This window comes from Plecotus auritus, assembly GCF_963455305.1.
Source record: "Plecotus auritus genome assembly, chromosome: 8".
Classification (NCBI taxonomy): Eukaryota; Metazoa; Chordata; class Mammalia; order Chiroptera; family Vespertilionidae; genus Plecotus; species Plecotus auritus.
This window is the reverse complement of record NC_137782.1, coordinates 26,874,047-27,015,690: the sequence shown is the minus strand read 5'-3', so window position 1 is coordinate 27,015,690 and position 141,644 is coordinate 26,874,047. Positions and strand designations below refer to the sequence as shown.

General features: G+C 49.0%; 4 protein-coding genes across 10 annotated transcripts; 1 reads left to right on the top strand and 3 right to left on the bottom strand.

The window, feature by feature from the left end:
* Window positions 1-29,438: 29,438 nt before the first annotated feature.
* CD40 (CD40 molecule) lies at window positions 29,439-40,371 on the bottom strand. Of its 2 annotated transcripts, XM_080683499.1 has the most exons (9): window positions 40,262-40,347; window positions 37,039-37,117; window positions 36,565-36,690; window positions 35,914-36,060; window positions 35,489-35,582; window positions 32,469-32,530; window positions 30,762-30,848; window positions 30,619-30,635; window positions 29,733-30,087 (listed from the first exon to the last, which is right to left on the bottom strand). In XM_080683499.1, the coding sequence occupies exons 1-9, from the start codon at window positions 40,310-40,312 to the stop codon at window positions 29,914-29,916; spliced, it is 837 nt and encodes a 278-aa protein (XP_080539625.1). In that variant the 5' UTR covers window positions 40,313-40,347; the 3' UTR covers window positions 29,733-29,913. The 2 variants fall into 2 exon arrangements, with proteins under 2 accessions (XP_080539624.1, XP_080539625.1); XM_080683498.1 differs by lacking the exon at window positions 30,619-30,635 and having other exon boundaries at window positions 29,439-30,087; window positions 30,742-30,848; window positions 40,262-40,371.
* Window positions 40,372-60,158: 19,787 nt separating this feature from the next.
* Window positions 60,159-89,490, top strand: NCOA5 (nuclear receptor coactivator 5). 4 transcript variants are annotated; one of them, XM_080684352.1, is made up of 8 exons: window positions 60,163-60,298; window positions 70,320-70,386; window positions 78,881-79,207; window positions 81,496-81,632; window positions 83,351-83,477; window positions 85,290-85,489; window positions 86,824-87,144; window positions 87,606-89,490. In XM_080684352.1, exons 2-8 carry the CDS (start codon window positions 70,349-70,351, stop codon window positions 88,190-88,192), a joined length of 1,737 nt encoding a protein of 578 aa, XP_080540478.1. In that variant the 5' UTR covers window positions 60,163-60,298; window positions 70,320-70,348; the 3' UTR covers window positions 88,193-89,490. The 4 variants fall into 4 exon arrangements, with proteins under 4 accessions (XP_080540479.1, XP_080540481.1, XP_080540478.1 ...); XM_080684354.1 differs by having other exon boundaries at window positions 86,824-87,167; XM_080684353.1 differs by lacking the exon at window positions 70,320-70,386 and having other exon boundaries at window positions 60,159-60,298.
* Window positions 89,491-90,565: 1,075 nt separating this feature from the next.
* SLC12A5 (solute carrier family 12 member 5) lies at window positions 90,566-128,848 on the bottom strand. 3 transcript variants are annotated; one of them, XM_080684349.1, is made up of 26 exons: window positions 128,694-128,848; window positions 114,735-114,829; window positions 114,271-114,402; window positions 113,784-113,930; window positions 112,908-112,962; window positions 112,283-112,413; window positions 109,898-110,139; window positions 108,921-109,132; window positions 107,176-107,346; window positions 106,777-106,875; window positions 106,578-106,635; window positions 104,720-104,894; window positions 103,963-104,081; window positions 103,526-103,624; window positions 102,471-102,590; window positions 102,055-102,159; window positions 100,606-100,774; window positions 98,549-98,744; window positions 97,505-97,674; window positions 96,983-97,114; window positions 95,445-95,552; window positions 94,287-94,409; window positions 93,995-94,194; window positions 93,649-93,663; window positions 93,274-93,407; window positions 90,566-93,088 (listed from the first exon to the last, which is right to left on the bottom strand). In XM_080684349.1, exons 1-26 carry the CDS (start codon window positions 128,812-128,814, stop codon window positions 92,997-92,999), a joined length of 3,420 nt encoding a protein of 1,139 aa, XP_080540475.1. In that variant the 5' UTR covers window positions 128,815-128,848; the 3' UTR covers window positions 90,566-92,996. The 3 variants fall into 3 exon arrangements, with proteins under 3 accessions (XP_080540475.1, XP_080540476.1, XP_080540477.1); XM_080684350.1 differs by lacking the exon at window positions 128,694-128,848 and adding an exon at window positions 120,677-120,946; XM_080684351.1 differs by lacking the exons at window positions 93,649-93,663; window positions 128,694-128,848 and adding an exon at window positions 120,677-120,946 and having other exon boundaries at window positions 93,989-94,194.
* Window positions 128,849-131,898: 3,050 nt separating this feature from the next.
* MMP9 (matrix metallopeptidase 9) lies at window positions 131,899-139,782 on the bottom strand. The gene is made up of 13 exons (XM_080684638.1): window positions 139,429-139,782; window positions 138,690-138,922; window positions 138,183-138,331; window positions 137,763-137,891; window positions 137,503-137,676; window positions 137,141-137,314; window positions 136,595-136,771; window positions 136,294-136,452; window positions 135,146-135,464; window positions 134,881-135,020; window positions 134,399-134,549; window positions 134,203-134,306; window positions 131,899-132,337 (listed from the first exon to the last, which is right to left on the bottom strand). Exons 1-13 carry the CDS (start codon window positions 139,564-139,566, stop codon window positions 132,219-132,221), a joined length of 2,166 nt encoding a protein of 721 aa, XP_080540764.1. The 5' UTR covers window positions 139,567-139,782; the 3' UTR covers window positions 131,899-132,218.
* Between the last annotated feature and the right edge of the window lie 1,862 nt (window positions 139,783-141,644).

The following is a 141,644-nucleotide window of genomic DNA, read 5'->3' as shown; positions in this document are numbered from 1 at the left end:
ACCCCAGAGGTGGCCCAGTTCCCTCCCCAGCCAGGGTGATTTCCCAGGAGAGGGGGCACCAAGGTCCCACCTGCCAACCTGCTGTTCGTAGCTCTATCACGGCCGGTGCGCTGACATTCAGAGCCTGGCACCAAGATGATCGCTTTCGCTGTAATATACCACAGATTGCACTGACATTTGGAAAATATCCCACCTTGGGACCCATTCAACTTCAAACTTTTTTCTGGAAGAGGAGAGAAATGGCAGAGAGGGCAGCGAGGGCCTGCAGTGTTCTGAAAAGGAACTGTTTCCCAGCACACACACCCGGAGCTGAGCCCTCGGGCCTCTCAGCCTCTCCTCCCAGAGACCAGGGAGCACCGGCTGCCTCATTGCCCCTACCTTAGGACAGGGGACTGGGAGGAGGAATGCACGGCTCACAGCAAGTTCCAGAACACACACCAAGTCTTCATAGAGGATCAGCTGGGAGTCCCTCCATCAAGTCTGGGACCCGGCGATAGCTACCTGCTTATTAGACCACCTACTAAGCGCCAGGACCTATTTTAAACATATTGCATACATGAGCTCATTTGCAATCCTAACAACCTTGTGAGGTAGGAATGGTTATCGCCTCCATTTGAATGATGTGGGATCTGAAGCTCAGAGAGGTGAAGTGTCTTGCCCAAGGTCACACAGCCAGGGAAGGCTGGAGCTGAGATTTAAACTCAAGTCTGTCTGGCTCAGAACCTGCCCTTTTGCCACCTGCACAAGGTGGAGATGTAAGATGTGTCGTGGAGTCAGGCAGATGCTGAATCCTCTCCAGGCCTCTCACTGCCTTTCCCCTTCTCTGCTTTCCCTTCTCGTCCCCTTCCTCTCTCTGGCTTCCTTTCTCTCCTCTTTACTCCCCTTCTCTCTGCCTCTCTAAGCAGATCCAATGTTCCCAGAATGATGGCACAGTTTGGGATGGCTTCCTGGAAGGGAGGAGGAGGGCCTGGCTGCACCTGGGAACTCAGAGTGGATGGGTCGGACGACATCTGCAGAATCAATGTGCAAGCCCCGCAGAAAAGCCTGTGGAAGCCACCGCCTGTTAGTGAATGGAGTGGTTGGACCCTTCCTATATGACAGCTGCAGAGAGCCAGCGCTTGGATGGGCGAGACTTGCTCGGGGTGGCCCAGCCCTCGCTGAGGCTGTGCCCAGACTGGGATGTGGGCGGTGAAGCCATCCGGGTAAACTAATGGCAGCCAGAGATGTGCCCACCCATTCTCCAAAGGGGACCCTGCAGAGGACCATGCTTAACTGAACTGGGCAGTAATGGGGGGAATACAGGGAAATAGATATTTTTAAGGCAAGGTAGGAATGACATGGTCCCAGCTAGTCCACAAAGAGGATAAGTCAGAAGACTGTCTGGTTCTCTCATGAGCTGATTAATCTCCTAAATAACCTGGAGTCCAACTTCCCAAAAGGCAACAGAAAGTTAGGTTAATCTACTCTAAATGATTCCTGAGCTTCTCCAGGGTGGCAATCAATACGCGCACACACACACACACACACACACACACACACACACTTTCTCTCTCCATAAGTAATTCTCGGTAATTGTAAGAAAGAGGTTTTTGTGGGAAATGACATTCTAGCCACAGAGAATCCTGGTCAAAGGGATCAATTGGGCTCCAGCTGGGGAGCCAGTCCTACTAGCGGGGGGAGTGGGTGGAATAGCCACCACCACATCACGTTCTGGGCTGCAGGGTCATCCCAAGGCCTGTCTGCCTGCAGGAGCTATAATTGATTGGGGGAAGGGAGACTGACTGGGGAGGGTGAACTGAGATCTTCAGCAGATGCAAAGAATGGTCCCTCCCAGTGCCCATCACTGATGCCATTGAGAGCACCACTACTACTCAGCACCAGTGCCCACCCTTGATGCCCTGGGAGCACCACAATGGTCATTACCAATGTCCTTGGGAGCACATCAGTGCTTAGCACCAGTACCCTGAGGACACCAGCAATGCTCATCAATGATGAGTTTAGGGGCACCACCAATGTTCATCACCAGTGCCCTTGCAGGTTCACCACCTATATTCTCAGGAGTACCCCTCAGTGTCCTCCCCCAAAGCCCCAGGTTGGCATCCTTACAGATGCCCTTTGAGCTTAGGGACTATATATATCCTCTAGCCATGGTGCCTGGTACATAATAGGAACACAGTAAACACCTTTGAAATAAATGAATAAGTGAGTGAATGCTACTGGGAAGAACACACCAGCCTGCCAGCCTGCCCTCAGGACCTTACCCAGTGCCAGGCAAGGAGAGTGCTCTATAACGATCTGTTGGACAGACGAGTGAGTAGGTGGATAGATGGATGGATAAGTGGATGCATGATAAATTGATGGATGGATAAGTGGATGGATGGATGGATGGATGGATGGATGGATGGATCGATGGATGGATGGTGATAAGTGGGTGGTGGGTGGATAGTGTATGGATGGATGGATGGATGGATGGATGGATGGATGGATGGATAAGTGGATGCATGGATGGATGGATGGATGGATGGATGGATGGATGGATGGATGGAGATAAGTGCGTGGTGGGTGGATAGTGTATGGATGGATGGATGGATGGATGGATGGAGATAAGTGCGTGGTGGGTGGATAGTGTATGGATTGATGGATGGATGGATGGATGGATGGATGGATGGATGGATGGAGATAAGTGGGTGGTGGGTGGATAGTGGATGGATGAATGGTGGATGCATACATGCATGATGAATATATGGAAGGAAGAAAGGATGACCTTGGGAGCACAGTTGATGCCATCTGTAATTCCAGGCAATCAGCCTCCAAGACCAGAGTTCAGCATGATGTAATCCCGAGAGGGAAGAGAAGCCTGTCTGCTGCCTCACCCCTCGTAGTTCTGGGCCCCCTTGTGGCCTGATGGCTTCACCTGATTCTTTCCTTTAAAGTGGGGATAGGGTGGGGGATAGAGGTGGGCAGAGGCAGGGAGAGCCTTTCTCCTACTGGTCCTACTTCCCCCTCCCAATTTCCAACCCAAATACAATTTTCTCGAGTGTCCGAAGGTCCTGAGGGAAAGCTCATTACCTGTGATAGGCCTGTAAAAATGTCCTTAGCTGCCTGCTGTTTGGAGAGCCAGTTGCCATCAACTCAGCCTGGCAGCGGGTGGGCAGGTAGGCCAAGGTAAGAGTGCCAGGGCTGTGGGAGCCAGCCCGCCTCTGTAGGCACCAGCTTTGTGGGACACAGCCATGACCTGCAGCAGAGCTGACCCCCCAACATCTCCTCGAGGGCTACCCCAGGATAGGGAATGCTCAGTCCACCTGCCATTGATTCCACACCCACTGTGTGCCACTCACTCCCCTGAGCCACCTCACCTTCACCCTCAGGACAACCCTGGGATTCAGGTCCAATCTCAAAAGAGCCCCATTTCACCGTTGAGGGAACTGAGGCTCAGAGAGGTGAGGGAATTACCCAAAGTCACATTGCAAGACTGGCAGAATCAGCACCTGAACCCAGACCAATCTGACTGCAGGGCCTGCCTGGTTCCTGTGAATGGTAGTTGGCAGCATTGCCAGGCAACAGCTTGGCATGGGAACAGCCTCCCTCAGGAGGGGATGACCACATGGTAACGGAGTAACCGCCATCTGGGCAGCATCTAACCTCTGACCTCTGCCAATCACCTGGCTGTCTCCAACCTGTCCCAGCCCCATGGGATTTTGTATCTGTCAGAAGGAAGAGGCAATGGGACCTTGCTGGGGTGCCTGCCAGCCCATAGCACACTTCATGTGAATTAGAAAAAGCCATGCCTTCATCCAGGTGAGGGCCAGGCGACCCTGTGCAGCGGCCAGCCTGCACCGCCATGCATGGCAGCCCCAGCCTTGTTTTGAGATGCGTCTGCTCTTAAATCACAGAACCTTGAAACCTCAGTGCTGAAATATTATTGAATCCATCAGCATTTTCCCAGTTTCCACCATTGAGACACCATATTCACGATTTCTGCTGTATCCAAGTACCAGCGCACTATTATTTACAGAATGTTTTTCTTCCAATAACCCCCTCTTTATACTTAATTTTATTTTTAAAACGAAACTTACATCAGCACATTAAATGGAAAAACAGTAACCCAGGACATAGATGGTGACCTGAAAAAAAAACACCCTCAAGTAAAACAGTGGTATTAATGCATGCTCTCATATTGTTGCCTGCTGAGGGCTTCAGCCTGAGTCTTGCACCCTTTGTTACAAAGGAAGAGTACTAAGTCTGAGAGAGATGTTAAAGACAAACCCATCCTTCCTCTCTGACATAGAAGAATGAAAGAGAACTGAGTAGGAGTCACCTTTCTTTTTTCTTTTTTTAATATATTTTTATTGATAGCAGAGAAGAACGGAGAGGGATAGAGAGATAGAAACATCAATGATGAGAAAGAATCATTGATTGGCTGCCTCCTGAATGCCCCCCACTGGGCATCAAGCCTGCAACCCAAGCATGTGCCCTTGACCAGAATCGAACCAAGGACCCTTCAGTCCGCAGGCTGACGCTCTATCCACTGAGCCAAACCAGAGAGGGCAGGAGTCACCTTTCTAACCAAGTGACAGTTCGGTGTTGTTTAATGCTATTTATGGGTCCTTGCGGCCATGCCAACCACAAGTTTGGAAGCACCAGGCTTGATGCTAACTCTCAGGGTTTCCTAGAGTTGACCTGCCTGGCCACTCCGACTGTCCAAGTGCTGATGATTCTCACCTTGATTCTGTCACCACTTGCTGGGTGTCTTTGGGCAAGTGTCTTCCACTCTCCGTGCTTCTGTCAGACAGAAAATATCCTCTACGGATGCTTTCAGCTCAGAGATTATAGAATTCTGAGATCTAAATGAGGACGAGTCTATTGTCTAGGTCCTAGACTCTAGGATAAGGGTCGGCAAACTTTCTGTAAAGGGATAGATAGTAAATACTTTTGTCTTTGTAAATTAGTGGGCATGGCTGTGTTCTAATACAAGTTTATTGACAAAAACAGGGGGGTTAGTTTCCAACCTCCTGGTCTAGGTCAAAAAGTATGAAAGAGGCCCCAGGGTCAAGGACAATTACCATTAGTTTCAGGTCTGAGATGGATCAAGTGTTGGTCCTCAGTGAGGCCCCAGCCTCCCCTCCAGGAAGCGACCCCACCCCCAAAGCCTCCAGGCAGCCATGATCCACCTGCTCTCTCGCCTCCTCTTTCAAAACATACTCACAGGAAAAGATGCCAGTCTCTATGGTGAAAATCGGGGACTCCCTCTGAACTGGAAGGGCCTTTGAGGTCCATCCTCCCAGTTCAGTCTGGTGGAACCCAGGCACACACAAGTTTCGGGAGACGAACAGATCTGGACCTGAAATTTCACTCCGCATCCTGCACCAGGGTCTCCACCTGAAAAAACAAGGACTTTGGGGTTAGGTCATCCGTGGGGGACTGGCTTTAGCTCTTCAGGCCTCAGCTCCACTCCTTGGGGCTGCCCTCGGCTCTTAGGGGCTAGGCTCCAACCTTCGGGACTTGGCTCCATCCTTCGGGGCTAAGTTGGGCTCTTCGGGGCTGGGTTGGGCTCTTTGGGGTTAGCTTGGCTTTTGGGGGCTACGCTGGGCTCTTTGGCACTAGGCTCAGCTCTTAAAAGTCGAGCCTACCTCTCCACTCCTAATTGCAAAGATTAAGAAGTTCATCCTTACAAAGCACTCGGCAAGTACCTTTTACAGAACAAGCCCTGAATGCGGTACCTGTTATTACTATGAAGAACAACATGGACAACTCAGGGTGGGCACCCTTGGCGGGGCATCTCCTGGCCCACCTCCCACCACACAGCCCAGCACGCTGTCTGCCAGGGTTTCCCCCACAGCACATCCGCTGCACAAATCACTGCCATTGATTTCTTGCAAAGCAGCTTTAGGGTTTTTGTGATTTTCTTTTTAGCTTGATTTTAAATCCTGATTTATTCTTAGCCCTTAAAATAGGAAGTGGAGGTTCAGAGGCAGGTTGGATCCTTCCTGACTCTTGAGATCTTCCTGCTCTTCCCCCCAAACCCAGCCCACTTCTACTACCTTGAGTAACTTGTCTCTTCCCCAAAGCGGGGCGGGGGGGGGGGGGGCGGGCGGGGAACCCCAGGACCTCTATTCACCCAGGAGGTGGGAGGGTTGGATGGAGATGGTGACTTGGAGCCCAGGCACTGTCCCCTCTTCTTGTTACTGCCCAACCCGAGCCTTAATCAGGATATTTCTGGACCTCCCCTTCCTACCCCACTCCTCCAGGCTTGACCCCAGGTCCTTGGGCACGCTACTAGAAATCTCAAGAAGTCTGTTGTTTCCTCTGCGAAATGGGTATAGAGGTGTCGTCTCCCAGGACTGCGGGAGGACCCATGTGTTAACCAGGGTGTGGGGGCTTTGTGAGTGCCCCGATGTATGAGGGGTCTTGGTGGTCAGTGCCTCGCTGGGAGACGGTCTGCTTGCCTCCCAGGGGCCCCTGGTTCCGGGTGGAGTCACGCAGAGAGGACCTCCCAGATGTGTGTTTCAAGCTCAGTCTCTGGAAATGTTGCAGCTGCCACTCTTCTACGACCCAGCTGGGACCCACTGACAGCATCTTAATTTCAGCCCAAGCTCTTTTCCAGATGGGCTGCTAATTAGGGCTAACGGGCAGCTCTCCCGGCTGGCTCCGCTGCCTCCTCCTCCTCCTCCTCCTCCTCCTCTACTAAAGAAGCCACTGAGCAGGGTCGCTGGGCTGATGCCCCAGGCCCCCGTTTGTGAGTCAGTCCTCTGGGTTAAGCATCACTCTCCAAAATCACTTGGCAGGGGTGAGGTCTTTTGATGCTTTTGCACCTGACAAATGGGAGGTAGGGGAGAGGCAACATTCATCCAGCCAGGCAGGCATTCATGGACCATGTACCCACTTCCTACTTCAGCCAGGTCCATGGAAGGCACTGAGGACATACAAATAAGCTAAACCAGAAGCCAAACACTCCTGGATTCAAATCCTAGTTTAATGGAGTTCTGGCTGTGTGCTCCTAGGCAAGTTACTTAACCTCTCTGAACCCAGGTCTCTATATTTATAAAAATAATCCCTGCCTCACAGGGATGTTATAAGACTGAAATGAGATGCGGTGAGCTGAACACAGTGGCCAGCACCGCAGCCAGGAAGCGGGCAGAAGTCGGAGGGATCATAAGGGCCTTGAGTGCCATCCTAAGAAGCTGGAACTTCATACTCAGAGAACAATAAACAGTAACTATTATATTTACCATGTTTACTGCTGTTCGGGGCTTGTTAAGCACCCCAAAGTGCTGAGACTATGATAATAGCTACAGTTACACAGCACTTACTGTATGCCAAGCACTGTTCTAAGTACTAACTCATTTATCCCCACAAGAAACCTACAAGACAGGTCCAATTGTTATCCCCATTTTACAGGTATGGAAACTGAGGCACAGAAAGGTCAAATCACTTGCCCATGGTCACCCCCTATTTCATTTTCTACTGCTGCATAACAAATTAGTCCAAATTTAGCCGCTTAAAGCAATAAGCGTTATCTCACATTTCTGTGGGTCAGGAATCCAGGCACAGCTCAGCTGGTGCCTCAGGTCCTCACCGTTCTTGGCTGCGAGTCTCAAATCCTCCCATGTGGGCCTCTCCAGAGGGCAGGTCTCAACACAACAGCCGGCTTCCCTCGTAGGCAGCAAGTGTGAAGGGTGCCCACGATGGAAGCCTGTGTCTTGTTATAACCTACTCTCAGAAGTGACATCCCATCACTTCTGCTGGACTGTGTTTATTAGAAGCAAGTCACTAGGCCCAGCCCACACTTACGAGAAGGTGCTACACAAAGGCAGGAGTAGCAGATGCCATCACCTCCTTGGGAGCCACCTTAGTGGAATCTACCTCAACCAGTAAATAGTGGAGCTGGAGGATAAAGCCAGAAAGGCCGGCTCCAGAACCCACGTTCTTGATCCAGAATCTGATTAACATCCCAGCTCCATGACTGTGGCCTGAGTGATGGACATTAGACACCATCCCTGCCTTTCTGAAGCTCTCAGCAGAAAACAAAAGACTGAGGTGAAAGGTGCATCAACAGAGGGAGGTCAAGCAGACCAAGCGGAAAGCCGTCCTGGAGGAAGTGATGCTGATCTGAGAAGCAGCAGACCAGGTGCAGTTGGCCAAGCAAAGAGGCGTATGGAAGAGAATTTGGTAGCTGGAACACTCCGTGCCAAGGCTCATGTGGAAGACTGCCGCTTTGTGTGAAGGCCAACGTGTGTCTGGGGGGAAGAGAGCTGGAATGGATAGAGAAGGAGCTGGAGAGGTGAACAGAGGCCAGATCTTAAAAGAGCCAGTGAAGAAACTTGCATATTATTCCAAAGAACTATGGAGCCATGGAAGGTTGTCCACAGTAAGATTTGTGTTTTTATTTTTATTATTATTTTTAATATATATTTTTATTGATTTCAGAGAGGAAGGTAGAGGGAGAGATAAATAGAAACATCAATGATGAGAGAGAATCATTGATCGGCTGCCTCCTGCACGCCCCCTAGTGGGGATCAAGCCTGCAACCCAGCATGTGCCCCTGACCAGAATCGAATGCGGGCCCCTTCAGTCTGCAGGCTGACGCTCTACCCACTGAACCAAACTGGCTAGGGCAGATTTGTGTTTTTAAAAGACTATCCTAAATGGTGTGGAAAATAGAAGATGGTGGCTGAGGACAAGGGGAGGGGGGAGGAGGCCCTTCCTTTTTTTCATTCATTCAGGTCATGTACATTTAGCAAGGGCCGCCTCCAGTTCTAGTCTCAGCACTGGAGATACAGCAATAAATAAGCAAGGCCTCTCGTGGAAGTCACATTCTGGTGGGAGAAAGAAATAAACTCACAAAAGTAATAAATGTAAAAGAAAATTATCAAAGTGATTGGTGCTATGAAAAAAATGTAATTAAGCAGAGTAGCATTCAAGCAAAAGTGACCACATTAGCTACATTGACCTTAAACCTGAATGACACAAAAAGAGCTGGCCAAGGGAACACAGCATTCCGAGCCGAGAACCAGCTGGTGCAAAGGTCCTGAGGTGGAGCGAGTTTGGTTGGAGGCCAGTCGAGCTGAGGCATAGTAGCCAAGAGGGAGAAGGGCAGGAAATGGGGCTGAAGAAGTAGACAGAAGCTAGAACAAGAGAGAGTGGCACCTGGTACTGAGCCCTGGCAGCAGGGAAGAGAAACGGGGATCTGAGCAGTGATGTGAAAAAGGCACAGTCCACCGGCCTTGGGTAAGCAAATCAGAGTCACGGTGCTAGGCCCAGGGGACCAGGGGAGCCATAGTAAATGAGGGAACAAGAGAGGAGAGGCTGGCCCAGCCCCAGCGCATCTTGCCAGCAAGTCCCCTCTCCCCGGGCCCAGCCGCAGATTTATATCCCCAAGGCAGACCCCGGTGAAGGCAGCAGGTTAGGCGGCATTTGCATATTTGTTTAATAAAAAGTTATGGATGTACAAAGAAGGATAATTAACCACCCAGCATACTTTCCCTCGGCTCCCTTCCTCCCCGCATTACCACTGTGGCCCTGATCACCTCTCCTCCAGCTGCATCAGCAGAATCCAAGGGGGCACCCAGGCCCCCAAAATGTGCACTTAGTAAGTGTATATTGTGGCCAGTCAGGCCTGTGCAAACAGCAATCCCGATGGTTCTGCCTGAAGTATTTATGCCAGTACCTAGGGCCACGTTAGCTATTTATTTTCGAAAAGAAATTAAATTAGATAGTTAAATAGCTTTCTGTGTAATTATGAAAGAAATTTACATGAGATGTTTATGAGGAGAAGGGGGATCATTAGGCACCCAAACCCCATGGATATCCATTAGTTGGGAGCCCCCTTATTCCCTCCCGGATACTACAAGGGGGTGGGGAGGGGTCCCCCCCAGGGAGACCCAGAGGGGTGGGAATTCCTATTGCTGGAACATGCGCCCCAAAAGTGTGGGAACTGTCTGTCTGTCTCGGCAGTGGCTCGGAACATGGTCAATGCTCAGTAAATGCCCAGAATGAAAGAATGTCAGTTCTGCAAAGCAAGGGGTTCCTCCTCTCCGAGCCTCAGTTTCCTCATCTGTAACAATGCCTCCCTCACCAAGTTGTTCTGAGAATTAAAAGACATAATGCAAAAAAAAAAAAAAAATCGAGGCCATTTATTGATTCCAAGTACCATATCGGATCTTTGAAACCATCCCTTTGAGGGATGTTCGTACTGTAACCATATCCCCACTTAATGGATGGGAGAACTGAGAGCTGACCCCAGCAGCCCAGGGCAGGGCCAGGTTTTAAACCTGCTCAGGAGCTCTGCAACCACCTAGCTTTCTTTAAGGTCGGCCGAGAGCCTCTTTCCCTTGCACTTCAGAGTTAAAAGCCTAGCGCCTTCACCCACGCCTCTGTGTAGCCAGGGAAACCCAGACCCAGAAAGGAAGTGTTATGCCAGTATCCCACTGAGCAAGCAGGGTGGAGCCCTCCTAGGCAGCCACACTCACCTCCCAGGGGCTGAGCAATTAGCTAGGGCTGATTAGCACTGATTGCAGCCCCCTGCGGGGCGCCCCATCTCTGGGCTGGGCCTGCAGGATGAGAGTACAGTGCCCTGGGGGTCCCTCTCATCCTCTGGAGAAGGCTGGCAGCCAGGAGATCTGAGCCCCAGAGGGACATGCGGGAACCTAGGGCCAGAAGAAACATACTTTCATCCCAAACTGGGAAACTGAGGCCGAGTTGAGGGGATTGAGGTCCAGACCTCCTGAATTCTGATTCTGGCTCTGCTACTGAATTAGCGGTGTGGCAACTTAACCTTGCCCACCTGTTTCTTCATCCATAAAATGGGAAGATAATAACAGTCCATTCCTCCCTGGGTTGTCAAGAGGACAAAGTAAGATTCTGTAGGTAACACGTCTGACAGGAAGTGAGCACTCAGGAAACATCATTGTCACTATTATTCCCCAATCCCTGAAAGTGGGAAGGCAGTGAGCTGTCCCTTCCACCAGAGGCTGGGTGGTTGATGGATGCGGAGAAGGCTCTGCCCTCGGCAGTGTGGGGGGCCTTCTTCCCCCTCTGTGAAGTCCTCCCATCCTGGAGGTGGTCTGAAGAAGGAGACACCTTGTATTGGTCGTTTGTATGTGCCCAGTGATGTCATTCTGGTGAACCCCATTACTAGATGAGGACCTGGGTGCCGCCAGCAGGGTGCCGTGCACTGATCACCCATCCAGGGAGCAGAGCTGAAATCCCTACCTGGGCCACCCTGACCCCAAAGCCTTGGGGCAGCTGAGGCACCAGCCTGAAGCCCCCTTACTGCAGGGCAGTCACCTGGGCCCGAGGCGGCCCTGACTATCCCAGGCTCTGCCAGGGCCAGGAACCTGGCTAAATGGGGCACCAAAGATTTAATGGAGGATGCTAATCAGGGAATCCTAGGGAAGATGCCAGACAAGATCCAATTAAAATGCCAGCCTCTGCGTTCCCCTTTTTAATTTTCCACAAACTAGCTTAAAAGGGGAAATGGAAATAAAGATATTAGATATATATATTTTTTTTTAGCCAAGAGGGAAAATCCTTTGAGGATTATATTATTTGTTTCTCTTTTTTAAAAAATAAATAAAATTACTTTCAGCTGAGGGATCTGTGTTCTGACTCTAACCCCCTTGGAGGCAATTTTCAGAGTCTGCTTGTTAGAGTGTGTGGATGGTAACCCCTTTATAAAATAAAGCTCCATTTCCTGAACGAGCACTTCCTGCGTACCTTTCAACCCCACAGCCCGAAGGTCAGCGTCCTTGCACCTGTTCACGCGTGCCTGAGGCTCAGAGGGGTGAAATGATTTGCCTGAGGTCTCAGCTGGGAAGTGGTAGAGCCTGGGTCCAGCAAGCGTGGGCTCCCCACTGCAGCCAGGCTCTTGTTCAGCCCCAGGCCTGGTCCCATAGGAACATGCAGAGTTAAGGATGGGGACATGGGGGCTCAGCCTGCCTGCTGCATGGGACAGGGCGGCCTGAGGTGTTAGTGTTCCAGAGGCCTATGGATCTCCTGGCCTGCACTCAGGGTGGGGCAGCCCGCCCTCCTGGCTTTGCCCTTTGACACCCCAAAGCCGGGACCCAGCCCATTCATCACTGTCTCCTGGCAACCAGCTCCTTCCCGCACCACCCAACAGTGACTGGCCCTGGTAACTGGTACCCTTGACCTCACTGCTGTGTCCTCTACTCCTATCTCCCTCCCCCCACCACCTCCCCCCCAACTCCCCTGGAAATACTGTTTTGCCAGTGTGCAAACAATACAAGCTGAGGCTCCATGACAAACCCGCCCCCCTCAGTCTCCCACATAGGCAACAGCCCCCTGAGCAGCCCCAAAGCCTGAGGGTACCCCCAAGCTCTCCTCCAAGATCTGGGCAGGATCCTCACAGAGACAAAGCTCCCACCCTTCTGGGCTGTGTGCTTTTGGACAAGTAGCTTCACCTCTCTGGGCCTCCATTTCCCGCTCTGCAGAACGGATATAATAAAAATCTAGCTTGAAAGATTGTGATGAGGATTCGATGAGACCAGTCATGCCAGGCCCGGGCACACAGAGGATGCTCCGTAAATGTTCCCCTTCTCCCTCCAAAAACTGGGAGGTGAAGGGCCCAGGTAGGATGAGGATCCCAGAAGGAAGAAGAGGCAGGGAGGCTGGAAAGATGAGATAAGACTGCCCTTGATGAAGTCCCGAGTCCACTGACAGGGAGATCAGTGAGGCATCAGAGGGGCTAGTGACAGATGAGACGATCTCGGCTGCCTCCTGACCTGGCAGAAAAGGCCAGCCTGGAACGTCCCAGGCCATGGCCAGTGAAGCGGCGTCCCTGCACCTGGGCACTGGGCAAGCCAGAGCCCACAGTGACCCCCAAGGCTCACCGGAGCTTCTTTGGTGGGATGCCTGAACCACAGAGTGACTCCTCAGACCTTGGGGGTAGCCCCAGGCTGGGGGTCCCAAGCTAGGAGTTGCAGTCGCATTTGGAGAGTTGTCTGAATCTGGGGTTGTGTCAAATTTGTGTGAAAGCCCAGGTTTGGGGCTGCCGGTACCGGGGTGAACTCTGAGCTTGGGGTGACTCTGGCTGTGAACTCTGGGTTTGGGAGTCTGCAGATTCACGTTTGGTATTATCAAGACTGAGCTGAACCCAAAGTCTGTCTGTGAGCCCAGCCTGGAGGATCTCAGAATTCAAGGTAAGCTCTGAATCTGGAGTATGCTAACAGCGAACCCCAAGGTCTTAGGGTAACTGTGAACACTGCATCTAAGGCGTGGGGTCTGTTTAACGGCAGTCTCCAACCGGTGGTCCACGGACCACTGGTGGTCCGAAGGGTTGGCGACCGCTGGGTTAGGAGACCTGTGTGTGAGGGTCGGCACCCACCCAGGAGGTGTGTTTAAGAAGTAGCCAAGCATCTCAGAGCAGGGAGGAAGGAGTCTTGGAGGGGATCCCTGGGCAGCAAGCGAAGACCCACCCAGTTCCCCGTTCTTATATTCACTCTTCACCCTTCTTTCCATGCACACAATCCTCACTCATCTCTTTGATCTCACCCTTCACCATCCGCCCCACTCCCCCACCCCCACCTCCACTCTGAATTGCTGACTCTCTGGGATCCGCTGTTCTGAACCTCAGGTCTCAGGCACCTCCACAATCCTTCCCTGGGGTGAGGAGGATCAAGGGATGAGGGAGAGAGAACCCATCAGCACCTTCTCCCCCAAAAGAGCAAATCCTCCCCAAATCACCCTTCAGGGCCCAGGAAAGGCAGATCAGGTTCCTGGGGAAGCCTGCTGCCTTATCTAAGTCTCTGGAGCAAGCATTTTGCATTTACTCCCCCAAATGTGTTGCCGAATTGCGTTCCAGCCCATGGCTTCCAGCCATCTGCAGAGAGAAATCCAGTTAGACCTTGTATAATAAGTTCCTGACAATCTTGCCGAGGATGCTGGGTCATAAAAGTCTCCTGGTTTTATCGCCGGTAACAGACACAGAGGGAAATTAAGTTGTCTTATCAAATTTTGATAATATATATATATCCCTCCAGAGGGGAAGTCTCTGCCCAGGGCTTCCATGGTATGAGCCCAGGATGGGGATGGGGAGTGGGAGTGGGGGGTTCCTGGGGATGCGGCACAGGCTGCGGGCCATCCTGGAGAGCCTGGCAGGACTGACCCACAGGAGGGCAGTTACCGGCATCCTAAGTTTCAGTGTCAACCAGGCCTGGATGTGAGACCTGGCTCTGTCATTTCAATGCTGGGCGAACTAAGGACAACTTACTTTACTTCTAAGGGCATCAGTCTCCTCTTCTATAAAGTAGACATGATAATAATAGTGCCTGCTTCCTGGGTTGGTGTGAAGTTTAAATGAGATGCTACACGCAACAGCTTAGCCCGGTGCTTGGCATGTGGTGAGAGCTCCGTACATGTCTGTGATTTGGTGACAGGAAAAAGGAAACAAGGGCTGGGTACTGTTATTATCAGGTTCATTCTCTTCCCGGTGTACAGGTGGGGAAACGGAGAGGGAGAGTCCGTGGACAGTGGTCACACAAGCAGAATGGGTACCCAAGTCACCCTTTTAGGACGGAGCCATCCCCACTACCTCCCACCCCAACTGGGCCTCCTGACGAGGCTGGAGGCTGCACTCTTCTGCCTGTGTCTGCAGTCCCAGCATCCAGTGCCTTGCCCCAGGGGATGGACAGACATGTCAGGACGCCTGGCTGTCCCTTTGCTAGACAAATAGACTTCCAGGATATTGACCAGTGTTAGGTTTACACAGGTCAACCAGCCAATCTTGGGAAACGGGTCCCACTGTCCCAGGAGGGCGCTGTCACACTCCAACAACGCCTGCCCGATGGCATGACCTGCCTTCCTCCCACTGCTGGGATCTCATGTATGGCCACCTCCCACTTGGGCATACCTCTAGTGACCAAGGGCTCACTACCTTACCAGGCAATTGTTTCATTTCCCCCCCTTGTCTGACTTCGAAGCTAAGACTCGTTCATTCCGGAACCACACCTGCCACCACAACTTGCTCTCAGCACAGCCTGCGTGCATGTGAGCCTCTGGGTGTTCATGGATTTCTCTGTGTGTTTTCCAAACTGTGAGTACTAAAGGGAGAGGAAACTGGACTGGCACAGCTCTGTATTCCCAGAGGCCGGGCCTGGCATATAGAAGGTACCCCCAAAATAACAATAGCTCACATTCATTGAGCATTTACTATGAGTCAGACATGAGTTACATGCATTAACTCATGTAATCATTATAATAATGCTGAGACTCTGTTACCATTATTATCTCTAATCTATAGAGAAGTGACATAGTTTGCCCAAGGTCACACAGCCAGGATGTGGTAGAGTCCAGGCACTGAGTGTAGAGCTATTACTCTTACCCCCCAGGTATTCCTAAAGATTATTTGGAATGAAGGAAGGAAAGGGGAAAAGGAAGGGCAGACCCAGATATGCAAATCCATCTCTTCCAAGTAGTCTATACTCCTGGAGGGCAGGAAATGTATATTACTCATCTCTCTCTCTCCCAGCACAGTGCTTGGCAAACATTAGGTGCTCAATAAATGTTTGCTAAATGACTGCTTACTCCTCATAGGCGTATTTTCCTCCCCCACCATGCCAAGGGCCTGTAGATGAGGAACTGCATTACATTCATCTCTGTAGAGCTGTCCTAGCCCATTCTGTGTGGGCACAATCCCAGGAATATGGCTTGGCAAGCTAATGGTCCATTGTACAAAGAAAAGAAAATCCTCTTCCTCTGCCACCAGGGGTTCCAGGTTGGCAAGTGGAGCCCCACTGTCCCAGGGATGTGCCTTTACTCAGCACACAACCTGAAGAACTGTCCTTGGAAATCCTGCTCTGGCTCCCTGGGCCTGGCACTGAGCCTGAACACGCACTAGGCATTGTGAACGTTTGTTGAACGACTATTTGCCAGTACTTGCCTGTCTCCTACCCTTTCCACCCTCAGCCAGTCTGAGTCCCAGGAGAGCGATTGGTGGAAGAGCCACCAGCTGGGTGTCATGTAGCCACGGTGCTGATGGGAGAGTTTGCAGACATAAGAGGGACAGACAGGGCCAGGCATAATTGGTAAATATTTGTCTATCTAATCAGAGGGCCTTTTAATTAGCAATTTCATCCACGCAACTGGTTTATTTTTTTTTCTTTCTGCGGGAAGTCAATTAAATGTAACAGATGGAGGAGAACATGGGGTTTTCCTTGTCTCCCACCATCTGTCCTATCCCACCACCACCCCCAGCTGCTCCCACACCTCATTGGTAGAGCTGCCTGCCAGTCGCCAGAGGGGGCGAGGCTAGGGGACTGATGAGCAGGAGCAGGGTCTCTGACACCTGAAAAGCCCTCCTCGGTGCTTCTGTCTTGCCTGCCACCCATGCCAGGCTGATCCTGAGGTCCTCCAGGTCCTGAGACCCTTTGCCAACAGGGCATCTCCCCTTCCTGCCTGCCTGGGAGCGAGGATCGAGGAAGATGTGCTTGTTTTAGAGTCCACTGCAGGCCTGACAGGAGCCCCTGTTCAGAGAAAACCCTTATTTAGTTCAAAAACCTCTGTTGACTGCTCTCTGCTGGGCAACGTGCTGAGCAGTGGGGATATAAATTGGGCAGTCCCTGCCCTTCAGGAATGTGTAGCCCATTGGGGGAGATATTCATTCATTCATTCACTTATTCTTTAAATATTTATTAAGCAACAAGCTCTATGCTAGGCCCCGACGACACAATGATTAATGTGTCCTGACTTTAAATGACTCCGTTAAGCAGAGGAGACAGGCACGTAAATTCACGCATTCGATAAGTATTTATTGAGTGTCTAGTGAGCCAGACACAGCAGTGAACAGCACAAGTTCCGTGTCCTTTCTAGTGGGGGAGAGACAATAAACAGATGGATGTATAATGACAGGGGTGATGTGTGGTGTGAAGAAAAATAACCATAGCACTGTGTAGCATGGGATCTAATTGAGCTCTGGAAAAATCCAGAGTCCTTTGGCATGGCCTACAAGGGCCCTGATCACCAAACCCAAATTCCTCTCTCAGATCATTCCTCCCCAGTCCCCACCACCCAGGCTGCATTCCAGCCACATCCACCTTCTGATGATTTCCTCCAAGACTGTCCCCTCTGCCTGCCACCTTCTTTCCCCTAATTTTGCCTGGTTAACTCCTCAGCTGAAATGTGCCCTCTGGATCTCACAAGCTGTGTTATGTTTTTCTGCTACATTGCTGCAGCCCCAGCACTCCCTGCATTCCAGAATCTTCTTCCAGCTTGGTAGTTGCCAGGTACTCATCTGTCTCCCTCGGCCTGTCTGGGAGCCAGCCTAGGGTCCAACCAGGTGTGTCTTGCTACTCTGCACTGTCTCACCAGCACCGGGCACGGCCTGGCACATGCCTCATCACCTATCAATCCCATCAGTATTGGCTGGACTGAATTAAACCGGTGGACAAGAGGAGAAAGGGCATCCTACTCAGGGGTCAGGACTTGCAAAGACAAGGGAACTTGAAAGGGTCCTACGTGTTTCAGAGATGCGGAGCAGCCCAGCGTGGCCAAATTTAGGAGAAGAGCCGGCACAAAGCTGGAGTTAAGCCTTGACTGCCAAACTAGGATGCCGAGACGTTATCCTTATAGGCCTATAAGCCACCTCCAATCATTCACATTCCTCTTCCGTGATTTTTCCAGAGATTCATGTGTCTCTCTACTATTTTAGCTTTTTCCTTTAAAGTATCTCTTTTTCACGTTGTTTTTTAATAATAGCTTTATTGAGATATAATGCATGTAATGTAAAATCCACCCTTTTAAACTGTACAAGTTAGTGGTTTTTAGCATATTCACAGAATTGTGCAACCAGCACCACTAATTTTAGAACATTTTCATCACCCCAAAAGAAAGCCTGTACCTATTGGCAATCACTTCTCATTCCCCCACCCTCCTTCCCCTGGCAACCGCTAGCCTATTTTCTGAGGACTTGTAGTATCAAGTGCATACTACAGTGATAGGAAGATAGTGATAGATACAATTGAGAAAGGAATTGTATGTCCAGGAAGAGAAAGGAATCAGGGGAATTCCTAGATGTTTAGCCATCTACTGAAATGGCAGGCAAGAGGGGAGGTGGAGCCCTCGGATAACTTGGGCTCCATTTTGGACTTTTAGGTAGAGAGCGCTGTTGGACATCCAAGTGGAGATGTCAAGACAGCTGGAAATTTCTGAGTCTGGAGAGATGCATTGGGGAATCACTGGTGGTGTTTAAGGCCACGGGACTGGATAGAGTCCCAAACAAGAAGGGGCCCGCAGTAGAACCCCCTGGCACAACAGCCTCAGAGGGCCAGATGCAGAGGAAAAACCACACAGGACACTGGGGAGAAGCAGCCTGTGGCAAGGACACAAACCAGGAAGCATGGCGTCGAGCGGCGAGGCGTCGCTGTTTGAGAAGAAGGAAGAGTGGAGAAATCGAGTTTTCAAACACCCCAGTGTTACTGAGTTCTAGCAGATCCAGTTGCGTGCTGATGGCTGAGTCTGAGCCTGATCTCCCTTTGTCAAGAGCTGTAAAGACAAACCACCGAACCCCGATGTCCTCCTTGGCACTGAAGGAGAACTGGAAAGTCCCTGGGGGGACACCCGACCATGTACCACCCAGGGTCTTCCCCAACCCACTGGGCTCTCCTGGCACACTTGGGGGACCACTTCTATGGGCAAAGGGGAGTCATTGAAGGTTATGGGCATGGGGGTGACATGGTCATATTAATGGGGTGGAGTGTGGGCTGGTGGAGGAGAGACTAGGCGGGAACCGCAAGGGGAAGAGAGGAGTGACCACCCTGTGAGAGATGTGAGGTCTGGACTGAAGCAGAGGAGACTGAGCCTAGAGATCTTCGGGAGCTCACCTGAATCCCTGCTCAGTCCCTGAGCTTCCATCTTGCTTTTTGTTCATCTCTTCAAGGTCTCTCTGACCTCCCACACCCCATTTATTCCCACTCTGCCCCACCTAACATATACGATGTTAGAACTTATTGAGGGCTTTCTAAGTGTCAGGCACTGTTCTAAGCACTTTACATGTATCACCCATTCAATCCTCATGCCCTTCCATTTCACAGATGAGAAAACTGAAGTGCAGAGACGGCTAGCAAGTTGCCCAAAGTCACAGAGTGGGAAAATGGTAGAGCTAGGATTTCAACCCAGGGGCTCTGACTCAAGTCCATACTACAGTGATGGAGAAATTGGAACCCAACCTCCTATCCTGCAAGAAGCCCTTCGTCAGTGAGCCCTCCTTGCTACTCTAGTGATGGGCTTCTCACCAGCTCCCAGGTCAGTCTGCTTTGCTGGTCAGGTTTATTCGTAAATCCTTCTTTAGCTGTCCCTGCAACCCATCTCCCTGTAACTTCTCCCACTGGTGATGCAGCAGAGGGCTGGGGAGTGGCATGGTGGCATATGGGTTAACAGAAGGGCTCTAGCGGACCTGGGTTAGTAGCTGTGCAGACCTGAGCAAGTCCCTCACCACTCTGGGTACCTGTTTCCTCATTTGGGAGCCTGGCCGATGACCGAACTGCCTCTGTGTTGTGAGGACGGTGTGGCAGACACTTAGCATGTCTCCAAGCCCACTGTGAGCTCTGAGTAGGTGGGAGCTGCTAGGGTGAGGTGGTGTCTGCCCAGTACAGGCAGTCCCCTCCTTCCCTGGGACCCCTAGCTCCTCCCCTCAAGGTCATCACTGCAGGTCCTCAGCCCCAGACCTTGATGCAGTCTGGCTGATCCCTGGGCTTCACCCTCTGCCCCTCCTCTGCCAGGCCCCCCTGCAGCTCAGGTGAGCCCAGCTGCACCTGCTTCCTAATCAGGATGCCAGGGGCCCCCCATAGCCCCCACCCCCCTGCAGGCTTCCAGGAGGCTCCTCGCTAATTTCTCTTCCTCAATCAGCCAGTACTCTTATGGCCTCTCAACTGATTGCCCCTTTGTTCCCTGCCAGGCTGGTGCCACCTTCAGGGCCCAGCTTGCCCCTGACCGCCCCTGCATGCCCTGACCACCTGGCTCTGACCCTTAGGCTGTGTCTAGGCCTGCAGGCTTCTGAGGAGATGGCTGTGACTGAGGCATGTCAACAAAACCATTTGGAGTGTGACTGTACACAACACACACACACACACACTCTCTCTCTCTCTCTAAAGAGAAATATCAACACACAAGAACAGGAAGCAAAGCACTTAGAGGCACATTCTTTTAAAGGACATGCACATTAACCAGGAAAATACACATATACTTTTGGAGACAAAAAGACGCAAATACAAACCACCCAGGAACACGCACATGTACGCACACACACACTCCAGCAGGTCCTCTATCCATTTCAGCTCTCCTTACCCCTGCCCCCCACTTCCAGGCTCTCCCACTTTTTGACTCTTCAGGTGGGTTAGTTCATGCCCAAGACCTTGGCCTGAACGAACACAGATAACAAAGCAAATCTCATTTCCAGAGTGAGTCTGCATCGGGCTCCCGCCCCAACCGTGCTACAGGCCTGGGGCTGCACTCACACACCAGCCCCCAACCCAGCCTGATGGCCTGGCTGTCTGGCCCCTATCATCCCCCAAAGTCACCGCGCTCCTTCCTGGGGAGAGGAGGCCCAGGGGGACCCAGGCAAGACCAGAGCGAGCTGGAGAGGGCTCCTCCTGCCCAGTGACCCCGGGAGAGCCCCACCTCTGTTTCCTGTGGCTGGGGCTGGCCTGGCTCCAGAGGCTGAGTGATTGCATCCCGGCAGGTTGGCTGCATCTACTTCCAGCTCAGCGCTCAGGGTGGATGGGGGTCCTCTGAGAGCTGGCTGAGGTGGTGAGGGGGAGGCAGGAAGGCTGTGGCTCCGTATTCCTCTGGGCCCTTCAGCACTAGGCCCATCCCTTGGTTCATCAGCCTAACGGTCAGACAGATCTCTGCGGAGGGGACCCAGACACTGCTGGCCAAAGGGATGGAAAGGGACACTGGGTCTTTAGGGACCTGCTGCCCCAAACCCTTGCCCTGCTCCAAGGCTGTGGTTCAGCTGGACACACCAGTCCTGCTATAAAGGATGTAAAATACTGAACTATTTCCAAGCATGTTGATGCATGGCGTTGCCCAAGCTCTCCAAGCAGCCCCAACACACTGGTCCCTTCCCTGGTTTTCTCCTCTTTTCCAGAAATTAAAGAATCAACACCTGGCTCAGCAGGGGGCCTCCAGGGACCCTGCCCTTCTGAGGGCCCGTCTGATTGGTTCCCAGCCATGATTATTGGTGGGTAACTAAGATGTAGAGTGTCACCCAGGATGTGGTCCCTGATTCTGCTGCCCCCCCCCCAACCCTAGACCCATCTCCACCCTTAGTTCCCCCGGGTCCAGCTGCCCTTCTCAGTTTGCCCTGCTCTCTCTCTGACAGGGGAGTCTTCAACGTCAATCACAGGCTAGAGCGTCCTTCGTCCAGCTCTTTAGAGAAGAGGCTTGTTGGGCAGGAGGCTCCAGGGAGAGTTGGAGGCATAGAGGGAACACAGCGTCCCCGCCAAAGTCCTCACATGGAGGAAAGTCAGAGGAGTCCCCTCTCCGGGCCTCAGCCAGGGGACAGTGGCAAGGGCTCTCCTACCTGAGTCTCAGCTTCCTCTGCCACTCACGCTGCTGCAGCCCCATCAGCCAGTACCTCCATTATCTGCACAGATTTACTTCACGATAATTTCATTTCATCCCTAGCTCCAGAAAGATGGATTGGCCAGCGAGGTGACTGCAGATTGTGCATTGGACTCATAAATTTGCTGCCCCTCTGTGAAGCTTCCACGGAGGGGGGCGAGTGCTGCCACCATTCATCTCTCCCTGCCACCTCCACTGTGGACAGGAGAGGGGGCCGCAGGAAAGCATGGGAAAGGGACATTTCCCAGCCCTCGAACTACTAGGGTTCTCTCTCCACCTTTGTTACAAAGAAGGCTATTTATCACGTGGCTGGCAGGATGACCCGCCTTCCCCTACCAGGAGGGTAGGCCCTGGAGCTGCCTGGGGGGAAAGGGAACAAGAAACGGGGGGTGTCCCTCCCTCCCTCCCATCACTGGCCATCAGGAGGCAGTGTGCTGGGCAGGAGAGGGAAGCTTGTCCACAGTAACTCCTTTTACAAGCACACAAGCACACACACATCTAACAGACACGCACACATACACACACAGAATAGTAGCACGCCCACACTAACACCTGCTAGAGAAGAAATCACAAATGCAATCGCAGAGTCAAAGCAGCTTAGGAGACAGGAGCATGGGACTTGTAATCCAGGAAAGCTAGAAAGTGATACTGGCTGTCCTGTGTTTCCTTGGGCCACTTACTCAACCCTTCTGAGACTCACCTTGTTCAGCTGCAAGAATAAGTAGTATTCCATCAAAGGGTTGTTGCCAGGATCAAAAGAGCTAATGTGTGAGAAGCACCTGGCACATGAATGGTAGGCAGAATCATGATTACTGTGTCCATACGCGCACGCGCGCCGCACAGACACACACACACACACACACACACACACACACACACACACACACACACCTCTTCACTCTCTCCATAGCCTGATTCTGTTTCTCCCCTCTTTCCATCTCTGCACAGTTCCTAACTGACCTCTCACCTCTGACCTCCAGGAAATGACCAGAAATGTGTAGCCCAGAGCCCCCAGGGGCCACATTCAGGTCTTTCCTGTCTCTCCTCCCAGCCTTCCTCCCCCACCCGTCACCACCCTCATCCTGCTCCACACAGTTCCATCTGTCCCCAACTGTCACACTCCTGGATGTCAGGAACCCAGGTCCCAGGCAAGGCTAGAGCTCGGAGTTCATTTGGGACGGGATGGATGAGAGGACAGAAGAGAGTGGAGAAAAGGATGTCACAAACGATGTAAAGTAGGAGCAGACACCCAAATAGGGAACGGAGGACTAAACCAGTGGTTTCCAGTCCTGGTTGAATGTTAGAGTCACTGGGGAAGTTCCAAAAAACAGTACGATGCCTGGTCTGCTACCATCACACCCCACAGCACAGACATCTTATTTAATAGGTCAGCGGTGGGACCTGGGTCATTGTAGGGGTTGGGAACCCAAGCTTTGCAGCTAGATGGGTCTGAGCCTCAGCCTGGCTGTCTGACCTTGGATGGGTCACTTCCCCTCTCCAGCCTTGTTTTCCTCATCTCCTATAAGAAGCACGCCAGCCCACGAGGGCTGCGGTGAGGACGGTGGGGGTGGGCGTCCGTCTTTAGTACAGGGTCTGGCCCTGGTCGTGCTCGGGAGCAGAGGGGACCCTCCTGTGGGCCAATTGAGCCCCAGGCCTCTAGGGGGACTGAGGTTTCTTGTCATCCACCCCCACCTGGCACATTCCCTCCAGGACTGCTGTGCCCTCCTGCTTGTCTCCATATTAAACATTAGCCCCCTGCCTTCCTCCAGCCGCAGGCCCCGCATTTCATTTCCCCAGCACCCCCACCCTGCACATGAACACTTCCCTGGGGTCCAGGGTGGGATCAGCCTCCAATTAGATTCACACAAGGACTCATTTCTCCTCCCAACTGGGTTCCAGGATCAGAGGGGGACCGATTGGCAACTCTGCCCCTGATTCTATCCAGTCGTCACTCCTGCCTAATTAGTATGCCAAGGAGAGCTGGCTCCACAGGCCCCAGGATTTGTTTGCCAGCCGGCCAGCTCCCTGTCTCCCCAGTTCAGAGTGAGTAATTCTGTCCCTCCCAGGCCCATTTAAGGGAGTGAATAATTAGTTACATTCAATTAGGCCTCGCTCTGCCACGGTGGCTCCTGCCTGCCTCACTTGGGGGGACAGGCACACTAATGAAATGGCACATGTCTGCCACAGGGGAACATGCGTTAAACACCGACAGCCCCCCACCCCTCCGCGGGGGCGGAGGGTATAGAGGGAATGGGTTGGGCAGGAGAGGAAAAACAGAGGGTTGGACACTGGGAATGAAGGCAGAAGAGGAGAGAAGGGCGAAAGGAGTGAAGAGAAATGGGGAGATGCAAGAGGAGGGGCGGAGAGAAGGAGGAAAATCAGGGGGGACAGGAAGCGGGAAGGGACTCAGGAGGAAAGGGGAGAAGAGAAGAGAAGCCACCTAAAATCCACACTATGGAGCCCTGACAGGAATCAGGCTCCAGCCGTACAATGGACTCCTATGCAGCAATTAAAAAGCATGTTGTCGATCTATATTTATCAGCATGGAGAGACGGCTGCCCTATACTGCTAAGCCGAGAAGGCTGCTTACAAAACAGTGTATGTAATAATAGCCCAAGTTTAAAAATATTTTTTGGCACAGAAGCGAAGTCTGAAAGGACCTGTAACTTGTGGTTGGTGGGCGTGGTGAAAGGCTTAAAGGTGATCTTATTTTCTTGTTTATTGCTTGGATGGGGCGTGCAATGCCAGGCCTGACTTTCATAATTAGCCAAAACAATAACACTTGGTCGAAAGAGAACAAGGGTGAGATGAATTGCTGGGAGAAGAGAGAGGTCGTTGGTCAGGGAGTAAGGCAGAAAGCAGGGCGGGGGTCCTGGAAGGAGGACACGGCAAGGAGCTAGCTGGGTACCAAGGCCCAGCTGGATGTGCCAGTAGGTAGGAAGAGAGGCCGAGAGCCCCAGGGATAGGGAGAGGGGATCAAAGTAGAGGAGTGATACCCCCCGCCAAGCTCCCCACTCACTGGCCCCATCTGTCTGGGCCAAAGCTGCTCACTCAGCTTGCTGAGCCCCTCCCTGAGCCAGCCCCCCAGTAACAGTGCTGCATGCCCCAGGGAGCCCCCCTCCCATGAGCTTCCTCCTTCCCCCAGACTAAGACCACAGCATGAGTGTGCTTTTCCTATTTTTATAAATTAAAATTCCATCTCCCCACCCCCGCAGGTAGGTTTGTAATTTTCTGTGCCAGATTCACTCTGGGGGAGAGAAACCCTTCTGGAAAGAGTATTTAATAACTTCTGCTGCCCAAGGAATTAGCTGCAGGGCCCCGAAGGCTTAAGGGGAGGGTATGTGCGTGCCTGCACGCCTGGGGAGCGCAGGGATGCAAGGGGGTGTCACAGAATGAAGAGAACATTTACCCCCAGCCCAGCCTCAGTCCCAAGGCAAGTCCCTCAGTCCTAGAACTTCGATGCCTTGACCCCATTAACCAGGCTTGCCCAGGGGGAGCCTAAGCCCCAGGGCTCTCTCCAGCCTCCTGGCTGGGGTGCAAGGAAGGAGACAGCCTGCCCATGCCATGTTGCCTATCTGGGCTCTGAGCCCTTCCAGGGCCTCAGGTTCCCCATAAATAAAACAAAAGGGTTAGACACGATGATATTCCCAGTCTCTCTTTTTTTAAAATATTTTTTATTGATTTTGAGAGAGAGAGTAAGGGGGAGCGATGAAGAGAAAGAAACATCGGTGAGAGAAGAAGTCATCGATTGGCTGCCTCCTACAAGGCTCTCGCTGGGGATAGAGCCCGCAACCCAGGCATGTGCCCTGACCAGGAATCATGTGCCCTGACCGGGAATCAAACCGGCGACCTCCTGGTTCCTGGGTCGATGCTCACCCGCTGAGCCATACCAGCCAGGCCCCAGTCTCTTTTCATCCCAAGCCTCTGTGACATGCTTTCTTGGGCTCTCGCCAAGTTTTTTAATTTTTGGAATTGGTGGCATTGAAATATTGGGTGGTTTCTCCTGGAAATCTGGATTCCCAGCAACATATGACGCTCATTCCTGTAGAGCAGCCATTGGAAGGGACTGATAGATGCTGCCCCCAAAGATGAGCAGAGCCTCTCCGTTTTGCCACAGAGTCTCTGCCGGACAGCCATGCCTGCCTCACTCTCCCGTTCCTGTGTGCGTGAGTTTGTAACCCTGCCCTACAGGTCAGCTGCTCCTGCTCTGGGCTCTGCCTCTGTCCTGGGCAGTCACGCTGTCTTTTAAAGGCACGTTAACATGGACCTGTTTCTCTACACCCTACACCACAGGCTTTTAGGTCAACCAAGTTGGGTCCAAATCCCAGCTCTCAGGCCTGGCAAGTCATTTAGCCTCTGAGCCCTATCTGTGGGATGGGTGATATAAGAGACTATGCCTCATGTAGGGTTGTCCTGTGGATTAAGACAACACAAAGCAAGTTCTGAGCACTGTGCCCAGCAATGATGAACATCCGTCTGTGCACACTCTCAGTATGCAACTGTGCACAGCCCTAGCTCAGGATGGGACCACAGTAGCAATGCAGTCAATGCTGCTACATGAAGGAAGCAGTGACGTGGGAGACCCGACCTGGGGGACGGATGCGGTTGCAGAATACAGGCGGCAGCAGGCCAGACCAATGTGTGGAGGGAGGAAAGTCTTCATCTCCAAGTAAGGGCAGGATGTGGAGTGAGAGTTGGCATAAGCCAGCCACCTGAGTCTTCAGATGTTACCTTGGCGCCACCCTCTGGATGATGCGTGCCTCACACCTACCCTCCACTCAGGCAGGAGAGGCCCCTCCAGTGGGTTTATCCTCTGCACTTATTTGTAGAATTGGCAAGACCCTTAGCACTCCTAGGGCCCCAGGCCTCCATGACACAACTGGAACGGGGGGAGGGGGGGGCGACCCAGAACCAAAGAGTAACTTTCCCAAGGTCACAGAACCTTGGCTGGGTTCCACTTAAAACACAGAACTTGCTACAGCTGCCAGGAAGATCAGTGGTTAGAGTGTCAGCCTGCGGACTGAAGGGTCCCGGATTCGGTTCCAGTCAAGGGCAGGTACCTCCGTTGCAGGCTTCATCCCCTGCCTCTGTCTGGGCATATGCGGGAGGCAACCAATCAGTGTGTCTCTCTCACATCAATGTTTCTGTCTCTCCCCCTCCCTTCCACTCTCTCTAAAAATCAATTTTAAAAATATATCCTCGGGTGAGGATTAACAAAAAAAAGATCAACCCTGTCCTTTTGTCAGGGACCCCAAAATATACAGCAGACCCCCTTATCCACAGGGGATACACTCCAAGACCTTCAGTGGATACCTGAAACCACAGGTAGTACCAAACCCTGTATGTTCTACGTACTATTTTCTTTCTTACATATAGGCATATATATACCTATGATAAAATTTAATTTATAAATTGGGCACAGTAAGAGATCAACAACAATAACTACTAATAAAATAGAACAATTTTAACAATCTACTGTAATAAAAGTTATGTGAATGTAGTCTCCCTCTCTCCCTCTCTCTCTCTCTCTCTCTCTCTCTCTCTCTCTCTCTCTCTCTCCCTCTCTCTCTCTCTCTGATAATGGATCTGATAACGCAGACAGTTACTGACTAACGCGTGGAGAGCGTACACAGTGTGAATGTGCTGGACAGAGGGATGATTCATGTCCCAGGAGGGATGAAGCAGACAGCACAAGATTTCATCACAATGCTCAGAACAGCACGCAATTTAAAACTTATGAATTGTTCATTTCTGGAATTTTCCATTTAAAATGTTTGGACCGCAGATGCCACAGGTAACTGAAGCCACGGATAAGGAGGACTACTGTACAAAAGCATTCTTTCTTAGGCGTGCGCTCTGCTGGCTCTGAGGGGGGCTTCTCCCAGAAGCAGAATCGGTGACGAGGAAGGAATGCAGGTCGTGTATTCGGGAGTTGAACCCCGATAACACCAGTGGGGCTGGGGACGTGAGACCGGGAAAGGAAGGAAGCCAGTGCAGAGAGGCAGCTGGGGCTCCATCCCTCTGGGGAACCCACGAGACACTGCAGACCACGCGTCAGGTCTGTCCCTCCCCAGGGCAAGGAGGCTGGGTCATTCACCCTCCAGCTCTCAGGCCTAGTTGGTGGACAGTGTCTCGTGATATTAACTCCCCAGGTATATCTGACCTGCCCTACACCTCCCCCAACCATGTTTTCAAGACCAGGGAAAGCCACAAGGCAAATGATCCCATGTGCTTGCAATAGAAAACCAACTGCTGATCTAAAACTCTGAATGCCAAAAGCAAGTTCTCCAAGTGCGGCCCCTGGACCGGCAGCAGCATCACCTGGGACACTGGTTAGAAATGCAAATCCTTGAGCTCTATCCTGACCCATTCAATCAGAAACCCTGGCAGTGGGGCCCAGCAATCCGTCTTTTCTGGTGATTGTGATACATGCTCAAGACGAGAACTCTGGCCCAGAGGCACCGACAGTACCGTCTTCATTTGCCTGATGGGGAACCTGCGATGCTAAAAGATGAAAAGTAACCCACAGATGAGAGGTGGCACAGGTGGTGGGTCCTTTGTGTCTCTCCCCCATGCTGCCATGCACAGAAGGAACACTAGCATTTGGACTCTAGGTAGGAGATGAGGGTGAGGTCCCCACCCCATCACACCACCACTTTGCTCCACTTTCTAAACCAAACCTCTCCACCTGGTGCCTCCAAATGGTTCTTGGAGCTCTTCTGGGAAGCCTGCCAAGCCAGGTGCCTCTCTCTGGATTCCAAGCTGCCCCCACAGCCTTCATTGGGGACAAGCCCTCTCCACCCCCGCCCTCCAGGCAATAGTACACATTGGGGAAATCAAAAGAGCTTTTTAGGGGCGTGGGGGCAATCCCTGGGTTAAACCAGCCTGGCCTCATCCACACCATGAATCTTAAATCTTTGTGCCAGGGCTTTGCATGACTCTTCCTTCTCTTCCTTGTCCTACACCCTTCCTCCCCTCCCTCCGCTCCCCTTCCATCCCCTCCCCTCTGCTCCTGCTCCTACTCCATCTGCTGCTCCTCCTGGCCAGGCTCCCCCTCAGTTGGCACAGCAAGAAAAGAGAACAGGATGGTTATTTTTATCCTAAGATACTGCTGGGGGAAGGGGTGCCATCTGACTGAGAAGCTCCTGTAGCAGTTGGGAGGTCAGAAGGAGGTGGGAGGCCCAAGATCTCCCTGGGAAGGAGCCACAGATTTGGGTTCCAGAGACCAGGCAGGTCTGGGAGAAGCAGTGCAGGACCAGGAGTGGGGAGCTCTGAGCAGCACCACTACAAACTGCTGTGCAACCATAAGCAAGTCACTTGATGTCTCTGGGCCTCTGTTTCCACCTGTTAAAGAGGGAGGGATGCAAGCTCTGCCTGTCCCCAAGACTGTTCTGTGAACATGAATGAAACAGAGAGAATCCTTTGCAAACATGGAGCCAAATGTGAGCACACATGGAAGGGTGGCAGTCTGGGGACATTCTTATTCAGCCTCCGAACATGCCCTAATTCTGTGAGACTGACAGCAAATTTAGCTGCTCATGTCACCCAGCATGTTCACCCCCATTTTTTTTTCACGTTTGATGACTTTAATTACATAAGCAGTATGTGAATTCACCCTCCTTTTCGGGGGACGCGGGGGGGGGAGGGATGAGGCCTTAGGAAAAAGTCAAATCTTCTTTACCAACCCTCCCCCAGAGCCTTCTTCCCCAACCCAGACACCACAACTGCGAGCTGCACGTCTCCTGTATCCTTCCAGAACCCGTGTTATACCTGCACATACAGCATATATTGTCTGTACACATACCCACAGGTGATAGATCATATTGTTTAGGGGTATGTGCTTTAAAAAAAAATTCCATGCCCGTCATTCTGCAACCTGCTTTTTTTCCGTGACAGTGTTTTTGAGATCCTGTTACATAAATATATTACCATTTTATTTAGCCAGTCCCCTGCTGATGGACAGTTAAGTTGCTTCCAGTTGTTCCCTGTCACAAACAACCCTGCAATGATATTCATGTAGATGTCCCCTGGGCTCATAGAAACCACGTAGGCACTGAACGGCTGGGCTGGAGGGTTTGATGATGTTACTATATGCCCCCTTCCCCCCACCCCCCAAAAAAGTTTGCCTCCATCTTTAAAAGCAAGTTGGGAGACTGAACAGGCTCCAGGCTGGAGTAGGAGGTTCCCCTGAGTGAACTGTTTCTGAGCCGCAGGGGTGCAGGCAGAGGGGGGCAGTGCCCAGCGCCAGCCCCTCGCCCTCATGTCGCAGCTGCAGCTCCAGGCTCCGTGGCCACGTGCACATTTGTCCATATACTGCCATGATCCCGGGCACACACAGCCTCACTGTCTCTCCTGCACTGAGATGCGGCTCTCTTTGCCATCCTCCTGCGCCACCGGCTGGCACCAGTGTAAGGTCTCCTGCACGGGAGCGGTGGAGCAAGGGCCAGGAAGGTACTCCATCTCCTCAGGAACTTGCCCTTTGCCCTGTGGGTCCTTAGGGCGGTGGCAGCAGGCCTGGTGAGCCAAGGTGTGAGGTTATCCTCAGCAACACCTCTGAAGAGCGCTCCCTTCCAAGGGGATGCTCCCCAAGCCCTCTCCCCTGCTTCCCGAATCAGGGTGGATTCCATGGGTGCCTCCTGCCCCCTGCTGGCCACACTGAGGGTGTCAAGAAGCTTCCAGTGGCTTCAAGGAGGTGCTCCTCCGGTCTGGCCCATGGCCTGCACCAAGGCCCCAAAGTGGTTCCCCACGTATTGGATGCCAGGAGAGAACAGCAAATGACACCACTGATTTTGACAATGGTGCCAGGGCAGCTCTGTGGAGAAGTGAGCTCTGGGATAACAAAGGCTGGCGCTGAGGGAGGGAATGGGAGGAGCTCTGGGTCCCAGGAATGGGACTGGGGGGTCAGGAGGCAGAGTAGCCAGTTCTGCTGACACCCCACTGACCACAGGGCAGACCCCGAATCAGTTTTACTGCCATAAAGGCAACAGTGAGTCCATCTTCTTTCCAGTTTGCCAAATTCAGAGCCAGTGTCCCAGGGTGACCTACCTTGATGAGCAACTTCCCTAGAGAGAAAAAATAAAGGGGTGGGGACTTAGTAGTGAGGCCAGATAAGGAAACAGGCAGCCAGTTCTACTTGACCTTCTCCTCCCTCCCTGCCTTCCTCATCACCTCCCTGCCTGGGGACTCACTGAAATAAGCAGACACCAACAGGAGAGTCAACAGGACCGCTGCAATGATGGGGATCACCACCAGGGCTCTCTTCCGATGCTTGATATCTGGAGAAATGGAGACTTCAGCGACGGCTCCCACCCCCATGCCCAAAGCTGCTGGACCTTCCCAGACTCTACATCCTCCCGTGCCTGAGCTCATCCACTGGGAGGCTTCAAACAGGTGGCCCTGGTGAAACATGGCCAGCAGATGTCTTTAGTATGACCAGCACATTTTTAAATTATGTTAAACATTTTAATTGGGGGGCGACTGCAGATTTAAAATCTAGATATCTGGTTTCTCTTAGAAGTGTGGAAATCTAGCCCCATTGGACCAGCAGCCCCACCTGGCACTCACTGGCCGGAACTGTGTGCTGCGGCTCTCCACCGCTCACCACACTCCCCCTCCCTCCCCACTCTGTGCCCAGTGCTGAGGGCCTGCATCATTTATGTCCGCACTGTTGCCTTTGTTATAGAAGAATGGAGGGGAAATTAAAGTGTTTCTTGTACCTAAGTTTCCATTCCCAGTGAGAAAATGAAAAGAAGACTAGGATGCAGGGCAGCGACTAGGGTAAGGCACACACCTTGGGACAAAATTTAAAGGGATACAAAAAAAAACAAAAACCTCAGTAATCAAGATAAGTAATATTTTAATGTCATGTTTTAAAAAATCAAGTCACCAAATTATGGCCCACAGGTTGGCTGCCTGGTGTTTTTAATAAAGTTTCCTTAAAACCAGGGCCAAAATTAGGCTCAGGCAAGTCAGGCAGGGTCATGCAAATGCAAGGTTGGACCATGGCATTAGTTAAAATTTTATAGTTTGTTCATTATGGATTTTTTTGTATTGACTTTTATTCTTTTTTGAATATTACAACAAGATATTGTTTATCTTGCCCTAGCTGGTTGGGCTCAATGGATAGAGCATGGGTCTGCAGACTGAAGAGTCCCAGGTTTGATTCGGTCAAGGGCACATACCTCAGTTGCAGGCTCTATCCTTGGCCTCAGTCTAGGCGTGTTCGGGAGGCAACCAATCAATGTGTCTCTCTCACATCGATGTTTCTATCTGTGTGTCTCTCCCCCTCCCTTCCACTCTCTCTAAAAATCAATGGAAAAATACCCTTGAGTGAGGATTAACCCAAAAAAATGTTATTTATCTTGATTACTGCATTTTTCAGGCACCCCTTTAAATAGTGTGCCCAAGGTAAATGCCTCGCTCACCCAGCCCTGCCAAAAGGAAGATGAATGTTAAAAAAAAAAAAAAAAAAAAAAGCAAAGAGAGTGCATTTTTCTCACCTCTGACCTTTTTCACTTATTAACATGACTGCCTAGTCCCTGTAGGTATTTGAGTCTGTGATCTGTGCTGGTAGGCCAACCTCCTCGTTCTAAAATCAAAGCTGAGGCCCTGAGAGGAAACCGTGTCACACCATGCTGGTCCTTGAAGTGTGTGGGGGGCTGCAGAATAGCTTCGAGGAAGCACTTCCACCAACCCACTCAGGAAAGTGCTGTTATCATCCCACTTTACAGATGAAGAAACTGAGGCTCGAGAGGGGAGCTGACATGCCCACCCCAACTCCAAACTGCTTCCTCCTCTCACTTCCCCTCCCACTCATTGTTTCTGTATGCCTCAAGCTCCGCTTATATTTCCCTACTTCCCTAGCCTGCCACCAGGACCCATTCTCCAGGACTCACCACAGATAGTATCCGTCATGTTAGTCCCTGCCCGCAGCTCCACCAGGCCTTTGATCTCACAGCTGTGTGGACACACATGTGCACACACATACAGAGAGAGAGAAAGGGAGGCGGGGAAGGGAGAGGGAGGGAGAGAAAGAGGAAGAAAGAGAGAATATATTTTAAAATATACAGAATAATTATATAAGCATTTATAAACATAGATTATAAGTGTAAAGAGCCAATCATTTGTAGATTATAACTTTTGAAAACAAGTCCATCAACTCAGACTTCAAAAGCAAGGCTAAATAATGTATGTCATATAATGTATCATATGCTTATTCTAAAAACATTACTGATTTTGCCCTAAAAGTAGAAAATTAAAATAAATGATTCAAAAAACCTTAAAAAAAGAGAGAAAGAATGAGACATTAAGTTTCCCAGCCATAGGATTTCCAACCGCAGAGAGAGACCATGAACAACCAACAAGTTCAGGTTCACTCAGCACATATGTTAGGCACTCTCCTGTGCTGGTTACGATGCAAACTCTGTTCTTATGGCATGCATGAGTGCAGAGGACAGATTATTACACATCTTGAAGGGGTAATAATTGGAGAGTCTAATGAGTGTCAAGACTTGTAATACAGGCTAAAGTGAACTGGGCATTGTTCAGAAAAGAGGAGATGAAATCTGCAATGGCAGGAATGGAGAGATGATCCATTTGGTTTAAGACAGGGCTTCTCAACCTCATCGGCACCACTGACATTTTGGGCCACATAACTCTCTGTAATGGGGTCTGTCCTGTGCACTGTAGGATGTTTAACGGCATTTCTGGCCTCCACCCACTAGATATCAGTGGCATCCCCCTTCCCAATCTCGGCTCCAGATATTGTCAAAATTGCTTAGTTGAGAACCTTGGGTTTAAGGGTCGTCCAGAAAGACTCCCCTGGAGAAGTTAGGTCTGAGTCGGCCTAACTTAGAGCAGCGGTACATTCCCACTAAGCAGGACAATATGATACAGAGATTAGGTGGGTGACATGCCAGATGCATTATGGAACCATGGAAAAGTTGGGTCTTTAGAACCAGATCACTGATAGAACCAGATCACTGCTAGTCAGCCATGAAGGTTTCAACCGGATTCGGCTGTGAGTCATATCAGCATCCAATCAGATGACTTAAGTCGTGGGAGGACTCAGCTGGCCAGAGAGCTCACAGGAGAAATCACAGAGAAGTGGCCAGCCAGGAGGCCAATGAAGGAGTCTAGATATAGAAGAGCAGGTCCAACATGTTCCCAGGAGGAAGAAGAGAAGGAAGAGGAGGAGGAGGAGGAGGGGGGGCGGGGAGAGGAAATGGTCGGAGAGGGACATCACAAAGAAAAAAAACATCTCAAGTGGGGGGAAGGGAGAGAAACTTCAAAGAAAGCATATACATGAGGAGAGTGTTTATGAGCTTACAAAACACTTCTACAGGTCTTTTCCTCAAGCCTCATGAGATGAAGGTCATTCCCAACTTCCAGCTGAGGACACTGAGGCTCAGAGAGATGAGGGTCACACACTGACACAGGGCCACACCCTTCCTAAGCTGCAGTGAGGCTGGAACCCAGCACTCTGATTCTACTGCCCCAATGTGCCATCATTCATCATCAACATTTACCAGTACAAATTTATTGAGCACCTACTATGTTCTAGGCACTGGTCTAGGCACAAGGGATGTATCAGTGGAAGAGGGAGGGGGCGGGGGGAGCCAAGTCTCTACATTTAAGGAGTTTGCAATCTATTAGAGAAAGGCAGACAGCAAACAAATGACCAAGTGTATATGAGATACTGCAATGTGTGTGGACAATAAGTGTTCGCACATGAGCACGTATGTGTTTGTGTGTTTGTCTATGGGAGAACATGCAAGGAACAGTGTCTGCCTCCAAGAAGCACTGGATGGCTGAGGGACAGTGGTGAAAGGGAGACTTATCACTGTAGACCCTTCTGCGCCTTCTGTCTGAGGTGCCTATCTTACCCATTTTTTAAAATTAAATGTAAAAAGTTAACGGGGCATGTGTTAAAGCGTATTCCAGGCAGAAGAGTTTGATGCAAGAGTATGAACAATGTGTTGAGGAGATTGCAAGTAGCGGGATGTGGGAAGAGAACAAGATATGGAGCTGGAAGGTCAGAGGCCATGCAAAAGAGTCTGGGTTTTGACCTAAAGGCCCAGAGAGCTGTGAAACATTGTAAATAGGGAGTGCTATTAATCTAAAATGAACTGCAGAAAACTCACTTTGGCAAGTGAAGGAAGAACCAGATTAAAGAGGGAGACTAGAGGCGGGGAGGTCAATGAGGAGGCTAAGGCACCATTCAGACCACGGTGATGAGGCCCAGGCTAAAATGGCAACACTGAGATAGTGAGAAGGAAGAGTCTTCCCAAATATCTGGAAGGCAAGAAGCTGACTGATTTGGAGGTGAGGGGGGACTATGGGACAAGTGCCCAGAGGCATGGTGGTGGCTTTCACCGAGGGTGAGGGGAGCAGGAAGATGAGCCCATTTGGTGCCTGTAGGTCACCTGCATGGAGATGTACCCTCAGCCATTGGATTTGACAGTCAGGGATCCAGGAGACAAATCTAGACAAGAGATTTGATCGGGAACCACCCGAGAGAGATGGTAGCTCGAAGCCATGAATATGGATGGGATGGTCCAGGGGAGGCAGGCAAAGTGATTAAAAAGTAGAGCAGAACAAAGGCCTAAGAAACCAGTTAAGGAGGACCAGGGGAGGGTAGAAGGAAAGTAGGAGAGGTGTCACCATGTACCCAAGAAAAGAGAGTTTCACAAAGTTGGAGAGATCAACAGCGTCTGTTACCACCAACAGAGCACAGACAAGAAAATGCTATAAAGTGCCCATTTGGTCAGTTGTCCATGAGGTCACTCTGATGTTTTACAAGTGCATAGTGTGTGTGGACATGGGAGCCGGGGCTGAAGGGTAGGTAGCAGGATTGGATGGAAGCAGATCCCATGCCCCTCTTGGGACAGAAAACACCAGGGATGAGTTCTTATACCTCGTCCAAGGATGACACTTTTCATAAGCAGATGACACATTGGAGAAGAAGCCGACCAGGCAGGGTTCGCAGATGGTATCAGAAACCCCTGTAGCTGGGAGGGAGAAGGGGGCATTCATCATCACAATGGACTACCTGTCTGGCTCCCGGTCTTCCTGCTTTAAGCCCTCTTCCCCAGCGTAGAGCCTCCACCGCCGCTGCAGCCCCTAGGAAGGCTTCTCCCACTGCCCTCCCAAGGCAGATACCCTGGCAGGAGCCAAAATGAGAAGGGTTCGTTTCCTGCTCACTCTAGGAGACACCCTGATGTAGGTTGTAGTCTCCATTCCCTCCACCTCTGGGCTGAGTGCCCATTGCCCAGCCCCTTGTCTTTGGCCCTCAAATCTATCCTCCTGCCTCTAGAGCTGATTCTCAGACAGGCCACTTACCGATCTCCTTGACCCCAAAGCCAGGGGGGCAAGAGCTGTGTGGGTTGCAGATTTCACAGGCCTCACTGACACAGTGTCGGCCTTCGTCACATGTGCAAGTCGTGTCTGTTTCCAAAGTGCCTTTACTCTGGACCCGGAGTCCTAGGTCTGCACAGAGATGGGTGGAAAGGATGGGGACCCTTGCTGGGGACTCTGAGCCCCACTCCTCATACTTCCTGCTCTTTTCTTTTTTTCTTAGACCCTCTTCCAAGTAGGGATAGCAATCAAATTATTTAATAACCAGTACAGCCTAGACTCCAATCAATCCAACAGACCCTGGCTGTCTATTAAAAAAAAAGGAATGGCTGCATTGTCAAGAATGAGCTGGAAGTCCTAGCTGGTTTGGCTCAGTGGATAGAGCGTTGGCCTGCGGGCTGAAGGGTCCCAGGTTCAATTCCGGTCAAGGGCACATGCCTGGGTTGCAGGCTCGATCCCCAGTAGGGTGAGTGCTGGAGGCAGCCAATCAATGATTCTCTCTCATCACTGATTTTCTATCTCGCTCTCCCTCACCCTTCCTCACTGAAATCAATAAAAAATATATTAATTAAATAAAAAGAATGAGCTGGAATATCAGCCCCACTCCCAAGCACCGGTCCCCCGCAGCCCACACACTGGGGTCGCAGTATCTGTGCGGATGGCAGCGCCTCTCACTGCTCCAGGTCCCCAGGAATTCGCCTTCACTGCAAGGGACGCATTCCGTGTCGGTCACCTCCGTGCAGTCACTCACCAGTTTCTGTCCTGGAAAAAGCATCAGGAAATGAGGCAGCTCTGACCAACCTGGGAGTCAGACATTCACCAAAAACTGATCAGGCTGGGCTTTAGGGCAGAGGATTCAAAGGTGACTGCCTCAGACCCTTCCAGCCTTCAGAGTCAGGTCAGGGGTTAGGGGGGTGGGGGGCCAAGGAAGATACAGGAACCTGAGTCCTGAGTAGGCACAGAGGGAACCCAGAACATTCTGACAAGCAGGGCAGGGATGGGAAATCCCAGGGGCCATTTAAGACTCAAGTTTACAGATGGCATATGGAAGCTGCATCTGCCAGCAAACCACGAGGGGTCCCACTAAGAGGCTGGAGGTAGGCGTCTCACCTGGCCGGCACAAATTACAGCACTGACTTTTTACGGGGTATTGGTTTTCACTGCATGCAGTAGGTGGCTCTGGGTGGACCTAAAAACAGAAGTGGGCAATTTGAAGGGATCTGGAACTCTCTGCTGTAGCCTCCTTGGCAGGAAGGTGACAATCAGCCGGGAGAGGGGTTAGAGCTGAAGTGGAAATCCAAAGCAGAACAGTGGGGCCTGCCTACTAGTCGGCATGCTTATTTTTAACTAAACTGCCAACTGATACGATTGTAAAAGCACCCAGGGAATCGTTCTGGTCTTTTACAAAGCCATTGTGCTTGAACCTCACAATAGTCTCTGAACTAAACAGATCTTCCTTTTGTCTGGACTCCTGACACTTTCCTCTTCACAAAGATTCAAAAGCACGTGAGGACCCCAGGACCTCCCCTGGAGCCCAGAGACTGGCTGCTTCAGCTGGTCCCAGTCCTTGGTTGGGGCTATATTTAGCACCTGGCCTGCTTCCTTCTATTATTCTTCTGCTCCCCACCCCTTTCCCTCTCCAAGCCTCATCGTATTTTTCCCCTCTAAGCCCTCCCTCATGAAATGCCAGAAAACTGTGAAGCTGGGAAGATAAAATCCAACACTCTCACTTTACAAATGGACAGACTAGCCCGGCTGGTGTGGCTCAGTGATTGAGCATTGACCTATGAACCAGGGGGTCACGGGTTCGATTACTGTTCAGGGAACATGGCCAGGATTCAGGCTTGATCCCTGATAGGGGGCATGCAGGAGGCAGCCGATGGATGATTCTCATTATTGCTGTTTCTGTCTCTCTCTCCTCTCTTCCTTTCTCTCTGAAATCACAGGGTTTCGCAGTGATGAAATCTGAGTGAGAAGTCAGGTCTCAGTACTCTCCCTCTCTCCATCAGCTTGGCTCTCACCCGCACTTTTACTACTTCCAGGTACGACCCATGCTATTGATTACTTCTCACTAAATCAAATACATTTCTTTTCCATGTAAACCTTCTATCATTGCCATGAGAGAGAACCAGTCTCACGTCTCATAAATAAAAGGTAACCCTAAAAATAAAATTCAACAGCAACAAAACAACGTTATGAAACGCCAGCTGGTTGCTTTGCTTGCCAATGGCCTCCACCCCAGGCCTGCTCTTGATTTTTGTTTTAAAAGGAGGATTAGCAAGCACTTGAGAAGTATTAACTAACTATATTCTAGTTCCAGAGACTTCCTCCTTCAAGGAAAAAAATCAAAGGATTTAACACAGAACTGTAAAGCACATCTCTGTTGTTTAGTTCTGTGTGTGTGTGCTCCCTGCAATCATCCCACGCTTTGGGAACAGCCCGTGAAAAGAGCACAGATTCGAGGGCCAAACAGCTTAAGGCTTTTTGTCTTTGCAACACTTACTAGCTATTTGCGTCTCTTCCTCTCTGAAATGGGGGTAATAACACTTGCCCCACAGTTTAGGTTGTAAAGATGAGAACGAACATTTGTGTGTGGCCTGGCACCGGGTCTAGAACATAGTAGGTGCTCATTAAATAGCAGTTTTAATTATCATACATTTGTGAGTATCTGCTTGACTGTCCAGTGTCCTGGCTAACTGGATGGCTGTTCAGGATCCCGCCTAATGGGTGGATCTCGGTCAGCCATTGCTTATGGAAATGTGTCTTACCCCAAGTGGGGACGGAGACCGAAAGGCTGCTGCCCCCATCATCACAACACAACATTCACCTGGGAGCAGGGAGAGCCTGTGACGGTTCTCCCTGCAACACCAAGGACCTTCCCCCCACATCCCAGAGCCATGAGAGTCCTTCATGCCATGTTCAGACACATGAGAAATAGGGTTCCTCCTCTGGAAGTTGGTCAATCCCCAGCTCCCGCTCCATAGCTCCAGTCCTTCTGATACAAAGGCGTTCGGGACCAAGGCTGGGAGACTCTCACCATCTGAGAGACAGGCTCAGGCCTAGGCAGATGTAGATTTATATCCAGGTTTATATCCTAGCTCTGAGAAGTTTGGCAAGACATTCCTTCTCTCTGAGCCTGTGTCCTCATCTGTATAATGGGGAGTTAAAAGAAACCAGACAGAGCGCACATGGAAAGCATTTTCCTCAGAGCCTGACACAGAAAGCTCTCGAAGTAGCCGCTGCCACTGGAGTTGTCACAGCCCAGTCTTCACCTGGAGCCAAAATTGGGAGTATGCACCTGAGAAGCCCAAACCGCTTCACTCCCTCCCCTGGCTCTTCCCCCTCTCCCTCCTACACGGCCTCTCTTCTTTCCAGCTCTTTCCCCGCCCCGCCGCCGCCCCCCCCCCCCCCCATGGTGCTCCTTTCTCCCTGAGAGCCCTTGCTTAGAGTGAAAATGAGAGTTCTGGGACCAAAGTAGCTTCCCTGTGGTCTCTCTTCCCTTACCAGCCACTCCATGGCTCATTCTTGCTCAGACTTCACTCCAGAAACTATAGCCCCTGAGAATAGGGGGAGACCAGAGGGGTTGGGATGAGAGGATAAGGTACTTGGGGGATTCCCAGCCACCAGAATGAGGAACTACAAAAATACACTTAAACAAAAAGTGAGACAAATGTGGGCTTCTGAAAATCCCGGAGATATGCTTGACTGGGCATATCTGAGCCCTCTGGTGCCCGGAGAAACCGTTTCTTGGGTCCCCTGAACTATTCATCTCCCGCACAGGCCCCCTATGTCATCTTGAATTCAGGATGCAGAGACATGGCCTTGAGCATTCCTCCTAGGTTGGATCACGCCTTGTGCCCACAAGATGCCCTGGAAGAAGACAGCCCATTTGGCAAGGAGATGATAACCACTCTAAGAGCTGGCATCTGTCCACACGCCAAGGGACAGGAAACCAGCAGGGCCCTCCCCTTCCCTCGGCCCGCCTTCCTTCCCACTTCTGGCCGGCCTTGGAGGCAGACCAGACGCCCGCCTTTCCTGATGAAGGCTTGAGGCTCCCCAACCCGCAACCCCATCCACGCTGTCCAGGCACGTTTCCTGCAGTGCGCCCACGTCGCACCCTCTGTGGGCTACCTGGAACCCCAACCTAGGAGGAGAGAGAGGCAGCCCGCCTAATTCAGCCAGGACCCCAGGGTACCTTGCCCAGCTTCCGCCCACCCTTCTGTCCTCCACAAAATCAGGTAGGAAGATCCCTTCCCCAAAGTATTGCTTCTCTTCCCATTCCCCTCGCAAATCGCAAACTCCCCCGTAGGGTCGGAGCAGAAATTCAACTCACGGCGGTTAACCAGCAGCCCACGAGGAGATACCGCAGAGGCACACGAACCATGGCGAGCTCAGAAACTGGAGGCGCGGGCGTGTGCGGGACCCGATCTCTAGTAGCTCCCGAGCCCCAGCGGTGGCCTCGCCCACGGAGGGGGCGTGGTCTCCGAGGGCCAATCGCGGCCGGCCTCGCTGGGGAGGGCGGGGTTCCCGGCGACTCTCAAGTCTGGGATTTCCCTGGGATATTCCCGGATTCAATTTCCCCCGGGAGTTTAAGGACGCGCTGGGAAAGGGGAATGGAGGGTCCCAGGGAGAGCCCTTCCTCCTGAGCCCCTGGGACTACGAAGGCCACGCTGAAGAGAGGAAGGAGCCAGCAGACTTTCCTAGGGGGGGCGAAGGAGGGGAGAGAGATCCCCACAGGTGCTGGGAAGACACCACAGGGACCCCACGGTTCTCACCCCGCCGCCTCCGGGAATCCCAGCAGAACCGAAAGCGTCCCCACCGCAGGCGGAGAGGCCTAAGGAAGTTCCCCCTCCCCATTCCCCTCCCCCCCCCCCAAAAAAAAACGGGAAGGCCACAGCTGGGGTGTGGGGAGGAGGATTGGGGAGGCGTTTCAAGGAAAAGAGTTTCCCACTTAGAGTTTCGCTCTCTTTCAAAGGAAATTCCCTCGTATGTGCCCAGCGTCCCTGCCTCCCATCCATCCATCCATCCATCCATCCATCCATCCATCCATCCATCCATGCAACCATGCGCCCTACCACCACCAGATTCTATTCCATCCCAGTTTCCATCTGTCTCTAAGCACTAGGACCCCTTGAGAATCTTAGGAGACCCCGACCCTTTTGTTCTGCAGAAACACGCACACACCTTTGTGCTCACATTTCTCCAGTCTGGCCCTCCAAGCCTTTCTTGAATCAGTGTGAACGTCTCTGCTCTGCAGCACACAACAGACACCTGGTTTCCTGGGTTCTACTCTAGGCTCTGCCTCTGATGGGTGGTGCCCTTGAGCGCAACTTTTCCCCAATGAAACCTGAAGAACTAGAACTAGACAATGGTTGAGGTTATAATTCTCCAAGCCCTGAATTTCTGGACCAGGCCAAAAGACCAGGGTGTGCAGAGCTGGGGGGATGGGAGAGGAGAGGGCTGCTAACCCCATTCTCCTGGCTTCTGATGCAAAGCGCCCTGTGAATTTTACCTCTGGAAGCCATCCTCTTTTCCATCACCTCTGTCACTACCCTAATTCAGAGGCTCGTCATCTTTCACCTGGACTGTCCCAACAGCCTCACTCAGTCAATAAATATTATTGAGCTCCTACTATGTGCTAGGCAACTCTAACATCTTTTCTCTCTCCCTCTTACCCCTCCCCCCACCCCCACTCCACCTCCCTCTCATTTATACTGCAGTTCCCTTTATAAACCCCAGATCTAATCTGATCAGGACACTCCACTGCTTAAAAACCTCTTTGGGCTTGCCCAGCTGGTGTGGCTCAGTGGTTGAGCGTCCACCTGTGCACCAAGAGGTCCCTGGTTCAATTCCAGTCAGGACACATGCCCAGGTTATGGGCTGGATCCCCAGCTTCAGGAGGCAGCCTATAGATGTTTCTGTCTCTCCCTTCTCTCTCTAAGATCAATAAAAATATATTTGTTTAAAACAAAAACAAAAACATCTTTGGGTTCCCCTATACCCTCAGGATAGTCAAAACTCCTTCTTGCAGAGCGAGAGCCCTTCTCCACTCAGCCCCAACCTCTGTCCCCACTCCCTACTCACTCCCTGTCATGTCCTCCCATGCATCCTGGCATCAGCCATACTCACCTCCCAGTTTTCCAAACACACAATTGTCTTTTCTTACTGTGTCTTGCTGTTTTCTTCTTTCCCTTCTCCTTCCTGAAGCCAATTTAAATATTGCCTCCTCTAAAGTCTCCTCTTAACAACCTGAGACACAGGTAGATACTCTGCCCCATCTTCCTCCTTCCCCCGTGTTCCCACAGCGTTATTGTGCTGGGCTGTAATTCCACCTGCCTGCCCACATGTGACTGTGAATTCCTTGAAGACAGGACTAAATCTATCCCTGTCCTGGGCACATAATAGAATACCAATACACAATCACTGAATGAATGCGTGAGTGAGTGGGCTCAGTAACTTATGCTAATCACAGCCTCCGTCAGGAAGGAAGTGGAGGCAGGAGCTGCAGAGCTGATGGTGGTAGCACAGACCTCAAGCTGGTGGTCAGATGCCAACAGTGAAGGAACACTTGAAATCAGCGTCCAGGGGATTTCATGAAGCCACCCAAGCTGGCCCAGAATGAAGAGAACATTAAAATATATTTTCCCTTTTTAAGCCACTTCAAAAAAACAAGCACACTTTTAATTCCCTTCGGGTGCGGAGGCATCACTATAATAACTTCAGCTATTATTTATTCTTTATTTGCTTGATTTCAAAATTGGGCCCTTCACAAAACTGCCTTGGAAAGCAAGCACACAGAATTAAAACATTAATTATATTATATAAAACATATCAGAGCAGCAATTAAAGCAGCTTAAATTAATGTATGAAAGAATAAATAGTAATCTTCAGTTGCCCCATGGGGCGAAGACCAGATAGAATAAAGGGAAGATATTTTAGTACATGTATATCCCGAGGAAACATGTGCTGGCAGGCACAAACCCAAAGAAGGCATAGAATCTACTTGGGCTGGGAAGAGTGTGTCGGAGAAGGAAAGAAAGAAGATGATTTATGGGGAGGATGGCAATATTTCAGAGTCTATCAAAGAGAACTATGAAGGGTTCAGTGATGGGAGTAGGGCAAAGGGCAGTAAAAGAGTGGGGACCCAGGATTTTGGAATCACAGAGAAAATGGCCTTCATAGGGAAGTTGGGGGTCATAGGGCCAGTGAACGGGTAAGAAGTGTGCCTGAGGGTTAAGTCCGTAGCACTGCCACAATCTGGCGACCAGATGGTTCCACTATGCAAACCCCATTGTGTTGCTCCCAGATTTGAAACAACTCCCCCAGAGCCCTCGCTTCTTAAGCTCACAGGGCCCGAGGCCATGGTCTTCCTGGCCTGCATGTCTAATTGTCCTTCCTGCCTTCAACTTGCTGCTCCAGACTGTGGTGTCACCTCTGCCTGTAAAGCTCTTCTCCACTCTCCTTTTACTGGACCAACTCCTTCTCGTCCTTCAAGGCTTCAAGGCTTAGCTCAGGTGCCCCTTCTTTGGAAAGTCCTCTCCACCAGCCAGCCTCCCTGGGCCCTTTCAGTTTTCTGCGGCTGCTTACCTATGCAAGACACTATATTTCAACTATTCTGTTTACTCGTGAAACCAGTGTACCGAGGCGACTGAACTTGGTGGGGCATAATAATGAAGCTTTTCCCCCTAATCTCAGCCTTAGCCCTGTTGTGTTGAATCTCCCTTTTCCATCCCTTAATGACATCTCCAGCAGATTGCATTATTTTTGGATCACTTTCTGTTGTTAAATCTTCATCCTTGAAAGCTTTATTCTCAAACTCAATTTAAATCTCATTTTATCTTCTCCCTTACTTATCCAAGGGTTGACTTGAGCCAGGTCCCTGCCTGCTTGGATAAAGATTTTTTGGGGGCGAGGGATCATGGCCTGGTTGGGAGACATGCCCCAGCGCCCTCCCCTTATTGACATTGAGAGGAGGGAGTGGGAATAGCCCTCTGCAATAACCCTCTCCCTCTTGTCAACACTGCTTCCCTAGCCAACCCAGAGTGGCAAGTGTCCAAATATGGTTTCTCCTGGGGCACGTTAAGTTTCTTGGAGGCTTCCCCACTGCCCAGTTCTCTGACAGAGGACATCCAGCTCAGGTTTGAGCTCTCCTGCCTTGCCTCACTACTAGGCTCCTGCCATTGGGGAGACCCTTGTGCACAGCAGTCAGACTGCTTGGTGGGATATCAGAAATCCCAGCTAACTACTGCAGGTTCCACTTGACCCAGAGAAGCTCACGCATCCTGGCCAGCTGCTCCATAGTGACCCCTCTCTCCACCTCTCTTCTCCCCTGATCAGATAGGCACAGGGGACATCAGCAAGTCAACTACCAAGTAGATCCCACTGGGGAACAGCATCCTAGCATCCTTTCTTGCAGTCACCCCTCAATCTCCATGAAAGACTCCCAATTAAAGTGGGAAAGATTGTCTTCCACCATAATATACAATATATTCCTCAATAAAACCAGAGAACTCCTCCCTCATCAGGATTATTAAATGGACAAGGAAAAAGGAAGTGATGTTTTGACTAAGATAGAGGGTCAACTCTGCCCCCTTTAGCCAACATTAGAGGGAAAGTATCTGGCTCCCATTTGGAATGCAGAGTACATAGGACATGTTGGCTTGGCCATGGGCTATAGTGCCAACTCCTAAGTAACAGGAGCTCCCATTCAATAACATTTGGACTGGGCCATCGCTCCTACCTAACTTGATTCCTAAAAAGGAAGATCTTTATAGCCCGATGCCCACAAAGAGCCCATGAACATGCTGGATGCTGAACAAGTGTTTGTTGAGTGAAGGTGGGACTATATGAAACTGAAGAGATCCACCTGCTCATTCCATGCTGTCCTGGGTAGCTGCCAATCTTCCCCAGATGACTACCCTCTCTAACTGGGATTCCCAGGTCCAACTGTGGACAAAAATATTTTCCTTCAGCTCAGCAGAGTAGGGTTGGGATTTATCAGACGGAACTGAAAAACTCAGGAAATAACCCAACCAGAAATTAGGGAAACCCAAGAGCCAACAAAACAGATGGGTGGGAAAAACAACAGGTGGGTGAGTTAACAAAGTATAGATCTTTATCTTGATGATGGTCTAATCATGATTTGATTGATCCTGATTCCTAGAGAAGGAAACCCTGGGTCTGGTCCTCAGCCTTCATGGGCTCTGATGTCTGGAATAAGAAATGGCTTTGGTTGGGAGAAGGTAATCCAAATCTTCACCATGGCCTCAAGATCCTGGGTGATGTCTGGTTTCTACTGACCTCTCCCTTCACTTGCCCGCTTGCTTGCTACACCTTACCCATTCAGACATCTCAGTTCACACCTCAAAGCCTTTGTTTGTGCTGCTCCCTCTACCTGAAATACCCCTCCTCTCACTCTTCATCCTCTGACTCTGCCTCACCATTCAGGTCTCCTGGCAAATGGTACCTCCTGGCCCTCCTGGATCACCTTATCTAAGGTGAAGTTCCTCCACTACCAACCCACCTTCCCCACTGCTGTCTTCTCTCATAGCTTCTGTTCTGGTCAGGGTTGTCATTGCAAACAAAACAGAGCTGGTGAATTTAAATATGTAGAAGAGAACATTACTGAAAAGGATCAGGTGGCTTATAGAATTGAAAGGAAGGCTAAAGAATCAAGTTCAGGCAGGAACCACAGGATGTGGAACACAGACAAGGCCCTGCTACAGAACAAGTCTTACAAACCAACTCTATGCTAGCCAACCTCCAAGAGGGTCCCCCAGTGAGCCCACCTCCTGGTCTTCACAGCTTTGTGTAGTCCCCTCTGCCATTATATCAGGGTTGGTCTACTAGTATGTGACCAATGGAAACCCAGAGCAGTAATAGTATGTCACCTCCAAGATTAGGTTGTAAACTACTCTGGCTTCATTCTTATGTGCTTTGTCGCATGTTCTCTGTCTCCCTCTCCTTCCTCCCTCCCACCCTCCCTCTTCTTCCTCCCTCCTTCTCTCTCTCTCCCTCTCTCCCCCTCTCCCCCCACCACCCTGCTCCTCATCAGGCTCTCTGGAGAAGCCAGCTGCCTTGTTATGAGGATCCTAATCAGTCTTTAGAGAAGCCCACATGGTGAGAAACCAAGGCCTCTGGCCATTAGAAGTGGATCCTTCAGACCCAGTGAAGCCTCAGATGACTGCAGCCCCACCTGACAACTTGACCACAGTCTGGTGAAAGACCCCTAATCAAAGCCACTCAGCTAAGCTGCTCCTGGATTCCTGACCCACAGAAACTGGGAGATAAATGCTTGTCATTTCAAGTACTAATTTTTAGGCTAATTTCTTACACAGAAACTTGAGCATCATTCCCGCAAGGTTCAGAGTCTTGGGAAGGAACATCAGAGGGGCCACACCCCATATTCTGGCAGCCAGGAGGTAGGAAGAACTATCTGCACCCTTTTGGCCTCCTTGGTGGGTCCTATCCACCCCCGCTACTCCTGTCCAGTAAGAAGGATGTGCAAAGGCCAAGCAGCCAAAACAATCCATTTGCCCTGCTATGTCCCTCAGAACACTTGCCACAAGTGGCAATTCTCTATGCAGGATGGTATTTTTCTCCTTACCTCATCCCTCATCCTCTACCTAAGTTTGGGCATACACCAAAGTCTAAAACTAAAGGAAGCAGATATTCTCCCAGCCCAATAATATGAGGGAAATATCCTCAAAAGTCAAGTATAATTTCTTTTAAAATTCCAAACCCTGAGGAAAGACATAAGAATATGAGAAGGTAACTTTTTCTCAGTGAATTAATGGAAAAAATATATAAAGTTTGGGAACTGAGATCAAGAGATAAAATTCTGCATCTTTTCGTACAAAGCACAGTGCGTAATCAAACCTTTCCTGCTCAAGATATATGTATGAAACAGATGCTTTATTACACACCAAAAAATTATCCATGGTCCCATTCCTAAATTTAATCAATGTTTTTATTTGTACATGTCACCTTTTTGTCCTTGTTCATATGTACCTTCAGATTTTTCTTCCCAAGATACCATAGATATATTTTCTGTTTTACATTCTCCTATAACATTATACCATACTAGAGGCCTGGTGCATGAAATTCATGCACAGACAGGATCCCTAGGCCTGGCTGGTAATCAGGGATGATCTGTGGGGTGACCAGGGCCCCTGCTTGCACCCGCCTTGGCTGTCCTGGCACCGCCTGCTTGCCAGCCCTGCCCCCCGCCACTGCCACTGGTCAGGGTCTACGGGCTGGGGGCAGCTCCTACATTAAGCATCTGCGCCCTGGTGGTCAGTGTGCATCATAGCGACCAGTCATTCTACGACCAGTCATTCTGCTGTTCAGTCAATTTGCATATTAGGATTTTATTATATAGAACTAGAGGCCCGATGCACGAAAATTCATGCAAGAATAGGCCTTCCTGCTGAAACCGGTTTGGCTCAGTGGATAGAGCGTCGGCCTGCGGACTGAAGGGTCCCGGGTTCGATTCCGGTCAAGGGCATGTACCTTGGTTGCAGGCACATCCCCAGTAGGGGGTGTGCAGGAGGCAGCTGATCGATGTTTCTCTCTCATCGATGTTTCTAACTCTCTATCCCTCTCCCTTCCTCTCTGTAAAAAATCAATAAAATAAATTAAAAAAAAAAAAAAAAAAAGAATAGGCCTTCCTTCCCCTGGCTGCTGGCACCGGCTTCCCTCCAGCACCCAGGACCCGGGCTGCTTCACTCCAGCCACCTCTGCCACCCACCAGGACCTGGGCTGTTTTGCTCCAGCCGCCGCCAGGCATCTGGGACCCAGGCTGCTTCACTCCGGCCACCACCGCCACCCACCGGGGGCGTGCTCTGAGGCGCACCATGGCCACTCAGAGCACGCCCCACCCCTGGTGTGTGTCCCCACCCCTGGTGTGTGTCCGCTGGGGCTGCGGGCAGCATGCAGCACCCTCCCACCCATCTGTGCGCACAGCTCCTCCTGAGCCGGTTGTGATGCCTTAAGGCGACCTGGCTAATTTGCATATTACCTCTTTATATATATATAAATTATTTACATTTTTGTAAATATTTATATTTTTCTTTATCTCTATACCTCCCTCCCCATAACAGCCTGGCAAGTATCCTTATACCTACTTAATTATTCATTTCATAAGAAAAGGAATCTATCATTTTTTTTTGTAGTCACTTTCTCATTTAACAATATATTATGGAAATCATTCCAGGTTAGTCCACACAGACCTGGCACATTCTTTTGTTGTTGTTGTTGTTGTTGTTAATCTTCACCCAAGGATATTTTTCCCATTGATTTTTTTTTTTTTTTTTTTTGGAAAGAGTGGAAGGGAGGGAGCAATAGAGGGGGAGATAAGAAAGAGAGAGAGAAATATCGATGTGAGAGATATGGACCAGCTGCATCCCCCACATGTGCCCCCCCCCTCACAGGGCTGGGAATTGAACCTGCAATCCAGGTACCTGTCTTTGACCAGGAATTGAACCTGTGACCCTTCGGTGCTCAGGCTGATGCTATAACCCCTGAGCAATACCAGGCAGGGCTGACATCCTTTTTTAATAACTGTTTAATATTCCACCATGCAAACTTGTTACAATTGGTTCAACCATTCTTCTGTTGCTCTATACTCAGCTTACATCCAAGTTTTAACCACTATGAAACATGCTGTAACAACACATATCCTTAGACATTTGTGCCTTTATTTCTGTAGATTTCTAAAAGTGGAAGTTGTGAATATATATATTGCATATACTAGCAGGTATTTTCAAAATACTTTACAAAAAACACCAAAAAACTTGGAAAATACTCATATATAAAAGGACTTTACTTTGCATTCTCTCCTTCTCTAGATGCTATCATTCATTTTAATATTTGACAATTGATGACGAGACAGCTTATTGTTGCTTTAATTTACATTTTCCCAATTATTCATAAAATTGAATGTCCTATCAAATGTTTATCAACCATTAGGATTTCCTCTTCCATTAAGAAACTTTGCCCATTTTTCTACTGAACTGTCTTTTTCTTATCAATTTTATTTATTCAACAAGCATTCATTGAGCACTTACTATGTGACACATGTTGGCATTTTACCATTGACTAGACAAAGTTCTAGCCCTAATGAAGAGCTCTTTATATAATATCTAGAGGCCTGGTGCATGACATTCATGCACTAGCAGGGGAGGGGTCCTCAGCCCAGCGGATCAGGCCTAAACCAGCAGTCCGACATCCCTCTTGCAATCCAGGACCCTTGGGGATGTCCAACTGCTGGTTTAGGCCCCTGAGAGTTCCTGGATTGTGAGAGGGATGTCCGATTGTGAGAGGGATCCCAGCCTGGCCTGCGGGGATCGGGCCTAAACTGGCAGTTGGACATCCCCCAAGGGATGTAGCAGTGCACCAAGTGGCAGGTGGCCAGGAGGAGCCAGAACCGGGGCCAGGTGCCACGCCACTCACGTTTATCCCAGCCCACTGCACCTGCTGCCACGGCTCAGTAGTGCTGCCACGGAGTCGGGAGAGGCTCCAGCCACTGCAACTGCCTTCACCAGCTATTCGTGAAATTGACTGTGAGCCCGGCTTCTGGCTGAGCGACGCTCCCCCTGTGGGAGTGCACTGACCACCAGGGGGAAGCTCCTGCGTTAAGTGTCTGCCCCTGGTGGTCAGTGCGCATCTTAGCAACTGGTCGACCAGTCGTTCCGGTCATTCCATCATAGCAGTCACTTAGGCTTTTATATATAGATGATATTAACCCTTTACTTTGTCATCCATGTTGAAAATCAGCTCAGGCCCTAACCGGTTTGGCTCAGTGGATAGAGCATCAGCCTGCGGACTGAAAGGTCCCAGGTTCGATTCCGATCAGGGGCAGGTACCTTGGTTGTGGGCACATCCCCAGTAGGAGGTGTGCAGGAGACAGCTGATCAATGTTTCTCTCTCATCGATATTTCTAACTCTCTATCCCTCTCCCTTCCTCTCAGTAAAAAAATCAATAAAAAAATATATTTTAAAAAATCAGCTCAGCCCTAACTGGTTTGGCTCAGTGGATAGAGCGTCGGCCTGCGGACTAAAGGGTCCCAGGTTCGATTCCAGTCAAGGGCATGTACCTGGGTTGCGGGCACATCCCCAGTAGGGGGCGTGCAGAAGGCAGCTGATCGATGTCTCTCTCTCATCGATGTTTCTAACTTTCTATCCCTCTCTCTTCCTCTCTGTAAAAAATCAATAAAATATAAAAAAAAAAAAAAAAATCAGCTCAGAGCCAAAACCGGTTTGGCTCAGTGGATAGAGTGTCGGCCTGCGGACTGAAGGGTCCCAGGTTCGATTCCAGTCAAGGGCATGTACCTGGGTTGCGGGCACATCCCCAGTAGGGGGCGTGCAGAAGGCAGCTGGTCGATGTTTCTCTCTCATCGATGTTTCTAACTCTCTATCCCTCTTCCTTCCTCTCTGTAAAAAATCAATAAAATATATTAAAAAAAAAATCAGCTCAGATGTTTAATTGTACCTCTAGGTTCTCCCATCCACATTTTCTGGCAAATAGTTAATAATTATTGTTTTGTATTTTATGATGTAAAAAGACCTAATACTAAGTGCCTCTAGCCATTAGTTTCTTGGAGTAGAAGGAACACTTAGTCCAATCTCTTGTGTAGCACCTTGTTGGGACCCCACTCTCATGCCTGACCCTACTTCAAGTACCTGTGACCTTGGGGGGCACTTTTATGGCCACAAGAGCATGTTTAGCTCTTGAGGGAGGCAGAACAAAAGTGCAGAGTTAATGCCCACAGGAGCAGCCTTCTACCAATGATAGACGAGGAGTTGTTGAAAACCCCAGTTCCCTCATCCCTGAGATGAACTAACTCAGAGGTGTGTGTTCTATACTGTCTCCCGAGTCAAGTTAAGCGGCGGTTGCCCACAGTGTAACCTGCTCATTAACCCACCCTGTAATGGCTTCCTTCTCCTCCCTGTTTCACTTCCACACTGCCTTTTCAGTGCTTCCTGGGGTCACCTCCCAAATAAATTGCACTCAAATCCTGTCTCAGTTTCTGTTTCTGGGAGACTCCAACTAAGACACTTTGATTTTGAGATGAGGAACTAGCAGCAAGAGGCAGTGTAGGAGTGTGGCATCTGCATAGGTCTGGGTCTAAAGTTTGGTTCTGCTCCTAGGTGGCCTTGAGCATATGTGCATGTATGTGTGCGCGTGCGCATGTGTTTCAGAGAGGAAGGGAGAGAGAGAGGTAGAGACATCAACGATAAGAGAGAATTATTGATCAGCTGCCTCCTGCATGCCCCCTACTGGGGATCGAGCCCACAACCCAGGCATATGCCCTTGACCAGAATCAAACCCGGGCCCCTACAGTCCATAGACCAATGCTCTATCCACTGAGCCAAACCAGCTAGGGCAGGACATATGTTCTTTAATCTTTAGTTCCTCCTCTGTACCATGGGCCTAATAACTCACATTGTTATTATATAAAGATAAAATTAATCATGCAATTTTCTAATATCCAGTAAAAGGTGGTATCAAGCATTCCTATTAGCCTGAGTCCTAGAGAGCACAAGTAGCTCATATAAGGTCATATGAGAACCAGGGACTCTTATGTCCCATTTCAGGAGACTCTACTCTTCTGTCTTTCCAGGGGGCAAGGATATTACAGTAATCGGCTTCCATTTGTCCTACACTCTGAATACTCTGGGACTTAAAAGTGGAATTGGACGGTTCTCAGTGCTGTCCAATAGAACTTTCTGTGATGATGACCATCCAAAATGGTAGCCACTAACTTCATGTGCCCATTAAACATTTGAAATGTGGTTAGTGCAATAGGAGAAGGTAGATTTTTTTTTATTTTACTTACTCATAACAAATGTAAATAGTCATGTAGAGCTAGCGGCTGCCACATTAGACAACTCAGGTCTAGAGAATGGAGGTTGAACAAGGGTGGGAAGAATCGCTTAGTTCTTTTCTTCTCCCCCTATTCTCTCTTTCCTCCTGTCACCTCTTTCAGCCCCAGGTATTCAGCCCCCACTTCATAGCACTCTCTCTTCCGTCCTTGGCTCTATGGAAGAAAGCATGGGGATTGTGACAATCTTTGTATTTTTACACACCCAGCAAGGTAAAACAAACTCCTTTGTGATTCCTATGTTGAAACATAACATGAATATCTGCTATAAATGAAGCTGAATAAAGATTATTTTCTTGATGGCTCCCATTGTTCCCTGTTCCTTTATGGTATTCATGCTGAGATAATTTCCAGCCGTTCAGATCCTCAGTAGTTATAAAACATAACATTACCTCATTTTCATTTCATTAGATTTACAGGTCACAAGACTACTTTGATCCTTACCAAGTTCATCATTAATGGTTTCCAATAATGGTTCTTCCCGTTTCAGCATGAGCCCCATACAGAACTTCCTACTTCTGTATTCTTTTATCTCCTGCTTCCTACTTTTAACTCTCTGCTAGACAATAGTGGCGATTGGCGTTTTCCAAATGCCGGTGTGTATTTCACATCCATGAAGATGCTCCCTGTATCACTCTGTAAACCCACAGCAAAAGCAGTAAAAGTAGTAATTTCTTTCCAAATCATCTAATCCTGATGGGTGGCATGGAAAGGTCTGCCTGAGTCACATATTTGATCCATCATCAGCTTTTCCAGGCTATATTCCAAAGGCACCTTTAATTAACTTCACAGGGCACAATAGGACACAGGGGCTTTGGAACCTGACAGACATGGGTTTGAACCCTGACTATGTTGCTTAACAGTGAAAAATAATAACATCCTCTTTGAGTCTCGGTTTCCTCATCTGTGAAATGGGGAAATGGGATATCGATATTCACTTTGTGCAATAGTGGAGGGACCAAGAGGATTTATATGGGAAGCAGGACATTGAAGTCATTAAAAAGCATGGATTCCACCACTAGTATACTAGTACTGCTCTGTGACTTTGGGTAACCTTCCCACCACTCTGAGTCTCACTTTTCTCATCTACAAAATGAGTATATAATAATACCTACCTCTTAGGGTGTTGGGAGATTATATAAAGTCCTCTCACCTTTTAGCATGCCCTGAGGAGCGCTTCTCATCCCAGTTGTTGACTACTTTCTTTAGAGCAGAATTGTTGTTTTTTACCATTATGAACTCCTCTGAGCATCTGGAGAAGCCTATGGACCCTGCTCAGAAAAAAATACTTGTAAATGCATAAAATATGATAAGTAGACTTACAAAGAAAACCAATTATAATGAAATACAGTCATCAAAATATTAGAAAGACAAATGTGTGATATAGCACTTGGTGTGCTTCTTTACTAATGGATTAAATAATAAGATCTAGTGGCAGGTCTAAAATTTCCATAATTCCTAAGTAATGATGAGTGCAAACAATAATTCAAGACATCCGATGACTGTAATGTGATATGAAATATCTGTGCTTTCTATGGGAGACAATGTACCAGGCTCCACTAATGCTATTGTGTGCTGCCTACGTTCATAATTAAAAGAAAGGCTTCATTTCAGTTAGAGGTAAATGAAAATAAGGAAGTAGATTTTTCCCATCCTAGTTCATGAACCCCAGGTTTATAACATATTTAGCACTCCTTTATCCTCAGCTGTCAGAGATTATGAGGTAACCCAGAAATTCTCCTCACATCCCATTACATGGCCTTCCATTGGAAAAGTAATTTCAAAATACAGTCTTACAAGAGTGTGCAGCCGAAACCGGTTTGGCTCAGTGGATAGAGCGTCGGCCTGGGGACTGAGGGGTCCCGGGTTCGATTCCGGTCGGGGGCATGTGCCTTGGTTGTGGGCACATCCCCAGTGGGAGGTGTGCAGGGGGCAGCTGATCGATGTTTCTCTCTCATCAATGTTTCTAGCTCTCTATCCCTCTCCCTTCCTCTCTGTAAAAAAAAAAAAAAAAAAAAAATCAATAAAATATATTTAAAAAAAAGAGAGAGTGTGCAATGGGTTGACAAACAACTGCTTAATGAGCAGTACATGGAAGGCAGTGGTTTACGTATGTTAACTCTGCACTATTCACAGTGATCTTTTGACATAGGTCCCATTGCTATTACTGTTTTACAAAGGAGGAAAATGGGGTGCAGAACGCTTAGGTAACCTGCCCAAGGTCACGCAGTTTAGTAAATGGTAGAGCCAAGATTTGGACCTAAGTAGTCTGGACCCATAGTCTGTGCTCCTAGCGGTCGTTATACCATCTCTCTACCCAGAATGTGGAGGGAAAGTGAGATCTTAACTAAAACCTTTGGGAAGAATAGGAGTTAATTAAACAGGTGACAGAGAAGGAAGGAGAGTGGGTAATGATGTAGAAATGAGTCTGGGAGAGTATTTTAAGCAAATGTAATGTTTTAAGGGTGTTACTTGGTGTTGAGAGAGCTTGGAGAGAGAGGGAATCTATTATACCTACCTGTGATCCCATACTTCAAAATCAATTTTAATTGGATTAAACATTTAGTTATTAAAGGGTGAAAAGTCAGTCATGATAAAATTAGAAAAAGAAAGATATATGTGTATTGAGTTTTCATGGAGGAAAGAAAGTAAAATATGGATCAGCAAGACTGTGTTCATTCTGGAGGCTGTAGGGGAAAATCTGTTTTCTTGCTTTTTTCAGCTTCTATAGGCTTCCTGCCTTCCTTGGTTTATGGCCCTATCCTCCAGCAGTGTAGTAACATCTTATAATTTCTGTCTCTCCACATAAATGGATATATACCCCCCCAACTTGCTTCCATCATCACCTCTCCTCAGACCCTCCTACCTCCCTCTTATGAGGACCCTTGTGATTACATTGGGCTTACCTAGAAAATCCAGGATTACCACCATCTCAAGGTCCTTAACATAATGACATCTGCAAAGTGCCTGTCACCATGTAAGGTGATAAATTCACAGGTTTCAGAGGATATGACATGGACATCTTTGGTTGCGGGGGCAGGGAGATCATTATTCTGACTGCCAGAGTTGTACAAAGCTATACTGACATAAGTGGATATTTACTTATGTCATAGAGGCTGGGCTCCCTGATGGCTGGGAAGGACTTTAGAGTTACCATTCTTCAGTTCCCTGAGCTACTTCTTTAAACATACAACAGAAATTGCCAAGCAGGGGCAGTCCTATTCTGATCCACTTTGTTGGCAGAATCTTAATTTGAGGCGCTATTAGCTGTTGGGGCTCACAACAAACTCAATATCATCACAACAAAGTCCCTTCCAACCCCACCCCCAATGTCCTGGGACACAAGGACTCACTATTAATCTTCCAATGACATTTATTCCATATACCTATGAACAGAGTAGTCTATGAAAAGCCACGGGCCTCTGTGTTCTAGGGATGGTCTGTTAGCATAAGCCAGTGATCGGCAAAGCACGGCTTGCAAGCCACATGCGGCTCTTTGGCCCCTTGAGTGTGGCTCTTCCACAAAATACCATGGCCTGGGTGAGTCTATTTTGAAGAAGTGGCATTAAAAGAAGTTTAAGTTTAAAAAATTTGGCTCTCAAAAGAAATTTCAATCGTTGTACTGTTGATATTTGGCTCTGTTGACGAAGGAGTTTGCCGACCACTGGCATAAGCATATTTACAGAAAGAAAAACCATGGTGTCATAAAATGAACCAAGAGAATATGAAATATATGAGTAATGAGCCCACACGATGAGACAGACTTGATTCTAAGAGCTTTAAGCATGATGTGCACTACCTCATTTAATTTAATTTACTTTATATTGACCTTGGGAAGTACATACTATTCTTATCCCCATTTTACAGATGAAGAAAATGAGGCACGGGGAGGTTAAAATACAAGCTCAAGCTTTCCCAGCTAGAAGTGGAGAGTTGTGAACTAGGCTAGTCTGATCTACTGCCTGTGTTCTGATCCACCAAGACTTCATAAGTGGTAAATTCCCATAGTAGACCTGAGCCAAGAAAGTTGAAGCATCAGAGGTCAGTTTATATGATGCACTGCGTAAATTTCCAGAACAGCATAGGTAGGTCGTGGGAGTGGGATATGGGGGTTGGAATTTTGTGAAGCCTATGAGGTTAAGCTACAGGCCCATTTGTCCACACTCTCAGTCAGTGTATGTTTAATTTCTAGTTGGTCCTTTTTCATATCTTCAAGGGTCTCGTTATATTTATCGGCCTTTTCTAGGATAGTCTTGAAAAGCCTTACAACCGTGGTTTTGAATTCTATATCCAGTGGTTTGTTTTCCTCCATTTCTTTCATTTGTGATCTGTTTCTTTGACGCCGCATTTTCACTGCTTCCCTGAGTTGGTAGGGTAGCTTTGTGTGCTAGGTTTCCTATATGGCCCAGTGGGTCAGCCTCCCCAGTTAACATGAGGTGGATACTCTTGGTGCACCCCTTTGTGGACTGTGTGTACAGCCTTGTTGTAGTTAAGTCTTGATTGTTGTTGGTATCACTGGGAGAAATTGACCTCCAGGCCAGTTGGCTGTGAGGATCAGTTGTGTCTATGCTGGGAGAAGTTCGGTGCTGGAGACAGCCTTATAGGATTAGACTTGCCAAATTGCAAAAGCCTCTGTGCTCAGCTTGGATGGGGTGGAGTCTCAGGGTGGAGCAGACAGTCTTGGCTTCTCGTCAGCGTTGCCCTTGCGCACGCGCATGCCTCCAGACCTCTGCCTTCCCCGGCTCCCGAGTCTCCGCCCGAGAGTCCAGACTCCCCCCGCAAGAGCATGGGTCCCCAGGGGCTCGCCTGGAACTGGGGTTCAGTGCAGTCAGAACTGGGGCTCAGTGCAGTCAGGAGCTTCTGACTCCCTTCTGCTAGGGAAAGCCTGTGGCAACCTCCGCAATCTTTGTGCACACTGGCGCGTGCGCCTCCAGACCCCTGCCCGCCGGGGCTCCCCCGGGTCTCCCCTGGGTCTCCGAGTCTCCGGGTGCCTTTCTCTCTACCTGACAGTCCAGACTCCCCCTGTATGAGCCTGGGTCCATGGGGTTTCGCCCGGAACTGGGGTTCAGTGCAGTCGGGGGCTTCCTTCCCCCTCCCGCCAGAGAAAGTCAGCCAGGCTCTCAGCCGCCCTTCCTCTCTGCGCGCACAAAGACCCTTTGCCATACCTCCAATTCTCTGGGAGCTTTTCTCTTTCCTTCTAGTTGTAGAATTTCCACTCAGCCAGCTTTCCTGTGGTTCTGGATGATGTCTGTTCTGTCTTTTAGTTGTAGTTTTGAAATTGTTGTGCGAGGCAGCAGTTTAGGTGCTTACCTATGCCACCATCTTGGTTTCTCCTGTCCACACTCTCAATGCCTCTCTCCTCGCCTCTCTCCGATGGTCCTATTGGCCAAGGACTCCACAGAATCCTGAAAATTCTCACTTAGAGTGAGTGAACGAAACAACCTGGGGAAAAGGAAAGGAAAAATTCCTGAGAGAAGTCCCTAATCTGCTTCCAGGAGCTCTCAGCAGAGGTGGAAAAAAACCACCCAGCTTCCTTCCCAGGTGCCATGATGTATTATGGTAAGGATCTAAAGACCAAGCCTATCTGCTCATAGGCATTGGACACATCCTGCACCATTCACAAGCAGGAAAGCTAGACAAGAGAGTGCACCCCTCTGTCTTTCCTTCAGTATTTACTTGTTTGCAATTACAACTCAAGTCAGGGGTCCTCAAACTTTTTAAACAGGGGGGCCAGTTCACTGTCCCTCAGACCGTTGGAGGGCCGGACTATAGTTTAAAAAAAAACTATGAACAAATTCCTATGCGCACTGCGGGCCCAGGACGATTCGGCTGCTAAGCAGGACAGGCAGCGGCACCTGGTGGGCCGGATAAATGTCCTCGGCGGGCCGCATGTGGCCCGCAGGCTGTAGTTTGAAGACGCCTGATTTACCTAATTCTATCTCTCTACTAGACAGTAATCTCCAAGATAGCAGGGATGGGTCTGTACTTGCTCATAATAGTGCCTAGCAAGTAGGTATATGATAAACATTCCATTTGGTGAGTAAATTAGTGAAAGAGTGAACATATGAGTTAGTGTCAAAGAGATCTGACTTCCCCTAGTGTTCAGATTCCACAGCTACCATTGTTACCTGGCACAGGAGGAAAACTAGACCCCATGGGGTCGAGGCATTTCCTAACTAATAGAATAGCCTCCCTGATTCATATAGTGATAGATGCGCTAAATCGAGTATATTTACAACTAATTCCATTTCCAGTGACAAATATATTCTATAGATTAAGTAAAAAATACAACATTATACATGCTTCACAGTCAACATTTACATTCTGGGAAATTTATTTTTGGCATTGAATATTCCAAGAAAAATAAATAATTCAAGAAGAGCCTATGACTATATCACCAAAGTCTTTTGCCTCTTGTCAGTGAAATGAATAGGGTACATACACAGCATACTTAAATGTAAATCCAAATAAATTTTTTCTACTTTCTACCTCTCTGCTTTGTTCCTTGTGATACGGAGGTTACAGGTTACAAGAATTAGTATCTAGCTGAAACCGGTTTGGCTCAGTGGATAGAGCGTCGGCCTGCGGACTAAAGGGTCCCGGGTTCAATTCTGGTCAAGGGTATGTACCCAGTAGGAGGTGTGCAGGAGGCAGCTGATCGATGTTTCTCTCTCATCGATGTTTCTAACTCTCTATCCCTCTCCCTTCCTCTCTGTAAAAAATCAATAAAATATATATTTTTTTAAAAAGAATTAGCCGAAACCGGTTTGGCTCAGCGGATAGAGCATTGGCCTGCGGACTGAAGGGGCCCGGCTTCGATTCCGGTCAAGGGCATGTACCTTGGTTGCGGGCACATCCCCAGTGGGAGGTGTGCAGGAGGCAGCTGATCGATGTTTCTCTCTCATCGATGTTTCTAGCTCTCTATCCCTCTCCCTTCCTCTCTGTAAAATATCAATAAAATATATATTTAAAAAAAAAGAATTAGTATCTACATATACTAGTGTAAAAGGCTAATAATGGTAAGTGTCCAACCATCTGACCAGTCACTATGACATGCACTGACCACCAGGGGCAGATGCTCCATTCAGGAGCTGCTGTGAGGCGCACTGGTCATTTACAGAGAAACAGCATTGCGGACCTGGCACACACAAAGCAACACTCGGCTTCCCATAAGTGGGACACAGGCCCTGCCACCACCTGGAGTGACACCCCACCAAATCACAGCCAACGCTGCCAAGACCCCATGGTGCAAAATGCAGCCCACAGCCCAGCCCAGCCTGGAAACGGTGGCTATGGGCACGAGGTAATGATATCACGTAGCAATGCCCAGCTTCCTCTCCCTAGTGACTAGCCTCCTTGCAGTTTCTTCAGCCCAGGAACACAAATGGCTTTATAGCCAGGTGGAAACATTTTACTTTAACCAAATGTCTGTGAAGCATTTTCCCATGCCTCATCTCATTTGATCCTCACAGAAATCCTGGAGTAGTTAGATAGGAGACTCGGTGGAATCCTTTTTCATTAGCTGGAAAACAGAGATTTAGAAAGCTTAGAAACTTGACCCAACTGAAAAGAAGAAAGAAATGGTGGATCTTGAAAATGACTTCAGGTTTTCTTAATGCACAGAATATAGTCAACCACTGATACAGTTAAATATTTTACCCTTGGTTCTCCCTGCGTGATTTACAATAATAATCTGCTTTGTGTTGATATTTACTGCTGTGTTGCTGACAATTACCTGAAAGAGAAGCTGGGGTACTTCACTGGGCTGGAAAAAATTTTAGCTAAATCAGAAAGCAGGTCTAATTAAGCAAATTTATTCTATATATATAAAAGGCTAAGTTGACTCGCGCATACACAATACATATACAGCTCTCGCTGGCGATCTGTCATTGTTGATCATGAATTTGGTTGGCACTTCTATTATAGAGAAAGGGGAAATAGCGATATTAAAATACTTCTAATTAATTTCCTTTCAACGTGCACAAAATAGTGCACCGAGCCACTAGTATACACACACACACACACACACACACACACACACACACACTTCTAAGGTGTTTAGGTTTTCTTTTAGTTTTATGCAAAACTAAATCAAAGTATTTTAGGGTTTATATGCTCTATTTTCACAAAGAAGGAAGGCTCCCTGAAAATTAGAAGAATGGCGGAGCCCTTTGGGGTGGGGAGACCTGGCTGGGAACACTGTTACTAAGCAACCCCTAGCGCTCTCAACTGCCCTCAGAGCTGAGGAAATCCATGTCCTAACTCAGCCCTACCGTAAACCCGCGCGCTTTTGCGACATTGCCGTGCCTGTCGCTGCGTGCGCGCCCTCTGCCCCCACTCTCCGCCCCAACCGCCATTGCCTCGTGCCCGCGCCGGTCGGTTGGTGGCGCCTTTGTCCTACGGCGGGCAGGTGGGCTGAGGCAGAGGCGGCGGCGGCGGCGGGCCTGAGGCGAAGGAGCATCGGGGAGCCCGCCGTGCTGGTAGCGGTGAGTGCCGGGAAGCGGTGGCCGTCCGCCGAGGCATGGGACTGACGGGCAGGCAGTTGAGGTGGACCCGGGCCGAATGGGGAGGCTGAGCCTGGAGGGCCTGCTTGACGCGCCACGGCGGCCGCGGCTCCCTCTGGGTGCGCGCGGGGCTGCGCATGCCCGGTGCGGGGCGCGGCCTCCTCTGGCGCTCGTGCGGCCCAGGCCCGGCCATTCCGGGAGGCCGGTGGTGGGCTCAGGTCCCGCGGCGCCGCACTGCAGCCGCCTGTCTGCGCGCGAATCGCCGACAATAGCCCCCAGGCTTCTCTGTAGCATAGGGATGCACATCTCGCCCTGCTTCTCAAAAAGGTGAAATCGCTCGCCTGCGGGTCATTAGCGAGACGGTGGCGCAGTCGGGATTCGAACCCGGGTCGAGCCTGGCCACCTCACCCGGCGTTCTCCGTGGCGTACAGCGCGGTGCGGCGTACCCAGCGGTGTCCGGGATCGCCGCAGCCTCGCGGCCCCTTGACAGCATCCTAGAGGCATCTCTTTGTCATGTGACAGCCCTATCTATTTTATAACGCGGACGCCGGGCCCAGATAACCGGGAAAGAAACTATGCCGAGGTTACCCCGGAATTAGCGACAGAGCCAGCACCCCAACCTGCTGGCTCTCCTGTCTCGTGACCGATAGCACTTTCGACACCGGGACTACCCGCCAGGGCCTTTTTTTTAGGACGGCGTTCCCCAAATTCCAGGCTCTCGCGTTGCACCTTTATGTCCGGAGACCGTCTATACTGCTGTTTATTTTATCAAATGTTAATTTTTTCCCTTGAAAACTGACTCTCCTTCCCCCCCCCCCTTTCTTACATATATTTGTTTAGGGTGGAAACGTATGTCACAAACGTATAATGGAAGTCAGTTATCTTTCTAATGCTCAGAAAAAAATAAATAAATACCTATCCATTAAAATAAACAGCGCGTCCTTGTTCCTGCTGAAATTATTCTGCACTCCACGCTTTGGGAAACGCTGCCCTTAGGATTATGGGGTTAATTCTGGCCTTTACTCTGTGCACAGAATTTTTCCCTGAGGCGTAACAGGTTCTGTGAAATGCCCCCAGGATTTTTGGGGATGGTAATTAATATTATAAACGTTCTGGTTGTAAAGTGTTTTCATTATTGACTTAAAAATGATAGGAGGGATGCAGGAACTCTCCGCTCAAGTGCATCCGGTGTGCCTTCTCAGTTTTTTTTTTTGTGTTGTGGTGTGGTGGTCACCTGACAGTTCATAAAAAGATGTTTCTGCAGACGTTAATGGAGCAGTTTGGGGTTTTGACAACTCAAGATTTAATGTTTTTTTAATTAATCAGTCTGGGTGTGAAAACTAACTTTCAATGGTGACTTTTTCAAACCAGTAAAGCCCAAACATTGCATTGTGGGTATTGGAGATGACTTGACTGTGTGCTAAGATCAGATTCTTCCTTCATCCTGCTTTCTTTGCCTTTCTTTTAGCTCCAGATATTCTTTGAAACCTCTGACAAAAATCTTTTAACCTAAAACACAGAAACAGTGATCACTAATAGAATGTGCTGGAGAAACCACACTGCAAGGCCCAGTGGAAGGAATTTTTCTGGGTGCAGGTTACCCAATGTCCCATGCCTGTAAACACACATTTAAAAGGAGGCGTTGACAAATTAACAAGCTAACAGTCTGTTCTGTTTGTAATCTGTTCATAACCTCTGTTTTTGTGTGTGAGCAAGCACATTCACTTTAATTTATTAAAAGGTTACTCTGAAAAGTCAGCTCAGGCTACTCAAAGATTTTTTCCTCAGGCTGTGTAAAAAAAAAATATCCATATTTCTTGGGATAACTTTGGTATGAGCACAATGTAGAAATTACGTAAGGCTAAGGTCATTTTCTTCACATTTCTAAGCAGCAGTTCTGTGTAGAGAAGAAATGATAATTTTTTTACATGAGTCAGTTTCAGAACTTCAGCAAATGGAGCCTCATCTACCTGTGCTCAAAAGCTAAGAATAAACATCTTTTGGAAAGGCTTTAAAAGTCTGATGGTTTCATTTTAAATAACCATTGCAAGCATTCCATCTCTGTGGCCTGCAGATGGCAGTACCTTTGTATGGCTTGTTACTACTGTGAGAATTACTAAAATTTACTTGTGCTTTTAAGAATGGAAAACCTTTGGAGGAAGTATATTTAATATTTTAATCCCTTCAGCAATTTTTGTTTTTGACTTCCAGGAAGAATGAAATGTCTATTTCTAAACTCATATTACTCTTAATGGTAATGATAACATATAACTAGCGGTGCATATCGTTTATGAAGCAGGTTTACAAATAATCTTGTGAGATAGCTAGACTGGTATTAAATCTTTTTTGCATATGAGGAAATAATGTCTCAGAGAGGTTAGATTTCTTGCTCAGATCACATATTGAAGATAAAAGATTTCATGATCAAGCAGAATTGGGACATGTTGAGGTAAAGTGGTGTTCTTACTCCAGAATTTCTCAGGGGCTTTTAACATGTTAAACATATGCAACGTAGATGTTCAAGAGAGAAAAATACCATGATGCCTTTCTCTCACTATGCCCCCAGGAACATCTTGAAGTACCAATATTTCCCAAAACTTACTCTTTCTGCTACACTTCATTTCCTCTATATACCTATGGTTTACTAATGATTACTGTGTGTCTTTGAGACAAGTGTTTTTTAAAGTTCAGTTAGCAAAAAAAAAAAAAAGTTCAGTTAGCTTTTTTGTGCCAAAAGATTTGCCTTGTGAACAGAATACATGTTTTGTCTAGACTATTCAGCTTATGCAGAGTTAAAGAAAGTCAAGAAATTAGGAGAGTAGTACCAATAGAAAGTTACCCTCTATGTTAGTTTCATTAATGAGAGACTTTAAAAGGATCAGGGTAAGGCCACTGTCTGAAGCAGCAGCACATTAGGGAAATATGAAGTACACTGACAGCTAAATATATAATACCAGCATGCCTGCTGCTTTTTAAATGGTGGTTTTATTACCACCAGATATGAATATTTATAAGGATGGTCATTTTCATTCTTCATCCTATCACTAAAAAAAAATAAAGATAATAGTCCACTGGACCAATTACTTTTATGGTAAGAAAGTAATTCCCCTCAAAGAATTAGAACTTTTTCAGTCCCTAAGACTCTTTTTTCCTTTATTTCATGTTCAAAACAACATTATTGTTGACCTTTATAAAGAACAACAGCTTTAGGCAAGGATCAGGGCAACTGAAGTTGCATTGGAGAGCAGAGTGTCACACTAACTTCATAAAATATCTTGAGTGTTCCCCTGGTTGTCATCTGGAATGATTGAGTTACTGAAGATTTGGTTGATCCTGCAGCAAATGGATGAGCTTTGGAGAACTTTAAATTATAATTAATTTGGTTTTGCCCTGGTCAGTGTGGCCCAGTTGGATGAGGGTCATTCCATGCACCAAACGGTCCCCGGTTTGACGCCTGGGCTTTGGGCTTGATCCCAGTAGTAGGTGTGCAGGAGGCAGCCCATTGATGTTTCTCCCTCTCTCTGAGATCAATTAAAAATAATAAGTAATTTGATTTTAGCTGAGTATACTTAATTTTGTAATTGGATCAGAAATGATACAAGAAATTTATTTTTAAACTCTTACAGTTCTTTTTGACATCCAAGAGAAAAAAAATAGGGAAAAATGTGATTTTTGGCCAGTTTTAAAATTAAGGATTATAGACGTGTAACTGAACCTTTTGTAGTCTTTGGGAAACTTACATTAGGACATCATCAGTCACGTGAACAGCTCAATGGAAATACAGATTCTTAGATACAGCTCCCTACCTCTTACTGGTCTCTGGAGGTGAGGCTAAGGAATCTGTCTTTTCAAAACCCAGCCTTGTGATTTTTTTTTATGTACATTAAAGTTTGAGAACCCCTGATACAGGACTTTAGAAAATTAGTTTTCATTGGTTTGTGGTTGGGTTTACATTAATAGATTTGTTTTAAACAAGACCTTAATTTAACTATAAAAATGTTTTGGCTTCATAATTTGAGCTAGAGGTAATAAGAATAGTTAGGATTTCTGTTGGTCTTTAATATTTTTAATTCTTTCCATTTAGTAGGATGCTTTCACCTTCTTGAGAACAAAGAAAGCTGACCTACCAAGAGTCCATGGTCTGCTTATGGATGTAAAATTATATATGTGGCCATTTTTCTCTTTTTGCAGAGAGTTGCATTTAAATATAACAAAATGCCTCAGAAGTAGATGTTGTAGCCCCTGCCAGCAAAACAATACTGACAGCTCTAGTTTGCCCATTATTAGCCAAAGAAGTATATAACCTGCTATCAAAAAGTGACAAGGTCGGTGTCTAATATTTTTTCTGCCATTTTATAGCTAGGTAATTGGAAAAAGAAGCTTAAATTTTTGGGCTACCTTTTAAATGGTCAAATATAATTGAAGAAAAGTTGGGGGGGGGGACAACTGACCTTAGAATTGGACATTATTGTTACCTTTAGCACTATGGAAATTTGGGCTCCTTTGGAAGTAGCTGTGTGATTGATTATGCCTTCTGTGCTGTTTGCAGGGATTAAACTTTTACAGATGTTAGCCATTGTCATGATATTTTTTGTAACAGATTATGAGTTATTCCTCCTTGAACACAGGAGAGATTTGTGAATGGAGGACCTAAATATATTATGTTATTGGTATATTAATATGCACTAAAGGGATAAATAGATAATAGAGTAGTAGTTCCCAAATACCTGCCAAGAATCATCTGAGAAACCTGTTAGAATACAGATTTCTAGGCTTCATTGTCAGATTCTAAAAGTTTGAGATGGGGTCTGAGAATCTGATTTTTAATCATCTTACCGGGTAGTGCTGATACATCTTCATTAAAGAAATGTGGAGAATGAAGAGAATCTCTCTATAAATAAAAGGCTAATAGGCAAAGTGTTCCCTCAGAAGTTCGACTGGGAGACCAGTTCGATCGATCGATCGCTATAATGTGTGCTGACCACCAGAGGCGGGGCAGAACGAAGGAAGGCCCCAGCTGGCATATGGAAAGCCCCAATCGGCCCTGATCACAGGCCAGGCCTAGGGTCCCTACCCGTGCACAAATTTCATGCACCTGGCCTCAGGGGAGTTGTCTAATGAGTATAGAGTGTTTTAGTTTTGCAAGGTGAAAAGTTCTAGAGATCTGTTGCACAACAGTGTGAATATACTTAACCCTACTGAACTGTATGTTTAAGAATGGTTGTTGGGCCAGTGTGGCTCAGTGGTTGTGCATCAGCCCATGAACCAAGAGGTCACGGTTCGATTCCAGTTTGGTTTTATTCCTGTTCGATTTGATTCCAGTTCGATTCCCGGTAAGGGCATATGCCTGGGTTGTGGGCTTGATCCCCAGTAGGGGATGTGCAGAGGCAGCCAATCGATGATTCTCTCTTATCATTGATTTTCTGTCTCTCTGTCTCCCTTTCTCTGAAATCAATAAAACATATTAATAAAGCAGAGCATTCTCTTATCCCTGATAGTTACAATATAGCTCATTATAATATCCCTGATGTTACAATATACCATCAAAGTCATCTTCATAAATATAGTTTGAGAAGTCAGTATGGTTTTTCAAGTGGCATTTTTCATTTAGTAGTATCTGGTTTTCAACTAAGCCTTTTAGGGAGTTTAATTTGTAGTTACTTATTGAAATTATATACGTTTCTGGATTCATTCAACAGCCAATAGTGGTACTGTCACTAAGTGCTGTGATTGTGATTCATACTGCACTTGTTCAGAATAGTTTACATTGCATTGGTGTGGAGTATAACAATTGGTTTTAAGGCAAAAAAAAAAAAAGTTATTTTATGATGGCACAATTAAAAAATAGAGCAAAGCAATTTTTGGTGCTGTGAATGAAATGTGTATTTATTTATAACATCCAAGGACCATTGTGTGAACCTTGTCTGGCATATTAGTCTAAAATAAAATTATAGATTAGGCATTGTGTCTTCCTTTGGGAGTTCTTTACCCCAGTCTTTTGTGCCTTAAAACAGCTCTGCCACTTCCTGTATAACACCATGTTTTCTAAATTATTTTCTGGGATTTTTTTCTTTTATGTAAATCCCTTTAGTTGGTACTGTTTTTCTTATCTAAAAGTCCTTATTTGAAAAGTGCTCTTAACTGTTTTCAGAAGACCACTTGGAAATTATAGATATTCTGGCCAGGGTTAAGCACCTTGTGATAATGGTGATTTTGAATGCAGCCGTGGGCAAACTACGGCCGGCCGGCCGGATCCGGCCCGTTCGGCTGTTCTATCCGGCCCACGGAGCCGAAAGAGCGGAGGGTTCTCTTGCTCTCCCCTCTGCTCCTTTACTTTGAATTTATATTAGTTCACACAAACACTCCATCCATGCTTTTGTTCCGGCCCTCCGGTCCAGTTTAAGAACCCATTGTGGCCCTCGAGTCAAAAAGTTTGCCCACCCCTGTTTTGAATGGCATCCACATTGCTGATATAACTAACAAAGTATAGAAGTAGCAACCAAGCTGAGGTGGAAGAGACACAGAGACTGACTTTTGGTCTTAAGCATATGTGGCTGGGATAAAATATGGCAGGAGGAGAGAAAAAAAGCACTATTCTCTTTTTCGTGAGAAGGAGGATCATTCTACCTGTCCTTGGAGAGTCCCACATTGCCACTAACTTCTTGATTAAATTCTCTCCAATTATGGCTCCCCATCTAATGTTCAGAAAAAAAGGTGTCTTCTCCTTTACAGTCTTTTTTTTTTTTTTAAGTGTGTGTAGCATATATATACTAGAGGCCTGGTGCACGAAATTCATGCACTCAGGGGGTCCCTTAGCCTGGCCTGAACCCTGTTGCAGTCCAGGAGCCCTCAGCAGTCAGACATCCTTAGTGTTGTTGCAGCGCTCACCAGCCATGAGCCTGGCTCACGGCTTCTGGCTGAGCGGCAACTCCCCCTGTGGGAGTGCACTGACCACCAGGGTCAGCTCCTGCATTGAGCGTCTGCCCCCTGGTGGTCAGTTCGCAGCATAGCAACCGGTCATTCTGCCGGTTCCAATATTTGCATTCTCTTTACTAGTTCCAATATTTGCATTTCCAAAGAGAAAACTTGTTGAAATGAACTTCCAACCTCCAATGGATGGGTTTTCAAATTGTGTGACAAAAAATTAGGATGGAGCGCCTGACCAGCATGGCTCAGTGGTTGAGCGTAGACCTAATGAACCAGGAGGTCTCGGTTTGTTTCCTGGTCTGGCACATGCCTGGGTTGCGGGCTCAATCCCCAGTAGGATCAATGATTCTCTCTCATTGTTAATGTTTCTCTCTCTCTCTCTCTCTCTCTCTCTCTCTCCCTCTCCCTCTCCCTCTCCCTCTCCCTCTCCCTCTCCCTCTCCCTCTCCCTCTCCCTCTCCCTCTCCCTCTCCCTCTCCCTCTCCCTTCCTGTCTAAAATCAATAAAAAAATTTTAAAAAAAATTAGGATGGGCAAGGTATTTTTTCTTGACTCTAAATCTTTACTATACTGTGATCAGCTCCCTGAAGTTATTTATACTTTTGATTGTTTCTCTATTATTCCTGTATTATTGAACTAACAGGTTTTCCAAAAGTTCTGTGTGCACATATGTTAGGATTTTTTATGTGTGGGGATTGGTGGTTGTTGACAGTTTTGCTTTCCTCTCACTGAAAATTCCCACAACCCTATCCTAACCTGAGTAATCCTCTTGTATGGCAATAAGATTATAAAAAATTTCCAGGTCTCATTTTATCCGTATCTCACTCAAGATAGAACTTTAAGGAACTCTTAAATAGGGGTGAATAAACAAACACTTGGCACACCATACTAAAATTTTACTAACTCCTAAACTTTAAAAAATGGTCTAAGAGAGCTCTTTTGGCAGAAGAAACATAAGCCACACCATCCAAGAAGAACTGCTCTGGACTACTCAATGAAAATAGTTATAGGAGGCACATTACAATTAAAATGGTTTAAAGATATAATCTTGAATTTTAAAATAATATTGCAAATAATTTCCCCAACTTCAAAGTAAAATACTTACCTCCTTCATTCTAACTGGAACCAGTTTTGCCCCAAAGGTATATAATGCATGACTACTTTTATCTCCCCAGTCTTATGTGCAGGCACTCACAGAACTAGATATAATTATACAGTGTAATAATCCTTTTCATATGATGAGGGCAAATTATAATACAGCATTAATAGAAACTTAACCAACTAAAGTAATACCACATGTTCTATATTCTCACCTAAATGTTAGGTCAAGTCAGAGTTTAGATGAGTATTCTTTATTCACAGGACTATTTAATAATGTTTGGAACTCTGCTAGAAAATACGGTACTTACTTAAAAGAGATTTTTACACCAGCACTACCCCCAGTGTATTCCAGAGATACTTTGAAAAGTTCTTAAATAATCAAAGACATCACATTTCTCTGAATCACAGTCACCCTATATTAGAAAGCAGTACAAAGTAAATGAGCGCACTAGGTCAGTAGGCCCTTCTAAACCTGAATTGATATTCTTCACAATTATATATAAAAGAATTAGGTATTTTCTATAAGGACTATCATTTGTAATTCAGATGTTAGTGAACCTGTAAATTGTGAAAGTGCCACGTGCAGTATCAAAACCATGGTTAGATATTACTGGCATGTCCTACATAGAAAATATTTTCTGATTTTTTAAAAATAGAGGGATTATAACTTGTTTCTGCATAATTGAAAACATGAGAGGCAATTTAGAATATGCTTCTCTGGCTATATAGATTTATGTTACCTTAGTTTTGTTCAAAGCCATTTTCTTCTAGGCATAATGGAAAGAGAATTCTGATTTAAAATGGAATTGAAGATTGTTCTCACTAGAATAGTAACTCAGAAGTCAATATAGCAGGATAAAGTCTACACCAGCCCTCTTAAGTTTGTTTGTTGTGTTTTGTTATTGTGGTCTTTCATGTGATAGGACTCTGGTTGGAAGCACTCTATGTGAGTGCTTAATAGCATTTAATGTCATTAAATATAATATCAATTGCTTAATATGAAACAAGGGCAACAAAACTCTACACTGCAGCAGGAAGCAATTTTATTTCTCAAGTATGAAGTTTTTAATGCATTTATATATATTTAAGTTATATAAAATTGTCAGGTTATCTTTTGGGTATACGGTAGGTTGGTACGTTTCTTTAGAAATTTCATGAGTTCTTATTTGTACATGGTGTTTTACTTCAATTTTTACAAAGCTAGTTTGTTTTGTTTTCAGCAACCATGCTTTAACTGCACAAATTGGCTTTTCTATAAGTTTGTATAATTCTCTCCCCAACCTAGATGTATATGTCAGGTTTCTCTAATGAAAACTTACGGGGAGTGTTTTATTACCTAACGCTTCTATACCAAATGCCAGTTCTTACTCTCAGGTACTTATCTATGAGGGTCATAGATATGAACATGTCAGATACTTTGTTTAGAAAAAAATTAATCCATTTCTTTCCCACATCTCATTCTGGAAGAGTCTATCCAATGGAATACAGCACAAGGCATGCTAAAAGGAGGCCCCACTTCGTGGAATATTGGAAGTTTGAAGACAATGGAGTTCAGCTCGTACTTCTTTATAACATAAAATGGGATTATTTGCCTTTACTCTTTTTGTTTTGTTTTGTTAACACTCTCCTTATTTTTCTTTCACCCTTTTCCCCTCAAAAAACAAATCTCCCCCTTTGGAGGTGGGGGGTGGGAGAGTGTTAGGTTTAGGACTTGCAAAGTGTTAAAACGTTGACATAATCAGCTTTACACAAATTGTGTGTTCACTAGAAAACTGAGGACATTCCTTACCAAACCATGACAATGTACTGCCATAACTTAATAAAAACTGCCCAAGTGACAGTGTGTCTTCTGAATGGATTTTCTTACACCATCTGGTTGTCATTGTTGTTCTTTTGTTATTGCTTTCATTTGAAATATGCTGATGATCTTGTTTTTATTCCGTAGCATTGAACAGATGGGTTGATTATTCTTTTCAGATATTAATAAGGCAGCGGAAAGAAGAAATATGAATACGGCTCCATCAAGACCCAGCCCCACACGAAGGTAAAGTACCCTGAAGCAGTGAGTTACCTTGGGAGAGTTGGGCTCTGGGGAGTTAAGCCCAACTTCGTACATCAAGGGTCTTTTCTTCCCCCCAACAAATCAGAAACACTCAAGCAAATAATAAGAACATGAACCATGTGTGAAGGGCCTTGCTGCTTTTTTTAAACATGCATCAGGAGATACCGAGGAAGCTTTGTGTTTTCGGTGGCAAACCCAGCAAGTTCAGCTTGCAACATGAGTTGCAGGCGATTGGAAGAGGATAAACCTCTGTTTGTCCCCAGCTCACGTGTCAGTGGGAGCCTCCACAGCAGGAGTGCCCCAGGGTCGTTGGTGTGTGCCATGCTGCTGCAGCGGGCAGCAGAGATTCAACACTTCATTCCAAATGGCTGCCAGTCCAGATGTTAACCCAGGTTTACGGAAAGTACTGCTTGAGAGATTGCTGCTGTACCTGTGCTGCAAATCACCCGTTTACTCACATGCTTGGGTTACCCACTGAGGAGAAATAAAAAGGCATAAACACGCCTCCTCTCAAAAGTCTCCCTTTTTCTTAGCCTTCCTGGAAATAAAAGGCATTTTCCCCAAACTAGTCTTTCTTCCAGCATATACAAAAGAGATAGTCTTGATGTGTACCCTGGAGATAGGCATTAAATTGGCCTCTTCTGGCAAAGAAGAGCCTTATTAATGTTACCATTTACACCAAGATGAGTATATTGTGTCCAAAAGTGTCACCCTGCAAGCGGATGATATCTGGTGTCTCTTCATGGCTCAAGTGGATACTTAGTGTGGATTTTGCCTTTGTCCCTAAGTAAAAATGCCAACTTTCTACTGTAAACTACATATCAAAACTACATGCCACAGTAAACTATATTTCCTACAATGGATTGAACACTGCTGAGTACAATGAATCCTAGTCTGTACTGGTAGCTCCACAGGTCACCTCGGGATATACCCAACTGAGCATTTACACATAACATACAGCTATCCTGTTTTGGGACAAAACATTTTTTACCTACTTATAGGAAAGAATGGCTGCTGTATGTTTGGTGTATATGCCCCCACTTGGATATGAAGGGTGGGTATTTTCTAAGCTACCAGGAATAGATTGCACATGTCTGCTTCAGAGTTTAACAGACCCAAGGTTAATGCTTCAGTTGGATTCTTTGAGCATTTTGCCAGGCGGAGGAGTTGAATCTGATATCACAACTACCGCTGTCAGGTGGATGCCTTGGTCTCGCTGCAGAAGTGAGAATATACATTGGTATTCTATCTGTTCTCTCTAACACTATAAGGAGTACCTGCAGCTTATAGGTAAATACTTTGTTGATTGATTTTGTGAGTATTCTAAAAAAAACAAATGAATCCTGCAGAACTTCAACAGTTCCATATAATTGCTTCCATTATGCTGCATCTAACCGTGCTTCAGATTTGGGACAGTTCCATCTGTGTTGCATCTCATTGCCCCAATAAACATGGAATACTGATGGCTAAGAACTTGCATCTATCTAATGGTTAGAACTGTGGGACTCCCATTGGAAGCTGTGGTTGCCAAATGGCTTGAAAGAAGACCTAGTTGTATCTATTTTCAAGGAGCTCTAATCTGTGTTGCTGAAATAGGTAGCTTATAGGAAGGTATGTGGAATTGGCAAATATAAAGACACTGACTCCACTAGTAAAGTCTTTCCCCACTCTGTTGTCCCCATGATGTTTATGATTTCTGGATAATAGCTGTGTGTTTCTTTAGACAAAAAAGGGGGGAGGCAAACAGAGTGTAGCTTCTGTTTGTGCTATGAATTAAAAATATTTTATGTCATATTAATGATACTTAGTCAAATGCTTTAAACATTATCAGTTGATTGTAGCTTTCAACAAACATTGTCAGTGTTGGGGAAATAACCAACTCCACTGGTTGGAATCCAATATAGCCATTGCCAGTACATTAAATTTAAAAAATAAATTTTACACCAAGCTAAAATGTAATTCCATAATTTCATCTTTATTGGAAGAAATAGCTTTATGCCTTTTTAAAAAACTATTCCCCCCTCAAAAAAAAAAAAAGCCAAAAAAAAACAGCATACAGGCAACATTGCAAGGAGCCTTTTAAAATGTTCTTCTTACCGGATATATAAATATATGTCATTTTTATATACCTTTTAAAATATCACCTTCCTCAGAAATAAATTTTAAAATTAGGTTGTTTAGATATGGTTGGGGCCGTGGTTTCCTCCTTTATTTATAATCAATAGAAGGGATAGCTAGGCTAATTTAAATTTAGTAAGACACTCAGTCTTCCCCTTGGTGATGTGCTCCTATCTGGGTTCCTCATCATGTTATTTAACATGCTAAAGTTTCATAAAATCATGTTTAATAAGATTCAGGGAAGAGGGATGTTCACATTTAGTAAAACCTATTCTGAGCCCCATTTAAAACCTGAGCAAAGAGTCCCAGTTTTTTGCCTTTAAAAATAAGAATTTTAAAACCCTAAAACCAAACGAATTGTAGACATTGTATTTAAAATAAAACATTAACACTTTAATCATTGCTTTGATCATGTTATGCATTATCTCTTAAGATATATCAATAGGGCAGAAATAAAATGCAATAAGTAGGCAAGATGGGTGAGTGGTTAGCCTAAAAGGGGCTGATCATTTCTCTGAGGGTGAACACTTGATATCACATCACCCTTTAGGTACATGCCTCTAATCAAAGCCTTGAATTACAAATGTACCAGTATGTTTACAACAACCATACTGCCTTCATTTGACAACCCTGATTTTTTTATGTGCCCCCAGCCATGAGGAATGCATTTTTCATGGGAGGGGGGAATCACTATACCTGTGACAAATATTTCCCTTAAGTCGTTCATGTATTCAGTGCTGCTACTTTTAAATTGTTTAAGCATGCTGGCAAGACCTTTGTAACACCTTGTTTTGCTGGACTTTAACCTTGAGTGTCAAAACGCCTAGGTATCTTTGGGAATTTTCACAGGATTATCACCTCTTCAAATGTCTCTGCAAGGCACAGCTCTGCTGGCATTGCTCTCGGTTCAGTAATGTGCCTCCCTAATGATTCCAACTGTCAGTATGTAATTCTGACAATATTTGCCCAGCCAAGCACAGTACTTTGCATCGGAAATCCCTGCTCTGGATCAAATTTCAGCCTGAATTCTCATCCTTTAACCCTTGGACCACTTCATTTGACTTCTTTATGAGTATATTACATAGTTACCATGCAAGTTGCCTGGCATTGGTGCTAGGCATTAGGCCTTCTTCAAAAACTGGACCATGATTCTAGTTGTGCCTCAGATGTTCTCAGTTTCCATCTGTAGCTCAACACCTTGATAACCCAGGTCTTGAAACATACCCGTACGTAGATGTGGCTTCCAAGTGAGACTCTCTAGTTCCTCATCCTTCCCATATGACCTGAAGAAAAGCAAGTAGAATTAATTCATCTACATCAAAAGTTCTGCAGAGAGTTTTCCTCATATTTTTAAGGATTTTTAGGCCTGATGCCTCTTCAGTGAAAGTCATCAAGGACTCAGTTCATCCAAAATAACCTAGCTGTAGACAAGTTTCTTATATTGCCTAAGATGGTTTCTACCTATCCACAATGTTAATTCCTTTGATAACTGCTTGCTCCTTGGATGTGAGACAGCCCTAGCTTAAGGTGGGCCTCACGATTAAAGATTCCAGGCTGCGATTAACCCTGTACTAACACTTAAGAAGAACCTTCAGTTCTCAGCAAGTGCCATCTCTACCATCAGAAAAGTCATATTTGTGCTGGAGAAAATCATCAGAGTGCTTCCTAGGGAGACACATGGGCACTTACAAAATTTGAATCTGGGAGGTATATCTCATTGTGCACCATATCCTACATGCACCTAATGGCAAAATTCTGCTCAAGTCCTTTGTCTTCATTTCTGACAGCATGGAACCATTGTCGTGGGGGATCAACATCACATAGCAACCAGCCATTTAGATAATTATATTTGTGGACAGTATCTGTGACAGAACAGAAGTATGAAGAGCTGGTGAAGGATTTTTTTTCAGGAGGGGAAAAAGGCTGGACCTCCCAAGGAAAATACTACAGTAACAAAAAGATGTTGACAAAGAAAAGGACAAAGGCCTTCCTCCCTGACCTGTACAAGGCCAAAGAAAAACAACCTGAGCTTGAGGTTTCAGCCTCTGGCTGAAGACAAGTTCAAAGCCCTTCACAGTCTTCAAGATGATCAGCTATCCGTTCTTACTCTGTAGACTCTCAGATGGACAGTAGTCGACACTACCCCTTCAGTGCCCAGGAAGAAAAGCAATTCTTCCAGAAGCACATCACTTGCCATCTGAGCCATGCATGGCTTTTCCCTTCACCCACTCCTCCCTTACCTCTCAACTGTTTCCAAATGATGGCTATATTTCTCTTGAGGCAAGAGCATTTGGCTACCAATATTTTCCCCCTGCTGAATAGATGAGGAATATTTAACAGAATTTTAGTAGTGTTTATCACCTGCCTTCAGTTGTGGACTCGAGTGCTGAAATTTATTTAACCACTTTCTAGTTTCATTTTAACCTCTACTGACCTGGTACCTGAGGGTACACTGCATTTGGTCTCCATTTAAACACCTCTCGTATGGTGGGAAGATATTTTGAATCTTATTATGCTCCAGAAACTTGCTTCTAACCCACTGGCTATCTGAGGTCAAGCATCTCATTCTGCAGGCTTTCTCCTTGTGGCACTCTGAATCCTGCACACTGTACCACCCTTTTGATAGCTGGTCTTGCTTTGAGAAAGATGTTGGGGCCAGCAGCTGGAGTCCTGGAAGCCCTTTTGTCCTGGGGAAGTTCTTTGTTTGGGTCCTGAAGTGACCCTAAAGGGGTTTTTGTTTTTGTCTTCAGAGGAACAGCAGTCTGCCATATTGCTCATCTTTTGAGAGGAAAAAAGCCTGGCCTTTTCATTTTAGAGAATTACTGTCTTCTCTATCCCTACTTCTACCACTTTGGTTCTTTTCCCCCTTGTGAATGAATATCATCCCTTCTACATTTTTATACAGAAAGCAATTGAGGGGGAATTAGTAGTTGGATAGCACATGAAGTTCAAATTCATTGAGGGGAGGGGGAATGCTTGCCTTCTCAAACTGGAAACGTGAACCCAGGCTTTGGGAATTTAGGATTATGGTCAACCTCCAGGGATGGACTCTGACAGGTAAGTAAGTATTCCAGTGGGTTCAAAAGAATGAGAACCAAATATGGCATTTATAATTATCCTAAGGCCGCGAATAACATGCTCTTCCACCAACCCAAAGCCTTGTGTGTGGTCTGTGGTCTGTCAAGCTCATATCTCTCTCAGTCCTGATTGCCAAGAACACTTGAAATCTGATTCCACCTCTAATGACATTCTAACTGCTCCCCAAGGCAGCTTTATCTAGTGATCATTAATCCAAAAATACTTGACAGTTGTCCCTTCCCATTGGATTCTGGGTGTTTGCCCACATTATACACTATATCAGATGTTACACATATTAGGAGGATTATATGACATAAGGAAAATTGAAGTAAGAATATTGGTTAGTCTCTAAGAGCGGAAAAAATGTTTAGCTGTCATTTAAATCCCCTGGTCTCCCATATGTTCCCACAAATTAGGGGTTCTTGTGAGCCTTAAAACATATGACAAGGATTTTTCATAGAAGCAAAGTTGTCATTTAAATTGTTTTTGCTGTGTCCTGTAGATGAAGTGAAATTGGGGTTTTCTACCAAGCTGATGGCATCATGATGAATGCTTAATATGTGTAATCATGATAGATGGCAAAGGTATCAACAAAACATGACTCCTGCTCTTGAGAGGCTTATAGTTTAGTTGAACAATTCATTAAACATTTTCTAAACTTGGTGTTGTGTCCTAGGGATACAAAGCCTTCTACTGTTTAGTAGGGAGGCCCTGTAAACAAATAATTACAGAACCTTGTGATAAATGAAGAAATATGTCCTAGAGCAAGGTTCATTCAATGTGTTTGTGGATCATCTGCATTGCAGATATAGTGACATTTATAGTGGAGAGTTTCTGATAGTCCTTGCCCTCATGGACTTGCAGTCTAGGAGAGCGGACAGACAAGTAAAAAAGTGCTGTGAGAAGATGTGGCCAGGATTTAGGGTAAGAAGATAAACTTTTAAACTAACAAAATGAGGGAATAATATATTTATGCTGAGACCTAGAAAATGAGTATGCATTCGTGTCTGCTGCTCTAGTAAAGGCATCAGGAAAAAGCATTGGCTAGTCATAGCTGAAAGGCCAGCAAGGCAAGAAAGTGGTAAACTAGGGAGAGGATGAGATGGAGTTGGGGAAGACGGGAGCCAAGACCACTCAGGATCTTATTAGCACTAGAGATTTTGGATTAAATTCTAAATACTGTGGGAAACCAGTAAAGGATTTTACATATTTAAACGATCACTAGAGTAATGTGGAGAAGGACTAGAATAGAGAGGCAAGAATAGACATGGGGAAACTACTTTAGAAGGCCTTTGCTGTGGTTTTTGGGGAGATGATTATGGGTTGACCTTCAGTGATGCCATTGGAAGTAAAGTAATGTGGACAGAATTTCAGAGAAAGGATGAATGAAATTTGGAAATGTGATTGGAAGAGTGGATGACAACCAGTTTCCTGGCTTGAGTAACTGAGTAGGTGGGTGTAGCATTTATTGAGATAGGACTAGCGAAGCATATTTGTTGGGGAAGATCGAGTTCGGGGCAGGTTTTATGGAGGAGGTAGTACTTAATGTGGGCCAAACAAAAAGACATTGTTGTAAAAAGGTAAATACCAGCCCTAGCTGGTTTTGCTCAGTGGATAGAGCATCGGCCTTCCGACTGAAGAGTTCCAGGTCAAGGGCACATGCCCAGGTTGCAGGCTCGATCCCCAGTAGGGAGTGTGCAGGAGGCAGCCAATCAGTGATTCTCTCTTATCATTGATGTTTCTATCTCTCCCTCTCCCTCTCTCAAATGAATGAATATATATATATATATACACACATACATATATACATATGAAAAAAAGGTAAATACCAGATCAAGATGGGTAATAGAAATAGTAAGTGCTCTAAGAGTTGAGCAGGAGATGATCAGCAATTTCTAGGGAGAATAATCTGAGAAGATTTCTTCAAAGACGTGAGACATGAATTTGCCTGAGGATTGGGTGATACTTGGATTAGTGCAGGAAAAATATTCCAGGTTGAAAAGCCAAAAGAACAAAAATACTGTGATAGATGTCGTGTAAGTTAAGTCTTAAGAACAGCTTAAGTAAAACTGAGGAAGTTGGATTGGGAAATAGAGGAAAGGTAGCAGTTGGAAGGGGCCAGATTTGTTAGGGAGGATACCCAGAAGTGCAATAGTGAAGCTGCAATTGGAACAGGTTGTAATTTGGGTAGTTAATCTGGTCTTTATGTGTTGAGTGAATTGAAGTCTGGAAGGTTGGTTTTCATTTTGTTTTGCTTTTGGAAACTTATTGGTGCCAGCTTACGGGTTTGGATTGAATTCATAAGTCCAGTGAAGAGGGAAAACAAACAGGATTGAAGTGACTTAATGGAGATAGGAAAGGAAGAATCAAAATTAACTTTCAAGAACTTAGACCTTGATAACTGGGAAGATTATTTTTGTCAAAAGTGAAAATGTCAGAAATGAGTGGGTTGAATAAGAAGTTTATTAGATATGTTGAGGTTAAGTTTCCAGGAGAGTAGACTGTCTCCTGAAGAATATTGAATCAGAGCAGACCAAACAAATCTGTGACTTCAAACACTTTAAAAAACAAACATTGGCAACAAAGGAACTAGATTCTTCATAAACCTCAAATTGAGAAAGACCACTACTCATTAACTATGTTGAGAAGACATTGTGTTCTTACACTTTACTATGTGTATCATATTGTAATTTTTCTTTTTTTCTCATAACTTGATTATCCTGCTAGATATTTTAAGTGAAGTTTTCTGCACTTCCAGGACAACTCCTTTGATCACCATTACTTTGTATGAAATTGTGCATTTGTTCTTTTTTTTTTTTTTTCGTGAGTCTTGCTCCTTACTGTCTCCCCAACTTTGTCCCCCTTTTAAAGTCTCTTTCAAACAGGTCTGGTAGGAGAAAATAGGTTCTTGGCGAAAGACACTTTTACCTTGAAAACCTATTGAGATTGAGATGCTAGATTGGCATGCATAAGGAATGCCGAATTACTACTTACTCCCTGAAGCCTGATAAGTACTATGACCTCAGTCAAAACCTTTGGCTTTGGGTCCTACATTCTTTGTCCTGATCTTTTGAGATTGTAGAACCTACTAGTCTTTATTTGCTGAACAGATGGTGACTGTTGTTCAAATTTTAGTCATGTTCTCACTGTTTTGTTACTATGTTTTGGCGGGGGGTGGGGTCAGGAATGGTTGGAGGTGGGGGGCTTCCTCTAATAAAGAGCTGAAGGGTTAGCTACCTTCGATTTCTTTGTCTTAGCATCTTCTTGCTACCTTCCACAGAGATCCATATGGCTTTGGAGACAGTCGAGATTCAAGACGTGATCGATCCCCAATTCGAGGAAGTCCAAGAAGAGAGCCCAGGGATGGAAGAAATGGTCGTGATACCCGCGATAGCAGAGACATGCGAGACCCCCGAGACTTGCGGGACCACAGAGATAGCAGAGACGTTCGGGATCACAGAGACAGCAGAAGTATGCGTGATGCTCGGGACATGAGGGATCTTAGAGACTTCCGTGATCTAAGAGACTCTAGGGATTTTCGAGATCATCGAGACCCCATGTATGACAGATACAGAGATATGAGAGACTCCCGAGATCCCATGTACAGGTAGGTACATGTACAGCTTTTCTGCTTGGGGGTTTTTTTGGTTACAGTATTTTTTATGTGTGTTCTGCTAAACTAATTGAAAGCTCTGAAGGGCATGATTTTATATTTCCATTGTCTATCAAATGGCAGATATGCTGCTCAGTAAATATTTTAGCGAATGAATTTTGGTCTCTCCCCATGGCCTATGAAAGGCAACATTGTGCAAATGGAAAAAAGATGAAATGCAAATTGTTTTGGCAGTGCAAAAGCACAGGGAAGATACACTTCGTCAGGAAAATGCACTTCATACCTACTAGGGTGGCTATAATTTATTTTTTAAGAACACACACAGAGCTCTAGCTGGTTTGGCTAGTGGATAGAGCGTCATCCTGCAGACTAAAGGGTCTCCTGGGTTCAATTCCAGTCAAGGGCACATGCCCAGGTTGCTTGCAGACTCAATCTCAGTAGGGGGCATGCAGGAGACAGCCAGTCAAGGATTCTTATCATTGATGTTTCTATCTCTCTCTCTCCCTTTCCCTTCCTCTCTGAAATAAAAATGTGTTAAAACACACACACACACACACACACACACACACACACACACACACACACACAATAGCAATTGCTGGTGAGGTTTGGAAAAATTGGAACAATATTTTACGTTGTTGGTAGGAATGTAAAATAATGTGGCAGCTATGGAAAACAGTTTGGAAGTTTCTCAAAAAGTTATAAATGTAGTAGAATTACTATGATCAATTTCACTCCTGACTATACCCAAAAGAATTGGAAAGAGGAAAACAGACACTTGTACATGAATGTGCACAGCAGCATTATTCACAGTAACTGAAAGGTAGCTACAACCCAAAGTCCATCAGTAGATGGATAAAAAATGTGATGTATTCATGCAATAGAATAGTATTCAGCCATAAAAAGGAAGATAATGCCGATACCTGCTGCCACCTGGATGGACCTTGAAAACATGCTAAATGGCCCTGGCTGGTTTTCTCAGTGGTTAGAGCATCAACCCAAGCACCTACGGGTCTCTGATTTAATTCCCAATCAAGGGCAGGTACCTCAGTTGTGGGTTTGATACCTAGCCCTGGTCTGGGCACTTGTAGGAGGCAGCCAATCGATGTTTCTCTCTCCCCCGCCTCCTCTTTCCCTCGCTCTCTCTCTGAAAATCAGTGGAAAAAATATTGTTGGGTGAGGATTTTAAAAAATACATTATGCTAAGTGAAATAAGTCAAACAGACACAAAAGACAAATGTCATATAATTCCATTTATATGAAGTGTCTAAAGGCAAATTCATAGGCAGAAGTATCTTTTTATGCCCCATTCCCTTTAATGGGTAGAGTTTCAGTTCAGAGTGTTCTGTCTTGAATGATGAAAAATTGTGTGTGTGTGTATGTATGTGTGTGCATATATAATATATATATATATATATATATACATATATATATATATACACAATATATATATACACACACACACTGTATATATGCACACACATACATACACATGGAACAGTTCCTCATATCAGTAGTTATCACCAGGCTCTGGCCAGTGTGGTGTAGCTCAGTGGTTAGTGTTGGCCTGCGCACCCAAGGGTTGCAGGTTGATTCCGGTCAAGATGACACTACCTGGGTTGCAGGTTCAATCCCCAGTTCTAATCAGGCCAGTGCAAGAGACAATCGATGCCCCCCCCCCTCTCTTTTTCTCTCCCTCTCCTTTCTCCCTCTCCCCCCCCCCCTCTCTCTCTCTCTCTTCCTCTCCCTCTCTCCCCTACCCTCCCTCCCTTCTTTTTTCTCCCCTCCCTCCCTGCCTTCCACTTTCTAAAAACCAAAGGAAAAATATCCTAAGGTGAAGATTAACAAAAAATAATAATAATTACTACCAGTTATTTTGTGTTTGCTTTATGCCAGGGACTATGCTGAGAACTTTCTGTGAATCCAGTCATTTTGCAAGGCAGGTTGACTCATTTGCAGCCACAGAGGTAATGAGCAGTGAGTCCCACATACCGGCATACCTCATTTATTATGCTTTACAAATTGAAGGCAAGGCCCTCCACCAGCAAAAAGATTACAACTCGCTTTATTGCGATACTTGCTTTATTGCAGTGGTCTTGAACCAAACCTACAATATTTTCCAGGTATGCTTGTACAAACCTCATTGGTCCAATCCCAAAGTCCTATGCCTTACAATGTTTATTTCCTCACAGGGGACTGGGTCTTGAAGAATTCTTTGTATTTGATTTTTTTCAGAATAGGATGACAGTTTTCATTTTGTGATAATTTCTTTAACTTTACAGGAGAGAAAGCTCTTATGACCGATACTTGCGAATGGATGACTATGGCAGGAGAAAGGATGACTCTTACTTTGACCGTTACAGGGATAGCTTTGATGGAAGAGGCCCTCCAGGCCCAGAAAGTCAGTCTCGTGCAAAAGGTAAAGTAGCAGAAACAGTTAATTCTATTACTGATGGAATACTTGACCAAAAAAAGAGGAAACTAATAACCAACTGAAAGGGGGCAAATGATGTGGCTAACAGTTTACAAAAGGAAAAAATACAAATAGCCTATTGATATGTAGAGAGCATTTTCAATGCAAATTAGTATTATCTGGTTTAATCATCTAAGAAGAAGAAATAAATATGAAATTTCATCAATAAGAAATAAACTAAAGATTGGAGCTAAAGAGGTTGCTTGCTTTTTGCCTATTATGCAAATAACTAGTCTGCGTTATCTGTGAAGCATGGGGTACAGCATCTCTTTAAAAAGACAAACATGCTTTTTAAAAGTATGGTTTTCTCAATACATCTTTAAAGGTTTTTAAATTGCTTCATATCTAGTTGAGTAATAGCAGTAGGTGATTCACCCCTCTGGGTAAATCCTATCTAATAAAGAGGGAATGTGCTAATTGGCCCTCACGCCATCGCAAAGATGGCAGCGCCCACAGCCAATAAGGAGGGAATATACTAATTGACTCCCCCGCCCTCAAAGATTCAAAGATGGTGCCCACAGCCAATAAGGAGGGAATATGCTAATTGTTGCCCCGCCCTCAAAGATGGCAGCGCCCACAGCCAGTAAGGAGGGAATATGCTAAGTGACTGCCTCGCCCTCAAAGATGGTGGCACCCAGTCCCCCCAGCCCCACCAGGGTGGCAGGTGTGCGGCAAGGCTGGGCCCGCCCCCAGGCGGGCCCAGCTGCTCCCCGTTTCTGCCTCCAGAGTCCCCCAGTCTCCTCAGCCCCCCAGCTGCCCAGGGACAGCCCGAGGTGCAGGCAAGCCTCGGATGGCGGCTGCCCAGCCACCAAGGTCCGCCCGAGGCTCAGGTAACCAGGCTGGCCGAGGCTTGCACTGCCGGCAGTGGCAGCAGCAGAGGGGTGGTGGGGTGTCGCCTTCCCCTGATGGCCAGGTTGCCTCCCGCCCCGCCCCTGAGGGCTCCCGGACTGTGAGAGGGGCCAGGCCGGGCTGAGGGGGACCCCTGCCTCCAGTGCATGAATTTTCATGCACTGGGCCTCTAGTAAATTAATAAGAGCCTTTCTTAATAAATTAGTAAAAGCCTTTCTAGAGGACAGTGTATATCAGATGAAGCATTAGAATGACCATGCCCTTTAATCCAACTATTTCAATGGATTTTTATAGTAAAAAATAATACTAATGGTTATTTTTACACACACACAAACCACATCCACACACACCCCTTTCACTCCCTCACACTCTCTCCCTCACTCCTAATGGCTATTTTTAGGAAATAGTCTAGAGCAGTGGTCGGCAAACTGTGGCTGGCAAGCCACATGCGGCTCTTTGGCCCCTTGAGTGTGGCTCTTCCACAAAATACCACGGCCTGGGCGAGTCTATTTTGAAGAAGTGGCGTTAGAAGAAGTTTAAGTTAAAAAAACTTGGCTCTCAAAAGAAATTTCAATCGTTGTACTGTTGATATTTGGCTCTGTTGACTAATGAGTTTGCCGACCACTGGTCTAGAGGATTAATAGAGAGAGAGAGAGAAGTGTGTGTGTGTGTGTGTGTGTGTGTGTGTGTGTGTGTGTGTGTGTAATGATCTTTGCCTGCAGGTAGTTCAGAATTCAAAGTAAAGCCTGTGGCTTATTTTTATAGAAAAAATAAGCATAATTCATATTTTAGTTTTCCCTGGTGGTATCTTGCAGAGCGTTTGAAACGTGAAGAACGGCGTAGAGAAGAGCTTTATCGTCAATATTTTGAAGAAATCCAGAGACGCTTTGATGCTGAGAGGCCTGTTGATTGTTCTGTGATTGTGGTCAACAAGCAGACTAAGTAAGGACCCTTTGGATATTTCTCCTGAGTAAGGGGAAGGGTCAGAATTGAAATTCAGGCTCCCTCTTGGCAGCTCTACCCACTGAAAGTGGTCTGTGTATTCTGGCATTGCTATGCTGTCTTAGCCAGAGGTTTTTCAATTGTAAGACAGAAAACCCATTACAAACTGGATTGGGCCTCAAAGGGAAATTTTTAGTTTGCTTGGCTTGGAAGTTCAGGTACGGTCACATCCAGGGTCAAACCATGTTACCAATTTTGGGTCTCTGTGTTGCCTTCATTCTTAGACAGGCATTCTCCTTGAAAAGGCAGAATGGCACTGGCCCTAGACATGTATCTTCCTGGCTTAGCAAATACAATGGAAAGAGAACTTCTCCTTCCTAGTGCTTCCATCTAAAGTCCTGGAATTGTTTTTCATTGGACTAACCTGGCTCACTTTCCCATTGAGAGACTAGTCACTTTAGCCAACAGTGCTGGGATGCCCTGATTGGCCAGAGCTAGGTCCTATGCCCATCCCATCCCTAGAGCTTAAGGTGACTTAGTCCTGTGGAGCCATTTGAACTGAGTTAGAGAGAGGTGCCTTCCCAAAGGAAAATCGAAGCGAAAATATATGCTGGTCATCCAAAGCAGTAGAGGCCCCCCTTCAAGGGACAACCCCAACTCCCCAGTACCGTGGGAGGCATGTCTCTGCATTTGTCAGCCAAGTATGAAGTCTTTTTTGTGAAGTGCCATGGCCTTGCAGAAATGTTAGGTGACCATGCTAGTCAATCCAGAATTCACAGCACTGTTTTACTCCACCTCTGTTTTACATTCTTTCCTTCAAGAGGCAGAGCGGAGAAGCAGAAGGGAGTATAGCGGCTTGCTGGCTTGGCAGTACCTATGTGTTCTTTCCCTTGGTGATTAGTAAATAACTTCATGTATTTCTAGCATTTTGGGGTTAAAGAGCCAATTTCAAGGCAGAAGCTAGGGAAATAGGTGTTGACACTAAGCAGCAGACAGAGTTCACAGGCTCTGGGCTGTCTTGTTGAGAAATAGATGCTGCTTTAATGGTAGAAATGGGGGGTTTGTTTGTTTTAGTTGTTTGTTTGCTTTCATTTTCTGAGCACCTATTCTGTACTACCCCCATGCGAGGCACTTTATGTAAAATATTTTTAATCTTCACAGTAAGCATGGTACATGTGTATTCATTCAGGTTTTTTGTGTGTATGGCAGATGCTAGGTACTGGAGCTATAATGGTAAACACACACAGCAGCCCCTTCTTATGGAGCTTACACCCTAGTTGAGCAGATGTATTGGCAATAGGACCTATGAGGAGAAATACATCAAGGACCTAATTTAGATTGGAGAGAAGGTCAAGGAGATGACATGGGAGCTGAGCCATATTATTCCTGTTTTATTGGTAAAGAAACTGAGATTTGTAAGAGGTAAAGGGATCTGCTCAAAGCTTCACAACTTTTCAAGTCAATGTTAGAGCTGGGATCCAAACCCGTCTTTCTAGATGAAAGCCTATGCTTTTCCCACAATTATGCAGCCTCCCCAAAGACAGGTCTATTTAGGCAGTGAGACCGTGTAAGAAAGGACTGCTGTATTAGAGAATCAGGAGAAGGACCTTGCTACTAATTACTGCGCTGCTAGCAACTTCATATAGAACCATTCGGAGCCAGTATAAAGAGAAGGAAATGTAGATCCTTGTAGTCTGAAGAGGGCACTAGGGAGACCCTGGGTTGAACTCTCCAAAGTAGCACACACAGCTGGCTGAGGTGCAACAGTGTGCAGATGGGGAGTGCTCACCTGGATTCTGTTTGTTTCTACAGAGATTATGCTGAAGCTGTGGGGCGGAAGGTACGAGACCTCGGCATGGTAGTGGATTTGATCTTCCTCAACACAGAGGTTTCGCTGTCACAAGCTCTGGAGGATGTTAGCAGGGGAGGGTCTCCTTTTGCTATTGTCATCACCCAGCAACACCAGATTCACCGCTCCTGTACAGTCAACATCATGTTTGGAACCCCACAAGGTATGGAGGCCCAAGTGGGTCAGAATTCCAGAGGTAGTCACTTAGTCCATTAATTCTTTCATGCTGAAATCAGAAGAACCAGGGTTGGGGCAAATGACTTATATATTTCAGCTCAGATATGGTAGGGCCCTTTGATAAGTGCACTGGTGGAGATTTACATAGTCATTTATTCGTCTGATATTCTTTTAGTGGATACAGTTCTATATAAGACATATGTTTTCCCCTTAGGTATGTACAGGGGTGTGCTGGCAAATGTTCAACAACCAGTTCTGGGTGAGGAAATGAGGGCAATGTGGTTTGTAGCATTTGCTGATTTTTGTGGTGCAAATGCTCTGACTGTGTCCTAATTCAAACCACCCATGTGAAGTCACTTCAGGGAGAGTTGGGAAGATGCGCAGTCAGCTCTCGCCAGTGGGAAGAGCTGGTGCATACTACATGAGTGTGATAGAATCCTTGCTTTCACCAAACTTTCTAATGGCAGAGAATACAACAGGCAGTTGGGATGCTATTTGTAAGTGTGCTAAGCAGAGGGACTGTGAGAACAGGGAGAGGGCCTTGACCTCCTAGAGGTCCAGGGGAGGAGGTTCTTTGAAGTCCTTCCCTGAAGTGACTTTTAGTACTTTGCACCCAGAATGTTGAGAGTCAGCCAATTGATGCCCTGCTCATTGCTCTTTCAACACAGACTTTTCCCTCTTCCCACCACACACCAGATCTCTATTTGTCTGACTGGTTATACCCATAACCATAAAATGCGTAAGGCTCTCCTGTGTGTCATTTGTCTCTCTGAGGAATAGTCCTCAAGATTTGTGAGTTCATTTATATAAAGTTTTGAGAAGTCTTCTCACCACCCTGTAAATCATGTTGCCCAAGGAGAGGAGGTTACTTAGGGTCACAATTTGGTCTTAATTCGTTACCTTTGAACTTACAAATTCAAAAACAGTAGGCCAGCTCTATCCCGAGAAGCACCATGGAGAGCCAGACTTTACAGACAGGCTTTTTGACCCCCTGCAGCCAGCCCTCCATGGTTATTCCCCACGAAGTCTTTTTGAATCTGTGAGAAGCTATCATGTTTCTTTGATTTTTACTACAAGTCTGTGATCTAGGAATTCCGAAAAGAACCAGCTCTGTACAAAGATGTGCATTCCCCACCAAAGAAATCCATTTACCTGTCTTCCCAGCTTCATCTCCTCCCCCTCCCTTCCCCATCTCAAGGCTTTTTGTTACTGGTTTTCTTGCTGGCTTGAGATTAGGAAAGGCTTGGTAGATAAGAGTTCAGGAGGTGGGCACTGAAATCTCTCATGGAAGAAAATAACTCATGTCATTCCCTCCTGCAGAGCATCGCAACATGCCCCAGGCAGACGCCATGGTGCTGGTGGCCAGAAATTATGAGCGCTACAAGAATGAGTGCCGGGAAAAGGAACGCGAGGAGATTGCCAGACAGGCAGCCAAGATGGCCAATGAAGCCATTCTACAGGAAAGAGAGCGAGGAGGCCCCGATGAAGGAGTGCGCGGGGGCCATCCTCCAGCCATCCAAAGCCTCATCAACCTGCTGGCAGACAACAGGTACCTCACTGCCGAAGAGACTGACAAGATCATCAACTACCTGCGAGAGAGGAAGGAGCGGCTGATGAGGAGCAGCACCGACTCTCTGCCTGGTGAGCTACGTGGCAGGGCCGAGGTGAAGTTCTGACTCTGCATTTCTCTAATTCCCAGGCTCTGTTGGGAGGGTGGGAGGCCCATGGCTCTTTGGGGTGGGTAAGGGAATGAGCCCACCCCTGTGTTTGCCTCATGGGCCTTTATACTGATAAAATGATAACTTAATATTTGGGCACAGAATTCTGATCCCTGTAGTTAATCTGGTGATGGATAGACTAGTATTACTTACTCCCTGGTAACCAAGGTGGATGCCCCTTTTTCTTTAATTAATTCTCTGGGGGAACTAGGCTGTCTTCTGGAGACAGCTCATACCAAGGAGTGGCCCCTTTGGGAAATTGATGTTATAGTCTATGTACTGTGTGATTGATGTGATCAGTGATTGTTGTTCTTCCCTGGGCTGCCAAGCCTCCTGCCCATGGAGGGTACTTTCAACCAGATACCTCCTTCTTCTGTCTTGTAGGCCCGATTTCCCGCCAACCACTCGGGGCGACCTCGGGTGCCTCGCTGAAGACACAGCCAAGCTCCCAACCGCTCCAGAGCAGCCAAGTGCTCCCCTCTGCTACACCCACTCCAGCTGCGCCCCCCACCTCCCAGCAAGAGCTTCAGGCCAAAATCCTCAGCCTCTTCAATAGTGGCACGGTTGTGGCCAGTAGCTCTGCATCTCCCTCAGTCGCTGCCGGAAACGCCCAGAACCAGAATTTTTCCACACCTGTAAACAGCCAGCCTCAGCAAAGATCACAGGCCTCTGGCAATCAGCCTCCAAACATTTTGGGACAGGCAGGATCTGCTCGGAACATGGGCCCCAGGCCTGGGGCTCCTTCCCAGGGGCTCTTTGTCCAGCCTTCCAGTCGCCTGGCACCTGCCAGCAACATAGCTAGCCAGAGGCCGGTGTCTTCCACAGGTATCAACTTTGACAATCCAAGTGTACAGAAGGCTCTGGACACCCTGATCCAGAGTGGCTCTGCTCTCTCCCACCTGGTTAGCCAAACCACAGCACAGGTGGGGCGGCCCCAGGCACCCATGGGATCTTATCAGAGGCATTACTGAGGCTCAATCTCAACTATTCCCGGCTCCCTCATCCCTGGCCACCTCCCATCTATTGTGTTCTAAGTAGTTATTTGGAGGATGTTCTTTGCGCTTATCCAGGTCACATCAAATGTCCTAAGTTTCTACCACCTGCTCTCTCTTCTGCCCAATGCTGTGTTGCTTATTCCTTCCAGAGTCAGAGTTTATATTGCATTTGGGGTTGTGTATTTTTTTTGTTGTTTTGTTTTTTTGTAGAAAATAAATATTTCTGGGGTCACTTGGGTGGCAGTATAGGTGTCTGGGCTCAGTCGATATTTTATGGGTTTCAAACATGGGTTTCTCTGGTCTCTCTGTCACCTGGATTTGGGGGGTGGGGAGGAAAAAGCCAAGCCCCAATTGGCTGAGTTTGGAATGGCATTTTCATGTCAATAGCCTTTGTTTTCCAGCCTCACAGGCCAATCAGAGCTCCAGCTCCTATCTGCAGCTCCTGCCCAGAGTTGCATAGCAGACGAGGCTCAGCAGGCTTGGTGTCTTTGTGCCCCGCCCCTGTGTTGAGGGGTCTGGAGTTTAGGAGTGTCCATGGCAGCCACACAAACACCATACTCTTCTGCCTGACACAGTATTGTTGGTTTTGGGTTTTCTCATTTTTCTCTTCTTTTGTTCTCATTTCATTGGAGGATCTCCAGTGGACTGAACAATTCCAGTCACCAGCAGTTTATCATAAACTGTGAATCTGGGCCCCAACCACTCTTCCCCCCTCCCCGCCCCGCCCTTAACATTTCCATCATCCTCTCCTTCTCCAGTGGTAGTTTGATGGAATCCGTTCTGAGAAGGCAACTCTAGACTCTGGCATTGAACACCCATTTTTTCAGTGATTGAGTTTTGGGCTTAAAAATCAATCTCTTGTTTTCTGAGTAGCAGCAGGGAGGGACCATTTTGATGTCAGACTTTTGGTAGCTGAACATGTTCTTGATACAGGTGGCTGTTCCTAACTTTTGAGCCAGAATGAAATTATTAGAGGGAGGACTTCGGGCTGCTGCTCTAAATGGAGCCAAAGGAAGCTGCCCTCTCCCTAGGGATGGTGCTCATTAGAGCCCTGTGGATCATAGTCTCAAGGGGCCTCTGGCAGGGATGAGGGAGAACAGTGACTTCAGCTGAGTCCCTGCCAGTGGCTAAGCAAACAATGGTTTAAAAAACTCAAGGTCCCCAGATGGCAGCATTTTATGTTCTGATCTCTTTGTGTTCTATAGTGTTTTTCCCTCTTTGGAACTTGTGTTGTTGATAAGATGATTACTTTTTAATTAAAATGAAAAAGGAAATGTGTCGTCTTTTTGGAGTGTGACTATCTGCAGGACCTCTTGGGGGCATTCCCTCTGAGGGTTGGAACGTGAGGGTCCCTGGAAGCACTGACTAGTTTCAATCTGCTGTGAGGCCTGCCCGCTCTTGTCCTCAACCTATGCTCAGGCCTCGAAACCTCTTTTAACCCTAGCTTCTCTTCAGCTCACCTAGTTAGCAGCTTTAGTAACAGTTCAGAGCAGATGCCTGCTGGCTAATTATAATGCTGTGGGAAACATCCTTGTTTGTGTAGACCAGTGGTTGGCAAACCGCGGCTGGCAAGCCACATGCGGCTCTTTGGCCCCTTGAGTGTGACTCTTCCACAAAATACCACGGCCTGGGCGAGTCTATTTTGAAGAAGTGGCGTTAGAAGAAGTTTAAGTTTAAAAAATTTGGCTCTCAAAAGAAATTTCAATCTTTGTACTGTTGATACTTAGCTCTGTTGACTTAGGAGTTTGCCGTCCACTGGTGTAGACTTTCAGTGTGTCAGCAGGCTTGTCCTCTTATTCTAGGAAAGGAAAGCAGGACCATGAGGAGGCCATTTCTGGCAACTGGCAAGTGAAGTGGGTTACTCTCCTGTTTTGATTTCATCTCAGTTGCCACCCTCTGTTCTGCCCATTATGCAGGGAGTTGGGAGAACCATAGTTACAGAATCTGTAAGAGCCTTCAAGAGCATTTAATAATAGCCGGCCCCATCAGGAAACGGTGTGGGTGTGTGAAGTGACTGGCACAAGGCCTCCAGTGGATTAGAGGCCAAAATGCAGACAGCACTGAACCTGACTAATCCCTGCTCACCACCTCTCGGGGTGATGTTAGTGCAGTGTTCTCTCTACTGGCCCCTGCTGCCAGTTCCTTCGTCCCTTGAGGACAGGGCCTCAAAACTGTCAGTACACTAAGGAGGCAGACACACCTGGGGGCTCAGTCCATCCCTCCTCTCAGGGAAGGTCAGTGTTTCTGATAGGAGTCTGGGGTCCTCCTGGAGAGCCACGTTGAGTAATCCTCTTCCCAACTACTAATTCTTCCCCCCTCGCATGTCCAAACAGCACACCTCAGGCTGTGAAGGGTATAATAAAATTATTTTTATTGCATTTTGTGCAGACAGGAGTCTAAAAAATACAGTAAAAGCTGTAAAGCATTAAATGGGAGCATTCAACAGTTAAAGGAAAGACCAACCCTCTCCTTTTCATATTGGCACAAAAAAACACAAGGTCAGTACTGAGGCAGAATGCGGAATACTGAAACACTGAAAATTAAAGGCAGGCCTAATAATAGTAATAAATACTCTTGATTTGGTTTGCAATCTCTCCTATTTACAAGGGTTTTCAACTTCATTGCATTGCCCTGCACGTAGATCGTCCAAAACAAAAGCAACACTAGTTATCACTACAAGGCTATTGAAATATTGCACTCAGAATAAAAGTCACTTGGACATGAAACATCTAGCTACAATGATTATAAAGATAATTTGATGAATGACATGATAACATTCATAACAAATATTGCACATGTAGCACAGAAAACTTGGGTTTTTGTTGTGGGATGTTTGTTTTCATCCATGGAAACTGCTCTTGCCAACCTGACAGTCTGGGCCCAGATAATGCAACTTTGGTTCCCTAATTGGTGTTGATACAACCCCTCCCCCTTCTGCCCAGCCCACCACTTAAGCCTGAATGCTCAGGCCTCACAAGGCTAGGCCAAGTTGTGATTCTCAGAGGTCTTTTGGAGGAAGGGGGCAGGGGAGCTGGTGTCTAATATCCAACTTTCTGATTACTACCTGGAAGAGTCTATCCAGCCCCCTCATCAAGTCTCAGATGGGCCTTGGCCTGTCAGACATCCAGACCTACCTCCAGCCACACCTGACCCAGTCAAGCTGGCACCAGCTCTAGTTCTTTGCCTACAGCTCAAAGGAAAGGAGGTGGTGAGGTCAGGAGTACCTAGTAGCCCCAGCTCTGGGAGCTGGGCCGGATGTCTAACTAGGTGTGAAGGTCAGGGGCCTGGCGCTGGAGGTACTGGACCCAGTCAGTCCCAGAGGGCACTGGAAGGAGCATGCAGTGCCTGTCCCCCTTAGTAATGTGCCCTGGGAGAAGGGAACCCGGCCAATGCGCCTTCTGTACAGAGCAGAAGTGCCAAGGACTGCAGTTGGAGTAGCCAAAGGCCTTGGGTCCTAGTTGGAGGAGGGCAGAGAGGCGCTAAGAACAAAGCACACCGGACTGCAGGCCCCATTCAGCTAGAGGCCGCTGCTAAACAGCGAGGGCCCGCCCTGGGACGCACAGAAAGGTGGCTAGGTCCCCGAGGCTGGAGCTGCCTAACGGGATGGGGGAGGGGGACGGTCTTCAGGGGCAGCGCAGGGACCTCCCCGGTGGGTACGCACCTACACCGAAATCGCTCCCCTCCTCCCTCACCAGTCACAGAAAGGGAACGCCCTCCAGCTCCCAGGTGTGTCTTTGGCGAGGAGCCATGGGATAGAGGGAGCAGCCGACTGAGGAGAGGCGCCTGCTCCCAGCGAAGGCACCGGGACGGGGCTTCCTGGGTGGGGCGCGGCCTCTCTTTCAGCCCTGAGAAGCACCCCCCGCTCCCAATCCTGGCCCCAGCTTGCATAAAAGCCGCGAAGAGGCTGCACGCTTCTCTGCAGCCGCAGTGAAGCTCTCGTCCGCTGGGAGGCGAATCCAAGAAAAGCTGGACGCTCGTCTCCCCTCATCTCCGAAAAGAGCCAGAGGGAAGGATCGGAAGCCAAGGGCGCGCGGAAAGGGCGAGGCGAGAGCGGGGCCGGGGTGTGGAGGGACCAGGACCAGGACTCCCGCCCGGGCCTAAAGCACTTTTGCTCTCAAACGCTCGGATTCCAGGAAAATCCAGCCTCCCGAGGCTCCGCCGCCGCCGGGCAGCCCGGCAGGGGAGCTCGGCAGTGGCGAGCGAAGTCCGTTGCGCTTCTAGTCACAAGAATATGGGGACATTAAAAATACACGCGATGTCTCCTGTACACTATGTATAGGCTCAGCTGGCCCACGCTGGAGGCTCCGCCAGGAGGGGCGGCGGCGAAGGCCAAGCGTGGCCACCCCACCCCGCGCCGCCCGCCGGAGCCAGGAGCTGTGCCGGCGGAGGGCAGAGCAGGACCGACCGGGACGGGGCGGGGGAAAAGAAGGGGCCACGCGGACGACCTGGGGGTCCTCAAAGCCCCAGCTCCTCGCCGCGCCTCCTCCCGACCTTTATTGCAGCGTCTCCTCCTCCGCGGGCAAGGCCCGGCTTAGGAAAAGGGCAGCGCAGCCGCAGCCGAGGAGACAGAGCGGCGCGCCTGCCGGGCTCTGCTCTCCACGTGGAAGCGGTCCCCTCCGAGGCAGCCCCAACGGACGTGGCCTCCGGACTTCAGGCGGCGGGGAAAGGGCCGGGGCGCGGGCACAGGGTCTGTATGTAAACGGTGACAGTGGCGGGGGGCGCGGCGAGGGCTCCGGGCCGCGGGCCGGGCGCGCTCGGCCCGGGTGGCAGGTCCTGGCTCTCAGGAGTAGATAGTGATGACTTCGCGGCCTCCGCCGCGGACCAGCATCACCCGATCCAGGTGCTCGGTGAGAACCTCAAGGAACTCCATGTCTGAGCGCCTGTCAAGGAGAAAGACCCGACCCCTTGCCTCCGGATGGAATTGGACACCTTGGGCCTCCGCCCTGACCGAGGTGCTGATCCTGAAGCAGAACCGGCTGGGCTCTTCCGTCCCAGGGCTAGGACCCGGTTCCCTGACGTCCACCACCCTCTTCCCCCCAATTTTAAGTCCAGGATACAATTTTCATCACCGTTGCGGTTGCGGGGAGGCCCAGGCATGTTGAGCAAAACAAGCTTGGCATCCCGGGATTTCTTCACAATGACCTCGTTCAGCCGCACTGCCGTGTGCATGCGCCGCACGTTGGACTGGTTCCTGCGGGAGGAAAGTGGGAGGAGGGCACCCTGAGCCTGAAGCGGGGAGAGTTGGATCCAGGCCACTGGGCTGCTGGGCCTCAGTTCTTGCAACCAGGAACCACCAACCCCAGACCCCTCCAACCTGGGCTCTTCAGAGAGCCCAGAGGTCAGGGGCAGGAGTTGAGGGGTCATGATATAGTGAGGAGAGTAGGGACTCTGGCCAACCCAGCAAAGAGAATAAAAAATTCTGAAGCACTTACAAGTTCTCCCACTCCCTTCAGGAAACACAAGAGAAGCAAAGAGGAAGAAAAGAGAGGGGTCAGAAAAAGCAGGGGAGGCTAGGGACTTGAGCCACCATCACCCACCCTGACTGCGCCCTGATCCTGCTCTCCCAGCCTTCACCTTTCCACTGCCCGCACCTGGGAGTTCTGACCCTTAGCAATCAGGCCCGACCCCCGAGTCCTCAGATGGGGAAACCAAGACAAGGTGTGGGCTGGGTCTTCCAACTGCCAGCCCAGGACCCATTCTGCATGCTTGCTCTGCCATGGGGAGCAAAGACCCTGTAGGTTCACCCCAGACCCCAGCCCTTAGCCCCCAGACCCGTACGGCTTCATGCTGAAGAAGTCCTTGATGCCCTCGGAGGAGACAGGACTGGGGCCCTTATTCTTCTCTGCCACGGACTTGTCCTTGGTCCAGGTGAGATGCACCTTCTCAGGATCTGCCTCTCCCTCCCCCTCAGGCTCCTCCCCCGGGGATGGTGAGCTGCTGGGGCAGCTGGGAGCACTCTGGTCATGGATCAGCTGCACCTGAGGGATGAACAAAGGAATAGCACATGACTCCTTTGGAGGCCAAAGGTTCTGCTCCCACTGGATGGGGCCAAACCACCCCAGTTGCATACCTCCTCTTCGGGCTTCTCCTCACTGTCACCAGCTGTCTCTTCTGGCACGTTGAGGCGGAGCCGAGTGTTGGCTGGATTCTTTCTCCGGATTGAGCCACGAGATTCATCAGTGATACTCTGGATCTAGAGAGCAACAAAGGTTGGTGCCAGCTCTGCTGTGAGTTACCACCACCCATGCCCTGCAGAGAGCTACCACCAGAGCTGATGTTCAGGCAGGGTGTGCACTTTCGGGAACTGTGCCGTGTTAGAGTTGTTAGAGTTTTGCTTCCATACCAAATAGCCACTGCCCGCTGACCTGCCATTGCAACTCCCCTCCAGAGCCCCTGACCTCCCCACCATCCGGCAACTAAAGGGTTAACACCTGGGCCTGCAGGGCTCCACCATAGCACTATGGTCAGTGTCAGCTCCAATTGGTCAGTGCACATGTACAATTTTTACTATCACCCCTGATTAACATTCTTGGGGGTTCATCCTTCCCAGCTCAAATGGGTACCCATCACTCATTCCCCTGAGGATCCTTCAACCACTATCTGAGAAATATATTATCCACACCTGGGAGACCCTTCAACATGGTCTGTCATCCTGGCCTATGGGATCTGCCACCCATTCCCCAGGCAACCTGTCACCCACCTCTGAGAGCTTTCCTGCCCCAGCTCCTGAGTACCATCTTTCATTTCCCCAAGGATCCTACTCCCTGGGGTGGGACTAGTGGCCCCACATTACCCCCACCAGGAGATCTTACACCCATACCCCACAGAGGCTTATCACCTTTACCCCTGTGAGCCCATCCACCACACTCTAAATATCCATCTGTTAGCTGCTCTCGAAGGGGCTATCACATGATCACTTATCCCCCACACTGGCAGCCTGTCCACCATCTATATTTAGGATCCACTACTCTCCCATAGGCCCCAGAAGTCACATACAGAGAGCAAAGTCTGTCACCCATGCCACAGCCCCTCTACATCTTGGCTGAAAGGCTTGGTAGGTGCAGCTGCAGTGTGTATCTCTGATACTGGGGAGCCCAGTGATGGGAGGAATAAGGATGATGAGTAATGCTCTAGGTGAAGCATGCCAGCCCTGAGCCATTCCAGACCAGTGCAGACCCAGAGCTGGCAGCAGCTTGAGGCTCTGAGAGCCCAGCCAGGGCAACCTCACCTCCCGCTCCCGCTCGTTCTTGGTTAAATGCATCTGTTTGAGGATCTGGGAACGCTGCTCCATCACCAAAGTCTTCTCATAGGTGTAAGCAGAGATGTCGCTCTCATGCTGTGGGCAGACAGGGTGGGGGCGGGGTGGTGAAAGAAAAAAGCATGAGCTATAAGCTCAGGTACAGGGCCAAGGGACGGGAAGCAGGCCCCCTTCCTTCTGTCAGCTTGGAGCTTCCCTATCAAATGACCTAATTTAATCAACAGTTGTGGAAGGCAAGAACGATGCTCTTTGAAAGCAATGTAACTCATTCCCTCCTCAGTTCAGCACATGTGAACTGGTGAATGAATGGATGAGTGGATTAATTAATTACCCAGGTGAATGGGACAGGGGAAGAAATAAAAAGGGAACAAAAGGATGAATGGATACACACATGAATGAATGGATGGGTGAGTAAATGAATACATTAATGAATATATGGGTAGATTAATGAATACGCAGAAGGATGGGTAGATAGATAAACTGAGAATGGATGGATGAGAGGCTGTATAGTGTAATCCTAGAGCCAGCCTGCCTGGGTTCAAATCCTGGCTCTGCCACTTAGTGAACATTGTTGGGCAAATTATATAACCTTTCTTTGCCTTGACTCCCTAATCCATAAAATGGAAATGCTGATGATTGTATCTGTTTCATTGGTTGCTATGAGAACCAATATATGTAAAGTACATACAACAGTGCCTTACATATCATGAGCACTATTAGACATGGCTTTCCTTTCTTTCTTTCTTCCTTCCTTCCTTCCTTTCTTTCTCCCTTTCTTTTTTGTTAATCCTCACCTCAGAATATTTTTCCATTGTTTTTTTTTGTTTTGTTTTTTTTAGAGAGAGAGAGTGGAAGGGACGGGGAGAGAAACATCAATGTTAGAGAGACACATCAATTAGTTGCCTCCTGTACTTGCCTGACTGGGCCCGAGGATCGAGCCTGCAAATGAAGGTACATGCCCTTGACCAGAACTGAACCTGAGACCCTTCAGTCCGAAGGCCAATGCTCTACCCACTGAGCCAAACCAGCTAGGGCTGACATGGATATTCTTATAAAGAAGAGAGGGCCGAAACCGGTTTGGTTCAGTGGATAGAGCATCGGCCTGCGGACTGAAGGGTCCCAGTTTCGATTCCAGTCAAGGGCATGTACTTTGGTTGCGGGCACATCCCCAGTAGGAGGTGTGCAGGAGGCAGCTGATCGATGTTTCTAGCTCTCTATCCCTCTCCCTTCCTCTCTGTAAAATATCAATTAAAAAATATATTTTTTTAAAAAAAAGAAGAAGAGAGGGAGAGAAGGAGGGAGGGAGCAAGGGAGGGAGGGAGGGAGGGAGGGAGGGAGGGAGGGGCTCTTGGATGAATATGTGAGAGGTTAAGAAGTAGATGGGGGAAGGAATCCAGCATCATAAGATGATTGTTGTTGGGGTTGCCCTAACTGGTGCTGGGGACAAGAGGAAAGAGGGCCCAGTGTGTGGGACTTCACAACTTTAGGGGTGACTCCTGGGGACTCACCATTTCCACCACCTCGACCTCCGCGGTGATACGCAAATGGTACAGAAATGTGGTCAGGTCCTTCTTCATCTGGATGCTGTTGTCGTCCATCTGGGCCACAGTGAAGATACGCATCTTGCACTTCCGCCAGACCTGGAGGTGAAGGGGACCCAGAAAGGCCCAGCCCAGATGTAGTGAGGAGAGCCAGGGCCAGAACCTAGAGAGGACCCCGTCCTCACCCTTCCCACCCACCTTGCCACACATACATGCAGACCCGAATCGCCTAGCTCAGCGACCACGCCCTACACCAAGTCCCCTGCTTAGATGTGGGTCCCCCATAAAGTATCACTTGCTTGGGTTAAACATTGCTCTCCTTTATGATGCAAGGGCGCCTGCAAGGGAGACAGTCAGTTCCTAACATCTCGGAACGAAGGAGGTGATCATATCCCTTCCCAGGAGCTCACACGGAGGCTGGCCCTGGCCAGAGCCCCCGAGCCTCGCCCACGGACGTACACGTGCACACGTACACGCACACATGTTCACCTTGTGGTGCCGCAGCAGGAAGGGCAGCAGCATAAGCATGCCACCGTCGTGCACAATCCACCAGACGTCAATGCTGCCCTCCGAGAAGCGCTCGGGGTTCCCGGGAAACATGGAAACGTTCTTGGTGACCAACAAGGCCAGGTGGCCAGCTGTGGTTTCCCGGACCAGCTCTGGGGGAGGCCAAGGAGAGGACCAGATGGGAAACAGTGACCCTGGTCCCATCCTGCAGGGGCTCCCAGCACCCAGCACCCCGCCCCACCCGCTCCACCTTGGCCTTGGGCTGAGCAATCAGAAAACCAGCAACTATCTGGGCCTCATCACTTATTTGCTGTTTGAATTTGGGAAAGCCTCTCAACCTCTCTGGGCCTGTTTCCCCATCTGCCTTTCTGATTATTAAGACCTCTACCATGCATGGCCTCATTTAATCCAATCCTCCCAGCCACCTTGTAACTATGATCCATCGGTAAAGGAGACAGAATAGCCTGGCATTAAGAGCGCAGTCTCTTGGTTTACCAGCCGTGTGACCTGGAGCAAACTCCTTACTCCCTCTGTGCCTCGTTTCACACCCCACACATGGAGATGGCAGCGCCCTCCCCTCACAGGACTGCTGGGAGGATTAGAGACTTAGAGAAAGCCTCCACTTGCCTGGCACCCAGAACACAGTCTATAAATGTTAGTTACTATATCACTGTTACCAAGGACTCTGATGCTCAGAGAGGGTGAGTTACTTGTGAACAATCACACAGCTAGGAAGGACCGGAAGTGAGATTTTGGCGCGGGCCTCTGTGGCTTCAGAGCCATAGCTCTCGCCACTGCCCCGCACTGACTTCCTCCCAGGGCTGTGAGCCCTGCAGGGGTCAAGACTGTCTCCTTCACACCTGAGTCCCCAGCACCTAGCACAGTACCCAGCACATTGCCAGCTTTGAACACTGTCCCCTGATATGCAGAACCCACATTTGTCATCCCTGGAAAATGACCCCAAAGGAGGAGAGAGAACCACAGCCTTCCACCCCACCCACCACTGCCCCGCCCACCCTGCCTCACCAATGAAGTTCCTCCAGGTCTGATGATCTTCCTTCTGCCGCCAGTTGCGGGGCCAGCCCACCAGCACCGTGTTGTGCTGCAGGCCCCCGAGGCCCCCAGACTGAATCAGGTGGGACACGCCATCACGCAGGTTGGAGGAAATCACGACCTGGCAGAAGCCTTTCACTTTCTCTGCCTCCATCAGACGCCTGATGGACTGGGGGGCGGGAAGGGGACATCAGATAAGGACCCGCCCCAGGCCTCCCTGGCCCGCCCAGATCCTTGCAGCCTCCCTTCCTCCATGGTCCCCATCTTTCTGAAGCTCAGTTCTGAGCATGTCAGCTCTGGTGCCAGCACTGTGCATGGCTCCCCATCATCTATGGCCCCCATTCCTTGCTGATCAATCAAAACTCTTCATGATGGAACCCCACACCTCCCACCAGCCATTGCTCATACCTCCCAAAGCTGTAGCTCTCACCACTGCCCCCCACGGACTTCCTCCCAGGGCTGTGAGCCCTGCAGGAGTCAAGACTGCTAGCTCTCCACCACCACCCAGACCCCTCTCCACAGCCCCGCCCAAGTCAAATGTCACTTTTTTCAGGTACTACCTCCTCCCACCCTGCCTCCCCCCCAGACCAGAGTGAAACTGGACTCCTCTGCACCACCAATTTGTTTAACAATTTTTTAAAGTTAGCATAATGATACACATTTTAAATGCACATTCAATCTGCACTGTGAGGAAAGTTTTATGACTCTCATTTTACAGAGAGGAAATTGAGGCTTAGAGAAATTAAGACTTGCTTTAGGCCATACAGCTAACAGATGCTATCACAGGGGTTCAACTCCAGGGGTCTGACTCCATCCACTGCCCTAATGTCAAACAGACAGGCTTCAATTCCTACCTCTGCCACCTCCTGCTGTGTGACCTTGGGCAAATTGCCTAACCTCCAGGACCCTCAATTTTCTCATCTGTCAAATGGGGACTGTGACAGCTACCTCATTAGGAATAAGGAGAATGGCATGACATGATGGGGGTATACTGCCCGACAGGTGTAAACACTCAGCATTTTCTGTTACTCTTGCTATTAGCTCCAGCATAGCCCCTATCACATCAGATGGGGTGAGTGCCTCTGAATGTTCCACAGCCTATGACCGCTCTGAGGGCTGGGGTTTGGTCTTGTACACCTCCATCTCCCCGTGCTTAGCCCGGTGTCTAGTGCACAGCACATTCTTGCTGAATAAAAGTGACCAGTGGGAGCCTCCAGCTCTGACAGATTGGTGTGAATGGCCCAGTGAGGCAGAAACAGCAACTATCACAAGCCATCGGGGGTGCCCCTCCCCAGCTTACCTGGCCTCCCTCAGGCCCCTTTGCTCTCTGGTCACAGCCCAAGGGGAGAGAGGCCTGCATAGCAAACAGAACCCACTTCCTCTGCGCCCACCAGGTTCTGACACCTCTTAGAGCCTCTTAATGCCCCAGCCCGCACCTGGCTCTGTAAGCTGCTCTGTGGCTTAGACCAGTGGATGGGGACAAGAGCAAATAGCATGGGGACAAGAGCAGGCAGCATGGAGCCAGGGACCCGGGTTCAAATCCTGACTATGCTTCCAGCCAGCTTTGTGACTTTCAGCAAGTTGCTTTCCTTTTGTGCATCAGTTTCTTCCTGTTCCAAACATGGATACTCATCCTGCTGACTCCACTCCGTAAGGGGATAGAAAGAAGCCATGGATGTGAAAACACCTCGGAAGGTTTAACTTCAGCAGGAGGAAGTGTGGAGTAGCAGGCCAGCAGTTCTCATTTGAATCTCTGTTTTTCTGTCTTTAGACAAGTGATCTGACTTCTCTATGCCTCGGTTTCCTTATCCATAAAATGGGCCCTTCTGGCTCGGATGGTGTTTGGTTCCGTGAGTTGGATTCTAAGGAACTCACTCCCTGAGCCCTTAGACCCCTCTTCTAAGAAAGAGGACAGCAAAGTCTGAGGCCCCATTGATCCCAAAGGTGGAAGGAAAGAAAGCGTGAAGGGGCAAGGACTGTCTTCCTGAGTGCCCTGTCCTTCCTCCCTCCCCACCAGGGCCTCCGCTCACCTCCTCTGCCCGCTGGGCCTGTGGATGGTTGTCCAAAAAGGTGCCCTCAAGGACAGAGCCCACAATGGTCAGGCCTTTCCCTGCCTTGAGCTGGGAGGTCAGTGAGAGCAGCTGTGGGTGTACCACATTCTGGTCTTGGTCCACACGCACCAGCACCAGCAGCTGTGGCCTAAAAAGGATACAAGGTCATATGATCCATCCACCACCCACCCATCACCACCCACCATACAGCCATACAACTATACACCATACACCAGTGAATTCACTAACCATCTGTCCTCTGGACTCCCATCCATTTCCTCACCTATATCCCCACCACCCATCCATCCATTTCCTTGAGTATCAACCCATCTAACCATCCACCCACCCACCCATCTCTCCATCTACCTCACTCATCCATACATCCATTCAACCACCCACCCATCTATTTTATCCTTCAGTCATCTGTCATCCACTTACATCAAAATTAATTTACCTATACATGCATTATCCACTTAATTATCCACACATACTACCACCTTTCATTCACAAATCTATCTATGCAGCCAACCACCATCATATATATATTTATCCATCTATTTATTTACCCACCTATTTATCCGTTCATTTATTTATTTCCTTTAGCTGTCTCATCCATCCAACCACCCATGAGCTTAATAGCATTCTCTAAGCATCTACTCTGGATAGACCCTTTGCTAAGCATTTGAGAACTCAGACAAATAACACGAAGGTCTGGTCTGTGGGAGCCCCGGGTTAGTAGACACCGTCAAGGACAAGTCAATGGTGTCAGGGCACAGTGCAGAGTTCCAGGCTTTGCTCTTGGCAAAGGGAGGCTGAAGGGGTGAGAGACAGATGGGCTTGCAGAGCAGGCAGTTAGAAAGCACCGTGGGCTGCGGCAGGCGGTGAAGGTGCCGGCTCTAGCTCTGCCTCCCATAGCCTCTGAGACCCTCTCTCGTCCCTGACTTTCACATGAACAAAATGGAGATATTGTTATGAATCTAGAGGTTTCTAAACGCCTGATCACTCTCAACGTGGATGGTTCCTCCTCTCCCAGAGCAAATGCTACATGATGTTATGTTCATCTGTCTCTGGATGTGCCTTCTCCATGGAACTGTGAGCTCACTGTGTCCCCGGAGACCAGAAGACGCTTGGCACATATCATGCACTCACACATTAAAAAAAAATAACAATGGAATAAATGAATAGATGAATGAGTGGATGAATAGATGGTCAGGAGGCTGGCATTGGAGTCGGTTTTGGAGAACAAATGTCTGGAACTCGGCCCAGCCTTGGTGCTGTAGGTGGGAAGTTTCAGACGAGGTGGAGCTGGAGAGGACACACCATTGTGTTGAGAACACCATTCAGCAGAACAAAGCAGGTGAGGCAGGTCAGGGTTGCTCCCTTCCTCTCCCTCCCTTGAGCCTTCACACCTGTGCTCCCACTGCTCACCTCCAGTTCTTAGTATGTGGGGGCCCTTCCTCCAGGCGTAAGAGGGCATAGCGAGCAGCGCTGAGAGACAGGCCTCGGATCCCATCACCCCACTCCTTCTCCGCCCTGAAAGCCAGGGAGTGTCAGGGAGGACAGTCCACACTGAAGTGGCCAGTGCCCAGGGCAGAGTCTTCTATCACAGGCTCAGAAAGGACGTGCATGTCGCTCCTGCCACTTCCATTTCTCAAAGCTTCAGCCCCTCCTTCTGCTCTGTCCCCTATCTCCCCATCCCACCCCATGCCACCCCTCTTCCACTCTACCCCACTGCCTGCTTCATCCCCAGCCCAGCCCCCAACATCCCATCCCCAGCACTCCTACCCCTTCTCACCCCTCTCATCCCTCAGTCCCTCCCAGCCCTCCCCTCCTCCTGCACTTACCCACGGTACTCGATATACTTGTAGATGAGCCCAGCAATGAGCATGGCCACCAGGGCATAATACCAGGAGCAGATGAACATGAGGGCCAGGCAGAGACTCATGCCCAGGAAGGAGAGTGTCCTAGACAATGGGAGAGGGACCCAGCCTCTGAGCTCTGGTGGGGCTATCACTGGTGCCAAGGCTCAAACAGCAAGACTCACACGGGGCAGGGCCTGGGCATGACCTGGAGACTATGCCCAGGTCTAGAGGAACTCACACCATCATCCCCATGAGCATCACAGGGATATGGGACCTTCTGAATGAGTGAGCAGCCACAGACAGGGCACCAGTCCATGCCCCACCCAACTCCTGAGTCACCCCTCCCTGTCCCAGTGCCTTAGGCTCTGCCAGACTGCCTCACCAGATGGGCTCTGAGGCAGGTTTCTCTGGGGAAGAGTTGGAGGCAGGATCTCCCAGGAAGGGTGTGTCCCTAGGAAGAGGCACTGGCAAAGCAGGAGCACTGAGATAGGAGTCAGGCAGCCTGGGTTCTAGTCCAGATATGCCATAGCCTTGCTGAGAGGCCTTGCACCAGTCCCTTCTCCCGTGTAAGCCCCTGTTTCCTTTGCTAGAACAAGCATGACATTCCTGGCCTGTCTGTCCATGAGCCTATTGTGAGGATGAAGGGCCTTAAAATAAAATGATCAGAAGAACCCCAGGCTGCACATAAGGAGCATCTTCTGTGCACCAAACACTGTTCTGTTCACAAGGGGCCTAGGTGATGGGAACAGTTGTTATCCCATTCCACAGCTAAGGAAACTGAGGTTTCCTCATCCAGATGGTAAGCTGGTGAGCATTATGCACAGGACGGGGGTACAGCTGAGACCACTTATGACTGTGTTATATTATTATTTGTGATTATGAGGAACCCTCTCTAGGACCTTTCTCATGGTAGTTGGGCTACAAAAGCTGGAGTTTGGGCTGCTTAGACCTGGAGGGGATGGGCTAGGGTGAGGTGGACATTAGGATGGAGATGGGAGGGCTTTCTGTGGGGTGGGTAGGGGGAACGAGGCACCCACCAGTGGTAATATCGAAAGCGTGGCCTCCAGTTGGGCGTCCTCAGCAGCGTCTGTACCGCACAGGCCAGGTTCACGAACATGTAGCACATCAGGAAGAACCTAGAACAGAGAAAGGCCCGGGACAGACAGAGATTCAAGGAGGGGCAGAATCAGAAAGAGAAACAGAAGGGAAGAGAGGGAGAAAGGGCAAAAGAAGTTGGGGAGGTGTCCGAATCATGTTCTGGTGCTTAGGAAGGAGTTCAAAGGCCAAATCCCCTTTCAACACACCCTGCTGCATGCGGGGGTAAATCTCTATATAACAAAAGACAGGTTTCTATGACAGTGGGGAACCTCCTGGGGTTGTTAAAGTGTCTGGGTGGGCTGTTCAGGGTCACAGCTGCTGGATCCAAGTAGAGAGACCCCAGAGCTGGTGGGGAGGGCAAGAGGCCAGCACGCACATAGAGAGGATGGGGGCGACCTCATCGAGGGACGCAATGAGGATGCCGATCTCGCAGATGCAGGCGGTCAGGAGCAAGGCCCATGTTGGCTCTCCATTGGCTTTGCCGTGGCCAAAGACCTGAGGACAGAGTAACCATCATGGGAGCCTGAGACCTTAAGGACTTCTTGTGTCTCCCCCAGTCTTGGGGTCCAGTGCAGTAGAGGCAGAATCCCCTCATCAATGAGGAGGTAGGGACAGGATGCTGTATGTCTTATCTTTTAGCAATACCCAAGGGGATACTGGGCTTTTGCTGTATCTTACCCACACAGACATTGGTACCCAAGTGCAATGAAGTTCAAATGCTCCCTTAAGGGGAAAAAACAGATGGGAGAAGAACTACAGGACGCCAGCAAGAGGCCATGACTATGTGCGCCATAAATCTTTTTTTTAGCATCATGGAGAGAGCTGCCCCTTTCTTGCCCTTTGGCTGCCTCCTTGAGTCCCTGCCTGATCACTAGGCCAAAGGAGGGCCATTTATTTTTCCCCTAAGAGCAGACAACTCTGTCCAAAAAGATGGTATTGACCATGGGCCAAATCCCAAATAAGGCACAACCATTCTTCTTAGTGGCAGCACAGAGCAGGAGGGCCCCAGAAGGCAGTTCAAGGCTTGCTGTGGCCCTGGCTCGCCATGTAGCCTCCCTGGGCAGGGGGCTGGCTGGCTGGTATAGGGAGGGACTGTTCTCTCCACACTCTGCACCCCCCACACACACACTGACCTGCAGGAAGGGCACTATGCCATCACGAGAGATGGCCTGCAGCAGGCGTGGGGCCCCTGTGAGGCTCTGCAGCCCAGCCCCACAGGTGGAGAAGAAGGATCCGATGACGATAACCCAGGGGGAGGGCCAGGCCAGTGTGCCCACCACCAGGTTGCCACTCACAGCTTCACCGAACCTGGAATGAAGCAGCAAAGGGACAGGAGATACTGGGTGAGCGATGCCACCTGGATTTCCAGGGCAGGTCTCCCACACCAACTTCAGAACCAACTCTGTGCCCACCACAGAGCTGGGCTCGGTAGGGGCAAAGGGAGAGACAAAGCCCCTAATGTCCTGGGCACTTTCTGTCTGCATGACCTTGGGCAAGTCACTACCTCTCCTTGCCTCACTTTCCTCACCTTGTAAGACAAGGATCATTATAAACCCATCTCATACAACAGGTGAGAAGATAGGAGGAGTTAACACATGTAAAATGCTTAGCACAGTACCTGGAACATGGTAGTAATAATGATTCCAGTAAAGGTCAGTTGTGACATTTTATGTTATCCTGGGCAAATGGCTTAACCTGTTAGAACCTCTCCATCTGAAAAATGGGGGCTCTAGCCTCATCATCTGGTGCTGGTCTGTGATGTGAGAATTAAAGAAAAGCATTTTCTAACAGTGATAGTGTCTAAAAATGAAGATGCTGCCTCAGTAGGTACAGAGCCCTGTCCCTGAAATGTGCAAGCAGAGGAATGCTCAGATGGGCCACTGCTGAAGGACTTCAAGGATCAGATGATGGGTTATGCTGATGGCCTGCTGAATCCCTTGCAGTCTGTGGGAGGTGTCCAATTAAATAAGATAAGTGGAGGTTAAGTTGCCCTAAAAGCCAAAAGGTGTAATATGTGCAAATCGTCCATTTGGCCAGGTCACTCCTCTACTTAAAACCCTCTGGAGTTTCCTCCATTTTTTGTAAAATAAAGCTCCAGTTTACTGGTACCAAAAACCAGGCCTCCAGGACAGAGTCCATCGTAAGTCTCCAGCCTCATGTCCCCCATTCCCCATCTTACAGAAGCCAGGATGGGAATGCAGAAACTGGCTTCTGAGATAAGACTGCCACGTGCCCTCCTGGTGTGTACGCACACGCCCTTCAGAAGGGTATACTCCTGAAGCTCTAACTGCTCACAGCTACAGCCACCAAGTGTGCAAACACACACACACGCACGCACACACGCATACATATGTGCAGCTGTTTCTCTCCTCCATCTTTATTCATGCTGATCTCCCTGCCTGGAATGCCACCCCCCCGCAACCCCCAGTCATCTAAGTAATCTCTGCTCGACATTTAAAGTGGGAAGGATAAATGAGAAAATGTGTATAAGGCATTTCTAGAATCATCTCCTCCTCCCGCCCTCTGAGGACTGGATCGCAGCCTCCGGAGCTGTGTGCTTTATTTTCTCACCACCCCTACTGCTCTGCATCCCAAATCTGTTGAAAGTACAGCTACCATCCCCAAAGAGCTCCTTCAGGATGAAAATCCTGGGCTATTTATCTTTGTTACCCCCAGAACTTTGGACAGTGACCAACACATAGACATCCAGGAAACATTAAATGAATTAATAGATTTTAAAGAAAAAGAAAAGGCAAGTGTCATTATCCTAAAGGAAATGAGGCACCATTCAAGCTTCTTGAGCTGGAGTGACATAAGAAAGATAAAATACAGTGTAAGTTGGCAAGCAATTGTCCTTGACCTCCCCCCCCCCCCAACACACACACACAAGGCCCCTTGCACAGGTTCAGCGCCCCTGTCAGGTCTGTTTCCCAGAACTTGGCCACTGTGCCCACCCCCCAAAACAGGATCAGCCCTGATTCCCTTACTTACTTGTCCCGCAGGACGACCCCCTCAATGCAGGCTCCAAACAGAACAACGGAACTGATGTCTGCAGCAGAGAATGAAGGAGAATTCCCAGCGTGGTGCCCCCCCTCATCACCACCACTCCTGAGCCAGCGGATGAAGCAGCAACTGCCCCCTCTCCAGCCCTCCCTGCCCACGGTGGCCCCAGCCCAGCAGCATAGGATACACACAGCGGAGGTGGTGGCAATGGCCAGGATGGTGCCCGTAGGAATTGACTTCTGGGCATCCCGCAGGTCCCCAGAGCGATTAGAACCAGCCATGATCCCTGTGAAGAGAGCAGCTAGGACAGGAGCCACAGGAGACCAGACAGACTGGGAAGAAATTACCCCAGCCTGGAGTCAGGAAGCCTGGGATCTGGGCTTGGCACATGGATTTGCGTGAGGACTTGGGTGGTATACTTGGCTTTCCATGGCCTTAATTCCCTCATCTGTCCAATGGGAACTGAATTGTGACTTCTGCCTATGTGATGGGGGTTTTAGACTAAGAAATTCCCCCACGTTATAGTTGACCATCCCCTACACACCCATTCCCAGGCACAGTCCTCCCTCTCCGAGCTCCCCTTCACCTGTGACTGAGGGGAAGTAGATTCCAACCAGCAGAGTGAAGTAGGAGGTCATATCACTGAAGACATAAGGATGGTCCATGTTGATAAGGGCGCCATCAGCCAGACCCACTGAAGGCATCCCACGCTTCTCCACAATCACCCCCTTGGTCAGGTAGGAGCTCCAGAGGTTCTCTGTGGGGGAGATAGGATGCTCAGGAAAGACCCAAAGTCAGAGTGTCACAGCTTTGGGGCCAGGAGGTGGGGTGGGCCAAAGGTGGGCCAAGGTCAACCTCTCATTCCCCTTGGCTCTGTTTTATTTCTATTAACATTTCCTAAGCTCCTGATTTGGACGAGGCCACATGCAGGGGCTTTGCACCTGAATCAGATTTGGTCCTTGCTCTCAAACAGCACTGTCTACTGGGGCAAAAAGACACACCTATCTCAGACTGATTCAATATCCCAAACTAATCTCACACCCATCCACCCCAAACCAGCTCTTTTCCTGGATCCCTTAGATGGGTAAGTGGCACTAGCATCAATTCAGACACCTTGGCATTGCCCTCGACTCCTCCCCCTCCCCATCTCCATTTCAAACCCATCACCAACCCCTGCCCATGACTCCTCCTAAATATTTCTCAAATATATCCCTTCTCTCCTTTCCAGGATTCCTCCACTTTGGCACTATTGACATGTGGGACCAGTTAATTCTTGGTTATAGGGGGCTGTCCTATAGCATTGTAGGATGTTTAGCAACATCCTGAGCTCTACACACTAGATGCCTATAATAAGCCTCCAGTTGTGACCAGAACTGTCTCCAGACATTGCCACATGTCTCCTTGGTGCGCAGAACAGCCTTGGTGGAGAACCATTACTCCATTCCAGACATCCCTCCATCACTCTAGGTCAGAAAACCATCGTCTCTCACCTGGATTCAGTGTAGCCTCCTCTTGGATTCCCTGCCTCTGTTATCTCCCCATTTTAGCCCATCCACATTAGCAGCCAGAGTGAACCTTCAGAAATGACAAGGTGGCCATGTCCCTCACTTACTCCAAACCATTTGGTGGCTCTTCATTGCCCTCAGGACATAGTCCAAATTCTTTAACATAGCTTCTGAGACCCACCACAGTCTGGCTTATGCTGGCTTCTCCGACATCATTTCCTTGCCCCCCCCTTCTTTTTCACTTTATGTCCCAGTCATTCCAAATTACTTGTGGTTGGAAGGACACAATATGCTCTTCTGTGTCTGCACGCTTTTAGGCAAGCTGTTCTTCTGCCTGTGATGTCTTTATTCCCCCAATATCACTGAAAACCTCTTATTTTTCCTTCAAAAGCTTTCTCAGATGAGTCCAGGAAGCCTTATCTTACCACCTTATACATACAACCACTCCCTCTCCTGGGAGATCTCTGTTCATTGAATGTGCATCTATGCATATTTGCTAATACATCTGTGTTTGCTTTTAGACTCCTTGAGGCCAAGGCCTGTGACTTATTTATGTTGCATTCCTGGTGCTTAGCACAGTGCTAGGCTCTTGGTAGGTGCTTGTTAAATGGATGGCTCTCTTTTCTATTAAGTGATGGGCTACTCAAAGGCTTCTTTTCATCTCTACCCCTTCATGGTCCCAAGAACAGAACATGACCCAGAGTAGGAGATCAATTAAAACTGATTGAATTTAACTGAATCCCAAGTAGAGTCTCTTAATCCTAACATTTTAACCCACAAACCCTGTAGCATTCCCTGGACACCAGCCCTCTTCCGTCCCCCAGACCTTTGATGAGGCCACTAGCAGCGCCAGGAATGCCCTGGATCTCCGTGACGTTGTTTTGGGTGAAGTACTCATCACAGGTGGCATTGAGAAAGCGAGAGGAACAGAAAAGGCCCCAGAGCTGTGTGGTCACCGTCTCATTTCCTTCCCAAGCCAGCTTGGCACAGACATCAAAGCCATGGTGAGATAGTGTGCGGTTCCCCAGGAGGCAGATCCTAGGGAGAGAAACAAGGGAGGAAGGTGGGGAGGGACATAACCTTGCTCTGGCTTCACAGTCGAATTGCCAGTTGAACTCTAAAAAACACAGATGCTAGGGCCTAATATCCAGAGATTCTGATTTTATTGGGATGGAGCCCAGAATCGGCTTCTTTTTTTTCCCAAAGACCCCACCCCCACCACCCCTCCACCCGCAGCCCCAGCCCATAAGTGATTCTAATAGCAGCCAGAGCAACAAACCACCTTAGTGCCACGCTGTGTTTCAGCACCATGGACAGTAGTCTCTGTGTGCCGCCCTTCTGGGCAGTGGGATGTAAGGGAACCTGTCCTAGTAAAGAAGCAGGACCAACAGAGATCTGAGCTCCTAGACCTTCCCTTCTGTGTACCTTCCCATGATGGAAAAGGTATTTAACACTAAGTGGCTGCCCCATTCCAGGAGCTTGTCCCCACCCATAAAGTGTTTCCCCAACACAGTGTTTATCCCTCCAGAAATCGTTCCACTTGGTTCTTTCTCAGTTCGTCCCCACAGCAAGCATTTGACTCTCATAAGGGAAAATGTGCCCAACTCCAGAAATATTATCTCACCCTGAATAGACTTCCCCAAAACTAGGAGGTATTTTCCCTCTCAAGGGAGATTGCTCTAAATTCACAACCACTCTGATTCTGAGAGATGGGAACAAGGGGTTGGCATAGGGTGGTGTGCAGACCATGACACTGGGCCACGGAGGAGGACAATGCCTTAGGCTCAGAGTAGCAGCACTTACGGGAAGTAGGGCGGGTCAAAGGCTGATTTGATGACCCCAGCATAGATGGCCAGGATGGAGAGGATGACACAACCCAGGAAGACAAGGGCAAACTTGTTGACATACTTGACACCCACAAATACCACAGTGGCCATACAGGTGAGCACACAGGTGCCATATACACGCATATTGTTCAACATGGCTGAGGCCTCCCCGCTGGCATCTTCTGCCTTAAAAATGGCCATAGCTGGGAAGAGGTAAGCCTGTGAGAAAGGGGCAAGGAGGTCAGGCAACTAACCCAGTAAGAACCAACTGAGAATCACCCCAAGAAAATAACCTGATGTACATTCAGGGATTTGGAGAAAAGATTCCAGTCACAGCAAATTTACAGTAGTGCAAGACTAGAATGACATCCACTGATAAGGGAATGGTTAAGAAAATCATAGGCTAGCCTGCAAGGATTATTACATAGTCATTAAAAATGACATTGCAGCCCAGCTGGTGTGGCTCAGTGGTTTACCTATGAACCAGGATATGACGGTTCAATTCCCTGTCAGGGCACATGCCCACGTTTCGGGCTTCATTCCCAATAGGGGGCATGCAGGAGGCAGCAATCAATGATTCTCTCTCATCATTTATGTTTCTGTCTCTCTCTCCCTCTCCTTACCTCTTTGAAATCAATTAAAATATATATTTTTAAATGATATTGTGAAAATATTGGAAGTAATTTTAATTTCTATTATTTTGTGATCAAGTATAAGTCTTAATGGTTATATATTGTTTTTATTATTTCTAGTAGAAAGGCAGAAACAAATTAGATAGTAATCATTAGGAGATTGGGTGAATAAATTATGATATTCCCATATACACTATGGTGCTATTCAAAAGGATAAATGGATTTATATAACTGACTCAAAAAGCTATTCATGTTATATTAGGTAAAAACAATCAAGTTTTAGAAAATGTGTTTATGATCTCATTTTTGTAAATACATGTATGTACTCATATCTAAACACATAAATATATGCATAATAATGTGTGTGTGTAGATACAGCAAAATGTTAACAGTGGTTTCCCCTGAATGGTGAAAATGTGGAGAATCTTTATTTTTTTTGCACATCTGTATTTTCTATAATTTCTCTATTAAATATTAATGTTTATATTCCTACAAAAGTTTTTTCATTTGCAAATTATATTTACAAAGAGAGTTTTGAGTTATTTAGGAAAATCTGTACAGTTATACAAAGACAGAATACAATATGACATAGAAAAAAAATACACCCAAATGTTAATAAATTTCTTTGGGCAATTGTTATTTCCTTTTTTACATTCTTTGGTATTTTTCCAATTTATGCAAGGGGTAAAATTGCTTTTATAATAATTTTCAAATTATTTAACTTTGTAAAAGTCATCATTCTCTCATAATGTGGCTCCTCAGGTCTTTTGTTCTCCATTCTGCCCCCAAACCAGAAGCTGCGACTACTTTTAGCCCTAGTTCTCCAAGACAGTGTGGTAGAGTGAACAATCACTGGCGTGAGGGTCAGAAAGACACAGGTTCACACCTTCCGCACGTTCATATCCCTTCCTTAAACTCCCTAAGCCTTGCTTTCTTCATCTGTAAAATGGGGACATCTTCTAACTCATAGGAGAGTCAGGGATAAAATAAAATGATACATCGCAGGCCATGGGGCCTGGATAAAGTAGGAGCTTGGGAAATGTGAGCCTGACTTTCTATCTACCAAGGAACCCTCTTCAGTTCCCAACTCCTCCGGGAGGGGCAGGAAGAATAGAGACCAAAGTCAGCAGCTGTCTCCTTTAAACACTGCCCAGCAACCTGACTTCTCATGTCTACTCCTGATAGATGTCTTTACTCGCCTCCCTCTTAGCCTTCTTCCCTTTTGCAATTGACTAGCCATCAGCCCTCTATAATGAACATTCACAGGGGACTTAGTACAGCCCCTGACACGTGGTCGCCAGCCACTAAATAGTCAACTGTTGTGTGACATGACTATTACATACTATTATATACTATTTCTGCCATGATTTTACTCTTATCCACCCACCTCTGCCACTTGGTAGCTGAGTGACCTTGAGCAAGTCATTTCGTTTCTCTGAGCTTCTCATTTGTAAATGGGCGTAATAATACTTAAACTTCATGAGGATTCAAGATAATGACTGTGAAGTACTTGGAACTCTGCTGAGAGCACAGTGGGTGCCTGATAAACGGCAGCTGTTCATGTTACATAATTATTGCATCTTGTCTCCCCAACTAGACCGTGAACTCTTTAAAAACAGAAGCACATCTGATTTCCCTTTGGCCTCACTGAGTGGCCTATAGGAGGTGTCCAGGGAGCATTGGTTAACTGAAAGCCTGGGGCCCCACACCTCCTCCTCGGCCCCTCTCACCAGCAGGATTTCGATGGTGCCCAAGATGTACATGGCCCCAGCAAAAGTAGTGCCCAGGTAGAAGCAGAGGCCCACGGCGCCCCCAAACTCTGGGCCCAGAGACCTGGAAATCATGTAGTAGGAGCCGCCAGCTGCAGAAAAAAACCTAGTATCAGTGAGAGGTTCAAGAGCACTGGGCTATCGCTGGGGGTGAGGAGGACTTAGGAACAGAGGTGGAAAGGTGATTGCTTTGAGCCTCATGGGCCTTACAGGCTGGAGTCCTAGGACTGGTGGGAGACCCAGCTAGCCACTCTGCATAGATTTTGCAGCACTAATTACCATGTTGCTAATTACCCCTCTAAGGAGGTCATGGCTCAGAAATAGGATGATGGAGAAGAGGGTCTCAGGCAAAGGGAGAGCTTGCATTGCCCGGTCCAACACCATAAATTGCCTCCCTTGCCTCCCCTTAATAAAATTGTCCCAGGCTACCCCACAAACAGCATAGCCTAGTCCCAGTTCTACAATATGGCCTGTCTTGGGTCCTGATAGCCCCCAAAGTCCAGGGCACAATTTTTCCTTCCAACTATCCAGGCCCCCCTCCCAACCATTCAGGCCCCATCCCCAGTAAGAAACCCCAATTACATACCAGGCACAACACCATTGGTTGCAATTGCACTCATGGAGATGGCTGTGAGCATCGTCTGTGAGGAGAGAGATCATCAGAGTGGCGGCTGGAATGGGGGCCGCAGTGGCCTGGGTGAGGGCCAAACCTTATGCCCCATAAACATTGCCAAACCCACAAGTTCTCTTCCACTGAGCTTCTCCCTGGTCCCACTCCAACTTCCACTCCTGCCAAGTCCTTCTTGTCAAGAAAAGCTCTTATTCACCATTCAATGGGCCTACCACAAGCTACAGCACCAGAGAGCTCTGGAAATCCCAGCCTGGCCTCTGACCAGCTGTCTGGCCTGAGACAAGTCACTTCACTCTCTAAGCCTCAGTTTCTTCATCTACAAAATAGGGTCCTAGCTTTAGCACTGATGACCTCACATGCAAAGGTGGCTCAAAGGTCACATGTAAAGAAACAGGAATGTGATTAGAAGGAGATGTCTAGTGAATAGTTGATATTTTAGAGAAAGTAGGAAGAATTCTGTTACAAAACTGTTTGTGACACATAATCCCATTTCCTGTGAGTCTGGACCTACCAAAATGTTAACTAGTGTGTGATTATAGGTGAATTTTATTTCTTTCTGTACATCTATCTTTTTCATCAATGAATTGGCATTACTTGTGTAATTACACACATACACACACAAGACACATCCAGGTGAAACCTGGTTAAGAGCCATCAGGGACCAGCCTGTGAGAGGCAGGAAGGACCAGTCAGACCTAATTTACTCTCAAAGATCATATGCAGTGGTTCCTATAAAAAGCTCAGGTCTCATGCTTCCCCCCTCCCTCTCCCACCCCAAGGCCCTGCTCAGCCCAGCTGCCAGGGAGTGGGAGAGGGGAGGGTGTCACTCACACAGGAGCAGCAGATGAGGACCATACAAAAGGACTCCATGATGCCTGCAATGCCCACCACCCAAGTGAGTCGCAGGAAGAGGATGACACCAAAGATGTTCTGCAGGCACGGCAGGTACACACCCATGAAGGTGCCCATACGTGGGGCCTGCCAGAGAAGCTAGTGTCAGTTTCTGTAGCCCCTAATCACTACCAAACCCACAAGCCCACTCCCCCACCCTTTTTCCTTCATCCCCCACTTTCTTATTCTCTCCATCTCCACCCCTTCAACCCTCTTCCCCCTGATTCCTCTTCCCATTTCCCAGCCTTCATGCCTGCATCACCCCTCCTTCAAACCAACCCCACCCTTCTCCCTTCTATCGCTATCCCTCATCTCCCTTCCCTCTGCCCCCAAATCCTATCCCTTCGTCTGAATCTGTTTTCCTTCCCCAATCTTTTCTCCCTTTCATCCGGCCTTCCTCCCTCTTTGTTCTTCCCAAGGCCCTCACCTGTACCGGCTTCTTTTTTCCACCCTCATTGTTCTCTGCTTCTTCATGCTCCCTACTTCCTTGGGGTAGGTTGGTGTAGTTGGCCAGGCCACTAAGCAGGGAGGACACCATGGGGCTGGTGTCCATCTCCTCCTGTGGAGGGAGGTGGCAGTATTAGGATGCTAGAGCCTCGGGGAGGGGAAGAGGATGAGCTAGATGGGAGGAGGCACAGAGATATGGGGACAAGGAAGGCAAACCTTTGAGGATGAGATAAGATGAAAAAGGAGGAGGAGGAGGCAAGGAGAACAGGGAAAGGGGATGGTAGGATGGGGATAAAGAGTAGCAGAGGTAAAGGGAAGGAGAAAGAGCTGAAGGAGGCTCAACAAAAAAGATGGGCCTGACAGAGAGATGGAGAGGAGGGAGGGAGGATCTGATAAATGCGGAGATGAACTGTGGGTGGAGGCCCAACACCCCTGGCAACCCACCTCAAACAGGGCCATGTTCTTGCCATCGTACTCCTTTCCCTTCTCCGTGTCGGTGCTGTTGATGAAGGGACTGCTCTCCTTGGGGTTGCCATCACCTGAGAAGGCAGGGGAGTCAGTGGTCTTCACCAACTGGTTGTCATCCATCTGCCTGGGCCAATGCAGCTGTATGGCCACTTTAACTCAAACCCTCCATGTGCACATGGGAAACATGGAGCTAATACTACCTCCCTTGAAGAATTTTATTTATTTATTTTAACAATATTTTTTATTGATTTCAGAGAGGAAGGGAGAGGGAGAGAGAGATAGAAATATCAATGATGAGAGAGAATCATTGATTGGCTGCCTCTTGCACATCCCACACTGATGATGGAGCCCACAATCCGGGCATGTGCACTGACCAGGAACCGAACCCTGACTTCCTGGTTCATAGGTCAATGCTCAACCACTGAGCCATGCCGGCTGGGCCTCCCTTGAAGGATTTTAGTTGACAGCATGTTTAAAGAGCCTCGTGCACTCCTTGGCACATACTAGGTATTTAATAAGTGGGTGAATGCTTCCTTGCTCTTGGGGGTCCCATCTCATTCATCAGGGTACCCTAGAATCTCCAGGGCCCCTCCTTGACCATAACTGGGCCTATCTGGTGTTTTAGGATAGAAGCATGCTTTTTTCTGGGGAAAAAGCAGAAAAAACTACAGCCTGAGGCCCCAAGGATACTCTACCTCTTAGAAAAGTGACCCCCTTAGGCACCTCCTATGCCTCTCATTCATCTTCAGTCAACATGTATTTGCTGGATATCTGCCCTGTGCCAATATCAGCACAGGGATGGAGGAAAAGTAAAAAGCAGAATAAGACACCACTCCTGCCCTCAGGGAACACAAGCGTAGGGGAGATGAACCAGTAACCAGGAATTTCCAACCCAGAGTGGTAAGTTCTGTGATAGAAGATGAATACAGGACTGTGGGAACACAGGAGAGGCATTCAGCCCAGCCTGGGAGGTCAGGGAAGACTTCCCAGAGGAAGTGACGTGTTAGCTGAGAACTGAAGGATGAGTAAGAGTTAGAATGGGAGGGAGGCAGGAGGTGTTCCAGGCAGATAGAACAGCAGAACAGCATGTTCAGTGGCCCAGAGGCGAGAGTGAACAGAGTGGGTTAGAGGAGCTGAAAGAAGTTTGATCTGGCTGGAGTCTGAAGAGGGAGCACGGGGGAGGGAGGGGGAGGTGGCGGGCCTGAAAGATGGGGAGTGCATAGGAAAAGATGAGCCTGGTACAATACATGTGGGCTGGGTCCTTACACAATTAGCAGGCCCTGTTACAGATTTTGGATCTCACCCAGAGAACAATGGGAAGTCATTGAAGGCAAATAAGTGCCATGAACAGACTTTTATTTTAGAGCAATCACTCTGGCTTTTAGATGAAGAATACAGATGCTAGTTAGGGACTTTCAGTAATCTAGGCGAGGGCTGATGACCCAGACCCGAGCAACGCAGGGCAATGGACAGACTCAAGAATGATTAGCACATATCTCCATGCAGATGTTTGGGAATGGAGGAAGGAGGGATCTAGAATAATGCCTGGGGTTTCTAGCATGGACAAATGGTTGGATCATGGTGCTATTTACTAAATGGGAAAGGGGGAGATTAGGGGTGGGGAAGATGCTGGATTTGATTGAGAGTGAGGCACTCTGGGACACTCAACGGAATAAGTCTAGAAGCCACTTGGATATGCGGATCCGTCTGAGACCCGGGAAAGAGGCTGGGCAGGAGAAAGAGGTGGCGGTAACTCATAAGAAAAACATATAAATAAAGATATAGATATAGATATAGATATAGATATAGATATAGATATAGATATAGATATAGATATAGATATTGGTAAATACGTGTGAAGGAAGTGTGTGAAAACAAGTGCCTGGATGAAATCACCCAAGGAGAAAGTCTCTTCAGCATCCAGGAGAGGGCCCTTTCAAAGAGATGTAAGGGACCCTAAAGGCACAGTCCTTTAGCTCCGGCAATCCCCCTTCCTCGGTGCGAGGGCTGAGTCCCACTAGCAGATTCCTCTCTGGACCCTGCAGAAAGTCCTCCATGACCAAAGTCCACGGGAAGCTGAGGCCCTACATATTCTGAATCACCTGTCCCTCGCCTCCTGACCCAGCCCCCTCTCTTCCTCTCACTTTCCTTCTCCCTCTCCCTCTGTCCAAATTCTCCTCATTCTCCTTCCCTCCTGGAAACTTTAGTCTCCCAGTCAGGGTCCTTCCCAGAGAATGACCTGCTATAAACCCAATCTCATCCTGACTCAACATTGTAAAAGGGGAAAGAGGTGATGCCTCACCTGCCCAAAGGAAACCCACCACCCACTATCTCCTGCCACCACCTCCTTCATCAAGCCAGGTACGACTCCTGGTCCCCAAACAGGGCCCACCACCTACTCTTTCTTTTGGTCACATGTGTGAATTCCTGGGAATAGCAGACCCTCCTCCCAGTGGAAGCCTGGGACATAATAGTTGCTCAGGAAAAAGTCTTTGGAAGTAAATTTCACCAGGCTCCCTTCCTGACTCCAGGGTTTCAGAAGAGCTGGCTGGGGCCAGAGAACAGGAGAAATAAGAGTGAAGTGGGTTCCTCCTCCTTTTAAAATGCTGACAAGATGCCTCATGTTCTCACCTCAATATCATAGGAACTAGTGGGTTTGGGGGGCGGGGTGTTGCGATGAGAACAAATTTCTTAGTGGTTAAGAAAACAGGCTGGAGTCAAAATTTAGGTGTCGGGCACAGCTTCACTGGCTGTGTTGATACAGTTGAGCACGTCACTTAAACTCTAAGCCTCAGTTTCCTCCTTTGCAAAGAGGTACTAATCGTGCTTAACTGAAAGGACTGTGGGATTGAGTGAAATAATGTCTGTAATGTATGCCTGGCCCAGAGTGGAGCGCTTGCTGCTGCTATTACAATCACGGCGATCATTAGTACACGTGGTGCGCTCCCTGCCCGGACTCCCCATTCCACACTCTTCCGCAGCCTCAAGATTCAGGGGCTGTCTCCTGTGGGACTGGGTTCCTCTTTGCGCAGCGTCTGCTCCTCGGGCCAGGCAGCTAAACACGAGAGCCCCTCCTCTCTGCCTTTCACGCCCCCTCCAAGTCCCCCTCTTCCTTCGTGGGGGCCCGGGGCGCGCGCGGGGCAGGAAGAGGGGGGCGTCCTGACTAGAGACTGCAACTGGGTAGCCCGGTACCAGTTTCCAAGGCGACCGCGCGGGTCGAGAGCGCCGCGCAGAGCCGGCCACGCGCCCGCAGCCGCTTATGTAAGCTACGCGCAGCGCGGAGCCAGACTCCAGGCAGGATCGCAGCCAGGAAATGAGAGCAGGGGAGGGGGCGGCTCAGTAGGCTGGTTCTGGGTCCTGCCTTTCCACCTGCCCACTGGACCGGACGCCAGGCTCCCGGCCTCTCCGGCCAGAGCTGATTGCCCCTCCCTGAAACGCCGGGCGCACTGGTTGGGGCGGTGTGGGGCGGGTGAGCTTCTGGAGTTCTCCAGGGGGCAGGACTGCGAAAGGGGAACTCGTCCTGATTCCCCAGAGCCAGGAGTCAGGACGGTGGGGGAGCGCCTAGTGGAGCGTGCGAGGGAGGCAGGGCCAGACTGAGGCTGAGCCCTCTCCGCCCCCGCCCCCTGGGAGCTCTCAATCCGAATCGGCTTTCAATTAAGCTGCGGCGGCCAGAGCTCCCAGGGAGGAAACCGGCGAGCGGTGCGGGCTAAGGAGCCTCCTCCCTATGGGCCTGGGGCCAGGCCTGGGGGAATTCCCAAGCGAGATTGAGGTAGTGGGGGAGCGCGTCAGACCCCAAGGAGAAAGGAGACCTGGAGGCCAGAGATAATACCTTTGGATTCTTTAGTCCAGAGAAGCCCTTTTACTCGGACCATTCCCACCTACCTGAGTCAGCACCCAGGTTTCCCCCATCCACATCCCCAAGAACTTTGGATCACAGATGCCAGGCGAGAGCCCCTCTTCCCACAACCTCAGCAGGTCCTTAAAACCCCCAACCATCATCTCCAGTTGCCTCTGAGAGGCCTTCTCTCTCTGGGACCCAAAACGCCTGACCCAGGTTCGGAACACTCTAGTTCCAGGCCCTGGACACACTATATACAGAGAACGGGTTTGAGCCCACTACATTCAGAGTCTAGAAACTAATGGGGAGGGTGTAGAATTGAAGGGAGTTCCTAGTTCCACTCCTGCTCTACACACATAGGCCTCCTGAGACCCCATGGAAACCCCAAGGCCCAGTAAGGCCCTCGGGGACAGACCATACCGGTTGTCTGGGGGAGCAGAGAGATTCTCTCTCAGGCTGAGTTCCTGTCCTCAGAGTGGAGACATCTGAAGGGGGTCCCAGACGAGAATGGGCTCCCTTCGTTCCCTGCTCACCGCATGTCGATGCCTGATTCTGCCGCAGACTCCACTTAACCAAACCCCTCCCCCCCCCCACACACACAGTCTAAGCCTGTTGGGGAAGGGGGCGGCTTCGAAATGAAGCACCCCCAATGTAACTGGGAGGTAGATGAGATGGCCAGCCAGTAGTCAGACCCCTGTTACCCACTCAGACCCAGGGAGGAAGAGTGGATCTCAGACAAAGGATGGGTACCCTGGTGTCCACAGCCTTCCCAAGCGGCCACTTGGCTCTGACTCCTTTTCAAGATCTGAAGGACTTCAAGTCAAGGCTGCCAGTCCCTGGAAGACCCCGCTCTTTCAGCCCTTGAGACCTTCGGCCATCCCCTGGGGAGGTCTTCAAGAGTCTTGGCCCAGAGGGTCAAGCTATGCCCAGGGGAACGTTTGAAGGCGCTGAGCGCAGACAGCTGGAGCGGGAGGCGCGCTAGTGCGCGAGGGACGCAGCGCCGCTGGAGGGTGGGGGTAGGGGCGGCTGACAGCCGTGATGGATGGCTGAGACCTCTGGGGGGCGGCGGGGGGCCTGGGAGCCCAAGGGGCTGGCCCCTAAGACCTCGGAGCAGGGAAACCGCGGAGGAGGGCGGGGGAGAGCCGATGCTGCGAAAGGACTTGTTCCAAACCCTTGGGCTCCTAGCGAGTCTCCGCACCCACCGCAGCGCGTCCGCAGTGTCCGCGCCGCGGCGGCGCCGGGATTCAGCAGCTGGAACCCCATTCCTGGGGCCTTACTGAGGAGGCTAGCAGAACGGACTAGAAAGACTCCCCCCTGCCCCGCCCTGGAGACCTCACCGCCATCCCAGGGTACCGAGAGGAAGGGGAAAGAGGGAAGAAAGGAGAGAGATCTTGCTTCCCGTCCTGAATAGGAACCCACGGGGACGCAAGAGGGAAAGGCAGATTCCGCAAAGTAGAGCTGAAAATCTCCGGGGGAGGAACGCTCCATTCTGAGGTTGGATCTTGGGCAGCTTTGGGGGAGGGGGCCCGGATTGCACCAAGTGTCCTCTTAAGGAGACACCGCAGCCCGGACGGGGCCGTCATGTGGCTCCAACCCCTCATAAGTACCTTCCCCTTATCTTTCAGCCGGAAGTCTCAGAGAGAGGGATGCAGCAGACTGTGCCCTCTCCCACCCCCCGCCCCCCCTCGATACCAGTCAACACTCTGCGCCAGGACGCCAGGGTCCCTTATGGGGGAAAGGAGCCCTCCTTCCGCCCGTCGAGCTCCACGTCAGCCCATTCTAGCTCTTCCATACCCTTCCCACCGCCTCCCCCGCTCGGTTAATCTACGTCTGCCTCCCAGTCGGTGGGCAATGGCAACCCCTCGCCCCCAGCCCGGCCCCAGGCGAAGCGCATTCCAACACCTCGGACAGCGCCTGGCGCATTCCAATGGAACAAGGCTCCAGGCCGCCGTGGGTGCCCACCGCCCCGGTCATTCCCAGCCTCTTCTCTGAAGGAGGCGGCCCCCACTCTGCCTCTAACCCCAGAGCTGCCTCCTCTCCTCACCGCCCCCTCCCTCGCCGCCCCCGGACCGCTGCTTACCGGGGTTGGCTCCCCCATCGCCGTCCTCGCAGTCCGTCAGGTTGTTTAGCATGGTGGCAGCGCCGCGCCGGGCCCGGGGATGGCTGCGCCGCCTCGCCCGCGCCCCTCTGCCCGCCTTCTCCGCTCTCTCGCTCGCTCTAGCTCTCGCTCGCCCTCCGCTCCACAGAGGAAGAAGCTGCAGTGCCCGCCCGCCCGGCGCACACACACTCGCACACGGACACACGCTCACACCCGCGCGCGCCCCCTCTCAGCGGCGGCGCTGCTCACCTCATCCCGTATGCAGGAGGCGTGAGCCACTGGCGGGGTTTTGGGGGGGAGCGCGGGAGGGGGGAAGAAGAGGGGCGGGCAGAGCTGGCTTGGGGCCCCCTTGCACTAAAACTGAGGGCTTGCACGGGTGGGATAGAAAGGGTGCTGCAGGGGATAGGGGCCTCGCCTCCCTGCAGCAGACACAGCTCAGCCCGCCCCCCACTCTCCGGCGCAGGCGGGGCCGGCACGTGGGCAGGTGCCATCCCGCGCCCTAAAAATAACGGCAGGGAACTAGGTCGCGGCCGTGGGGAAGCGGCCCCGCAGCGGCTGCCTGGCTGGGGGTCTGAGGCGACCCCTAGGGGGGTAGATGAGATGCCAAGGGTGGGGCACCAGGGACTACGGGTCCCTGGAGAGCCTGTCTGCAAAGCTGGGGAGCCAGCCCGGAAGAGGGATGGAGAACCAGACCCTTTTCTATCTCGCTGTTCAAGAGGTTGGCGCTGAGGATGTGGAAAGGCCAGAGGCCTTAATTGAAGCACTGTGCTGCCCCCGTGGGGGGACTCAGGGTCTACCTGGCCATCCAGTCTTAAAACTGGAAGAGTGGAGCCTGAGGAGTTGCAATGAACCCTCTCACTGTGCTTGGCTGACAAGAGTCATAGCATCTCACCCCCAAGACAAAGCCCTGGAGTCCACAGACAGGGACCCTCTGACTGTGGAGTGACCCTGGGAAGGAGACATGGTGAAAATGAGAGAAAGCAGCAGTGAGGTTCTAGGGAGCACTGATTCCCCACCAGGGAGGTGCAGGATCTAGGGGAGGCAGGCCAGTCAGAGGCGGGCCAGAGACAGAGTGGGGGAGGGGGAATGAGGCCGCCTGTTGGTTGGGACAGATTTTCTCCTGGGGCAGGAGTGTCTAATCCCCTAATCCAGGATTGCTTTCTGAGGATTCCAGAGCTGACATGCTGTCTGTGCTCCTCTCCCTCACCTGACACAGGTCCCCCAGAAACGTGATTGTCCTGGGACCCCTCAGCACCCCTAGATCCAGGCTGGAGCCTGTGGTGTAGACATCTCAGAGAGCAGCATCAGAGGCTTGGGCCCTTTGCGTCTCTGGAAGATCTAAATATCAAAGGGTGAGAACAGATGAAGGGGAAATGACTTTCAGGCTCACCCTAGCAGCCACCAACACTAGCCCTCTAAGTTCCAGAAGAGTTCTGTGGTTAGAAGGGATGGCATCAATCCTCTTATCTAATGCATGGCTTTCGTTTTGCAGATGAGCAAGTTAAGGCCCAAAGAGGAGAAATAAATGACTGTGTGTGAACACAGTGCCAGTGATTGGCAGAATGTGGTCTAGGAGCCTGGTTGCTTTATTCCAGTTTAGGACTCTGCTCCTCAACACAACCTCTTTTTAAACTGTCCCTGCCTCCTACAGAAAGGACCTCTGATTCTTGGCTTCTAACGAAGAAACTGGGACTGGGTCTGAGCTACACTTTCTCCCTTTTCTTGTGTTCGGATTTCCAAGGCACCATACTGAAGTGACCTCCTGCCTTGCAAGTGAAGGAGGACCCAGAAGACCTTCAGGGGTCCTAAAAGCCTGGATCCATGTGACTGGCTGGAGACCTGTTTCTGGATGTGACCTTTCAGAACCATGGACAGGACCCGCGGTTCAGATCCTCTGTACACATTTGTTGGTGGTGGTTTCACATTGAGTCAGCCAGAGAGTCTTCCGCAGCTGACTGACAGGGGACTCTGAGGGATCCACCAATAAGGTATCAGAACCACTGGGTTCTGTGGATGCTGGAAGGACCCTAGGGTGAAGAGCTAGCTATTCAGACAGGTATGAAAATTGGACTTGGCTTTCCCAGAGGGAAAAAAATACACACACACACCCAAAATTAAATAAGTTTGGATTGGTGACAGGATTTAAAAGGAGAGAAGTAGGGTAGGCTAGTGTTCAAGAGCTCCTAAGCACTCCACTGCACACACCACCAGCAGCAACAGCATTATGGGTTTCCACTACTCTGTAGAGACAGGTAACATAGTAAAACAGGTAGTAGGCTTGCCTGGGATATGCTGTGAAATAAATTAAATGCTGAGTTGTGTTTTTTTTTTTCAGCAAGCCCAGGTCTGTGGTCTCCTGGGTGTATTTCCCTTCATTTGTAGCCCAGAGCCTTAGCCACTCAGGCCTGAGCCCACCCATGGGGGAGACCTAGGTCCTAAGGGAGTACAGGTGAAGGCAGGAGTGACTCCTCTTCCCCTGGGTGTCCCATATGTCCACCCTCACCACAGCTCCTCGCTCATGAGGCATCTGGGGTTCAAAAAATAAGCTGCCATCCTGCCCCCAAATTCTGCATATCCGTGGACAAGACTAAGGTCCTCTCTCGGGGATTTAGTATCTCCATCTTTAAACTGAAAGGGTGAGGCTCCATAACCCATGGAACTTCTTCCCTCTCTGAAAACCCTTAATGTTCTGTCCATTTATCTCAGACTAACACCATGGAGCCCAGACCAAGTGAAGTCGGAGTCCCAAGGGTAGACCCCAGACCTTTAATTCACACACCCCACCTTTCAAGGAGACTGATCCCTATTCTGGCCTCAGGCGAATGCTCTGCAGCGAGGCTTTGAGAAAACACATTGCAGGCATCTCGTGCACTGCCAGCTTGGCCTTGGCCAGATGACCAGCAAGATGTCCCTCAGCTCCGAGCCCCAGGAATATGGCTGCCAGCTCGGCATCCCATCCCTTCCCAGAGCCCTAGGAAGATCTAGCTAGAGGGGAACCCTCTCAGGAAGCACACAAGATGCAGAGCTGAGCAGGGTCCTATTTTTGAATTCTCAGTCTCTAAAATTGATTCCTTCTCCCACCTTATACTTCTCAGAGAGAAAAATATTCAGAGAAGCTGCCTCCTAAGTATCAGGATTTTGGAACTGATACTTTTATAATTTACCTTTTATCACTCCCCATTTATGGGGAATTTGGTTTAGAAATAGAAAGACGCAAATTTCTTCATGGGGTGAACTTGTGGCAGATTGGGGACTAGTATCCAGATTCCCGACCTCCAGTCCAGGGCTCCATCCACTGAACCAGAATTGGAGGAAGCTGGAGCTACCTGATTGGTTCCTTCTTCCATGGGAGGCAGACATAGCGTTCCTCCTCGTGACTCAATCCCTATCCATCCTTATCCCATATCGTACTCCCGGGACCTAACCCACCCACCCCCAGTTTTGACCTCATGGAGCCAAGGCTCTGAACTCCCTCCTTCGCTCTTCTCTCCCCACCTGCAATCCCCATTCTCCAGACCCAAAACCCTCACAGTGAATTGATGAGTCCAGCGCACAGCACACCCCACACACAGGGCTCGCTGCAGAGCATGTCAACCACCATCGTCTCCGTGGCAACCAGGGGCTTAATTAACAGGCTGCAGCTCCATCACCATGACAATGGCACCCCAACAGTCTCCCATTTACCCTACAGATTCAGACCATTTTCCCTCTTTCTTAATCTGGACCCCCTTCTCACTGTACCCACCCCCACCCCCATCCCACCTGGAGAGCTGAGGCCAGAAGATCTCTCTGGTTCATTGAGAAGAGGGGAGGGGAGATGAGGAGGATGAGAGAGAGAGAAAAAAAGAGAGAGAGAGAGAGAGAGAGAGAGAGAGAGAGAGGCCCGTCACTATGGCAACTGCAGCCACGTTCATAACCAGTTTGTTGCTATGGAGATTCCCAGGGCTCACCTTGGGCTGAGGTACTGGGCAGTGAGGTTCTGAGCCCTGGCTTAAGGATGGGGTGACTGGAGAACTCCTTGGACAGGCTGGGGAGCTATAGATCTGATATTTACAGCAATAATCCAGTGTCATTCTTCCCAATTTATAGGCAGACTGAAACATGAGGTTTGGGTATGGGAAAAGCAGAGAACGTCACCCTTCTAGATCATCAAAGAATCTTAGCCTGTTTATGGCTAGAAAGACCCTCATAAAGTTTCTTGGTCAACTCCTTTACACTATAGATAAGGGAATTGGGATCTAGAGAGGGGAAGCAAGGCCACACACAGAATTTGAGCTAGAGTGTGGATGGGGTATATTGTGATCTTGCTCCAACCCCCCTAAGCATAAGTTGGCTCTCTCTCACTCCATGGGGATACATCCCAATTCCTGCTAGTCTTAGCCCAGGCCCAGGGCTCTTTCTACTACCCTGCCTTCCTCCTTGATAACTGAGGCACAGCAGGTAGTGGTATAAAGGGATTGAGGAGTAGTTCAGAGTTGTAACAACTGGTCAGGTCCACTTCTATCCAGCAAACTCGCCATCAATCTTCCCATGGTACAAACGAGATACCTCAGGCATGGGGGCTACAGTGCAGGGTTACTGGTAGATTCAAGACTCAGCCTCTGACTTGCTTCTTTCACCCTTGTATGTCATGTTCCCACCTGTACTGACCCCCTGGCAGCAGGAACAAACTCCACTCCCTTAGTCCAGAATGAAAGGCAATGCTCATATACAAGTGACCTGCAAACCCTCCCCCAAGCCTTCCCCCACCTTACACATGCTGTCACCTCTCCCTGTGGACCTGGGTGGGGACAAAAGGTGGGAGAGTACCTCCCTGGGGCCAGAGGGCTGTACAGGAACAGCTGTGGGAAAGATACCATCAGATGTTTGGTCTCCCTAGGGAGCCCTAATCCACTTCCCCAGGCGGCGACCTATCCGGTTTGGTTCAGTGAATAGATCATTGGCCTGCAGACTGAAGGGTCCCAGGTTTGATTCCGAGTCAGGGTACATGCCCAGGTTGTGGACTCGATCCCCAATGTGGGGCATGCAGGAGGCAGCCGATCAATCAATGATTCCCTCTCATCATTGATGCTTCTCTCTCTCTTTCTCTCTCTCTCTCTCTCTCTCTCTCTCTCTTCCTTTCCCTTCCTCTCTGAAATCAATAAAAATACATTTTTTTAAAAAAAGAAAGGAGGAGGTACTGGAGGCTATTTCAGGTCCTTCACCCAAATCATTCTCCAGATGGAACTTCCAATAAACTCAGCACACAAGTACCCACCCCACAGATAGACACAGAAATATACACATCAACATGCCCATCAACACTCTGTCATACAGTGACACACATAAGTACTGACTCATTGACCACCCTACAGGTCATTAGAGCTGGCATAGGATGCTGCTCCCTCAAGAAACACAAAGACATATACACACTGCCTCTGCCTCAGGCACACAGCTTTCCAGATTCACATACAGTTTGCACACCCAAAACTGAAAGTCAAGATGAGAGAGAGGACCATTGTATTCTCAGGCCAGGGGGTGAGGAATGGGAGGGAAGGAGGCAGGGGTAGGAGAAGCAGGAGCCTACAGCCTTTCCCCCTCTCATCTGATGAGAGGGGCCAGGTTGTGGGCTTGGCACTCAGAACACAAAGATAAAACAATAGGGTCCCTGCTCAATCATAAAAAAGAATGAAATCTTGCCACTTATGACAACATGGATGGAGCTAGAGGGCATTATGCTAAGTGAAACAAGTAAGACAGAGAAAGATAAATACCATATTATTTCACTTATATGTGAAATCCAAAAAAAAAAAAAATTAAACAAATGAACCAACAAAACCAGACAGAAACAGACTCATAAATACAGAGAACAAACTGATGGTTACCAGAGGGGAGGAGGTGGAGGAATTGGTGAACAAAGTGAAGGGTATTAAGAGGTTCAAACTCCCAATTACAAAATAAATAAGTCACCAGGATTGAATGCACAGCACAGGGAATATAGTCAATAACATAATAATTTTGTATGTTGACAGATGGTTACTAGACTGACTTATCATTGGGATCACTTCATAAATTACATTATGTTGTATACCTGAAACTACCATAATATTGTATGTCAACTATACTTCAAAAATAAATAAGTAAATACAATAAATAAAAATAATAAAAACAAATTTTTAGAAAAGGATATGGTCCCTGCCCTTGAGATGCAGGAGACACACACAAGTAAGTAACCTCCATCCACTGGGACACGTGCTCTAATGATGCAGTGGCTGGGCAGAAGCGGAATGACTGCCTCTGCCTCGGAGCCAAGGAAAGTGAAAAAGGTTTTCAGAAGGAGATAAATGAGCTATAACTTACAGGGTGAGTAGGAGTTTCCCTGGCTACTGGAGGTGGAGAGATGAACACAGACAGGTATACCAGGAGTCCAGGAGAAAAATGTTTGAATGACTGTTTGGCCTTCATCCTAAAGTAATGGGGAGCATGTTCAAGTGGAGTTAGGATAGGTTTGGAGGTAGGCAGACCAGTGAGGAGGCTATGGTGGTGCCATGTGGCAGATGATGGAAGTATGGACTATGGCAGTGGTCGGCAAACTGCGGCTCTGTTGACTAATGAGTTTGCTGACCACTGGACTAGGGTAATGTTGACAGGAGGAGAGATGTGGTCAGATTCAGGAGTTTTGGAGGTGGAGTGGTCAAGATGTGAGGACCCCCTCATTGGAAAGAGAAAAGGAGGCATTGAGAATGGCTCCTGAAGTTCTGGCTTTTGATTCTGGAAGGATGATAAGGCTATTTATAAAAATTAGAAAGCAGACAGACAGACTATGAAAAAGATGAAGAGTGGAAGGAGTCCAAGAAATGAGTGGCCACTTCCAGTAAGCTTTTGGTTCATGGTCTGGAGCCCTGTGGAACTCTAGGTCTCCGTTTGGTCATCTATACAAAGAGGGGATTCGCTAAAGAAACCCCTGGTATCCGAGTCTAGGGTTACGGGTACTTAGTTTTGCTGGAGTCAGGGTGAGCTCACCTGCAGCTCAGCAGCGACCCCTGGCGGCCCTGGGAGGCTCTTTCTTCTCCCGCCGCGGGGCCACTCCGGGCTGATTTGCCACGTTCCTTCCAGACCTGAGTGGCACAGAGCCAGGGAAGGAACCCCTGACAAGGGCCCCCTGCGGAGCGTGTGCATCCAGGATTCTTCACCGAAGGCTAGTAGGATCCTGCCCCTCCTCTCTCTTCTATACCGTGCCTGTAACTTCCATTACAAGACTACTGCACTGGGCCCTCGAAGAAGACGCCCCCAATCCCTCCTGAACTGGCTCCACCCAACCCTTCTGGCCCTGGAGTCCCCCCCACAGCATCCTCCCAGGATCTAGCTGTCCGGGGTCTAAACTAACTTCTCTTTCTCCCATCCCCTTCCTGGGCTACGCAGTGCTGACCACGAGGCCTCCTGGGAGGCCGAAGATTGGAGGATCTGCCAGGCAACAATGACCGATGGACCCAGCACCTGCCTCAGAGACCAATGACTCATTTTTCCTCCCATCCCTACCCCAACCCTGACCTCTCTCCTATCTCCTGGCCCAACCCCTTTCCCTCTGGCTCCGCCCTTATCTAGCCCCAAACCCGGCTAGTCCTACCTCCTTCCATCGGCTTGGTACCCAACCCTTAATCACACCGCCTTCCGCATTCCCTGGTTCCACCTTTTCCCCCTGGTCCCGCCTCCTATCCGGAAAGACCTCGCCCCTTGAGTGCCCAGCAGCCCAGTCCCCCCACTCAATCCCCTTCTTCACAAGATTCGCCCCTTTGCCTCAGGCTCCCATCTCTTCCTGTGGCCACGCCCACCTCGAATCTGGCCCCTCCTTTCACAATTTCCCATCCCACTTCCCTCCACCCCCCTAGGTCTCAGCTCCTCTCCCCTCTTGGGCTTTCGCTTGGAACCCCTGCCCCTGACAACAGAAGACCCGCCCACCATGGCCCCTCCCCTTATCTCGCTCCGCCCCCTCCTTAGGCCCCGCCCTTGCGGCCTCTACCTTTGGCGTCTTCCCCTGAGAGGTGGCGGCTATCAGCGGCCGGATGCCTGTGGGACTCTTGGTCAGGGGTCCCGGCGTGCCCCGCGGGAGGCAGCGAGGTGACAGTGAACCTGCGGCTCATGGTGCCGAAAGGGGCTGGGCGGCCGCGGTGCGGCCCGGATCGCACAAGTGGCCGCAGCCTGGCTCCAGGAGACAGAAAGAGCGGATCCCCCCAACCCCCTGCCGGACGCGGCGCTGCGCGGGGTCCTAGTGCCCGCTGTGCTGCATACTTCAGACATTTTTGGTTGTCACAACGGAAGAGAGGGTGGTACTGGCATTTGGTGGTAGAAGCAACTTTCGCCATCTAGGCTCGTACCAAGGCTGTCTGACCATGAACCACAGGTTTACCACCAGTTCTCTGCATAGCACCCCACCCCATGTTGAGGCCCGTGGTATGGGGAAGAGGACTGACTCTGAATGGGTCTGGCATCTGTCCATGGATCCCGATGCCCGCACAAGGAACTATCTGGCCCGAAGCAGTGCCAAAGTTGAGAAACTCTGTTCTAGAACAAGGAGTTTAACAGTTCTAGATCTTAGGACTGAGCAGGTTTTAAGTATGATTGAGGGCAAAGGATGTCTTTCACTAAGGTGGTGAAGCATGTTTGGAAGATGGAGCCCAAGAGTTCAGTTGGGTCTGTTAGGTTGAGGTGCCTATTTGTCATGTAAGGATCATGCAGAGTCTGCAGTTGAACATACAAGTCTGGAGCTTGGGGGATAAAATTTTGGAGATGCTACTTAACGCTTGTGGGGCTAGACAAGATCACAGGGGATGAGTGTACAGTGAGAAGAAGTCCAAGGATTGAGCACAAGGGCACACTGTCATTTAGAGATTGGGAAGAGGAAGATCCAACCAATAAGGTGAGAGGAGAAACAGAAGGAAGAGGGATCCGAGAGACCAAGTGAAGAAAATGTTCAGGAAGAAGGGCTTGATTAACTGTGTCAAAGAACCTGAGAGATGGTATAGGATGAGCACAGAGGAGTACCCCCTGTGCTCCCTGTTGCATCTGGCTACAGGAAGATGGTAGGTAGCTTTGAAGAGAGTGATTTCAGGGGTGTAGTGGGCCCTCTGTAGTGGGAGCTGGGAGTCGTTGAGAGACTGGAAGTTGAGGAAGTGGAAACAGTGAGTAGAAATCCACGCTTTGAGGACATTCTATTAGGAATGGGGATGAGGAATAGAGAAATGGAACAGTCTCTAGAGAGAGTCAGGGATCCAGAGGAATTTTAAACAAGCCATAATAAGGAATGTGTATCTCAATGGAAGTAGGTCATTCTTGAACAAGAAATGGATAAGTTAGAAGAGAGGACCTCCACCCAGAGGACGCTTGGGGAGAAGTCCTCTGACCCCCTCCTTAAAGTCCCATTTGAACCCCAGGTCCAGAAGATTATCAAATCTGATCAAGCCCATTACCTCCACTCATCTGCCCCATCCTTCAGTCAAGTCCCTATGTCATCCTTTAGGGTCAAGTGGATACTCCTCAACCTGGCATTCAGACCTTTTCTTACCTAGTCCAGACCACCATTCCTATCTGTCATTCCAGAATCTTCTCTACTCCCCTCTCATCCACCTGCTAAAACCCCACATTCAAGTTCTGAGCTATTTGTAGTTCCCCAACACTGCCTGCTTCTCTCTTCTCCCAGCATTTGCACCAAGAGCACACAATCACCACTCACCAGCTATGAGACTTCAGGTGAGCTGTGCCTCAGTTTTCTCATTTGTAAAATGGGAGGGGGGAGTGCTGACAATGATAACAGTACCTATAAGGTAAGAGTAGTGCATGTCTCATAGGTTTTATTTAAGGTTAACACACAGAAAACACATGGGACAGGGCTGACATATAGTCAGTGCTGTACCAGGGGTAGCTACTATTGCCAAATGGAAGAGGGTCCACCCACCAAACACACAGCAGAGCCAAACACTAAATACCGATTTTTACAGTAGAAAAATAAAAGCAATTTTTTGGCATCAAGCCAGGAGAACAGCAAACAAGTGCTCAAATGCAAACTCCTTATTGGCTTTAAAAACCCAAAGGTTTTTAAAGGCAAAGATTGAGCACTGGGGTTTAGGGGTCATGGGTGAAACTGATTGGCTAGTTCTTGTGCAAGCCTCAGCAGTTTCCCTTAGTCTAATTAATTTAGTTTCTTAGGTCCTCTTGTCTGGTGCCTTTGTCACTGTAGTCAGGTGATCTAACCAGGTTGCAGAACCAAGATTCTGCAAAATATCTCATAATTGTGCATCAGTAATGTTATCTTTAAAGCAAAAGGCTAAACATCTTGTGACCTTTGTCATTGTTTAAGTTGTTTTGCGCTTAACTAGCTACATTCGTCTATTATCTCAAGCAAATTGTACTTTCAAACATTTTTCCTGAAACTGGCTTTACAGGCAGGTCTCTAAGAATAACTAACATTTTCTTAATCTTTGACTATAAGCTACATGACAACCAAAGCAATTGAAACACTTAACTAAAGCCTCTATTATCTAATACCTAAACATGTTTACTGTTAACTGTCAGTTCCACTATCATCTGGCATATAATCCATATTTTATTTATCCACTGCCTTACCCCTGGGCACTTAGGTTGTTGCCTGTACAAATAATGCTGCAATCAACATCCTTCTAGGCAGTTGTTGTGTGGGAGGGTTAGAGAGCAGACTCGTTTTTTACCAAGAGGTAAATAACTCTCCTAGAAGACAGTCCTACTTCTCCAAGAAGAAGCTCTTGTTCATCCTTACAGATTCAGCACAAGCTCAGATGTCATCTTGGCTGGGCAACATTCCCTGACTTCAAGCATAACACGCACAATCACACACACACACATACATACACACACATCTTTAGTCTAGGGTAACAGGTCACACACTGCACACTCTCCAAGTGTGATCCCATCCCTACCGGCCACAGAATCACTCTTATAACTAACTTAGACTCTTTGGGGGCAGGGCCTGGAGTCTGCATGTTAAGCAAGTTCTAATGGTACTTGTATGCACCCTAAAGTTTGAGGACCCTGAGAGGTCCTCAAGATAAAACATAGCCCATTTCATCTCTCTATCCCCAGTGCCCAGCACACAGCCTGGCTCCATGTAAGGGCTCAATAAATGTTTTATGAACAATTGGCCATGTCCTCGGCTGTAAAACAGGAATAATCACATTATACTTTCCTAATAGGAAGAATTGAATATGTTAATATTTATGAAGTGCTTAGAACATTGCCTGGCACATAGTAACCAATCCCTTGGTTACATACATACATGCATGCATATGTTCTTGCATATGCATGCATACATACACAAATAAATCTCAAGGTTAGAGAATTCAAGTTTATTAAACACATTCCAACAAAAAAAGGAAGGTGGGACAAGAGGGCCCAGCCCACCTCCACTCATCCTTTGTCCTTCAGAACAGACCCACCAGTTTGTATCCAGCAAACTGGCTCCTTCTCCATCAAGATGGGGACCCCACAGTGCAGTGCTGAAGCAGGAGGGGGTGCCCTAGGTCTCAGGGCACTGCAGGAGATCATAGGTCACATAGCCCACTTCATCCACCTGGTTCACCTCATTCTGGAAATTCACACGCCAGTAGAAGCGGTCCTGGCAGAAGTAAGCTTTATCTGCAGAGGAGAGGCAGGTACAAGAGGGGTGATTCCAAACCTCCCACATATACATACAGACCTCAACAATCATCCCTCCTGTCCTTTCTAGATCTTTCCAAGGTTTTCATATCACACCTTCATCTCCCCCACAGAGATACTGGAGAGCACAGACACCGATGTCCAAAGCACTGGCACAGAGTGTAGCACACAGTAGGTGCTCAGGACCATTCATTCAACAAATCCATTCATTCATTTATTCATTCAACAGATATTTATCATGCCAAGTACTGTTAGAAGCACTGAGGAGCCCTGCCAGCGTGGCTCAGCAGTTGAGCATTGACCTCTGAACCAGGAGATCATGGTTCAATTCTCAGTCAGGGCATATGCCTGGGTTGTAAGCTTGATTCCCCAATGTGGGGTGTGCAGGAGGCAGAGGATCAATGATTCTCTGTAATCATTGATGTTCTGTCTCTCCTTCTCTCTCCTTTCCTCTCTGAAATCAATTTTTTTTAAAAAATTTTTTTAAAGAAGCACTGGGGACAGAGCAGAGAAAAGCTGCAGTCATGATCTCAGTTCTTTGGGTGCTTATACTCTAGTGCAGTGATTTTCAACCACTGTGCCGCAAGATTTTTCAAAGCATGCAATACCTGACTATTTAGTCAGGGGCACTGACCTTTTTTCCCTTAGACTGTCAAATTTAAAAAATGACAACAGCCATCACAACAATAGCTGTCCAGTGTAAATGAATCAAAATTATACTTATTGTTTTTTGTCGGATCAGCAAAAATAATTTTTTTTTTGGTGTGCTGCAGAATTTCAGTAATTAGTTTGTGTGCCATGAGGTGAAAAAGGTTGAAAATCGCTGCTCTGGTGGGGTAAGACAGATGACTAACAAGCAACTGTGTAAATAAATCAGATTGGTTTTGAAAGTGGGAATGAAACAAAAGCAAGGAAGTGAATAGATAATGAGGGTCAGAGAAGGCCTCTTTGAAAAGATGGCTCTAGTGCTGAGACCTGAAGGGTAAGATGGAGGCAGCACAGTGGCAACCTGGGAAAAAGCCTTCCAGGCAAAGGGAACAAATGGCACAAAGGCCCTGAGCGAGGACCGACCTTAATGTGGTCAAAGAGCAGCCAGAAGGCCGGTGTGGGTGGAGTGAGCAGAGGGAATGACAGAAGTAGTGGGAGGGGGTGAGGAGTGAGGGGGTGAGAAGTGAGGGGGTGAGAAGTGAGGGGTTTGATCATGTTAGTTCCTTTGACCTTGGACCAGGTCTGGAGTCACTACTAAACTATTGTCTCCATTCCTAACCACTCCCTACTCCCAGAGAATAACCGTATTGGACGGCTTGGAGTGGGGGTGTTTGCAAAGGAGATAGTGAAAGTAAATATTTCAGCAATAAAATCGACAGAACTTGTCAACTGACTGGATGTGAGTGGTGAAAAAGAGAAAGCAAGTATAATTCCAGCTAGCATCCCCATTTTCCAGATGGGGAAACCGAGGCTCTGAGAGTAGCAGTGACTTGCCCAAAGCCACACAGCTATTAATTGCCTTATTTGTCACTATAGCCCTGGTGGCAGCACAGGATCTGGTACATTATAGGTACTTGACAAATATTGTATAACAATGCATGAGCCTTCATGCAAACCATGTGTCCTGTATTGCTGGGGAAAGAGCTTGCAGTTGGGAAGGCAGGAAACCCGGATCCCAGTCCTGGTTGTGCCCCTGTATGACCTGGGGAAGGTCCCTGCCTCTGTAACTGTCATGGGGACATTTGCCTCAGTCGCCAGGGCCCTTTCCTTTCTTGCTTAGAATCTGACCAAGCTCTAGCATGGGAAGAGGTGTCTCGGAGAGGGACCCTCCCCTAAGCCCCGTCTTCAGCCATCACCTCGGTACTGGAAGATGTCGTGCATGTTCAAGGGCACCCCGGGGAACATCTGGTCCACAGGGCTGGCACTCTTGGGATCTACCATCTGCGACTTCGCGTCAAACCTGCAGGAAGGCGGAGAGGAGACAGGTGCTGAGCGGACGGACAGGCGGATGGCGCCCGGGCTCCCCCTGCCGGCGGTCCTCGCGGCTCTCACCTCCAGAAGTTCTGTCTGCTGAACAGCAGCACTTTACCCCCGCCGCGTGGGAGGGCCCCGGTGACTTGGGCCACCTCCGGGCCGAAGCCCAGCTTGTCCAGACGCCTCGGGCCTAGCACCGACGCGCCTGTGTAGACCCACACTTGGCGCCCTGCAGAAGAGAAGGGTCGCATCAGCCTGGGGGCAGGCAGAAGGCACACATTCTCCTTAAATGTCAAAAGGGAAAACCCAGCGAGATCTTTCGAAGCCTGGAGCCTGGCGCGCCCGCAGTCTCTCTGCCCGCAAGCAGAGCCGCTCCGTACGATCGTGCAGGGTTCCGTGAAGAGGGGAGCTGGAATTGAGCCCCTGCTAAATTGCATCTGCCAGGAGGGGGCGCGTGTTCTTAAATCCGCACTTGACGTTGTATGGGTTATCCCGGGTCTCTCTGTCCTCCTAGATTGGCGAGGATGGTGAGGAGGGAAGGGAGAAAGGAGGAAACTAACCAGAGAAGAAGAAAATCTTCTTGGTTAGCGGCTCCTCAAAGGCGGAATCCAGCTTGGAAGGTAGCGCAGGCCACGTGTCCCTGATAAGGAAGGGGCCCTGCACCCGGCGTCCCTGGGCCTCAGAGAATCGCCAGTACCGCCTGGGAACATGAACAGGGAACGGCAGGGCAATGAGCCTTGAACCAAAGACCAGTGGGCGGGGGCGGAGGGGGAGGGAGGTCCCTCCTCCAAATCCCCTCCCTCACCGCACATCCCTGCGCCTCACCCATCCTTGAAGAAATGCAGGTGATTCCCCATCTCTGCGATGGCGTCGAAGATGTTCACGTTGCAAACATTCTCCGCTGGATCCAAAGACGCTGTAGGGGCCACGGAAGGGCCAGCAGTGGGAGCACCCGTGGGGGTATCCGTGGGGCCAGCAGTGGGGGCACCGGTGGGGCCAACAGTGGGGGCATTCGTGGGGTCAGCTGAAGGGGGGCCTGTGGGGCTCTCTGAGGGGCGGACAGTGGTGCAGACCGTCGGGGGAGCAGTGGGCTGGGTTTCAGGTGTGGTAGTTGGAGGCCGTGGTTCAGGTTTAGGGCGAGGGCCTAAAAAGAGACACCAGATGAGACACCCGTATCCTGCATGCCTCTGTGCCTGCGGAATATTGTATCTACTCCCCAAAGCCTATCAGTACCCGTTTCCCGTCCCCCCACCCCACCCCCCTCACACTCTCATCACTTTAGATGCTGGAGCCTGCCTTCCCCCAGGCACAGGAAGGCCTCATCCTTTTCTACACTCACCTTTCATTCAAGCCATATTTACCCTACTGAGGGTCAGGCCCCAGCTGGGCCCTATAAACATAAGACAGGCAGGAACATCTCCAACCCCAACCCCGCGAGATGGGAGAGAAGTGTTTTTTGAGCACTCACACTGAGTGCTAAACAGTGCTAAAAGCTTTGTAAACACACACTTAGCTTGTGTGATCAAAAAAACCTATGAAATAGATTCTTTAATACTCCCATTTCTTAAATGAGGAAATAATACTAAAGACAAGTGATAATGGCAATTAAAATATCAAACACTTATACGTGCTTACGATATGCCAGGCAGTATTCTAACTCATTTAACCTCTTAAGAACCCCGTGAGGCAGATACTGTTATTAGCCCCACTAATAGCCCTCCAGATGAGGAAATTGTGGGGGAAGTAATATATCCCAGGTCACCTAGCCAGGAAGTGGCTGGACTGGCTTTTGAACCCACCGCGGTCTCATTCTAGAGTCTGGGCTCTTTATCACCAGCTCCAGGCACTGACCCCACAGCAATTACACCCGCTGGACCCAGGCTCCTCTACAGGTAGATGCTGAGGTCCCAATTCCTCCCACCCCACTCTCCACCCTTCCCTTTCCTCCCACCATCCCTGCCACAAAACCTCACCACCATACAGGTGCTGGATGCCCTTCACGTCGTCCTCATGTAGGGGCGGCTTCTCGGTGTAGCTGTACATGGGGTACATGAGCGCCTCTGGCACGTTGGTGTGATCTAAGCCCAGTGCATGGCCGAACTCGTGCGCAGCCACAAGAAACAGGCTGTATCCTGGAGGAAAAGGGGGGCCCTGAGACTTGAGCCCTGGGCTGCGCTCCTAGCTTCCGCCTCCAAAACAGCCTTCCCACCCACCCCCCACCCCCCTACCCCCACCCCCACTACTCCAGCCCTAGAACCTTGGAACTCTGCACACCTTGGTCTGGGCAGAAACCCCACTTCCTGTCGCTGTCGAAGTTCGATGTGGTGGCACACCAGAGGTGCCCATCACTGCGGCCCTCCCGGGTGCAGGTGGAGTACTCTTTGCCCAGGAAGGTGAAGGGGAAGACGCACAGCTCCCCCGCTGAGTTTCCACCGGTCACCGTCGAGTCCACTGAAGAGACCCAGGGCCTTGGGTGAGCAGGTGGGTGGGTCCAATAAGGAGCCAGGGGCGGGCCAAACAGGGAGCTAGAGAATCTTGGTGCCATCGTTAAAGACTAGGGGGCGATGTAGGGCGCCGCTGAGCCAGGGTAAGCCTGGGGAGGGGAGGCCCAAGGCGAGGTAGAAGGCTGGGCTAAACGGCCCTGCCACCTGAATGGGGCGGGGGGGGGGGGGGGCAGCTGGAAGTCAGAGGGAGGGGCTGGGTGAGGTGGGCAGAGTGCCCGCGGTCCTGCAGACCAATGACAAGTGGAGAGACAAACTGATGGGTGCAGGCGGGCGTTTAGAGGACCAATGCGGAATCTGGCAGGCGGGGCGCACGCACCTCGGGTCGGGCAGAAGCCGTACAGCTTGTCCTGGTCGTAGTTGGCGGTGGTGGCGCACCAGCGGTAGCCGTCGGAGCGGCCGTCCGTGGTGCAGGCGGAGTAGGAGCGGCCCTCGAAGGTGAAGGGAAACACGCAGGGCTTGCCGTCGGAATTGCCGTGCTGGGTGTAGAGTCCTGGGGAGGCCCACACATCACCCCGATTTACTAACCCACAGGCCACCGCTACTGCGCCCCCCTCTCCTCATTTCACAGGCGAGTAAACTGGGCCCAGAGAACCAGAGAATGGCCTGCGGCCCACACAACACTAGTGGCCGAGCTGGGATTCAAACCCAGGGTTCCGGACTCCGCGACTCCGAACTCACTCTCGCTGGGGCAGAAGCCGAACCGACGGTCAGTGTCAAAGTCGGCCGTGGTGCTGCACCAGAGCTGGTCATCGGAGCGGCCGTCCGTGGTGCAGGCGGAGTAGGAGCGGCCGTCGAAGGTGAAGGGGAAGTGGCAGGGAGCGCCGTCTGCGTTTCCAAAGTAGGTGGGGACCACTGCAGGGGGAGGGGGCCAGGATCAGGGCGCCGGTGACGGGCGTGAGAAGAAAAGGGAATGGGGCTTCGGCGGCTCAGGATCTCACCTACGCCCTTGCCCAGGGACCACAACTCTTCATCGTCGAAGTGAGCATCTCCCTGGATGCCCGGGCCGGGAGGAAAGGCGTGTGCCAGGAGCCCGTCCTTCCCATCGAAGGGGTACCCGTCTCCGTGCTCTGAAGAAGCAGATGGGAAGCGAGTTATCTGGGTGCAGGTGTGCAGGTTGTGCGCCACCCAGGGGGCGCTGGACTGAGGGGCGGGAGCGGCTACCCAAGCCTTGCGCCCCCGCGCTGCGCGGTGCCGTGAGGGAGGAGGCGCCCTCAGGACGAGTGGCGGCCAAGGCAGCGGCCACAGCAAGAGCCAGCCGGTCCAGTGCCCCCTCGGCCCTCTCCGTGGTCCTCCCTCCCCGGTCCCGGTCCCTGTCCCTGTCCCAGGCCCTCTTGGCTTTTCCCTTCTCGCTCTCTCACCCCGAACACCAAACTGGATGACGATGTCGGCCTCGAGGCCGTACACGCGCGTGAAGGTGAGCGGCGTCACGGCGCTCCAGACCGCGAAGGCGCGGGCAAAGGCGTCGTCTATCACGTCGCGCGGCAAGTCTTCCGAGTAGTTCTGGATCCTGCGGGGAAAAGCCGGGGGACAGAGCCCAGCGGGAGTAAGAGGCGGAGCCGGGGCGCAGACACAACCTGTGCCTCAGCGACCTCAGCTCCAGCTTTCATCAGGAAAGCGCTGTCAGATCTTTTTCCTCTTGGGGCACACACGGGCCCTGGCAGGAGGACTCAGACGGGAGGCCCACTTCCCCAAAGGGGACGCGCGGGCTCAGTGGGGGTGCCACTTGCCCCAGGCTCCCCTTTAGGGAAACCCAGCGGTAGGTCTGAGACAGGCAGCGTTCCACTGCCCCGAGCGCGCATGCGGAGACAGGCCTCCTCACCCCACCCCTCCGACCCCGTGGGACACCGCGGGACCCCGCCACGCACCAGTACGTGATGTTTTGGTGGTGCCACTTGAGGTCACCCTCAAAGGTCTGGAATTTGCCCAGGTCTGGGACACCACAGCGCGGGGCGCGCATAGCCTCCAGGGTGGTGCTGTCCAGCTCCCCGGTCTCCGGTAGAGACAGGCGTCTCTGGAGGACCCGCAGCGCCCGACTCAGGGACTGCTCGTCGTCGCTCAGCTCCCCGACGTGAGTGTAGCCATAGCGGGACAGGTACTCCTGTGGATGGAGGGCAGGGACATCCAGGGCACTGACCCCCTTTCTTTGCTCTCCTGGGTCAGAACTCCATCCCCCCAGGAGCTCAGGACCAGCAAGGCGTTGATTGTACCAAGGACTTGGTACCCTGGACATCAGTACTTGTGCCCACCCAAGCATCTCCCCTCCCTGCAGACATCCTTAATTCCTTCCCAGCCCTGGATGCTCCTGGCCATGCCTACCTCAGGGGCCCCTACGGTTCACCCCTGTTCACCCCCAGCCCATGCACACTCCAGAACCCTCCAATGCTTCCCACCCCCATATTATTTCCATTGCCCACCTAGGAAACTCATGAACCCATTCTTGACCATCACTGCCCAGAGCCTCCGCAGGACACCCCCCTCCCAGTGCCTGATCCTAGACACCTCTGTTCTCTAGACATCCCCATTACCCCCAGTGTGACCCAAAGCATCTCCTGAGATCCCATGCCCTCCCTGGGGTTCCAACTCTAGGCTGAGGTGTTTGCTTACCTCTGCCAGCTGCTTGTTGGTGAGATTTGTTCGCAGGTCTCCGGGGAAGACCACAACGGTGGGCTGGCGCGGTCTGGGGGCTGCAGAGCAATCACCCAGCACCAGGAGAGCCAGGACCAGGGACAGCCAGGGGCTCATGGTGAAGGTAGCAGTGTCTGGCTGCAGCTGCCCTTGTGGGGGCTTTAAGGAGGCAGTGTTTACTGAATCAGTGACCCCGCCCCTCACCGCCAGGCTGACTCAGGGGATGGGGTGTGTGCATGTGTGTGCGTGTGTGCGTGTGTTGGCAGCCCCAGTATGAGAAGGCACAGAAAGGGCTTACACCACCTCCTCCTCTCCCTGCTGCCCACAGTCCCTACTGCTGAGTCAGGCAGGACCCTAGACCCACAGAGACCCACAGGAAACCACAGGCCTATAGGGGAAGGTTGGGTTTTGCAAACTGCACAGCTTGTGAGAACTTTATGAAAGAAAGGGAGGAGCCCCCCATCTGAAGGCCCCTAGTGGTCAGCCGAAGGGAAGGGAATGGGGCCTTTTTCTGAACCTAGTGATCCCACTTCCTAGTCAGACCCCCATCGTTGGGCCCCACCACACACTCCCAGGCTCTGCCCACTTTTCTCTTCCCTGGAAGCCTTCCTGGACTCAGCTTCCTCTCCCAGCTCCACCTGGCCTGAAATGAGAGGCCTCTGCTAGGCTGGAGTTGGGGAATTCCACCAGGGCAAGCCCCTATCTTCAGGGACTGACTCCTTCAGGGTAGTGGAGGGGGAGTTTGTTGCATCTGGAAGCCAGCACATATGGTTTTCCTCTCTTCCTACAGTGCCTTGGGCAAATGTCCTCACCACTCTGAATGTGTTTCCTCAGCTGTAAAAGGGGGCTCTTCGTCCCTAAATTGATGTGAGGATAAAATGAGATCCAACATCCTCAACAGACCAGCTCTAATCTGCTGTGTGACCTGGATTAGACGCCTTCCCCTTTCTGGCTTTGGACTCAACTATAAAATGGGGAGAGGGGATTACCTCCAGGAGCCCTTTCAGTTCTCTAGCCCTGCTTCACCCATACAAGCTCCAGTGATGACCACTTATGCCAATAAACCAGCAGCTTCCTTCCTGTCCTTTTTCCCAGCCAGCCAGAGTGGGGCAGGATCCACTATTGCCTGCCTCAAGGCATTATTTGGGAAGAACAACAATAAAAATTCAATAAGCTGTATTTAAAGGACTTACTCAGCGCCAGGCACTTTATATGTTTATCTAATAAATGAGTCTGTGAGATGGAGACAATTAGCTTCCCTTGTAGGAAAGTGGAAACTTTAGAGTTCACTAATTAATGAGTCACATAGTCCTGGTTTTCAGTCCCAGCTCTGCCATTGCCCAGCTATGTGACCTTGGGCAAGTCACTTCACCTCTGAGCCATAACAATCGTGCATTTTTTGAGATTTACTGTGGAATACTGTGATGAGTCCCTATAAGCATCTCATCTCATCCTCACCACGATCTGGGGGGCAGGTTTGAGTATCCCTCCCATTTTCAGGGGAGGAAACTGAGGCTCAGAGCAATTAAGGAACATGCCTTAATCACCCAGTGAGTTAATACACAAAACCAGGATTCAAGCCTAGGGCTCCCTAGTTCTGAAGTTTTTAATGTTTATGGCATTTACAGGGAACTGAGATAACTAGGGATTGGAGAGGAGTTGGAGGATGGGATGAGGGGAAGACTTAAAACCTAGACCCATTTCCCCTAATCTCTTGCATCCACTGAATATCAGAGGGGAGGCCTAAGCTTTTGGGGAATCAGAGGCTAATACAAGGGACCCAAGGGGGCTATAGTCCAGACTTGAGAGTGTGGGGTCAGAGCAATATGATTTTAGAGATGGAAACAAAGAGACCCTTCAATCCAGAGGGTCTTCATCTGGAGGCAGACATGGACTTTAAGAGAATCCATGAACTACCTCCTAACTTGCCACCAATTGTACAAAATATGTCATATCTATGTATATATGCCACATTTCTCAAATTTAGCACTATTGACGTTTGGGCCAGATAATTCTTTGTTGTGGGGGCCATCCATCCATCTGTTGTAGGATATTTAGCAGCATCCCCAGCCTCCACCCACTAGATGCCAGTGGCACCTCCCCCTGCCAGTTGTGACAACCAGAAATGTTGCCAAATATTGCCAAATATCCCCTGGGTGAGAGGGGCCAAATCACCCCCACTGGCATATGTTGAT

Coding starts and splice junctions, on each gene's coding strand:
- CD40 (XM_080683498.1), bottom strand. CDS start 40,312: ATGGTTCGTGTGCCTCTGCGGTATCTCCTCGTGGGCTGCTGGTTAACC. Junction 30,849..32,468: donor CATGACGGATACTATCTGTG/GTGAGTCCTGGA, acceptor CCATTTCTCCAG/ATATCAAGCATCGGAAGAGA. Junction 30,088..30,741: donor GTGAGTCCCCAGGCAGGGAG/GTGATGAGGAAG, acceptor TTGGCTCACCAG/GCCTGCTGCCACCGCCCTAA.
- MMP9 (XM_080684638.1), bottom strand. CDS start 139,566: ATGAGCCCCTGGCTGTCCCTGGTCCTGGCTCTCCTGGTGCTGGGTGAT. Junction 138,332..138,689: donor CACCAAAACATCACGTACTG/GTGCGTGGCGGG, acceptor TTTTCCCCGCAG/GATCCAGAACTACTCGGAAG. Junction 137,892..138,182: donor CATCCAGTTTGGTGTTCGGG/GTGAGAGAGCGA, acceptor CTGCTTCTTCAG/AGCACGGAGACGGGTACCCC.
- NCOA5 (XM_080684352.1), top strand. CDS start 70,349: ATGAATACGGCTCCATCAAGACCCAGCCCCACACGAAG. Junction 70,387..78,880: donor AGACCCAGCCCCACACGAAG/GTAAAGTACCCT, acceptor TACCTTCCACAG/AGATCCATATGGCTTTGGAG. Junction 85,490..86,823: donor CATGTTTGGAACCCCACAAG/GTATGGAGGCCC, acceptor TCCCTCCTGCAG/AGCATCGCAACATGCCCCAG.
- SLC12A5 (XM_080684349.1), bottom strand. CDS start 128,814: ATGAGCCGCAGGTTCACTGTCACCTCGCTGCCTCCCGCGGGGCACGCC. Junction 100,775..102,054: donor CCACATACTAAGAACTGGAG/GTGAGCAGTGGG, acceptor TATCCTTTTTAG/GCCACAGCTGCTGGTGCTGG. Junction 93,089..93,273: donor CCGCAACGGTGATGAAAATT/GTATCCTGGACT, acceptor ACAGGCGCTCAG/ACATGGAGTTCCTTGAGGTT.